Source organism: Peromyscus eremicus, chromosome 1, assembly GCF_949786415.1.
Source record: "Peromyscus eremicus chromosome 1, PerEre_H2_v1, whole genome shotgun sequence".
In the NCBI taxonomy this organism is placed as follows: domain Eukaryota; kingdom Metazoa; phylum Chordata; class Mammalia; order Rodentia; family Cricetidae; genus Peromyscus; species Peromyscus eremicus.
In genome coordinates this window covers 81,476,674-81,618,197 of record NC_081416.1, presented here as the reverse complement: position 1 = coordinate 81,618,197, position 141,524 = coordinate 81,476,674, and the positions used below count along the sequence as shown (strand labels likewise).

Sequence of the window (141,524 nt, the reverse complement as noted above, 5' to 3'; positions counted from 1 at the left end):
CCAGTCTCCCGTCATTCAGTGTGTCACACACTAGAAGCATAGGCCACACCCTGTATAGACCCCATGCAGCTCAGCTATGTGGTAGGCTACGCTATCTAGGTCTGTGTAAGTGCATTCAGTGATGGCACACAATGGCAGAATCACCCAGAGACATTTCTTAGAACATGTCCTGGTCAGCTATCCAAGCATGGAGCCTCAAAGGCTATTGCCAAGTCCAAGGGAACCTTGGTGAAAGGAAAAATATTGGCTCAGGACTCCCAAGACCAAGTTCTCAACACAAAGGAGATTCATGTGCCCCAGAGGGACAAAGACCGGAGATGAAGAAAGGGGGGAAGGGGAAGGGAACAGGAGAAAGGGGAGAAGAGGAGCAAGGGAGGGGAGAAGGGGTATTTGCCCCAGAGGGACAAATGACAGCCTCTGGATAGAGAAGAGACAGATGCAGCCCATAAGAAAATGGCAGCTTATAAAGGTAAAATGGATGAGGTGTTTAATTTTAATTGGACATGTTAATTAGGTGAGCCGAAGGGGGCTTTTGATTGCTGGACTTCAATACTTTGATTAGCTGGATCTTGGTGGTCAGCCTCAGGAGAAAGAAGTGGCCAAATGAGAGAATGGGCCTTGGGGGCTAGCTTCAGGAATGTAACCTAACAGTTTTGATCAAGGCAGAGGGAATCGGGGAGAAGGGCAAGGCCTGCCGCAGCCATGTGCTCCAGTGGGCTGGTGTCCCTTCACTTGGAGACCCAGGTCATTAAGCTGCACATGACTATAGTTAGGCTGCTGTGTCTCCTTCCAGCCTCCAGGAACTCAAGCTCTGGGTAAAGAAGCTGCAGCCTGAGGGAAGCTGCAATCTGCTACAAGCCTTGAAGAAAGTCTTTGCTCACAAGGAGCTGAATTCTCTGGTGACCATATTGAGAAGCTGGTAGGTCTCCTTTCTTACTCAGCAGCTGATAGACTACATGAAGGAGGCTGAGGACCCAAGCAGTGTCTGAGAAAAGACATCACCAAGCATGATGCTTCACACACACTTGAAAGAAGGATTCTGTTCATAGGCTACCCATGTATCCTTGGGGCAGGGCAGCCAGGGCTGGCTGGCGCTGCTGTCCGCCCAGCTCTGCATCTTACCCAGGTGACCTAGGACACAGGTGATCAGTTAAGAATGAGTAGAGGGGCTGGGAAGGTGACTCAGTAAAGTGCTTGGAAGCATGAGCACCCGAGTTCAGATCCCCAGCACCCATAAATAAAAGCATCGTATGCCTGTAATGTTAACACTGGGGAGGCAGAGACAGGAGCAACCGGTGTTTCCGGACCAGCCAAACTAGCCAATCAATGACTCCCAGGTTCAGTGGGAGACCCTAGCTGGAAAATAATATAGAGAGTAATGATGGAAGACACAAGATATGGGGTTCTGGCCTCTTCATGCACACATACATGCACGCACAATCATATACAAGAACACATGCACATATAAATACACACACACACACACACACACACACACACACACACACACACACACACATGTTCCCTGGGAATTACCAGTTTGATCGGGGATGTTCACAGCATAGTTTCAGTACAGAGTACCCATGCCTCCTCTTGCATCTGCTCCACAGTCCAGATCAGCCTTCTGAATTCCTGTCTGACTACATCCAGCAGTCCACCGTAGGACGGGACCTCTTCATTCATGTCACCACCTACAAATGCAATGATCAAGTGCCCTCTGTGAGTATCTGAACTTTTCCAAAGCACCTCTTTGACAGTTGGCAGCAGTGAACTGGGCCGGCCTCGGAGACTGCCTAAGCAGGGTGCCCAAGCTGTGGAGCAGAACACACCTCTCTTGGGCCCACTTCTCCCGTTGGTGAACAGAGGGTGTGGGGGGTTCTGAAAGCTCCGACAAGGAAGATTTGTCAGAATATTGCTGGAGCTGACTCTCACCCTCCCCCAGGCTGTTCTGAAGAACCTCACAGATGCGCTTCGGGGCTACCACCACTGCTACAGCTCAGAATCAGAGGTAAGCCTTTTGAAGACCGGCTGTACCTGCCACCTGCCCCAGGGCTGGGCCCTGGGGGATCTGGCCAGGACAGACTATGCCACATGTGTGCATATTCTTTTCCCCACTTCATCATGCCTGCTCTCCAAGCTTGGTGACTTTGAACAGGTAAAATCATATGACAGTGAAAATGTGGGAAGTACAGAGACAAGCTGGAGTGGTAAGCTGTTGGTAGCTTGTCTGATGAGCTGGTCACACACTTGTGAAGTCTGTTCAGCAGAATCCTCCATCACTTTCTATAAATATGAACACAACCCTAGCTTGTTTCAACTCCCACCAGAGCATCCAGACCGAAACAATGGCTCCAAATTTCCTTCCTGTATAAGCCCCTGCTGTTGGGAGAGACTCCAGAAGGGCAGAAGGGTACTCCACTCCTTAGCAGTCCATTCACTGGGGTCCTTGTCCCCATTACCAGCTAAGCACTGCCCACTCTGTGTTGTCAGAGGTGGCATTTAATGCACAGCTCCATCTGGCTGATGGAAGATGCAGTCTTGGGGGTGTGGTGCTTCATACCAGTCACGCTGTTGTAGAGAATCAGGAAGATCTCAAGTTCGAGGCCAGCTACATAGTGAGACCCTGTCTCAAAACAAAACAAAAGGAATGTAACCATCAGCCAACAGCCACGCCTGCCAACAGCTGCCCAGGGTTTGCCCCCCACAAATTGTCTCCCAGATCTTCCAGCCTCATTTAGGTGTCAGCCCATTTTGCTATTTCACTGTCCCAACTCTGGTTATAGATGCCACAGACTATAGGGGCTAGAAAAAGGAAGTGAATGAAAACAGTAGATTGAAGAAAAATTTTTATCTTGTCAGGCATGGTGGCACATGCCTTTAATCCCAGCACTCATTTGGAAGCAGAGACAAGATGATCTCTATGAGTTCGAGGCCAGCCTGTTCTCCAGGACAGCCAGGGATATATATATATTTGAGAGAGAGAGAGAGAGGAGAAAGGGAGGAGAGAGAGAAGAGGAGAGGGAAGGAGAGGAGAGGAGAAACAGAAGAGAGGAGAGGGAGGGAGGGACAGAGGGATGAGGGGAGGGAGGAGAGAGAGATCTTAAACTCTGGCTCCTATACTCCCAGCACTGAGGAGGTGAAGGCAAGAGGACCAGGAGTTCCTTGACTATATTGAGAGCTTGAGGCCAGCCTGGGCTACATGACACCTGGTCTCAAAGGGAAAAAAAGAAAGAGAAAGGCCAATAAGATGGCTCATTACTGCTTTTACAAGGCACTTGCCACCAAACCTGATGACCTGAATTCTATCTCCCGGGACCCACATAGTAGAAGGAAAGAACTAACTCCCACAGGTTGTCCTCTGGCCTCCACACAAGTTCTCTTGTGTGTCTGTGCACATTCACACAGATAGATAGATGATAGGTAAGACACAGGGAAGGAGGGGAGAGAGAGAGAGAGAGAGAGAGAGAGAGAGAGAGAGAGAGAGAGAGAGAGAGAGAGAGAGGAGAGAGGAGAGAGAGGAAATAGATGTAATTAAAAGAAAAACAGGAAGCCTGCACCCATGAGCATCCCCTAGTCACTTTACCCTACCCTACTCTCTGGCAGTCCTCCACTGCTTCCTGTCTCTGTGGACTTACCTGTTGTGAACATTTCACCTAAATGGAAGCATACACCTTTTGTATCCGGCTTCTCTCACTTAGCATGGCATATTGTAGCCACTGTAGTACTTCACTTTTATGGATGGATGACACTCTGTTGTCTAGATGGAATAATGGATTCATCTGCGGTTAGATGTTGGGTTTTCCACTTTCTGGCTATTGTGAATGTTGCTGCTGTGGAAGCAGTACAGGACACAAGTCCCCATGTTCAGTGATCTAGAGCAGAGCTAGAGTAAAACTGCCGGGTCCCATGGTACGTCCAGGTTTGATTTTTACTGTTGATGATGATGTGCTTTTTGGGTTTTTTGTTTGTTTGTTTGTTTTGGTTTTGGGTTGGTTGTTCTGTTGTTGTTGTTGTTGTTGTTGTTGTTGTTGTTGTTGTTATGTTTGTTTGTTTTTTAAGTCAGGATCTGAAACTAAAATCATGGCTCAGTGGTTAGGAGCATTGACCGATTTTCCAGAGGACCTGGGTACAATTCCCAGCACCAAAAGGTGGCTCATCACTGTCAGTATCTCCAGCTCCAGAGGATCTGATGCCCTATTCTGGCTGCCAAAAGCATCAGGCACACATGTGATACACAGGCATACATTGCAGGCGAAACACCCATACACATAAAATAAAATAAAAATTTAAAAGACAGGGTCTCACACTGTAGCCCAGGCTAACCTCAGACTCACAGCAATCCTCCTGTCTCTGACTCCTGAATGCTGCGATTGTAGGTGTATACCACCAGACCCAGCTCTTTGTAGTTTTTTGAAACACAGTCTTACTATGTAGCCCAGGTGGGCCTTGAACTTAGCAATCTCCTTGCCTCTGCCTCCCAAGTGCTGAAATTACAGGTGTTCACTAACACACTTGAAGTCTATGTTTAATTTTTCTTTTTTTGAGAAACCACAACAGCTATACCATCCCATATTCTCACCAGTATTACACGAGTGTTCTAATTCTCCCCTTCCCCACCAATATTTGTTGTTTTAGAATTATTATTAGTATATGTGCACACACGTTAGGGGCGCTCATATGCCAAGGCATGTATGTGAAGGCCAGAATACAACACTGTAGAGTTAATTCTTTCCTTTCACCTTCAGATGAGTTCCAGGGACTGAATTCAAGCTTGCATGGCAAGCGCCTTTCCCCACTGAACCATCTTGCTGTATCAACTTTTTAAATCGCTATTAATATCATCATTGTCATCCCAGAGGATGTAAAATGTAAAAAGACAGGATCTTTCTATGTAGTTCTGGCTGTCCTGGAACTTGCTATATAGACCAGGCTAGCCTCAAAGTCACAGAGATAACCCCTACTGCTGCCTTCCAAGTGCTGGAATTAAAGGTGTGTACCACACCTGGCTTAAAATGTTCCTTTGTAAAGTTAGAACGTTTTCCAGCTGTTCCGAATTCTGCAAGTTAATACTGTACACATGGGACAAAATACCTTGGTGGGCCCTGTCTAGTGTATGAACCTCAGTTTATCACCCCAGGTTTAAATAGACAGCCACTCAGCCGTGGGAATTGACTTGGATGCTTGCCTTTTCCCACATTGCCAACTACTGTCATCCAGTGACTTCTAGATAGCTCATTGCTTCCATCACCCCCAGTTCTATACCAGTAGGGATGTGGATGAGCTCCTAGCAGAAACCCAGAAGGCTCAAGACCTCCTCAGCCAGGTACAAGCCCTGTGCCAGAACAGCCCATGTGAGGAGCTGGCCTGCATGATCCAGAAAGTAGGTAGCACTCCACTATTGATGTCTGGCCTTGCCTTTTTACTGCTGATACATTAGCTATAGGAAGTAACTTCTCAGGGCCTCAGTTTTTCACTTTGAAACTGTGCATGACAGGAGGTGGGGCCAGGTCAAGGCTTCCTCAGTGACTTAGTGTACTGGTCTCTTGAGTCTCCAGAAACCTTGTGATCTAAGCCCATGGACAAATGACTTGTCATCTTGGATCTTGGGCGAGGGGGAGAGGTGGACACCTGTAAGAGAAGCAGGTTGCTGGAGACCTTATCCTGTCCCCTGAACATTCAGAAAATCCTCAGAGAATTGCTTTCAACCCACCTGCTAATGTTTTTAAAAGCTCCACATGGAAGGGAGGGGTGAATGGGGAAGAACTTCCCAGCTTTAAAATGTGATTGTGTAATGAGAGTTTTTAAATTGCACGTAGATCTCTACAGAGGTTGTGAAAGGCCCATTCACAAGTCTCTTGCCTAAACCTCCAAAGCATGAAGCTCCTCTCACAATTGAGTTCCCAGACTTGGACAAGACTTCTGCAGAATGGCTGAAAGTCAATGGTCTAAAAGGTATTAAGTCCCCAGAGAGGGCAGGACTGACTAGTGGCTGACTAGACTTGGAACCTTGGAGGCCTCCCAGGCAATGCCTCAAAGCTAATGTGTTTTTCAGCCAAGAAGTTAAGCCTTTATCAGATTCTGGCACCAAACGCCTTCAGTACTGTGGAAGAATTTGTGCCTATTCTCCAGAAAACAGTGTCAGCTACTATCCATGAGGTAATTCCAGGTCACGCCTCTCTCCAGTCCTCTGCAGGAGTGCTCCCCTACACTACTTCCCATCTTACGTTACATTGGGGCGGTGGAAGCTTTGGGCATAGCTAGACAAGCATGGGTATGAGGGCCTGGGTGGGATTCAGGTTTTCCATCCAGGACTCCAGAATGCTTATAAAATCTAGGGTAATGAGGCTGGAGATGCATGGACCAACATGCATGGGGTCCTGGGTTCAGTACCCAGTACCAAAGTATAAACAAGCAAACCAAAAAATCTACCATAACTGCTGGTTTTCAAGGATCTGAAAATGAGGGTTGGGATGAGAACCCAGTCTATAGAATTTTTGCTTTGCAAGCGTGGGAGACCTGAGTTTGATCTTCAGCCCCATGTAAAAATGCCAAATGCAGTAGCACAGATATACAACTACGTAGTACAGGAGAGGTGGAGGGAGACAGGAGACTCCCTGGGGCTCACTGGCAAACCAATCTGTCCTACTTGGTGAGCTCCAGGTTCAGTGAGAGACTCTGTCTCAAAGAAGGTGAGTGGGATTCCTATGGAAGGTACCAGAGATTGTCTTTGATACCGTGGTCATCTCCTCCATGAATGTTGTCCTCCACCCCACTCAAATAGGACAGACTTGTTTTCTTGATGTCCTTATTGCCTTGTGTACATTTGTACAGTGGCTGTTACAGCATATTCCTGCATGTAGAGCCCTACATAGTATGGACCATTTAAAAGACTCTTCTCTGACTCTGTGTCCACCAGGTCTAGTACAAGTAAACAGTCAATGAATGTTGCCTGGATTGCTGAGTGATAGGCAAGTGGAAGGAAAGTTGGAAAGAAGGAAGAGAATGATGTGTATTTGGATGAATGGAAATGCTGGCAAATATTCACAGAAAAGTGAATCACTAGATGGATGAATGGATGAATGGATGAAAGGCTGAATGGATAGATGGATAAATGGTAGATGAATTGGCAAGTGGAAATATTGATGAATGAATTGAAGTGTAGATGGGTGGATTATGAATGGATATATGGATTATGAAGGATGAACAGATAAATGGGCAGATGGTGGATGGATGGATGGATGGATGGATGGATGGATGGATGGATGGAAATGCTGATGAATGAGTAGGAATGTAAGTAGGTAGATGGTTGGAAACTGGAACAGATGGAAGGATGGAAGGGGAAAATGGGAAGATAGATTAGCAGGAAAGAATAAAGGAAATACAAAAGGATGAAATAAAAATTCAAGGATAGAAGCCGGGCGGTGGTGGCGCACGCCTTTAATCCCAGCACTCGGGAGGCAGAGCCAGGCGGATCTCTGTGAGTTCGAGGCCAGCCTGGGCTACCAAGTGAGTCCCAGGAAAGGCGCAAAGCTACACAGAGAAACCCTGTCTCAAAAAACCAAAAAAAAAAAAAAAAAAAAAAAATTCAAGGATAGAAAGATGGCAAAGTAGAAGAATGAGATAAGAGATAACTAGGAAGATGATTGGAAAGATGGAAGGCTGAAAGGAAAAGGGGAGATGTGCAAAAATGACTAACCTAAATGCATGAAGCCACAGATAAAAGTGACAACTTGACCAAACAGGGCAACAAATAGGTACTGAGTATCTATAAAGCCTGTCTGGATTCCCAAGTGTAAGAAACATAGCCGGTATGGGTTTTTGTTTGTTTGTTTTTGTTTTTTGAGACAGGGTCTTACTGTGTAGCCTAGCTAGCCTGGAACTTGCTTTGTCTGCCTGCCTCTGCCTCCTGAGTCCTGGGATTAAAGGCATGTGCCACCATTCCTAGCTGCCAGTAGGTTTTAATATGTCTGATTCTTCTCTGTGTTACCACAACACTTGAACCATGCCTTAGTGGCTTTGATGTTCAGAAGATCCCCTAAGAAGGCTTCTGACTTGCTGTCAGGCCTGACTTATTCAGGGACCCTTCTCCTGAAGGCTTCACACAAGGCCAAGTGGTGGTATGTGCGCATGTAGGTAGGAAAATCTGACTCCAGATGAGCTCAGAACCTGTTTCCCTCATGCATATGAGCCAGAGAGCCCAGCGCCCAATTTAAATGTAATATTTCCCATTCATGCCTCTGCTTACCTGTTCTCCATTCTACCCATGTCTGAGTGCAGAAAGCAATGATACAATTTGAATGGCATGATGGGACAGTGAAGAATATCCACGTGGAACCACCGTTCCTCTATGAGTACCAGGTCAGTAATGGGTCCAGTCCATTAGAATGTAAGTTGCAGGAAGGTGCCTTAGGACATATAGACAACAAGCCGTTGATCCAATTCCCTGTGTGTTTCTTTGGGCACCTCCCTATGTGGGACATAGATGCCACAAACAAGTCTCTGGTCTTTTGGGGTGATATCTGCCTGTCCCCTCATTTGAAGGAAATACTTGGGTTCTTCCTTTCCTAGTTTTGTGATGGACTAGCATGACGGACTTGCACCTGACCTAGCAAAATGTTTATACTGCCTGTATGTATCATCTCCAGAAGCCATCTGGAGTACCTCCCGTCCTCACAGCCGAGGCTTTCATGGCCACCGTTGGCACATTCACTCACGGTGGCCCATGTTTTTACAGAAGCAGCTTGGGCGAGCTGTGCAGATGTATGAGAAGCGGCTGGAGTGGCTCTCCCTGGCCAGCAGGAGAATCTGGGGCACTGTCTGCGAAAGGAGGTGCTGATCCTGCTGAGTCTGCTCTTGTTCCTTGTGGGGTCTGGTGTGTGACCCAGTGTTTATCCAGCTCATCATTCCCCCCCAGAGCCGTCATCACCCACATCAGCCGTCATCGTTGTATCTCAAGATTCTCTCCATTAGAAGCAACAGAGATGGGCATGGTGGTACACGCCTGTGATCCCAGCTCCTGGAAAGTTGAGGTTGAAGTTAAGGATGTGAGGCTAGCCTGGGTTACATGGTTAAGACCCTGTCACACACACACACACACACACACACACACACACACACACACACACACACACACACAGATAACTGACGCTCAAAGTGAGCTTGAAATTTAGCAGTCTGATGAAGGTAACTTGGAATTGTAGCCCAGGCTTGTTAGCCCTGTGGCTGCATCCAGAGGGTTAGTCTTGTCAAGAACCACCCAGCTCTGCTTTCCTCTCTGTGGGTTTTGTTGTCAGATTGGGTTTTCCCTGCAGGTGGCAATACAGCCAGGGATCCACTTCCTACCAGATTTGCATTTCCAGGACTTAAGCATCCATGGGTCATCAGACTGGCCAGGGAAACGTGATATTCTGGATTCCCAGTCAAATGCCCACTCCTGAAGCATGGTGTGTGCCAGCTCCACCCAACTCACACGAATTGATAGAGATAGTGCTGTCCCAAGGAGAAATGAGGATGCCATTGGCAGAAGAGGGGATGGATGCTGAATTGGGTGACACATGGTGGGGGGTATCCCAACATACCTTATTTGATGCATTGTAATTGACTATAAGGAATCTTTTTGTAAATACATTGTAGTGACACACCAAAGGGAAGAGAGGTCTTCTGACTTGAAAAATCACCACATGCAGTCCTCAGCGCTTAAACCACCTTCACTACATTCCACTAAAGACAGAAGGTCCCACAATACCCATAGATGACTATAAGCATACTTGTGTTGGTCTCAAACCACAGAGATTCTTGGCCATCTATGAGTTTGGCATACAAAATCCCCCTGGAAAAATCTTTAAATAGTAAAATGGAATGGAACAAACATTATCTGAGAGATTCAGGTTGCCTCTTGAAGCTTGTGTTTCTCTTTAGGGTTGTTATACTGCTGGATGTCTCGGTGACCAATTCCATGTACATTATTCATATCCAGCACTCCCTGCGCATGCTGCTAGAGGAGCAGCTGTCCAACAAAGACCACTTCAACATCATCGCGTAAGTCCCCGGAGTTCCCCATGGGTGTCCGGGAAGAAGCTGTGTGTGGATGCCACCACCAGGCTGAGGCTTTGGGCGAACAGCGGGACCACAGACAGTGATGTTATGAGGGCCCAGCATCTTAGAATGCCCATCAGTTTATCTGATTTGGGTGATCTTGTTTGGGATCTTGAATAATTGAATGGCTGCAGGACTATCCCACTGGGGCAAAGGTTGTAAGTGGCCCCAAAACACATGATCGGCCAGGGTGATGTAATTCAGCCCATTGCCCCATTTGGCTTTCAAGCTAGAAAACACAGCAGAGAAAAGAGAGGGACCCAGCCATGCCCTGGTCTTAATCTTAGCCTGATTCTAGCAAGCACTGCAAATACTTGGTCCTCCAATTCTAAATTAAATTTGATTTTAATCTATAAATAAATAGTATACAAAATTTGAAGCTATATAGCTTAAGCTATAGTTTTAAAACTATGTATCATTTTAAAATTATAGAATATGTAGTTTCTAAAATATGTATTCATTTGATTATATATGTTATATTTTATATGCCATATAGGTAACTTTAAAAATTTGCAAATTATATATAATTTTAAATTGCATATACTATCATGGTGGCCTTTAATCTCAGCACTCAAGAGGAAGAGGCAAGAAAATCTCTGTGAGTTCAAGGCCAGCCTGGTCTACATAGTGAGTTTCAGAACAGCCAGGACTACATAGAGAGACCCTGTCTCAAAACAAAAACAAATTTTAAATGTTATATGTAATTATATATCATATGTAGAGGTTATTAAATTTAAATAGGATACTATATGTCAGGTATGGTAGCACAAACCTGAAACCCCAGCATTTGGAAGACAAGGTATGGTAGTTCATGCCTGTAATCACAACATTTGGGAGCTACAATTTCAGGCCAGCCTGGGCTGTATAGTAAATACTAGGCCAGCCATTGATGCATAGCAAGACCCTGTTTCAAAAACGGAAAACACACATTTTTTTTTAATTGCATACAATTTTAACTAGAGAAGGCATAAAACTCAGCAGTTAGTACTAAATAATAGGCCAGAGCCTAATCTTTCCTTAATAAATTCTAATGAAAAATGCTTAGAGCAACATTTTCCTTTTTTATTAGTGCACATCAATTACACAAAAATAATGGGCTGTATTATGATGTTGTCATGTATGTATATGGTGTACTTCTAAATACTCACCCCTATTGTCCCTTCTATATACTCACCCCTCTTATCCCCCCTCCCCCCTCTCCCCCCTCTCCCTTGCTTCCTTCCTTGGAGAAACATTTTATACAATGTTTTCATCCATTTACCCACCTATCAATTCAACAAGGTTTCATTGAGAACCTGCTGTGTGCAAGGCAGTATACTGGCACTGGGATCCAGAAATGAATGTACACAGTCCTTAGGGAACTTAAGGCGTGGTAGGGAAGACCCATTAAGAATTAAGTCCTGGGGCTGGAGAGATGGCTCAGAGGTTAAGAGCACTGACTGTTCTTCCAGAGGTCCTGAGTTCAATTCCCAGCAACCACATGGTGGCTCAAAACCATCTGAAATGAGATCTGGTGCCCTCTTCTGGCCTGCAGTCATACTGCTGTATACATAATAAAAAAAAAAAAAATTAAAAAAAAATTAAAAAAAAAAAAAAAAAAAAAGAGAAAAAAAAAAAAAGAATTAAGTCCTGGGCTGGAGAGATGGCTCAGTGGTTAAGAGCACTGGCTGCTCTTCCAAAGGTCCTGAGTTCAATTCCCAGCAACCACATGGTAGCTCACAACCATCCATAATGAGATCTGGTGCCCTCTTCTGACCTGCAGGCATACATGCAGACAGAACACTGTATACAATAAATAAATAAATCTTTGAAAAAAAAGAATTAAGTGCTGTTGAGTGCTTCCTGATGAATAGGCAGAAGGTTTCATGGACTGGGAAGGATGGAAGGCAGGCTCAGCCTGTGCTGGCTGGGCCCAGGAAGCTTAAGAAGCCTTCATGGAGGAAGGACCTCTTGAGCTGGGTCTTGGTGGATGGATAAAGTTTGCCCCGCTCATAGGCATGGTATGCACTAAGGAAGGAATACCCCAGGTAGCAGGAAATGTGAGGCACGATGGAATTGTAAGGGACTGTGGAGTAGTTCCATGAGGATACACAGACAAGAGGCTTTGCCGGATGATGGAGACTTTATACAGGGCCATGTTCAGGAGTTTTAAGCAAGGTGATATAACATGATCAGGTTTTCATCCTCAAATGCTGAAGCAGCAATGTGAAGGATGGACTGAGGGGGCATAACCCCAGAGGGAAGGAGACCAATGAGCTTCTGCTGTGGTCCTCACGCCACACTCACGCTAATGGAGGGAGAAGGGAAGACGGGGAAGCAAGACAGCACTGGGGAGATGCAGAGGGAGGAGCCGTTTGCTGTGGGGATGTAGGGAATGAAGGATGGGGAGACGATGGCCCAGGTAGAGCAGAGGAGGCTTCAGCCAGGCGTCGTGGCACACCAGTGATCCCAGCACTCACGAGGCAAAGGCAGGGGAATCAGTTGGGAGGGAGAGTTTTAAACACGGTAAGTTTGAGTGTCTTGAAAGTTTGGAGATCTCAAAAGGTGTCCTGGCAGGAGCTCCAGGAAGGAGTCGGAGCAGAGAAGCATGGGTTCGGAGCCACTGATGCCCAGTTATATGGTTGGAACAGCGTTTCCTTTGTAGGAAGGAGGAAAGACTGAGAATACTGAGGAAGCACTGGGATTTCACCCAGGAAGACAGTGACCAAGGAAGACAGGAAGGGAAGCCAGAACGTGGGAGGCAAACAGCAGAGAATGGTGTTGGGGAGGCAAAGGAAAGATGTGGTAGAGCACTTGCCTAGCATGCTCAGCACCTACCTGCACTGCAGGGGAAAATGTCCTCAGCAAGTCCAAAGGAGCAGGGCAAGCAAGTTATGCATCACACATGTTGAATAACTCCATTTCTATAAATGTATCTATCTATGCATTCTAATGAAAAAAAAAAACAGAACAAAGAGTTAAAAATGTTTTGTTTCTTTGTATATTTTGGATTTCTAACCCAAGTGCCATAGAAGGTTGGGCACTGACTCCTAGAGACACCCGCTACAGATGTCAGGAAGAAGGCAAGAGTACCTTCCCAGGCAGAAGCATGAGAGCGATGGGCTGAAGAGGGAGCAGTGGTGGAGCAGTGGTGGAGCAGTGGTGGAGCGGTGGTGGTGCAGTGGTGGAGCGGTGGTGGTGCAGTGGTGGTGCAGTGGTGGAGCGGTGGTGGAGCAGTGGTGGAGCGGTGGTGGTGCAGTGGTGGAGCGGTGGTGGTGCGGTGGTGGAGCAGTGGTGGAGCGGTGGTGGAGCAGTGGTGGAGCGGTGGTGGTGCAGTGGTGGAGCGGTGGTGGAGTGGTGGTGGTGCAGTGGTGGAGCGGTGGCGGTGTGGTGGTGGTGCGGTGGTGGTGCAGTGGTGGAGCGGTGGTGGAGCGGTGGTGGTGCGGTGGTGGAGCGGTGGTGGAGCGGTGGTGGTGGTGGTGCAGTGGTGGAGCGGTGGTGGTGCAGTGGTGGAGCGGTGGTGGAGCAGTGGTGGTACGGTGGTGGAGCAGTGGTGAAGGGGTGGTGGAGCAGTGGTGGTGCAGTGGTGGAGCAGTGGTGGAGCAGTGGTGGTGCAGTGGTGGAGGGGTGGTGGTGTAGTGGTGGTGCAGTGGTGGTACGGTGGTGGAGCAGTGGTGGTGCAGTGGTGGTGCAATGGTGGAGCGGTGGTGGAGCAGTGGTGGTGCAGTGGTGGTGCAATGGTGGAGCAGTGGTGGTACGGTGGTGGAGCAGTGGTGGAGGGGTGTTGGAGCAGTGGTGGAACAGTGGTGGAGCAGTGGTGGTGCAGTGGTGGAGGGGTGGTGGTGTAGTGGTGGTGCAGTGGTGGTGCGGTGGTGGAGCAGTGGTGGTGCAGTGGTGGTGCAGTGGTGGTGTAGTGGTGGAGGGGTGGTGGAGCAGTGGTGGTGCAGTGGTGGTGCAGTGGTGGAGCGGTGGTGGAGCAGTGGTGGTGCGGTGGTGGAGCAGTGGTGGAGCGGTGGTGGAGCAGTGGTGGAGCGGTGGTGGAGCGGTGGTGGAGCAGTGGTGGTGCGGTGGTGGAGTGGTGGTGGTGTAGTGGTGGAGCGGTGGTGGTGCAGTGGTGGTGCAGTGGTGGTGCAGTGGTGGTACAGTGGTGGTGCAATGGTGGAGCGGTGGTGGTGCAGTGGTGGTGCAGTGGTGGAGCAGTGGTGGTGTAGTGGTGGAGGGGTGGTGGAGCAGTGGTGGTGCAGTGGTGGTGCAGTGGTGGAGCGGTGGTGGAGTGGTGGTGGTGGAGTGGTGGAGCGGTGGTGGTGCAGTGGTGGTGCAGTGGTGGTGCAGTGGTGGTGTAGTGGTGGAGGGGTGGTGGAGCAGTGGTGGAGTAGTGGTGGTGCAGTGGTGGAGCAGTGGTGGTGCAGTGGTGGTGCTTTGCCAGGGAGCTTGTCCAGCATGTCAAAGGGAAGAGAGAGAAGTTCCTGGGAGACAGAGTAGAGGCTCCTAGCTGTGCAGGGTGATGGGAAAGAGGGGCAGGGAGTGTGTCTGGTAAGAAGGAGTTTTATGGGATTCTCAGAAGAGACCATCACAGAGGAGGCATAGGTTCAGCAAGAGAGATCCATGTTGGCCCAGAGAAAGGTACACTGTTACCCATAAAGGGATGAATTCTCCTCTTGAGAATCTTAAATTCTGGCTTATAAAGAAAATGAGATCATGCATATTTATCGAAAAAGACCATAGTTCAGCCTTAGAAGGAAAGTGTGCTGTGAGGGGATCCTGGGCTCCAAGAGTCTTAGAGAAACAATGAATGGCTCCCGTGCAGACAGAAGTTCCTGCCGAGAAGGGAGATGTCAAAGAGTCAGAGGGCAGCCGCCAAAGCTGGCCCGCACTCTGTCCCTGCTTGAGAATCCTGGCGCTGTCCCACACGGAGTTTGCTCCACTGTGTTATGATGAACAAGAAAATTTTGTGAGCCAGCAACATTCCAACATTTTGGGGGTTGTTGTCAGAATTTCATCTCCCTAAAGGCCTGTAAAGCCCAAAGAACAGACACTCAGAATGGACGTATGTCCTAAAAACAAGCCCCTTTTTCTTCCTTAAAGGTTTGGAAGTACAATTGAGAGCTGGAGGCCTGAGATGGTTCCCGTGAGCCATGACAACTTACAGAAAGCCTGGCGGTAGGTGATGGAGGCAGAGCCCTGCTGTTGCTGTGTCTTAGCTGCCCTGTGGCATCGTCTTCCACTCCCCGTCTCTACCCAGATGTAGCCCTCTGCAGGCCGTCCCCCAGCCCCAGCCAAAGGCAGACATCAGGAAACAACTTTCCTCTCACTGTCCTTGGGACCTCAAGGCCTTGTGTCCCTGCCTCCCCAGGTGGGCTCTGGGCCTCCGGTGTCAAGGAAGCAGAAATGTCCTCAGCGCCCTGCGGAAGGCCATAGAAGTAGACTTCAAGGACAAGGACAAACATGAGTCTCAGGGCATCTACCTCTTCACAGGGGGTGTTCCTGACCAAGACGTGGTGAGTAGCCTCCATCCTGGACAGCTGTTGTCTTTTTTGCTGGTGAGATAGGGTCTGGCCTGGAACTTGCTTATGTAAACCAGGCTGGCTTCAAACTTACAAAGTCCACCTGCCTCTCCCTCCCAAGTGCTGGGATTAAAGGCGTGCACCACCACGTTCATTCTTTTATTGTCTTTTTTTTTTCTTTCTTTCTGCAGTGTTGAGTGTAGACTTCAGGCCCTTGCTTTTGCTAGGCAAACGTTCTACCACTGAGTCACACCCCCCAACCCAGCGCAAGTGTCTAAACTACGTCTACTCACACTGTAACACAGACAAGAGTCTAGGATACAGTCACAGCTCGTGGCTCAGCAGGTCTCAGCTGGGGACTGAGAGTCTGACAAGCTCCAAGCATGTCCATGCTGCTGCTTACAGACCCTAGTTGGCAGGAGCAGGCTTTCAGGCCCAAATCCCTGCCAGACCCTGTTAAAACGTGAGAAGAAATGGTGTCTCAGGCTCATGTCTTTTTGTCTTTGCACATAGCACGGGACCAAGCACACAGTGGCCTCAGGAAAGATGACTGGGGGGCTGGAAAGATGGCTCAGCAGTTAAGAGCTTCTGCTACTTTTGTAGAAGACCCAAGTTCAATTCCCGGTACCCATGTCAGGTGGCTCACAACTGTTGGCAAACTCCAACTTCAGAAGATCTATTGCCCTCTTCTGGCCTCCGTGGGAACCTGTGCTCACCTGCATATAATCCCCCCCACACACACACACACATACACACCACGACACACACATTCAGAAATGTTCTTTTAGAGAAAGATGACCAGCTGAGCTGTTGGGAGAGCAGCAGCTCCCAGGCCCTCGGGTGTGGACTTCCTGTCTCTCTTCCTCACAGTCCACGCTCAGCGCCTATGTGGCAGAGGCCTGTGGAGGTTGCGACCTCCATCTGAATGTCTGTCTGTTCTACGTGGGTGAACCACGACTGGACACCCCGCCCCCTGCCTGCTACGCCAGCCGCACGGACACGGCTGCTGCCTACAAAGAGATCACCCGGGCTGCCCAAGGTCGCCTCCACTGGTTTGGAGAAACAGGTGTGTGGGCGTTTCCTGGTCCCTTGCCCCTTTCTTTCCAGACAGCATCTCAGTACTGGTTCCCCTTGACGTTGAAATAGTCCCAAGAAACAACATGTGAAAGTCATATTTATTAAATGAGGAAGCTGGAGAGATGGTGCAGCTGTTAAGAGCCCTGACTGCTCTTCCAGAGGACCCGGGTTTGAGTCCCAGCACCCACATGGTCATTCACAACCGTCTGTAACCCCAGTGCCAGGAGATCCAATACCTTTTTCTGGCCTTCCTGTGCATCTGTCACTAATATGGTGCACAGAAACGCAGGCAGGCAAAGCATCCATGCCTATAAAATAATAAAACAATTCTAAAAAATCAAGTGAGGAGGGCAGAGCCATGGTTCAGTGGGTAAAGGGGCTTGCCGTTAAGCCTGAGTTCAACCCTTGGATCGATCACACGTGGTGGAAGAAGAGAGGCAAATCCCACACGTGGTTAACACACATGTTATGGCATGCACATGTATGCGTGTGCGCGCACATAAATAATGTAAATTAAAGTTAGAAACTAGGGGTATAGCTCAGTGGTCAAGGGCACACTTAGCATTCCCTGGGTTCCATCCCCAGCCCTCAAAAAGCAAAAAAATAACAATGTTAACCAGTATTCTGGAAATGACAAGTGGTGGTGGGTGTACAATAACGTGAATGTACTTAGTGCCACTGAACGGAACAGTTAAAGTGACTATGAGCAAACGGTGCAGCTCAGTGATGGGGTTAGTCCCTTGTATGCCCAGGTTCAAGACCCACTCACACCAAAAGTAAAATGGTGAAGTTTACGTTGGGTATATTTTACTGCAAATTTTTAAAAGGTAAAGCCTTAAAATACTGTAGACATCAACACTGAGGGTGACCTCAGCGGTAGAGTGCTTCCCTAGCATGCATAAAGCCCTGTGATAGATGCCCCATATTGATGTGTGAGTGTTATACGTGTGTGTGTGTGTGTGTGTGTGTATAATATCACACTCATGCATACACACACATCAGATCTAGAACACATTGTAAAGATCCCTTAGACTTATAGTTCCCAAAGTGTGGTATATTCACAAGTAACCCATAAATAGCTGTAGATGGTATATGAAGCAAGGTTGTGCCCTCTCTCTTTATATATATATATATATATATATATATATATATATATATATATATACTATGTGTGCAATAGTTATGATAATTACATGCTTCTTTTAACATTTTAGAAAAATGCTGACTTCACTTTGTTGGCTGTGACAAATTTTCATTATTTTAAAGTACTCTTAAAAACACAAGAAGTAAATGAAATTAAAATATATGAAATAAGTGATGGTGTAGATGATATGAATATGCCAAAATCATTACAATAATGTGGGAAGGACTGAGCCTAGCTGTGAACAGCTGTGAGGTGGCAGACACAGCTGAAACATCTACGTGCACTGTATAACTTGACCTTCACCATAACTCTGTGAAGGAGGGGACTATCTGCCCTGTTCAGCAGATGAGTTGCTGAGCCACAGCCTAAAGGGCAGAAGCTGAACCCACACAAGTCAGCGTTAATGCCCAGTGTACTTGCCGAATACTAGAGTCCTGCTCAAGAGCAACACTGGAATGTCCACTGCAGATATTAGCCACTGTAATTAGTCACTGTAAATAATTACCATATAGGTCATTGTCTCCCATTCCATAGCAAAAACCATTGCACCTAACTTGCCCTTCCTGTGAGTGCCAGGACACTGAGTCCCATGGCCAGTTACACTGTGGTGATATTGTGTTCCCCAATATATCGTGCACCCCAATACATTTATCTAGGGTCAGAGAACAGAACAGCCACTAGACAGACATAGAGGCCAGAAAATGCTGGCACTCACACCTTTAATCCTAGCCTTCTGGAGGCAGAGATCCATCCGGATCTCTGTGAGTTTAAAGCCACACTGGAAACAGCCAGGCATGGTGACTCTCGCCTTTAATCCCAGGAAGTGATGGCAGAAAGCAAAAAGGTATATAAAGTGAGAAAATCAGGAACTAGAGCTGGTTAAGCTTTTAGGCTTTTAGCAGCAGTTCAGCTGAGATTCATTCTGGGTGAGGACTCAGAGGTTTCCAGTCTGAGGAAACAGGATCAGCTGAGGAATTGGCGAGGTGAGGCTGCGGCTTGTTCTGTTTCTCTGATCTTCCAGCATTCACCCCAATAACTGGCCTTGGGTTTGCTTTTATTAATAAGACCTAATAAGATTCGCGCTACATCACACTCTTGGTGACAACGTACTGTTGGATGATACAGGGTTGGAGCTGGTTAGTTCAGTCCACTGTGGTCCCATCCTGCCCCTTGGGCTTGTCACTTCCCCATGGCCTTCAGGCATGCAGATGTTGACACTTGCCCAGATTCACACCCTCCCCTGTTGCTCAAGATGTGCTTTTGTTTCCAGGTATTTATGAGAGTGATGACATCAGTGCCATCATATCCGAGATAGAAAAAGCCCTCACCTACTCCCAAAAGGTATGCCTTGGGCTCAGGTTTAATACATCTGTGGTACCTGTGTTTAACTGCCATGGCCACCACAACAAAATGCTACAAGCAGAGTAGTTTGGATCAAAAAGACATTTATGTTTCTGTGCTTCCAGGGGCTAGAACTCTGAAATCAAGGTAGCAGCAGGGCCATGTTCCTTTGGTAGGCTGTAAGTAGAGGTCTTTATTATTGCCTCATTTTTGTTTTGATGAAAAACAAGTGTGTTGGATGCTTATTATAAATGGCATGGAAGGCTTCTAAGACTATTACAATAGGGGAGACAGTTCAAACACAAAACCCCAAACACAGCTGAAATAGCTCGGGATTTGTAGACAGTGAGCAGTCAATGGGTAGAAAATTTCCAAGAGAGAGTTGATTAGGCTGCAAGGGTCCAAAGACCTAGAACTCAAGCAGGGGTGGTATGGATATCAAGGGGAGAGTGGCCTTGCTGAACTTACTGAGAAAATTCTTTGCTAAAACTGAGCTGAGATGGCCAAAGTGGAGCCCTAGTCAAGAAGATGTCTCTAAAGTTTGGTCCACGTTTGGACATCCATCAGCTGTATAAACGTAATTCCAACCTATGCTTCCGTCTGCATATGACTATCTGCCCTCTGTGTGTTGGTCTTTCCTCTCACAAGAACGCTAGTCGTATGAAATTAAAAGGTTCAGCCTACTCCAATATGACATCATCTTGACTTACATTTTAATTTCAGCTACACAGACATTATTTTTAAGGTCACATTTGCAGTTACCAGTTGCAATGTGTCTTAGGAGACACAAATCAGCTCACACCAGCTTCCCTCTCCATGTCTAGATCCACTGACAGCCAAGGCTTCAGGTAGAACATTGTTTCCTGTCTTTCATGGGATTTTGATCTATATGCTATAGATTCTGGCCTCTTGAGTTCTTTCAATACACCAAGCCCCTTCCTAATCTCAGTCTGTGTGTGTGTGTGTGTGTGTGTGTGTTTTCAAGACAGGGTTTCTCTGTGTAACAGCCTTTGCTGTTCTGAAACTTGCTTTGTAGACCTGAGATCCTCCTGCCTTTGCCTTCCAAGTGCTGGGATTAAAGGCATGCACTACCACCCCAGGCCCTAATCTCAGTCTTTGCAACTGCTGTATTCTCTGCCTGCTATTCCTTCCTAGATCATCCATGGTCTGCACTTTGTTACTCAAAATTCATTTAAAATACTACTTCCCCAAAGGAGATTTCAGTAGTACAGGTGAAATTAGAAAGATGGGAAGGGACCAAATCATGCCAGGAGCAATGAGAGTGGGAATAAGGGAACAGACAGGAGAATATTTAAAGATGAATGACAAGAAGAAACCTAAAGTAGTCCCCAAGGTTTTCTCTAGGGAAACTAGCGGACAGTAGTGTCATTGATCAACTGAAAGTGAATGTAGGAATAGTCTATGGTGGGTGGATATGGGGGGTAAGGCTAAGAGAAAGGTGGCCTTGCCTATGAGGTAACAAATGAGGATGGCCTGAAGGCAGATGGAAAAAGATAAGGGGTAGAGATAGAGATTTATAGGCTGAGTTTTTGTCAGGGCCACCAGCTCCCCAATAACTGACACAGAGACTTATTATTAATTATAAATGCTCTGCCAATATCTTAGGCTTGTTATTAACTAGCTCTTACAATTTAAATTAACCCATATTTCTTATCTACACTCTACGATGTGGTGGTACCTTTTTTCAGCATGGCATGTTCATCTCCTGCTTCCTCTGCATCTGGCTGGCAACTTCACCCTCTTCTTCTCAGTGTTCTTTCAGTTTGGCTTTCCTGCCTAACTTCTTCCTGTCTAGATATTGGCCAGTCAGCTCTTTATTAACAATGAGAGCAACACATCTTCACAGTGTACAAAAGGATTATTCCACAGTATTTCCCCCTTTTTGTCTAATTAAAAAGGAATGTTTTAACTTTAACATAGTAAAATTATATATAACAAAAACAGTTATCAAGTAAGAATTACAGTTCCAATATCCAGTTCATTTATATTTGAAAAATTTGGAGAAAATACTCTATTATCTATCTTATCTTTATGAGTCTAAAGTTTTATAACTAATTTGCTTTTTATCATAACTAATGAAAACTACAAGTTTAACTATTTATTCTTTAACTCCATCAAAGACTCCAGAAGGATGTAATATTACCTAATGACAAGGACATCTGGCTGCCTGGGCAGTCACCCAGAGTTCTTCTGTAACATTGGAGCATCCATCTTTGACCTATAGGCCTAGCATATCTGACAGACATTTCTGAAAAGCAGGCCAGTTTGAAGGACTGTCCTACCTTGTTTTTGCAAAATTTGGCAGTCACACCCTTTTGCATCCTGCTGGTCCAGTTTGGACAGCATACTATTAGCAGTCTAAGCAAGAGCAGTTTATTTGCCCAAATGGCTAGCCTTTTCCATAAAGAAAGTAAACTCCATATGGAGTTTTTTCAATGCCCTTCATCTTCATTTAAGTAGATTGGTGCTGCCAGGAGCAGACATATTTCACTGTCATGAAAAGCCTCAGGTTATTAAACATCTTAAATGCCATATTCTGTAGGTCTTTGAGGTGTTTGAACATCTGCCTATCTAAATATTATCTGTTTAACCTTGAAAACATAACTAATATGACTATAAGTTTGATTATTATAGATAACTAACTACTAACTTGTATTTCTTAATTATACATTACATTTTTAAATGAGCTGCATGGGCCAGGAAGTGGTGGCACACACCTTTAATTCCAGCACTCGGGAGGCAGAGGCAGGTGGATCTCTGTGAGTTTGAGGCCAGCCTGGGCTACCAATTGAGTTCCAGGAAAGGCGCAAAGCTACACAGAGAAACCCTGTCTCGGGGGAAAAAAATGAGCTGCATAAGCACAAAACCCCAAACAAGAGTAGAAACACACATATAGTATAACAAAAATAACTTTAAATTTGTATTAATAAACCAAAATCCATAACAATAGAAAATATTTTGAGTTTAATAGTTGCTTTTTGGATTAAAGTAGATTCAATAATCTACCCTTTTGATTTTTATATTATAAAAATTTTATAAATTTTTTCCTTTAGAAAAAGATCTTTGAATTTAACTCCTTTGTTCAGCTTTTTCCCTGACTATAACCAACACAAATTTATAACCAACCCCCCTTAAATGATGACAAACATCCATAACCTATCTTTTGAGAATGTGGGTATTTTCTCTAGACTGCTTCCTGTTGTCGGGGGGAGCTGGCATTTTGGGGGGACCCTGAGAATATTCAGGATAATGGTTAAGCCCTGGCTAGAGTAGTCTATTAGGCTGGATCATCTCAACCAGCAGCATTGAAGCTTTTCTGGATGCAGAACTCTGAGGAAACTGCAACAGAGGCATTCTGAAATGTTGGCTCATCTGGGCCATCCATTTTCATTGGTGTCTTTCACTGGTCCCCTTGTTCTAAAAATACATAAACTTTCAAAGATATCATACATATCTGTATTAACACAAGTATGGAATGTGTGGAGTGTACAAGTCAGTTAAAGATAAACTTTTGTTTTATGTTTGAGCAGGTAAAATATACATTACATGTCTTACAGGTTTTTTTAGGTTGATTTCTTTATGTCTGTAGCCAGAATTCTCAGGGGGTTTTCCCCAATTAAACCTGATCATCTTCAACCTTGAACAAGTCTACAGCCTTTCTTTTTCTGTGGGAACAAAAGCACAACCTCTTCTCTGAAGCAACACATCTTTTGACTTTCATTTTGAGGTCGACAATTTTAAAATATATAGGTTGCTTTAATCCAGCAGCCTTCACAATCCAATGTCTCCAGCAGCTATCATTTGTTCATCAGCAATCAAAAAATTCAAAGACAGCTCGGTGGTGGTGGTGGTGGTGGTGGTGGTGGTGGTGGTGGTGGTGGTGCATGCCTTTAATCCCAGCACTCAAGAGGCAGTGTGAGTTTGAGGCCAGCCTGGTCTACAAAGTAAGATCCAGGACAGGCTCCAAAACTACATGGAGAAACCCTGTTGCAAAAAAAAAAAAAAAAAAGAAAAGAAAAGAAAAAGAAAAAAAAAGTTAAAAAAAAAAATTTCAAAGACAACACAATAACATACAGGATCCAGCCTCCTTTTGTGTTTTCCATCTTTACGTGGATTTTTTTCTTTTATATTACTTTACTACTTTTTTAAGCACTTTATTATTTTTAAACTATTCTTTTTGTATGGCTATCTATACCCTTTTTCTTTTCTCTCTCAAGCCTATGTACATTTTTAAACAAACTAACTCATTTAGAGTTTTTTTTTCCATCTAGATCTGTCTTTACTGCATACCTGTAATCTTTTCTGTCTTCATGAGCAAAATCTTAAACCCACCACATGGCTTAGCTCATGGCATGCTGGCAGGGCTCATGCTGGTGGGGCTCGCATGGGCAACTCAAGCCCGCAGGCAGTGGTTGGGAGACATGTCTCTGTTTTGCAGCCAGCATGAGAGACACAAGACTAGGAAGTCACGTTTGCCTCTTTTGTGTGTGTTTAGAACCCTTTTTTTAAGCTTTCTCAAGTCTTATGTGGATGTAGGTGCCCCAAGTTGGGTACCATTTGTAGGTGAATTTTTTGTGAAGACCACCAGCTCCCCAATAACCAACACAGAAACTTATTATTAATTATACATGCTCAGTCAATAGCTTAGGCTTGTTATTAACTAGCTCTTACAACTTAAATTGTCTCATACTTCTTATCTGCATTCTACCATGTGGTGGTAACTTTTTTCATCATGGCATGCATGTTCATCTCCTGCTTCCTCTGCATCTGGCTGGCAACTCCACCCTCTTCTTCCCAGTATTCTTTCAGTTTGGCTTTCCTGCCTAACTTCTTCCTGTCTAGCTATTGGCCAATCAGCTCTTTATTAACAATGAGAGCAACACATCTTCACAGTGTACAAAAGGGTTATTCCACAGCAGAGATTTGGAGCAGTTCAAGCCTAGGATAGACAGGGAGTTTGTAGGGCCCATATCCAAGCCAAGGGAAGAATCTGTGACATAGGTGAGGCAGAAAATCATGTTGGGGACATAGGTGAGGCTGAGCATCATGGCTGGGACATGTTCTGGAACAGAGCAGCTGATTTTGGGGCAGAGAGGATAGGACAGAGAGCGGTTCAGTTCCCAAGGATCTGCTGCCAGATAACCTTCTTCCAGCGAAGCCCCTCTTTCTATAGTTTCTAGAACCTCTCAAAGTAGTGTAAAGGACCAAGCATTCAATACATGAGTCAGCAGGAGAGATTTCATATTCAAACTGTAAGAGCTGGGTATAAAATGATGTTAGCATGTCTTCTTGGCCTGAAGGCTTGAGACCCCAAATGTGAATTTGCTCAGTGTCCAATACAATAAGAGCATCCTTATTCTTCATAAGCTTAATCCACAGCCCCAAACTTCATTCTCCGAGCAGAAAGAAGCATCAAGAGGATTCTGTCCTGCTGTGCATGTGTGTCTATCTGCCCACAGTGGCTGGTGTGCTGCTAACCACCCAACCCCCTTTGCAGTGTGCCCTCCTCGTGGCCTCCCTGAAGAACCATTCAGGAAAAGAACTGCAAAGTGCAGCCCTTCAGAAAGACAAGCCCAAGATGCTCAAGCAAAGTTCGTCCAAGAATCTCTGTCCTCCCAAGCCCACAGCCCCCTCGGTGGCCAGAATGGTTTGACTCCCTTCCCTAATAACACACAGAGGATTTGTTTCCAGTTTGTCTCCTTGTCTTTCCTAGCTCTTAAAAGAACTGGGCCAGGCCCCAGGGCTAACACTGGTGGGGGCAGAGACCCGGGAGGGATGTCCCCTGGGGCCCACTGGGAAGAGGACCTGCCTCTTAGCTTAGAAGGGGCACCTATGGCTCTCCTACACCCCTGTACTTTGATTATGCCTCAGCTTCATTCCATAGCCTCATTCTAGGATCTCTGTGGAACTATACCCTCCTCCTCTGCATGTGGTAGCTCAACCTGAAGGGTTTGTGGGGGAAAGAGTAAGTCGCTAATAGGACCTTGTTGCTGCAGACCAAGCTTAGTGGGGTATGACAGGACTCCCAATCTCAACCTAAGCCTGCTGGGGATTATCGTCATTCATGGGCATCAAATGTGTCTTACATAAAATATTCATTGCTCACCTAAGTGGTCAGAGGGCCTTCTAGAGGGGACACAGCTCAGCGCTGTGAGCAGAAGAGTCAGTGAACCCTGGAGGCTGCTGACTAGTGAACACATACATTTCAGAATGAGCAAGTCTATCCCAGGCATGTATAGCTTAGCCATAGGCTGCACTTTCAAGGCGTTCCAGAATTTCACTCAGAGAAGCTCAACATCCTAGGCTCATCCCCACCCCCTCTTAATATCTCCCAGTTCTGGGAGAACCCCAGCATCTCAGGGCTTTCCTTTAGTACCTTCAGTAGTTCATAGCCGACTCAGTATGAGGAGGGCTAGGCTGCACCATGGCTTCTATTGGGCCCTCCTGACAGGCTGAGCACTCCCTGGAGGGACGGCATCTAGGCCCCTTTTCACCACAGTTCACAAAAGGATCCCTTTGCTGGCCTGGTGCCTCTGCTGACATTATGAAACTATCACTATGTTCTACGTATGCCCAGTAAGGAAAGAATTCCTCTAAAACTGAGGGGCCCAAGAGGACATGGAAATATCAGGTAGAGTGGCACATGCCTTTAATCCTAACACTTGGGAGACTGAGGCAGGCAGATCTCTATGAGTTCAAGGCCAGACCGGTCAATACAGCAAGCTCCAGGCCAGCAAAAGCCTCAAAACTGTGTCTCAAAAGAATAACAAAATTAGAGCATAGAAGTTACCTAAATGGTTGTTTGTCATGCTGGAGGCCCAGAAAATCTAGTCTAGTAGGAAGAGAATCGGGAAACTAGTAAAGAATGTTCTGGCAAACACCCAGTGCTCCACTAGTGCTCTTTTATACTACATGTATGAAAGCGCACACTTAAACACCTTTTCACTCCCAAACCTAGAGCCCCCTGTGAAATCTGCCGCAGAAGGTGGGCCAAATGTGCCTGAGGTGCTAACTCCCTTCAATCCCTCCCTGGAAACATTCTTGATTGGCAGGTTGAGGTCAGGGTGACTGGGGAACTGCCTGCCACAGGCAGCAGGCCTCTGATGGGAAAGATGGCCTGTTTTCTAGAACATTAAAGATGACCTGAATGGCGACAAGAGCCCCCAAATGAAAGCTCTGAAATGTCATCCCCTCAGTGGCAAAGCAAGCATCTCTTCAGGTAAGGAATGGCAGCGGAGAGGTGGGGGTGGAGGGTCAGCTCAGGTACCACTGAGGCATGAATTAATAATGAAAGTGACTAAATGATGATGATACTTGACTGGCTGCCAGCCTATCAGCCGAGATGCTTCTCATAAGGCCTGTAGCCATCAGCCCTCAGCAGTCAGTTCCCTATTTGCTGATTTTACTGACAGGGTTCAGTCCAAAAGGGGCTCATCAAGAGAAGCCACGGCTATTTTTATGAAAGTACTCACTTCATAAACCTGAGACTATGTATCTTCATTTTGAAGAAAAAGATTTTTAGCACTGTGGTTCAGGGCAGCAAGCCCAGGAGTCTCCACTCTGTTTCTTATTAGCCCATCTGTAACCTGGGGGACCATGAGGAAATGGCACAGGCACACTAAGCATTAACACTGTGTCCAGGAGCTATCAGGACCTGGGGGGAGTAGCTCCAGCTATTACTGGTCCAGACAAGGGCAAGGAACCCGAGATGGGAGCGAGGAGCCTGAGAATCCCATGCCCAGCATAGATCTTAGCTGAAATAGAGAGAGCCAAGCAACATGGCTTTATCAGTAGGACCTACAGAGTAGCCCAACCAAAACTCAACTGTCTTCCAGCTACAGTTCATCCTGGGAAAGAAGGGATGGTGGAACAGAGGAGGAAGGCCAAGCCCGGGGCAGAAGATACAGCTCTCTCTGTGTTCTGCACAGACTCAGGGAATAGTGTGGGTAAGCTAGAGCCAATATAGGCATCTGAACAGCTCCTGGCCCTGGACAACCTGGTGAGGACAGTAGCCCCATCTATCTCCTTCAGGACTCAGCCTCTGGGACAGGCCTGTCCTTAAACAGCTCAGTTCTCCCAGCCAAAGACTGGACATGTGCAGGTGGGCTTGCTCACTGTCTTTGGACACTGGTGCCTTCTGGAGAGGCAGTTTCCTGAGCCCTGAGGACAGTTAGGAGAGGAATAAAGATTTTCCTTGGCTTGCCATTGGGTTGTTATGAAATGGTACCTATATTAGTTACCTTTCTTCTTCATATAACAAAATACAAACAAAAGCAGCTAAAGGAAGACGGTATCTGGGCTCACGGTTTGATGAGCTACAGTCCATCCTGATGGAAAGTTGTGGAGGGAGACGCTCTCAGCTGTGCCAACAGGGACACAAGGTGGCTGTGTCTACAATCAGGAAGCAGAGAAAACTGAACGCTGGTATTTCCCCCTTCCCCCCATTTATTCTGACCAGAACTGCAGCCCATGCAATGGCGCTACCCACATTCAGAGTGGCTCTCCCCTCTTCAGTCAAATCTCTCTGGAAGTTCCCTCAAAGATAGATGCAGAGCCGTGTCTTCTGGGTGGCTCTCAATCCAGTCAATTTGACAATGGAGATTAGCCATCACAGTACCCATCCTAGCTGGATTCCTTGCTAAATGGAGAAGGGGAGCCCTGAGCAGCCTGCCCCCATCCTCATAATTTGCTTTCCACATCTCCAGCAAATTATACCTAAATAATTTGCAATGAATTTGACTGGCAGGGAAATTGACATGAGAAAGGGAGGAAGGTAGAGACATATCTGTGGTAACACTGCTGTATTTCTCCTAGGTTCTATGTCCAAGAGGTACCCTCAAGGGAAGTTTGTTAGAAGGGCTAACTCTTGTATTGAGCTGCCCAGGAAGGATGCTGTTTGCTCAAGTCGAGAGGTATTAAGTTGTGCATGTCAGCACACGCCCCTTAGTGATTCCTTCTACTAACCGTGGCTTCTGGGAGGGTGGGTGTACTTGGAAAAGAAGACAAAGCTGTTAAGAATGGCTGCTGACTGTAACACATACGGTAATGGTAATAATCTCAGAGAGTCTGCTCCCTTCTAGCTGGGTAGCATCGGGAAGTCACATAACTACACTCAGTCTCACTGTGTAAAGTGAAAACAAGCCGGGCCGAGCGGTGTATACCTTTAATCCCAACGCTTAGGAGGCAAAGGCCTGTGGATCTCTGTGCAAGGTCAGCCTGGTCTAATATAGCAAGTTCCATGACAACCAGGACTAATAAAGAGACTCCTGTCTCAAAAAAAGAAAGAAAGAAAGAAAGAAAGAAAGAAGAAAGAAAGAAAGAAGAAAAGAAAGAGAAAGACCAAAATAAATAAATAAATAAAATGAATGAAGACATTGTGCCTATCTCATAAGATTGATATGAGGCACAACTAAAGTGTATTTTGTCATAGTCCTTATTGATGTCAGATCCTTTAGGGTATAAGCAACAGAAATCCCCCTACTGGTTCATATCATCTTTTTCCACACAACCATTCAATGACAGTCTGGCCTTGGTTCTGGCTGGGTTGATCCTGGATATCATGCTCAGATGGATTGGAGCCTACATCCTGACATCTCTCCGTTGGATGAAGAGACTGAGGTTATCCTGATTGGTTTTAGAGTCTGAACTTTAGACCATTTAAACCCAACCATTATAATAGAAGTTTGTGCTAGGTGTTAAGAATCAATAATATCTACCAGAGTCAACAAGGCCAAGTGTATGCTCAGTGCATTGGGTTCCCTGTCGGCCATTCTTGTGCATCTCTCTCCCATAGCTGAGGAGAGGATTTGCAAGTAATAGATGCTCAGAGGGGACCAGGAGCATAATAGATGCTCGGAGGGGACCAGGAGCATACTTCCAACAAAAGCCTTTGACCTGTGAGTCAGCTGCTCAGGCCTATCTTACCCAAGTTACCTTTTTGTTCTAAAGTGGGTAGCCACCTGCGGGCTGAAGAAACTGAAGCTGGAGCTCTCCAGATGTCTTGGGCCCCACTGTGGAAGTCAAAGGTCAGCACGCAGGGCAGCCAAACACTGCACTCTCTTCCCCAGTGTAGAGATCAACGTAAGTGACGATGTGTGTGTGTTCCTCGTCCCCCAGTTCATTACTTTTGGCAGCTGCCAGTGGCAGAGAGAGAAGGTCCGGGGACACTGACATCTGTTCCTCCTGGTACAGCCTCATTCCCTAAAGTAGGACTTCCCTCAGTTGATGGAAAACACAGAATTCTGGTAGAAAAAGAAAAAGCCAAGCCCTCACGGTCTGAGGTCATACTCTGGAGTAGATGCAAGACCCAGAAGCAGGTATTAAGCACACAGGCAGTGGCTAGAGTAGTCACTCCAAAGCAGTTGGTACCTGTCTTATTTTTCCGTCACTGTGATAAAAAACCATGACCAAGGCAATTTGTAGAGCAAAGAGTCTACTTGGGGCTTACAGTTTCCGAGGGTTAGAGTCCAGGACCCTTGTGACGAGAAGCATGGCAGCATACAAGCAGGCATTGGCAGTAGCTAAGAGTTCACACCACAAACATGAGGCAGAGAGAGAGCTAACTGAGAATGACATGGGCTTTTGAAACCTCAAAGTCCACCCGAAGGACACACCTTCTCCAACAAGGTCACAACTCCTAATCCTTCCCAGCTGGGAGCCCAGTGTTCAAACTGGGAGCCGTCCCCCTCACACCATCACTGGCCCCAACACTGGCCGCGGCTCTGGTAGGATGGCAGGAGGGGCAGGTTCCTTCTCTGCTTTCTGTGTGAGTGGCGCTTTTCCCATTATTCTGAGGTTGCAGTAAGTGCATTCAGTACAAAACTAAAATTGGCTTCTTTCCCACTTTGCCCTTTGATACCATGTTATCAACACCAGAGGAAACTAAAATAACCTAAAAACTATCCACTAAGAGAATGTGGGGTCATTTCTCATGCTGACCTCTCTGTCTGAGGTTATCTTTCCATTTGAAATATACAGACCTTCTGGCCCTTGATGAAGGATTTTCTATTTTAAAACTTGGAGATGAGGTGGTTTTTACTACTCCGGTGACTCTGTCATCCACCCTTATCCTATTTTCCACTCCTTCACAGAATCATGGAATCTAGTAGTAAATTAAAAGAAAAGTAACTTTTCAATAAATAAAACCATTCCAAACGTGATGGTCTGTGTCTGCAATGCTAGGACTCAGGAGGCAGAAGAAAGAAGATGGTAAGTTCAAGGCCAGCCTGGGCCACACAGTGAGACCCTGCTTCATGAATGAAGCATGCAAACAAACAAATATATATTTAAAGAAATATGTGGAGAGTTGTTTATTTCAATGGTATAAACTATTTTAGGGGTTCTGAGACTGTGAACCATCACTGGTGGGGTGTATCAGCCTCTGCTTGCCTCCCCCAGGGAGTGGTTAAGCACATCCGGTGGACGCTGCGGGAAATGGAGGAGTACATCACGTGCATGGAGAAGATGCTGAGGTGCTATGTGAAAAGGCTGCAGTGGCTGCTGTCTGGTGAGTCTGACTACAGCCTGGAAAGGTGGGGGGAGCCCGAGAGAGAGAGTGGTAAGGCTAACCCCAGAATTTCAGGGTCAGTCCTTCAAGGCCAACTCCTCAAGAACTGTCAGGCCAGTGGGTTTTTCCCAGCCGATTCTCCTTGCACTGAATGAGCGAGCTCTGGGTCCAGAGGTCAGGCAAGGGGCTAGGAGACAGAAGTGTGGGATGGGAACCAGAGGGAGCATCTGCCTGTCCAGGCTACCTACAGAGCTGAATACCTCCGTCACTTCCCTGTACATGACTGAGGATGTCCTAGTTCCGACCATTGCTGCCGGGTGGTAGGAAATGGGGGTTATGTATTAAACAGTCTGTGGTCATAGTGTGTGGCCATGAGTGCTGCTTTCCAAAGCCTTTCTTCCCATCTCCAGAGGTGACTGACAGGTCATGTGTTAGGGCAGGGCAAAGGGGAAGTAGAGTTCCCTGTTCTCAACTCACACCAGCCACTTGGAAGAGCTGATGACTGAGTGCCATCATTTGTAGCAAGGATCTCACACCCCACACACAGGTCCACACCCAAACACCTGTACTTCGAACTCACCTGAGAGTCAGGGATATGGCTTAGTGGCAGAGTGCTTGCCTTGCATGTACAAAGCCACACGTTCAGTCCCCAGGACTCAGACACACAAACTCACCCAGAGGGTTACTTCATTCATTTGTTTATTCATTCATTCAATGAAGAAGTGTTGAACTCCTGCCAGGTATGTGGGAGAGGGTAGAAGGCAACTCCCAACAGGGCTCCTGAGCTCATGGATCATGTGGTCTAGGAGAGAGCTGTTATCCAAAGAGTCACAAACAAGTGTGATATGGCAACACTGATAAGTGCAGGGCAAGTGGGGGCTCGGTACAGCACTGTGAGGGGCAGTTGGCTTAGGTGGGAAAGTGTCATCTCAGAGAAAGTGTCCCTGAAGTGATGTGTAGAAGAAAGGCAGTCTGGGGCAGAGGCCTTGAGTGGAAGGGGTAACTCTGAGTTCAAAGACGAAAAAGAAGAGGACAGTGTGGTAAGGAGGGGCCGAGCAAAGAGCATTCGCGCGAGAGAGATGCAGCCAGGGCACAGATGTCACTAAGAGCAACGGGAAGCCATTAGCAGATTTTCCATAGTAGAAAATGATCTGTCAGCTTTTGCAATAATCCCTCTGCTGCTCTGTGGATGATAAACTCTTGGGGGATAGAGCAGAACAGGCATTATCTGGTCCTACTCTTTGGGGAGACGAAGAGAGCTGGCCTGGGTTACGTAGGCAGAGAAGTGGGCAGAGCATGAGAGATTTGGAAGGTGAAAATGGGCAGGGCATGGTGGCTCACACTATGTTCCTGCCATCAGATTCTAAATGTTTGTGGTTGAGGTCCTTGGAGGGATGACCACTGGCTGGCCAGTCTCATAGACCACCCTGCCAGCTTCAGGCTGGCTTTCCTCTTATCTTCTGTATGACAGAATTGCTTTGGGACACCCAGATGAATCCTGGAAGACCCTGGGCACCAATGTAGATGAATTTCTAAACAGTCTTATTAAATAAGAAACACAGAGCCACATACAGTGGTAATAGCCAAAGAGATCAGAGAAATAGCAAATAGCCATGACTAGCCTTAACTTACCACCACGCTGTAGCTTTCCCAGAGAGAGCTTCTTCCTGTCTAAACTGTGCTTTTATTGCCTTCCTGTTCTGCCTTCTCATTGGTTCTGAGCCCAGCCACATCACTTCCTCATCACTGCCCATCTATACAGACCTCCAGTTCTCTATGGTTGGTACTGGGATTAAAGGCGCATATCACCACCTTGACTGTGTCCTTGACCACACAGAGACTCTGCCCGCCATGTGATTGGATTAAGGGTGTGTGCTACCACCGCCTGACATCTGTTTATGACTTTACTATGACTTCTGACCTCCAGGCAAACTTTACTAACATGCAAATAAAATATCACATTTCAGCACAAATAGACTATCACCACGCACCAAGGTCCAACAAACTTGGTCCACTTATCATGGAGAGTGGCTGGTTGATATTCCAGCCATTTGTCAGTTTTCTTCTGCTGTCCCAGTGAACACCAATGTTCATGACATTGGTCATCTCAAATACTTGCTGAACTTTCCCACTGTCATTTCTGTTTAGCCTTGTACAACCAGAAGACCAAAGTTAGAGGGTGCCTGATGGAAGTGTGTAGTAGGAAGGTTTCTCTGGTCCCACCAGGCCCCACAGTCCTGCAGCTGCTTATAAAATAATCACTCAAAAGCTTATATTAATTATAACTGCTTGGCCCTTAGCTCAGGCTTATTACTGATTAGCTCTTACATTTAAATTAACCCATAATTCTTATCTATGTTTAGCCACATGCCTTGGTACCTTTTCTCAGCTCTGCCTTGTCATCTTGCTTCCTCTGTGTTGGCTGGCGACTCCTGACTCTGCCCTTCCTCTTCCTGTCTCTCTCCTCGTCTGCTTCCCCCACCTAAACTTCCTGCCTGGCTACTGGCCAATCAGAGTTTTATTTATTAACCAATCAGAGCAACACATATTCAAAGCATACAGAACAGCATTCCACAGCAGAAGTGTGGGTTAGGGGACCAAGACAGAACCTAGTCTGTAAGCTGTAGGCTCTGGACAAGTTGCTAGCCCTCTGGATCTCCCCTGGAGCCGAGTCCCCAGGCCTTGGACAACTTCTGTTTATGTCTCACCTATCCCGCACAGGTGTCTCCATTCAGTCCCTCACCCTAGCTTTCTCTCCGGTCCCCAGAGATGAAATCTTGATCTCCCAAATCTCAAATCAGCCCTTGGACAGCTGACTTCCCTAGCGCCACACTCAGGGCCATCTCCCAGTGGAGAACTTGTGACCAGTTATGGAGGAGGCAGTAGGTACTACGAGACTTGGTATTTTGTAGAGACCATGAGGAAAACTGACATCTCACCCCTTCCCTGCCTCTGCCACCCACCTTGGAGCAGGGAGCCGCAGGCTGTTTGGCACCATCTTGGAAAGCAACGTGTGCATCGTGCTGGACACGTCAGGCTCCATGGGCCCCCACTTGCAGCAGATGAAGACAGAGATGATTCTGCTGATTTGGGAGCAGCTGAGGAAGCACTGTGACAGGTAGGTGACAGGGCTGGGGTGGGTAGGGTCAGGAAGATTAGAGGGCAGCTCCCCGTTTTCCCAGGCTGAGCACTCTTCCAGTTCCTCACAGTTCCAAGGGGTAGAGAGGTTTTAGAAACGAGAAATGCTCTTTTGAATCATTTGTTGAGAAGGAAAGAACACTGTATTTTGCCCCAGGGCAGCATCTTAATCTCCTTACATTTGCATCTAGCATTTTCAGGGGTACCCTCTCCCTTCTCAGTGTCTGGACTCATGTAGAGTCCTCAAGTGAACAGTCCTCACGGAGGTGACTTCCACAACATCAGCACAAACTGGCCTGTTCTTACCAATCGTTTTTCTTCTCTCTGCCCCCTTCTCTTTCTTCCTCTCCAGTTTTAACCTGCTCAGCTTTGCCAAGGACCTGAAGCCATGGCAGAACACTCTGGTGGAGACCACAGAATCAGCGTGTCACGAGGCTATGCAGTGGGTGACCCGCTTACAAGCCCAGGGGAACACTTCATTCTTATCCGCTTTAATGGCAAGTGCTGCCACTGAACCCCACCCTGTAGCACAAACAGTGCTATCCCATACCAGTAGCCCATGATGCTGTGGGACCTACAGCATGTCACTTCATATCTCTCTCTCTCTCTCTCTCTCTCTCTCTCTCTCTCTCTCTCTCTCTCTCTCCCACCACTCCTTGGGATTAAAGGCGTGAGTCACCATGCTTGGCTGTTTCCAATGCGGCCTTGAACTCACAGAGATCCAGAGGGATTTCTGTCTCTGGAATGCTAGGATTAAAGGTGTGAGTGCCACCATTTTCTAGCCTTTGTATTTAGTGGCTGTCTGTTCTCTGACCCCAGATAAGTTTATTAAGGTACACAATATTTTGGGGAACACAATACCACCACAGTGGAATTTCAATCTTTTTTAAAATTTGTTTTCATTGTGTGTGGTGCAGGGATATGATTTGTGTGGGTATACGTGGCATGGCTTATGTGTGGAAAACAGCTTCGTGGAGTCAGTTCTCTCCTTCCAACTTTACATGGGTTCCAGGAATCAAGTTCACATTGCCAGCCTTGCATAGAAAGCCATTTACACATTGAGCTGTCTTGGTGGCCCAGAATCATAATCTTAATGGGCAATTTTAGAATCCTGTCAGACACATTTTCCTTGGGGACAGAGTCTCCTCTTTTGGGCCGTTTCTGTCCTTCCCAGTGAGTCTCCCTTACCATGTCTGACTACCTCCCTATTCTCTCTTAGAAAGCCTTCAGCTTTCAGGACATGCAAGGCCTGTACCTCCTAACTGACGGAAAGCCAGACACAAGCTGCAGCCTTATTCTTGACACTGTGCAAAGGCTCTTGAAGGGGAGAGACGTCAAAGTGCACACTATCTCCCTGACGAGCACAGACAGGTGAGCAACTGTAGGAAGCTGAACTTGCTTCTCCTAGGCTACATGTCTAAAGGCCTGAGAGCCTCCATTAAGCCAGGGCCTCCCTTAGACACAGGAACTAGGGATGCATTGCTTTAATTAGTGACCTGGACACCACAAAGCAGCAACCCTCTCCCCACCCCAGACTGACCAAGCAACAAGCCGATCTTACGTCACTCTGCACCCTTGAACTGATGCACCCTAGTTCATGATTCCTGTTGTCTTCTCCCTTCTGGCCTTCTTTGCTTAGGGAAAACATTTATGAATACTTGGGGAAACTAGAAAAGAAAACATCATCATAGCACTGTCTCTAATATTTTTATTTATTCTTTGAAAACTTCATCCATGTATGCGTGCATGATTACACCTACCCCCAACTCCAACCTCCAACTTCCCTTAGACCCCCACAATATGTCCCTCTCAATTTCATGGTTTTTCTTCCTTTTCAAAAACTATTATTTATTTTATCGTATATGTAGGAATATTTTGTCTGCATGTAGGTATGTCTGTCACAAGAGTGCCTGGTACCTTCAGAAGTCAGAAGAGGAGTTCATGCCCCCGGGAACTGGAGTTATAGATGGTTGTGAGCCGCCATGTAGATCTTAGGACTCGAACCCAGGTCCTCTGCAAAGGCAACAAGAGATCTGAACCACTGAACCATTTCTCTCAAGCCCCATCTTTCTTTTTTAGGCCTTCTGGACCCCCTCCCCCTCCATGCTGGCATTTCAAACTGGCTTGATCTTGATAGAACAATTCTTATTACAGATGGTCGTTTAGAAGAACATGTGTTAGACAAGATGCGGCCCATTTAAAGAACCCTTTATCCTGAGGGCTAAAGGCATGTCTCAGTGGCAGAGTACATACTTAGATGCATGAGGCCCTGAGTTCAATCCCCAATAAAAAAAATATATAAACTTTATTATTAATAAAATTGGTTACTTGGGTACATATTTTCTCTCTCTGACTCAACTATGAACTCTATAAGGACCATATTTGTGTCCCTGTAGGCCTTTCACACAGTAGACGCTAGTGGTGGATGTGTATACCGCGCCTGAGAGTGTCCTTGACGGTCCTAACGGTGATCTAAATGGTACAAGCTGAGGCCCATTAGCCAGGCTGCTTTCCCTTGAGCTCCACAAGACTTAAGTTCCACTGGGCCTGGGGCTCTGCTTGCTTCTCCTGGCCTCTGTGAGTCCCTGAGCCTCTGTTCTTCCTCCAGAGCAGCAGTTGAGTTCCTGAGGAAGCTGGCCTCCCTCAGCGGAGGACGTTACCACTGCCCTGTGAGTGAGGACACCCTCAGCGGTATTCATGGCTTGCTCACCAGAGGCTTCATCAAGGAAGGGGTAGGTCACCAGTCATAAATGTGAGTCTCCTGAGGAGGCTTCAGGAAGCCTCCACAGGTACTGGCTTCCTTCTGCCTGAGATCTCTGCTTCTCTTGTAACACACAATGCTGATCAAGAGGGGTATGTTTCCCATGGCTGTCCCACTAAGCCAACTCCCCCTGAAGGTGGAAACAGATTGGGAATGCTATGGTTAGGTCAGACCGGTTTCGACCTGTTGAGTGTTTACAATATGGGACGATCAGTTTACTTCGATGACCTCTTTAAATCAGCCACTCTTACATCCTCATCCCTGCATAAACAAACAGCTCAAGAAGTTGAAGTGTGTGCCCAAAGTCAGAAGAAGGGTGAAGCTGAGCCCCGAGACAAGGTTCAGAACCACTGTGCTTTAACTCCTGTGGACTCCGGTGTTCATTCTCTGGAACACAGACATTCATTTCATCTAAGCAGCATGGAATGAAGTCATCGGTTAGCTACTACTATACAACAAACACTGAGGAGCCGAAGGTCCCAAGGAGCCCCTTCCCATTCAGCAGGGAAATGGCGCACATATTTAACTCCTCTTTGTTTTCATAGAGCCTTTCGAGACGGTGGTTTGCTATGTAGCCTTGAACTCCTGAGCCTTCTGCCTCCTCTTTCCCAGGACAGAGATTACAAGTATGTGCCACCAGGCCTGGCTTTAACTTTTATCTCTGTTGTTCAGGAGTGCTGGAAGTTGAGTCCAGGGCCTGTGGAAGCGTTTTTCCATTGACCTCCATCTCCAGATCCCCAGGCCTTGGGTGTTTGACAAGGGTCTCACATAGCTTAGGCTGGCCTCAAATTCACTACGTGATTGAGACTGGCCTTGAACTCCTGATCCTCCTGCTTCCCTCTGGGATTACAGATGTGCACCCCCACACAGATCCAAAGGCTTCTGCCAGCACAGGGGGAACAGCTGCCCTCCCACCGCCGGCCCTCCCGCCGCCGCCGCCGCCGGCTCTCTGTCTCAGAGCTCTGGGGCTCTGGAGTTTTAGTAGTCAATGTCTTCAAAAACATTCCTGTGAGGCTCTATTTCACTAGAAGAAGTGGAGAAAGGGCTTAAGTGACTTTACTGACTGACCAGCAGTTTAGATAAGACACATACATACCATTTTTTCCTCATGCACCCAGGGAAGAGCCAAACTCACTGAAATGAATTGGTCCCTCCCTTGGTCCCTCCCCCCCCTCCCCCCCTACCCCAGATGCTGACTCTTGCAGCATCTAATTTCAAACTATCCCATGTATAGAGTGGCTGCCTAGATAGGAGGAGACGTGTGAGCTGCGGCCACAAGGATCCCCTGCCTCTGGCAAGAGGCTGCATCTAATGTGCTCTAACCATCTTCTGAGACTTTAGATTTTCAGGTCTCACCTAGTCAGTTTAGTATATTGAATTTTACCTTCATTTCTCCTCCCCTAGGATCCCAAGTTGCCACTGTTTGAAGGGGATGACTTAAAGATACTGGCCCAGGAGGTCAACAAGGCTAGAAGCCTCCTTAAGCAAGCCCAGGTTTTCAGGTATGCTTGTCTATCTGTGCCTCCCACCTGTTAACCACCCAGACGGACACACCTTTAATCCCAGCACTCGGGAGACAGATGAGTTCAAGGCCAGCCTGGACCACACAGTTCCTGGGCAACATAGTGAGAACTTGTCTCATAGAAAAATCCACATATGGGGAACAAAAACATATAGTATCTGCCCTTCCCCACCCCACCATCTCATTACCCACTCCCCGGGAGCCATGTTCCTTTGCCTTCTCGCTTCTAGATCCCAGCTCCTGAAGAAAAATAACGCGGAACCAAAGGTCACTCTTTGCTAGAGACATGTTCTCAGGTAAGAAAAGGAGCGGATGCCATATCTGCTGAGTGCTCACCAAGAGCCAGGCCCACGCTGCTTACACACAAGTGTAACTGTGAGGAAGGATCAGGCATTGTGATTCCTCTGACTTGAAAAGCTAGTCCATGGAGACCACCCACTGAGAACCCCTGACCTAAAGGGCAAACCAACAGAGAAAGCTGTGACCCCAGATTACCTGCAGGAAATAAAGTGTTTAGCACTAGGGCACTCTGAAGGCTGAGGGCAGGGAGGCTCTTTGACTTGTGTCTGGGGTCTCCCAGGCCTCCCTCATCCCCCGACATGTCCCTCCACACACAGTCCCTCATCCCCCGACATGTCCCTCCACACACAGTCCCTCATCCCCCTGCAGTGTCCCTCCACACACAGTCCCTCATCCCCCTGCAGTGTCCCTCCACACACAGTCCCTCATCCCCCTGCAGTGTCCCTCCACACACAGTCCCTCATCCCCCTGACATGTCCCTACACACACAGTCCCTCATCCCCCTGCAGTGTCCCTACACACACAGTCCCTCATCCCCCTGCAGTGTCCCTCCACACACAGTCCCTCATCCCCCTGCAGTGTCCCTCCACACACAGTCCCTCATCCCCCTGCAGTGTCCCTCCACACACAGTCCCTCATCCCCCTGCCGTGTCCCTCCACACACAGTCCCTCATCCCCCTGCAGTGTCCCTCCACACACAGTCCCTCATCCCCCTGCAGTGTCCCTCCACACACAGTCCCTCATCCCCCTGCAGTGTCCCTCCACACACAGTCCCTCATCCCCCTGCCATGTCCCTCCACACACAGTCCCTCATCCCCCTGCAGTGTCCCTACACACACAGTCCCTCATCCCCCGACATGTCCCTCCACACACAGTCCCTCATCCCCCTGCAGTGTCCCTCCACACACAGTCCCTCATCCCCCTGCAGTGTCCCTCCACACACAGTCCCTCATCCCCCTGCAGTGTCCCTCCACATACACAGTCCCTCATCCCCCGACATGTCCCTCCACACACAGTCCCTCATCCCCCTGCAGTGTCCCTCCACACACAGTCCCTCATCCATCCCCCTGCAGTGTCCCTCCACACACAGTCCCTCATCCCCCGACATGTCCCTCCACACACAGTCCCTCATCCCCCTGACATGTCCCTCCACACACAGTCCCTCATCCCCCTGCAGTGTCCCTCCACACACAGTCCCTCATCCCCCTGACATGTCCCTCCACACACAGTCCCTCATCCCCCTGCCATGTCCCTCCACACACAGTCCCTCATCCCCCTGACATGTCCCTCCACACACAGTCCCTCATCCCCCTGCCATGTCCCTCCACACACAGTCCCTCATCCCCCTGCCATGTCCCTCCACACACAGTCCCTCATCCCCCTGCAGTGTCCCTCCACACACACAATCCCTCATCCCCCTGCAGTGTCCCTACACACACACAGTCCCTCATCCCCCTGACATGTCCCTCCACACACAGTCCCTCATCCCCCTGCAGTGTCCCTCCACACACAGTCCCTCATCCCCCTGACATGTCCCTCCACACACAGTCCCTCATCCCCCTGCCATGTCCCTCCACACACAGTCCCTCATCCCCCTGACATGTCCCTCCACACACAGTCCCTCATCCCCCTGCCATGTCCCTCCACACACAGTCCCTCATCCCCCTGCAGTGTCCCTCCACACACATAATCCCTCATCCCCCTGCAGTGTCCCTACACACACAGTCCCTCATCCCCCTGCCATGTCCCTCCACACACAATCCCTCATCCCCCTGCAGTGTCCCTACACACACACAGTCCCTCATCCCCCTGCAGTGTCCCTCCACACACAGTCCCTCATCCCCCTGCAGTGTCCCTCCACACACAGTCCCTCATCCCCCTGCAGTGTCCCTCCACACACAGTCCCTCATCCCCCTGCAGTGTCCCTCCACACACACAGTCCCTCATTCTCCTGCAGTGTCCCTACACACACACAGTCCCTCATCCCCCGACATGTCCCTCCACACACAGTCCCTCATCCCCCTGCAGTGTCCCTCCACACACACAGTCCCTCATCCCCCTGCAGTGTCCCTACACACACAGTCCCTCATCCCCCTGCAGTGTCCCTCCACACACATAATCCCTCATCCCCCTGCAGTGTCCCTCCACACACAGTCCCTCATCCCCCTGCAGTGTCCCTCCACACACAGTCCCTCATCCCCCTGCAGTGTCCCTCCACACACATAATCCCTCATCCCCCTGCAGTGTCCCTCCACACACAGTCCCTCATCCCCCTGACATGTCCCTCCACACACATAATCCCTCATCCCCCTGCAGTGTCCCTCCACACACACAGTCCCTCATCCCCCTGCAGTGTCCCTCCACACACAGTCCCTCATCCCCCTGCAGTGTCCCTCCACACACACAATCCCTCATCCCCCTGCAGTGTCCCTCCACACACAGTCCCTCATCCCCCTGACATGTCCCTCCACACACATAATCCCTCATCCCCCTGCAGTGTCCCTCCACACACACAGTCCCTCATCCCCCTGCAGTGTCCCTCCACACACAGTCCCTCATCCCCCTGCAGTGTCCTTCCACACACAGTCCCTCATCCCCCTGCAGTGTCCCTCCACACACACAATCCCTCATCCCCCTGCAGTGTCCCTCCACACACACAGTCCCTCATTCTCCTGCAGTGTCCCTCCACACACAGTCCCTCATCCCCCTGCAGTGTCCCTCCACACACAGTCCCTCATCCCCCTGCAGTGTCCCTCCACACACAGTCCCTCAACCCCCTGCCATGTCCCTCCACACACATAATCCCTCATCCCCCTGCAGTGTCCCTCCACGCACAGCCCCTCATCCCCCTGCAGTGTCCCTCCACACACAGTCCCTCATTCTCCTGCAGTGTCCCACAACACACCCTACTCTCTAGACCGAGCTCACTAGGAAGTTTCTGTTGCCACCTTCTGCCTAGTGACTCCTGCTTATCTGTCAAGGCACAGCTCAGATGGCATCGGTTCCACTGTGAAGATGTCCCTGATACCCATCCAGAGCTAAGGACCTCCAGGCACATCTGGATGCTTCTGGCCTTCCTCTTCTTCTGGCTTTCCCGACCAGCTGTGCCTCTTGGGGCATTCAGCACTGTAGACTGTGATGTCCTGCTCAATGTCCTAAGTTTTCTTGACCACAGTTCCCTCCCCGCAAGAAGCTACTGTCTTAACTATCCATGGATTCCCAGAACCTGCCATATGGCAGTCACATGGTAAGCAGTGAACACCCAGCTGGATGTAGCAACCCATCTCTTGATAACAGCCTGATGAGGCTGCTTCTCTTGTTCCTCTCTATACTTCTTACCACCCAGATCCATGGGTAAAGGCAGGCAGCAGCAGCCTAGCTTGGGGGAAGACACAGCCAAGAGCCAAGCCCCATCACCACCACCATCACCTGCTAACCAGAGGCTACTATGGATCCAGTCCAGAGCAAATGCTGTGCTCAGCCTCTGAAAGGCATATGCATCCTTTGAACCTGACTATACCACGTACACATGAGTGGGAACATCGTGTGTTAGATGATCTGGGATCATTTCCTAAAATGAGAAAATTGCTTTTACTAATAGAGTCAAACTGACTTCAAATGTTTGAGTACTGGTAATGAGGTGTGTGTGTGTGTGTGTGTGTGTGTGTGTGTGTGTGTGTGTGTGTGTAAATTTTGAGTGAGATAAAACTTCATTAAATGCTGGGCAGTGGTGGCGCACGCCTTTAATCTCAGCACTCTGGAGGCAGAGGCAGGCAGATCTCTGAGTGCAAGGCCAGCCTGGTCTACAGAGTGAGTTCCTGGACAGCCAGAACTGCACAGAGAAACTCTGTCTGGAAAAAACAAAAAACAAAACACCATTCAGATTATATAGAAGATTTAAGCTCAATATGAAAAGGATAAACATACTTATTTTTAAAAATGCACAGCAACTTAGACAAACACAAATGGGAAATACATATGCAAAAGTGCTTAACCTCTAGAGGTGTGACTCACTTGCCCAGTATGCCCAAGGTTCTAAGTTCAATCCTCAGTAACACAAAACACACACACACACACACACACACACACACACACACACACACACACAGTTGAACCAGGCATAGTAGCACACACCTGTCATTTCAGCACTTGAGAATTGGAGGCAGGAGAATCAGGAGTTCCAGGCCAGGCTGGGCTACTTGAAACTTTATCTCAAAAACAACCAACCCCTGTCACTCCTAAAAGAACAGTGGAAAGGAACTCGGCAGCCTCACCTATTGTGGAAATACAAATTAAAGTCACAATGGAACGCAGCCACAGACTCAGAAGAATGACTTGACACAAAATGACGGTCCACATCAAGACACCGGAGTGACCAGAACGCTCCTGCTGCTGGGACGCGGCTCAGGGGAAGAAATGTAAATTTTTACCACTTTCAAAATGTGGCAGTTTCTATTAAAGTTTCTATTAAAGTTTCTGTTAAATTGTGACCCAACAATCCCTCTCTAGGGGAAATGCGTGTGTGGATGCAAGAATGTGTACAGTAGCTTTATTTGTAAAAACCCAAAATCGAAAACCACCCAATGTCCAACCGTGGTATAATATACAAACAAATCATGACATATTTGTATATTGCCAAACTATGAGTCAATGTGAAGAGCATGAAATATGGTTACTACATTCAATAAGATGTATCAAACTCATAAACAATGGATACGCAAAAAAAACTAAAATAAGCTGGAGATGTGACTGGGTTGGTTGCCTGGCATGCAGGAAGTTTTGGTTTCTTGATATCCTGACCTGCATAAAAAGGAGGTATGGAGGCAGGAGGATCAGGAATTCAAGGTCATCCTTGGCGCTAGCAAGTTCAAGGCCAGTCTGGGCTATATAAGAATCTTCCAAAAAGAAAGAAAGAAAGAAAGAAAGAAAGAAAGAAAGAAAGAAAGAAAGAAAGAAAGAAAGAAAGAAAGAAAGAAGAAAGAAAGAAAGAAAGAAAGAAAGAAAGAAAAAAGAAAGAAAGAAAGAAAGAAAGAAAGAAAGAAAGAAAGAAAGAGGAAAGGAAGAGAAAAGAAAAAGGAACCAGACATAAGAGTATGTGCTCACAACTATATGAAATTCAAGAACAGGTAATATTTGTCACTGAGACAGAAATCACAATGGTAACTATTCTGAGGAGTGCAGAGTGAGCATTGGGTGCTGGGGGATTAAAAAGCTTTGTCTTCATCTGAGTTGTATTTCATTAGGACGCTGCTGTGGTTCAGCTAGGATTTGAACATGCCCTTCAAACATTTGCACGTTTCAGTATGCTGTGGTGTTCAGAGATGGGGCTTTGGGGAGATAACTAGGGTCAGACAAGGTGCTGAGGCTGTATCCCCCAAGACTAAATCCTGGTGGCTTTATAGGAAGAGTTAGAGAGGCCAAAAGAGACACACATACACATGCCCTGTCTCTTCCACATGATACCCTGTGCCATCAGAACTCTGCCAGCAAGAATGCCATCAGCAGATACTCTCAACTGTGCACCCCAAGAACCTTGAGCTGGGACTGGAGATAAAGCTCTGTGGTTAGGAGCACTTTGTTGCTGTTCCAGAGAACCTGGGTTCAGTTCCCAGCACCCCCATGGTGGCTCACAACCATGATTAACTCCAGTTCCAGGGGATCTGGTACCCTCTGTTGACCTTTGGGACACCAAGCACCCACTGCATGTATACATACATTCAAGCAAAACACACACACACACACACACACACACACACACACACACATGAATTAAAATAAAATTTTCAAAACTTTAGGCCAAAACAAATGTCTTTATTTATAAAGTTACCCAGTTTCAGGAAGCAGGAGAGTTGCTATCAACTAGAGCCAACCTGGCCTACATAAGGAGTTCAAGACCAGCCTAAAACCCAAACATAGCAAAGCTCTGTCTTAGAAAAAATAATCATTAAGCTATTTAAGTTTTTTAAGATTTTTTATTTTATGGTTTGAGTGTTTTTTGGACATGTATATATATATATATATATATGCACCATATGCATGTTTAATGCCCAAGGAGGTTCTCAGATCCCCTGGAGCTGGAGTTATGGATGGTTGTAAGCCACCATGTATGCTGAGATCCAAACCTCGGAGTTCTGCAAGAGCAACAAATGTCTTTAACCACTGAGCCATCTCTCCAGTCCCTACCTTGTGTAAATTTATTGTCTTGGTTTTGGAGCCTGATGATCCAGAATCCAGGTCTTAGCAGAGCCGGCTCCCTGGAGGCACTGGGAAGGATCTGGCCCAGGCTTCTAGTTTCCCATAGCTCCCGTGCTCTGGCAGTATAACCCCATTCTCCACTTGATTGTCTGTGCCCAGGTTACCCCCTCATTGCTTGACATCAACTGTACTGGAATGAAAGCCTTCTCCATTCTACTGAACCCCATCTGAACTAATCCCGTGTTCAATTACTCACATTCTGAAGTACTAGGGGTTGGAGCTTCAATGTATTGTGTGGGACGCAATCCATGGTAGTTGTGAGTGATGACACTCTTTGAGAGTCAGCCAACACTGGCAGCTGCCTGGGAAATGTGAGGTCTGTGGTCCAGCTGGTCTTGTAAATGGAGGGTCAAGGAAGACACCAGGCTTGTGAAGTGGTGGAGAGCAAATGAGTTTGAATCCCACCTTCTCAAATAATGACAACAGCTACTGTTAGCATCAGCGGAGCAGCTCCGTGGTCTAAGATTTGCATATACTCTATCACATCAGCCATAAGCTCACAGTGGCCTGAGAGTAAACTACATACCATTTCCAGAATGGGGATGAGGAAACCAAGCCTTGTAGCTGCCCAAAAACAAACAGCAAGAAAGTAGCAAAGGGCCGGGAAGATAGCTCAGCAGGCAAAGGGGCTTGCCACCAAGGCTGATGGCCTGAGTTCAATCCCAGGAGCCCACCTGATGGAAGGAGGGAGCCACCTCCTGCACGCTGCCTTCTGACTTGCACACGTGCACCATGTCACATGCGGACACTCACATACACATACATAAATGTAACAAAGAAGGAAAGAGGTAGCCGGGCGGTGGTGGCGCACGCCTTTAATCCCAGCACTCATGAGGCAGAGGCAGGCGGATCTCTGTGAGTTCGAGGCCAGCCTGGTCTACAAAAAAACCCTGTCTCAAAAGAAAAAGAGGCAAAGCCTATACTTACCACCTCCCAAGCCTCCTTTCTGAACCCGTTTCTCCAGCTCTAAAATGAGGCTGGAACAGAAATTATGGAGATTGAATGGGACAGTCTTCCATCTGGTACATGGCAGGAGCAAGCTAAAATCTGGAGTTTGCCTCCTTTACCTAATGTTCACAGAGCTGTTCATACAGGTGGAGCGGTTTTTTGTGGCCCTTCTCAGAATCAAGTGAGTAGCATGCTCCCTACTCTAGGGCCAGGCTGCTTCCTTGTAGCAGATGTGTAGAAGGCTGGACACACGCCAGCCCTTCTGCTTCTGTCTCTCAAATATGAGTTTTCCAGGGAGGGGAAAGCCCTTCTGGTCCCCAGCAGAGAGGAGAGGTCAACAATAAAGAAGCGTCCATTAAAATGGAATGGTAGAACCCAGCCTGAGGTGCAGGCTAATTCCTGCTCTCTGGGAGGCTGAGACAGGAGGATCACAAGTTCAATGCCTTGCCTGGGCGACAGAGGAATTAAGTGTAAAAAAAGAGGACAGGGGTGAGGATGTAGCTCCATGGTAGGACACTTATGCCTGTGTGAGGCCCTAGGTTCAACCTCCAGCACCACAGGGAAGAAGAGGGCAGGGATTAAGAGACTATAAGAATATTCTTAGGTAGGTAGGTGGATAGGTAGGTGGCTGAACGGAAGGAAGGAAAACAGGCCTATAAATGGGTGGGTGAAAGTTGGCTTGGATACGTGGCAGGATGGGCAGAGGGAAGGTCGGATGGACAGGTGAAAGGTAAGGGTGGGCTGAAGAAAAGATGGGCTGAGGGTTATGAGTGAAAGTTTGAAAGGACAGATGCAGATAGATGGACAAGGGGACACACACACACACACACACACACACACACACACACACACACACACGATGGCTGGAAGGGGGAACAGGTGGAATGGTGAAGAGGAGAAAGTGGAATAAAGAAAACGGTGGGTGGCTCCTGAGTAGAACAGTCAGGACAGAGCAGGCTCGCAGCTCCTTTGCCTCTTTTCTCTACCAGAAGCGCAGCCCTGTTAGCTTGCTCACCCTCAGGTGAGTGGGGCTGCCGAGCTCCGGGCTGCAGAGCAGAGCGGCAGGGTGGGACAGCCAGGGCGGGGCGGAGGCAGCGGGCGGGCGGGCGGGCGGGGCGGTCCCCGAGCCTGCCCAACTGGAGCTGCAGTCCCACGGTCCCACGGTCCCACGGTCCCACGGGTGGTGCTGGCTTTGGCGCCCAGACCCAAGAGGCGCAGGAAGCACGCAGCCTGCGGGAGCCCAAGCCAGGTGAGTGCAGAGTGGGATGTGGTGGCTGGGGAAGGAGGGCAAGAGGACCGGGATGGGGATCCGCCCCCATCCATCAGCTGTGTGGGACAGTCTGTCACCAGGAGGCCCGGGTCCCTACCACTCCCGAACCCTTTCATCAAACCCAGCGTTGGCGTCTCCATGGACCTGGATTAAGGACTTCTAACTATTTTCATTTTTGTTAGTTTTTAATATTACTACTACTATTTCTCTCTCTCTCTCTCTCTCTCTCTCTCTCTCTCTCTCTCTCTCTCTCTCTCTCTCTCCCCCCCCCCCCCCCGGGGCATGTGTGGAGGTCAGAGGACAACTCCTCAAGTCAATTCTTTCTATTCTCCTCATGGATCGGACTCACAGAGCCGATCACTTGCAGAGATGAGCCATCTGGTTAGCCATGGTTGTTTTTGACTGTATCCCAGGCTGGTCTGGACCTTACTGTTCAACCCAAGCTGGGCCTCAACCTCATGGCAATCCTCCTGTGCAGGCCTTTGAAGTTCTGATATCGCAGGTGTGCATCACCACAGCCAGCCTTGTAGTGTAATTCTTTCACAGTTCTCTGATGTGTGCTGGGCCTCGGTTTCCACTTCTGGGTAATGGGAACAGTAGCTTATGCTTCCTGAGATTGCCAGGAGAATTTAGCACTGCCATATCCAGGTTCAGTCCTGGCTCGGCCGTAATGCTCCCCCGAGGAACAGGCCCGTTTATTCTCCTAGCCGTTAGCCAGGGACTGTTCCAGGCACGGGAGACACCAGTCAGCAACCCTGCATGCAGCCTGCATTGAGGCGATTTGCAAAGACTTTGGTGTCTGCTCTCTCAAGACCACTGTGTAAGGCATTTGGAGCAGTCAAGATGATTTGGGCCCATTTTACAGCTGTGGATACTGAGGCACAGTGAAGTTCTAAGCATTTTACCCAAGGGCACACCCAGACTTTGCCACCATAAATACCCATATACCCTTCCCCAGAAGAGTCATCTGGGCCTTGGGAGAGGAGTCTCCCCTCTGAAGCTACATTCTGTCTCCTGAGGATGGGGTGGGGTGGGAGAATTAGATACCCTCACCACTTATGTGGGACATGACTGCCTTCCTGTCCTAAAACGAACAGGATAATGACAGAGGAGACACAGGCATAGTTCTTATAACTGCCGGGGTCCTTGTCCTGTGACCACCACAGGCAACAGCTCATTGGCCAGTCAGTCACTGAGTACACACCTCCTCCTTTGTGCAGCCATTGTGCACCATGCGGGAGGCCAGAGCCTGGTACACGGAAGGCCTGCGGTACAGTCCCCACTTCTGTAATGTTAATGACCTAGTCCTTGGTCCAGCCTGATGCTCAGGGAGATGAGAGTAGGAAAGACTGTGGCAGTTGACTGAGCCTAGGTTAGCTATAGGTCTAGAATGAGGAGGACAGGGTTCTCAGTGCTGGTCCCTGGGGCCCACCCACTTGACCTGGAAAGCCACAGGGGACTGGGACAGTGTGGTGCCAGCCAGATGCCCCTGGAGCACCTGGTATCAGAAGTGGCTGCAGACTTGGGGACCATAGACAAGTTCCCAGGTGCTGAGCCCTTTATGTCCCAGTGGTTCCTCCTCTCTCCTCTTCCTCTTCCTCTTCATCCTTCTTGTCCTCTCCTTCCTCACCTTCCTGCTCCTCCTCTTCTCCTTTCTTCCCTTCCCCTCCATCCTCTTCCTCTTCTTTTTCTCCCTTCTCCTCCTCTCCCTCTTCCTCCTCCTCTCCTTCTTCCTCCTCTCCCTCCTCCTTCTCATCCTCTTCTTCTTCCTCTCGCTCTTCTCTCCCTTCTATTCCTTTCCCCTCCCCCTCCTCTTCCTCCTCCTTGCCCTCTGATTCTGAGACAGATAATACCACACCCAGTATGTGAGGCCCCCTAGGCATGACTGACCTGCCTTCCTCGGGTGCTACATGGAGCCTGTGGGGATTCAGGGGTGCTTAGTGTACATCTGAGTCATACAATATGATTTTGAGCCTCAGTTTCCTCAACTATGAAGTCAAAGGACAGACTGCCTTCTCTGACTCCCTAAGGAGCCAGCAGCCACATGGAGGTTCTGGGGGGCTCTGAAAGAGTCTGGAGCCCTGAGAGATCTATGAGGCTCCAATCTACCTGAAGCTCCCCTTAGTCCTCAGGACCTGGTAAGGTGTGCCTTGGGATGACCCTAGAACATTCTTCTGGTTTTCTCCACAGGTGGACAGCCTCTAGGCTGCATGGCTTCATAGAGGATGAAGACCAACCCTGCAGGCTCCTCCCTAGAAACCTGTCGAGCTACAGGCCAGGGCGAGAAGGGCTGCCCTGTCTGCCAGGCCTGCGGAGGGGCCTCAGGCCTGGGGTCTGCTTCAGGGTCGGGGTCAGGCCTTGAGCCAGGGCCTGGGGCTGTTCTGGGGTCTGGGCTTGGACCTGGGGCTATTCCAGCACCGGGACCTGGTCCTGGCGCTGTTCCAGGTTCTGGCCCAGGACCTAGTGCTGTTTCTGTGACTGGGCTAGTACCTGGCGCTTCTTCAGGGCCTACTGCTACTCTGGGACCTGTGCTAGGAGCAGGACCATTACCTGGATCAGGAGCTAGGTCTGGATCCAGGCCAGGAGCTGAGTCAGTACCTGGGTTAGTACCCCAGCCAGGAGCTGGGCCAGTACCTCAGCCAGGAGCTGGGCCAGTACCTCAGCTGGTAAACGAGTCAGTACCTAGACCAGGAGCTGCACCATTACCTGGGCTGGGCCCAGGGCCTGGGACCAGACGAGGCTCTGGGACTGGTTCTCACCCCAGTGAATCAGTGACGCCCCCAGAACCAGCGCTACAGCAGAAGACTCAGGCCAAACCCACACAGGCCCCCCGACAGAAGGTTCTGGTAACCGGAGGAGGAGGCTACCTGGGCTTCAGCCTGGGTTCCAGCCTGGCCAAAAGAGGCATTTCTGTCATCTTGCTGGACCTCCGCAGACCCCAGTGGCCACTACCCTCAGGGACGGAGTTTATCCAGGTACAGAGATGGGAATCATGGGGGGGGGGGCTGCTGCTGGTAGTGACGGTGCTGGAGGTGCTGGTGCTGGAGGTGCTGGTGCTGGAGGTGACGGGGCCGGAGGTGATGGGGCCGGAGGTGACGGCGCTGGTGCTGACGGGGCCGGAGGTGACAGTGCTGGTGGCAGAGCTCAGGTGGACACATAGGATGTGAACCCGCAGTGGAGTCTGAGATCTTGGGCTCTGGAGTCAGATTTAGCTCCAATTCTTTATTATTTTTATTAAAAAAAATTTTTTTTTGGTTTTGGTTTTGGTTTTAGTTTTAATTTTGTTGAGACACGGTTTCTCTGTGTAACAAACAGTCCTAGCTGTCCTAGAACTCACTCTGTAGACCAGGCTTGGCTTGAACTCAGAGATCCACCTGCCTCTGCCTCCTGAGTGCTGGGATTAGAGAGAGGCATTCACCACTACCACGTGGCTTTATTTTTAGATTTTTGTTATCAGTGTGGGGGGGGCAGGATAAGTGTGTGATGTGTGTATGTATGATTACTCATGTTTGTGTGTGTGATGTGCATGTGTGTGATGTGCAAGAGTGTGTGATATGTTTGTATGTGTGAGTAATATGTGTGTGATGTATATGTGAGTGTATGTGTGATGTGTATGATGTATGTGTGTGTGATGTATATGTGAGTGTATGTGTGATGTGGGTGATGTGCATGTGTGTGATGTGCAAGAGTGTGTGATATGTTTGTATGTGTGAGTAATGTGTGTGATGTATATGTGAGTGTATGTGTGATATGTGTGATGTATGTGTGTGTGATATATATGTGAGTGTATGTGTGATGTGTGTGATGTGCATGGTGTGATGTGTATGTGTGATATGTTTGTATGTGTGAGTGATGTGTGTGATGTATATGTGAGTGTATGTGTGATGTGTGTGATGTGCATGGTGTGATGTGTGTGTGTGATATGTTTGTATGTGTGAGTGATGTATGTGATGTATATGTGAGTGTTTCTGTGTGTGCATGTGATGTGTGTGAGAGTGCAGTCATACATTTGCCAGGGGAGAACTCTCCAGAGTTGGTTCTCTCCCTCTACCATGATGAGGCCGGCCTCTCTTGTTTCTGCTTCTGTTCTACACACTCCAGTCTGGCCGGCTCAGAGCTTCCAGGCATTTTTCTCATCTCCACCTCCCGTCTCTCCGCAGGAGTGCTGGGATTACAGATGCGGGCCACCTCACCCAGCTTTCTGTGAATTCCAGGAGCCTTCAGGCTTGCTGGGAAGCACTTTCACTCTCTTGGCCATTCTGCATCCTCAGCTCCAGCTCTTAGACTTCCAAGCTTTAGTTCCCCCCCTTGAGCCCCCGTCTTTATGCCCAGAAAGAGGCAGTAATCACATGTACTTTACAAGGGGCTCGGAGAGAGTCGATAAGATAGTGCATATGAAACCCCCAGGCCAGCCCTGGGCCCCAGAGCCAGATGAATGGGGGCAGCGCCTGCTGATGCTCTGTGGAGCTGCTAAATCCTGGCCCACCAGATGCTTGGCCTGGGCTGGGTCACTGCCTTGGACTTGAACCTCTCACTTCTGTTTCAGGCTGATGTCCGAGATGAAGAAGCCCTGTACCAAGCCTTCCAGGGGGTGGACTGTGTCTTTCACGTGGCCTCCTATGGCATGTCTGGGGCTGAGAAGGTGAGACTCCCACACACACACCCAGAACCAGGCAGAGTGGTGTTCAAGTCCTGCCCCACCCACCACACTCTGATGCCCAAGTATGTCTTATTGTTCTTGCCTCCTCCAAAGAAGCACTGGGCACCCATGACATCAAACACCAGTTCTGGTGCCTTCCACCTGCGTGACCCAGGGCCGGTCACCTTTCCAAGCTGTCCCTTCCTCATCTGGAAAGGAGGGAGTCACTATGATTTATGTCACAAACTCTAGGGAACACTGACTGCAGCAGCGTCTACCAAAACGTATTCCATTGACTCAAATTATACTTATTTCCATATCCATAGCCTTGTTTTTAATAATAAACCACCAGGAATTATGCAGTGGTCCATTAGTTACTGGAATAAGAGTAGGGATATCATGAAATTCTATGCAGCCGTTCAAAAGAATGAGAGGACTCCAAAGTATGGATCCCCTGGCAACCTCCAACGTTCAAAGTAGTGTTTGGTATTCCCCGTTTACCTTAAAAAAGAAAAGAGGAAAGCTAAGAGCCAGCAAGATGACCCAACCAACTGCCTTTAATCCCAGCACTCAGGAGGCAGAAGCAGAAATATCTCTGTGAGTTTGAGGCCAGCCTGGTCTACATAGCAAGTTCTAGGACAGCCAGGGCTACATAGAGTGACCCTGTCTCGAAAGAAAAAAAAAAAAAAGTGCCTACTGCCAAGCTTGATGACCTCAGTTTGACCCCCAGGACCCACGGTGGAAGGAAAGAGCTGACTCCCACCAGCTGTCTTTTAAACCCCACCTGTGTACCACGGCCCTCACACACACGGACACATGCATGCACATGAAAAACAAGTAAATCAAAACGTGACATTTGTAGAGCTAGGTCAGATGTTTGCTGCATGCACAAGGGTATACAATGATGTACAGGTTCTCCGTACAAACATCCAAAGCCGTTAGCAGTTCCCTCTGGAGAGGGCAGAGGAAGACTTGGCATCAGCAATGTGAAGGCACTTTCCTCTTCATTAGATAGTTTTTTTTTTTGTTTTTTTTTTTTTTTTTTGAGTTTTATGTGTGTGGGTGTTTTGCCTACGGGTATGTCTATGCATCACATGTGTGCCTGGTGCCTGGGGAAGCCAGAAGAGGGCATCAGATCCCCTGGAACTGGATTTACAGACAGTTGTGAGCTGCCATGTGGGTGCTCGGAACATAACCCAGGACCTCTGGGAGAGCAGCCAGTGTCCTTGACCACGGGGCCATCTCTGCAGCCCCTGGGTATACTTTTTACTGTCTGAATTATTTTTAACCTTGTAGCTGTTTCCCCGTTCAACAAAAAACACCACGATAAGAATAAATACAGTTTGGGCTGGGGATGCAGCTCAGTGGGTAGACGGCTTGCTCAGCATGCACCCTGGGTTGAATCCCCGGCACCAATAAACCAGATATGGTGGCACACACCTATAATCCCAGCACTTGGCAGATGGAGGCAGGAGGATCAGAAAATTCCAGGTCATCTTTGTCTATATAGCTTGTTTGAGGCCAGCCTGGGTGACATGAGATACACTCTCTCAAAGAAAAATAAAGAAATAAATAAATTCGTTTGTAAACACAGCACCTCCCATTTCCCAGTGGCTTTAAATGAGGTCTGGGTTGTGCTGTTTGCTGGGCGCCTGGCACACAGGAACCTGTCATTGCAGACCCATTCTTTGTTTACACTCCAGTGTCCTCCGGGGCATGGCCACATCACCACATTTGTCTCAGATAAGGGGAGACTTGGTGGGGGCGGGGGCAGAAAATGATCCAACACGTTTGAAGTTACTTATCCGTGCCAAACTCCATGCCAGCCCATGCACCCTGCTCCAAGTACCCTTCAGCATGACTTCTGCTAACCCTGAGCTCAGCCTGTGGCCTCAGCCACGAGGCAGAAGGCAGCATGTGACTTCCCATTTCCCTCTTGTCTTCTAGCTACAGAAACAGCAGATTGAGTCTATAAATGTCGGAGGCACCAGACTAGTGATTAATGGTAAGCCCTCAGAGTGCAGTGTGCCCTGCAGTGTGATCCCTCCTCCTCTTTCTCCTGCCACTGGCTTAGCTCTGGGGTGGGGGTAGGGGTGGGGGCATCAGAGGCAAGACCCCCCCTGCCCTACCTAGACTGTACCAGCTGAAGCCAGTGGGAGGCAGACTATCTCCCCTGTGTACAGACCTGCTCAGGGCCCTGTAGGGAGCATCAACAACAGTCTTAGCACGTCTAGGGTCCCAGGGTTAAGGATGGCACTGAGGAAGGTCACAGAAATATCAGACAGAAGAATCCTGTTGGGCCCTTGGGATGTGTCCAACCTAGAGCTGCGCTTTCTCCAGCTCTAGGGCATCTTTTCTATCTGTCCCACCAAGTTAGCCTTTTCTTCCTACCTGCCCTTGACCGAGTGGCTAGGGGGCCAAAGGCACACCAGAAGGAAGAATAAGAAGCCCTGGCCCCCACATCCCAAGTTGAGGGGGGAGGCTTTTCCCTCCCAGGTAGCTCTAGATTCTGGAGATCCCTGATGGTATGGGGTGGGACATTAAGACTGAGTAGAAATGGGTGGATTTGCCCACAGAGGCCTCTTCTGAGCCCCTCCTTAGCCAGCTCCTTGCTCACAGTCTGATGTGGTGTGCATGTGTCTCCTGCAGTCTGTGTCCGTCGGCGGGTTCCAAGGCTCGTGTACACCAGCACAGTCAACGTGACATTTGGCGGAAAGCCCATAGAGCAGGGCGATGAGGACTCTGTCCCATACTTCCCCCTGGACAAGGTACCGACTTCTGGGGGAGATGGGGCAGGGTGGCAGGCTGGGAAGTGTCTGCCCAAAGGCAGGTGTTGATAGAGCCAGGTCTGTCTTATAACTCAGGGTGCATCCCAGCAGGATGGACTCCCGAGCTGAGTGGTATAAACTGTCTCCTATTCCAGCTTGTCGTGCCCTCGGAGGCTTCAAAATCAGATAGACCTGGCCGTGAGCCCCACCCAGCCTGGCACCTTTCACCCCTGTGATGGTGCAAGTTATCGTATACTCTGAACCTCTGTTCTTCATCTAAGTCTGATAACACCACGGAGGGGATTTGTAGAGAGCAGGAAATGAGATTATATGCGAAGATGTCACAGGAACACTAAAGGATGACATAGGACCACATCATCCAACCTGTATCTGACATCAGTGTCACAGGGCAGATGTTGCAGACTGGCAGGTGCCTCCCTGAGTCAGGATTATGCAGCCATGGGGTAGACTAAGCCCAGATGGGCCAGCATTGCCATCAACATCATGAGCCCATCATGATGACTGTGTTTTCCTTGTCCCCTGGCAGCACATGGACCACTACTCTCGAACCAAAGCCATTGCTGATCAGTTGACTCTCATGGCCAATGGGACACCTCTCCTAGGTGAGTACCATGGGGCCTGCTTATAACAAGCATGCCTGTCCCCTGCTGCCTCTTATGATTGTGTGTCTGAGGCCCTATATCCTTCCAAGTAACATCTCCGCATGGTCTGGGCCTTTGTCCTTCAATGTGTTCTGAGTACCTGCGTGTGCCTCCCCGACCAGGACACAGCCTGGACAGTCAGATCTCCTGCTTGCAGTCTGGTGAGGAAAAGACTGAGATAGCCTGACACTTGCTGTCTCTGCTGTCTTATGGGAATGGATTTAGTTTGGGCAGTCTGGAGCATTACGAATGTGTAAGGAGTTACACCTCTTTGGAGGGAATCATGCAAGAGAGAGGCTTCTGCACTGAAACTTCCTGGAGACACCCACCTCAGCTGTCTCTCTGCATTCTCTCCTCGGGCTACAGAGAAGCAATCATCAAATAGGAACAGCCCACACTTTCGTGCATTCTTCATGTCAGGCCCTGTTTTGCATGCTAATTCCATATGCAAAGGTTCATTCACTCCATATCATCCCTGAGTGAGGCGGTGGAGTTTAGGCATCCCTGGTCTTCCACACAGGAGCCAAACCCATTCAGACAATTTGCTTGCCAGAAATCATTGTTACTGTCTTTCTAAAGTTTAGAACTAAAAGAAACCAGCCAACAGGGTTTCCCTTTATTGTCAAAATTATCTATCCAGGCTAGAGGTGGTGGCACACACCTTTAATCCTAACATTCGGGAGGCAGAGGCAGGCGGATCATGAGACAAGGCCAGCTAGAACTACATAGACCCTGTCTCAAAAAAAAAAAAAAAAAAAAAAAAAGAAAGAAAAAGAAAAAAGAAAAGAAGAGAGAAATTTATCTGCCTGGGTCTGGTGACAAAGTCCTTACATACTATCTACTTAGAAAGTTGAAGCAGCAAGATCACAAGTTCAAGGCTTGCCTGGACTACAGAGTGAGTTCAAAGCCAGCCTGGGCTATATAGCAAGACCCTGCCTCAAATAAACAAAAAATTTTTTAAAAAGGGGGGGGGGGCAGGATATAGCTCAGAGGTAGAAAGTTTGTTTAGCATGAAGCCCTGTGTTCAACCTCTCTAGTAGCACTGGAAAAGACAAACAAAGGTGGGAACCCATCGGGTTTGGAGAACAAGAGAGGCTTGGAATTATAGATTCTAGTTTACACGGAGGAAACAGAGGCCAGTTAGCTGGCTTTGCTCAAAGTCACACAGCACCGAGCAGTTGAACTTTGAAGCCCAGGGGAGTCTTAGCCCCAGAATCCAGGCCTCACTCACTGTGCTACTCTAGAGGCAGCGAACCAGGTCCCTACATGTGGGCTCTTTCCCCTACAATATCCCTGCTTTCATGACTTAGTCTGTCAGTCCTTGACCCCTGATCCTGGGGTGCACATCCACTGTGTTCCCCCAGGATTTGATCTGATGCAGTTGAATTCCCTTCTCTGCCAGGGCACAGCCCCGTCACCTACCGCCAGGCCAGACACCTAATCCTCTGGCTGGGAATTATTTATATGCACATCCCCAGCTTTCAATGCTCCAAAGAGTCATGGATACCCTAGGCCTGCCCCTCTCTGACGTGGTTACCCAGTGTCCCACAGGCCACTGTTGGCTGCAACCTGACCTCCCTCCACCATGCCCCCAGGGACCCAGAGTTTAAACTTAGCTGTAAGGCTACAGAAAAGCTCAGACAACATCTGCCTTCCAGGAGGCTGACCGTGGTCACCAGGGGTGATTACAGAGGCCTGAGATCCAGGCTAGTCCTGAGATGGCTCTCACTTGAGCTGAGTGCCAGAGTCCTAATAAGTAGGTCACAGGGCCTTGTCAGGTGCTGTATCTTCTTGCACCTGCTTGTGTTAGTATCCTGCAACTCCCGTAGTGGTTTAGGACATTCTCTTGCCGTTTAAAAGCTAGAGCCTGGAATCCTGGGGTTAGCTGGTGTTAGCAGGTAGAACTCCCTCTCTGAAGGCTCTGGAGAAGGGGCCCTCTGTCTCCTCCAGCTTCAGGTGGCCCCAGGTGACCCTTGGCTCATGACTGCAAAACTCCAGTCCTTGCTTCTACCTTCCTGTGGCCTGTCTCCTCTGCTGATCTCTCTAAGACACTTGTAATTGGATTAGACCCAGCTGAAGATCTACAACGATCTTAACTCACCAATATCATTAATTACAAGCTTGAAGGCCCCTTTCCAAACAGCCACACTGGCAAGTCCTAGAATGTAGACAGATCTTTTGGGGACCACTCTATCATCCATGACTCTGGGCTTCATTGTAAAGGGAGGGGTGTTTGGTAAAGATGGAAGGTTCTGGCCCTGGCTTATTCACGGGGAAAGGGAGCATATAATGAAAGTGCCTGGAAAACAGATCTGCAGAAAGAACAGCCACCTGCTTTAGGAAGCACACAGGTCATGAATAGCTCCAGGGCCGTGGCTGGCAGGAGCTTAGGGCCAGTGCCCTCAGGGTTTGTGATCTTAATTCCGATGATGCCAAGAGTCACTTCCAGGTAAGAATATCTAAGGATACCACCTTTAAGGACCTCTGCGGGTTGTGGGGAGGTGGGTGCGATCCCCAAAGAAATTGGGCTGCTGGAGGCACAGAGTATCTATGCTGGGCATTCCATGCTAAATAAGGAGCTTTGAGCTCCCCATCCTCATGTGCTGTGGGCTCCCGAGCTCCATGTATCACTCCTCTGCAGGCCCCTGACCACCCTTTCTTGTGTCCTAGGAGGAGGCACCCTCCGCACCTGTGTGCTCCGTCCCCCAGGGATCTATGGCCCTGAAGAACAGAGACACCTGCCCCGGGTGGCGGTAGGTCCTCCCAGCCTTCCTAGGACCAGAGGCAGAAAAGTCAGGTTGATGTGGTGTGCATACTGACTGGACCATGGATTGCATCTGTCTAGGGGCAATGTCCCCAGGCAGAGACTCTCTATGCTGGGAGGTCACCCTGATGCCTACAAGTTCATAGTCCTCAGACCTACCAGGGTCAAAGTTCCCAGTATGCCAGCCAGGCCTCTGTTCAAGTCAGGGAGAAAGAAAGCCATGACACCAGAGAGACCTTCATGTGGGTACCCCAAGGGCTGAACAGTTTATCTCAGGCTGCCAGGGAAGGTTCTTCATGCCAGAAAACTCTAGAATACAGCTGCAAGGGGGCTCTAGGCCCCAGTGTCCTCACAACCTGGTCGGGAAGACAGACCGCACAGTCATAGCTTCAGCATAGTGAAGGCTGAGTAGAAAGATGCAAGAGAAAATGGGCCTGGCAGGGGGGACCCAGGAGGACTTCCTGGAGGAAGGGATGCCTACGGTGTTTGGAAGGAGGAAAAGGGATTTTTCTGATGAGCTGTGGTGATTAGAGAAAGCAAATGCCAGGTAAAGGAGCACCTTGAGCATGACCCTAGATGTGAAGAAGGTCACGGTTAATGTCGTCATCAGCAAGAGGTCCCAAAGACTAGAACTAATGGGGAATGCAAGGCCACAGGGAGCCACTGAAGGTCATCTGGCGAGTGCTGTTCTGGCCTGCTGCTTCAAATATTCCTTTGTGGAGTTCTTAAATGACCACGGGTTAACTACAGTGGCTTTTCACCACTTACATACTCAATTGAACGACGGCTGTGTGCTCGGTACTGTTCAGATCAGCAAACACAGAAGACAACCCTGCCCTGGTGTGGCCTCTGTTCTCACCCCAGGAAATAGACTCAAGTAGATTCAGTGTTGAAGTATAAAGAGTGTTGGAAAGTGCCAGGCACAAAGGGAGAAAAGAAAAATGGGTGGGGTGAGGGAATTGGGTTCCCGGGGGAAGTCGGGCAAGTCGCTTGGAGAAAGCCAGGTTTTAAGCCTCCCAGGGAGGAAGGAGCCAGGTGTGTCAAACAGGCTTTTGGAGGAAGAGCCTCCAGACACGGGGCATCTCTCAGACTTTCCAGGAGTACACAGACAGCCCTGGGGTCACGGCAGCACAAGCAGGAGAGGGGGTCAGTAGGAGAGAAAGCTGTAGTTTGGCTGGGCCAGGGCTAGAGGGGCATTGGGACCTTGTCAGCGTGTCTGTGTTCATCATCACAGCCCGTGTGCCTCTGTAGTCACCAGAACAGGGCCAGATATGGCTGTGCAGGGTAGATGGACGGCTAAGAAACTGCTCGAGTTCCCAAGGCGAGAGAGAGGGTGGTAGTGGGGCAGAAAGTCGGTTGGATTCGGAACAGATGTAATAGTTGGGGCAGCTGGGTTTACAAGTGCTTTGAGTGTGAGGTATGAGAGAAGTCAGGGAAGGTCAAAGGTGGCCCAAGGTCACCTGTGAGACAAGCAAGCAGAGATGTCCCAAGGACTTGGGACATGGGAGTTGGAGTCTAGCCTGTTATTGATTGGAAGCTGTGAGCATGTATATAGAGTGTAAAACCAGCCAGGTGAGCTTGCACTGTCCTCTCCCCCGCACCAGAACCACATCAAGAAGAGACTGTTCATGTTCCGGTTTGGGGATCGCAGGACGCGCATGAACTGGGTCCATGTGCAGAATCTGGTGCAGGCACACATGCTGGCGGCTGAGGCCCTCACCGCGGCTAAGGGCTATGTGGCTGTGAGTGTCCTGTGACATCCCTGCCCACCTCCCACCCCCGCAGATTGCAGGCAAGGAGAATCATGTCTCAGGAGTCCCAGGGTCACTGGGTTGGGTAGAAGCTTCAGAGAACATAATTAACTCTTCCACAGTGACCCTGTGACATCACAGCTACAGACTGGAATGGATCACAGTCTTCACGGAAGTACTGAAGAAACTGAAGTACAATGAGGTTGAATGAGTCCATTAAAGTCACACAGCTTGTCAGAGTGGTCGCCCTGTTACCAAACTTGGGGCCACAATCTGCACCCCAAGAAGCCAAGTTCAATCGCTCCTTTAGAAGCCAATTAAAAGAGTCAAATTAGGTCAGGCAGTGTTGGCACAGGCCTTTAATCCCAGCACTCGGGAGGCAGAGCCAGGCGGATCTCTGTGAGTTTGATCCAGGACCAGGCTGTGTAGAGAAACCAAACCAAACCCAACAGCCAATAGTAAAAAGGGGGAAGAAGGATGAAAGGACCCAGTCTGTCTTGGAATCCTGAGTGATATTAAAGTTTAATAGAGTCCCAGGAATATGCACATCTTGGCAGTCCTGGTCAAAGTATGGTCCTGTCCACCACTGATCATCCTTGAGTGGGCTTGGCTCACCTGTAAGCTGCTATGACGGAATCAAAGGGAGATAAGCTCCCCTCTGGCTGAGGTCCTTTTGTTTCTCCAGCATGAGATTCCTGAAGAAATCCCTGTCTCTTTGGGGGATCCGTTGTTTCCACAGTCAGATGGTCAGATTGACAGACAACTGGCCCACATCATCAACATCTCTCTAGAATATCATCATTTGGGCCAAACCAGTTACAGCCCTTACTAAGGTGTTGCCCAGGCCTGTCCCCAGAACTGCTCAAGAGGACAAGAGGGCTGCAGAAGCAGCTGGGAGCCATGAGAAAGGGTGGAGTCAGGCTGTGGGCAGACATCTGACTACACCCCTTCTCTCCTGTCACCCCCAGAGTGGGCAGGCGTACTACATCAATGATGGGGACAGCGTCAACCTCTTTGAGTGGATGGCCCCACTGGTAGGTGTTCTGATCTCCCAACCCAGAGCAAGACTCCAAAATCCCATCGTCTATCCTCAAATCCTTTCCTACCTCCCAAATCCAAGAGTCTACGTTAGGAAGCCCTGGCAGCGGCGTGCCTGAGTGGCTTTGGGTATAGCTGAAGCTGGGTTGTGGCTGCCCCTTTATGATACCATGCGTTCCCTGATTTTGTCACAGACCTCTTCCAAGCTTCCTGATTTACGTGATTCTGGCCACGTGAGTCTTCTGTTATTTCTTTTTTCAGTGGAACCCAGGGCCCATGCTAAAGCAAGTGGTCTACCACTGAAAGGCAGGGTTTGATTGTAATCCCTAGGCAGGTATGTAGAAGGTCACCAGCGCCTGGAGAGAAGAGCCTCTGAAAAACCTGTCCTCTCTCAGCAACCCACAGACCTATGGACCAGCCCTGTGTGGAAAGTGAGCACAGAAGCCCAGGCTAAAGGCGGAGCGGTTGTCTTGTACCGCTGTGCCAATGACAGCTCTAGTTTGTTCCATTTAAAGAGCGCTTTGAGGGGCTGGAGAGACAGTTCAGTGCCTATGAGCACTGGCTGCTCTTCCAGAGGACCTGGGTTTAAGTCCCAGCACCCACACGGCAGCTCACAACTGTCTCTAACACCAGTTCCAGAGGATCTGATGCCCTCTTCTGGCCTCCATGAGCACCAATCATACATACAAGCAAAACACCCATACGTGGAAAGTTGTCTTGTTTTTAATTTTCTGAATTAAAAAGCACTTTTGCCGGGCGGTGGTGGCGCACGCCTTTAATCCCAGCACTCGGGAGGCAGAGCCAGGCGGATCTCTGTGAGTTCGAGGCCAGCCTGGACTACCAAGTGAGTTCCAGGAAAGGCGCAAAGCTACACAGAGAAACCCTGTCTCGAAAAACCAAAAAAAAAAAAAAAAAAAAAAAAAAAAAGCACTTTTATTGAGATGTAGCTTACAAGCTATGCAGTTCACCTATGGGAAGGATGTCATTCAATATGGTTTTCCTTTTTTAATCATATTCAGAGTTACACAACCATCACCATAATTAACTTTAAAGCAGGTCTTCGTCTTCAGATAAGCAAAACAAGCCTGTACCTGTTAGCAATACAGCCCTGTGTACCCCACCCTACCTCTACCTCATAGGTATTTTACATGAATGAACTCATAGGATAAGTGACCCTTTGTGTCTGGCTTCTTCCCCACTTAATTTTCAAGGTTGATGTGTGTTGTGACTGTGTATCAGGTCAAGATTTCATTCCTTTTTTTTCTTTAATGTACGTGTGTATGTGTGCACTTGCACTTGTGTATACAAGTGCACATGTATGTGAGTACACATGCTTGTGGAGGTCAGAGGACAACTGTGGGTGCTGTTCCTCAGGCACTGTTTACCTGTCTTTTGAGACAGGGTCTCTCCCTATCCTGGCGCTCACTAAGTAGACTAGGCTGGCTGGTCAGGGAGCATCCCTGCTGGATTGTGTACTTGCATGGAGTTTCTGGGCTAAATGGTTACTCCAGGTTTAACTTTTCATTGAAGAACTTCCAGACTTTTTCCAGAGACTGCGGGATTCCTTTCTCCTCAGCAGTCGGGGAGGGCTCCCATTCTCTGCAGCCTGCCAGCCTTTGTTGGTTTGGCTGTGACCTGGAAAGGTTTTATGCAGGTGGACAGCTCCATTCATCCCCTGCCAGCCCGTTTCTTCCTGAGTCTCCTGCCTTCCACCCACTTGCTGGGTTTTATCTATTTTTCTTTAATGGTACAGTCAATTCTGGAAGAAAAAAAAATCAGATTCTACTTAAGGGCCTGGGAACATGTTCAGGTGTGGGTGGCCATAGTAAAAATTATATGATGTGAAAGAGTCTAAGTTAAAAGAGATGGCTTAGCAGGTAGAATCCCATTGCCAAGCCTGACAACCTGAGTTCAATCCCCAGGACCCACATGGTAGAAGTAGAGAACTGATTGCAGCAAGTTGTCCTCTGACCTCCATATGGTATCACTGCATGTGCATCCTGAAAACACACACACACACACACACACACACACACACACACACACACGAAAGAAAAAGATTTGTCCTATGTTTTAACTACTTGAGTTATCCTGACCAACTGGATCTCAGTTCTAGACTGGTGTGGAAACGATCACCTTCACTATCCCAAGCAGAGTGTGCACGCCTTTAATTCCAGCACCCAGGAGGTAGAGGCAGGCAGATCTCTATGATTTGAGGCCAGCCTGGTCTATATAGAGAGACCCTGTCTCGAAAAATAAGACTAGTGTGGGCTTGGGGGTCTCTCTGGGCTGGTGGGGTCCCCTGCCAGCCAGGATATGGGAAACAAGGGATCTTTCCTCACCAGCCAGTCCCTAAACAACCAGTTCTCACGTCAGACCATGTTCCCTTGCAGTTTGAGAAGCTGGGGTACAGTCAGCCCTGGATCTGGGTACCAACTTCCTGTGTTTATCTGACAGGTAAGGAACAGCATGGGTATTGAAGCTCCTGTATGCCAGGTACACACACAACATGTGTGTTTTACATTATTGGTAACTCAGGGCCTGGACTGTGATGAGGCCAGGGAGGCACGCAGGAGTAATGGAATTTAAATAGATTGGGCAGGTGCACCCAGCCTGACCCCGCACTCAGAGGAACACCTGTCTCTGTATCACCACAGCTGTGCAGATGTACTCATCATAGGCCTGCCCCCTTAAACGTGAGCCTCTGGCAAGGCTGGTATGACTGTAACTACTGTAAAAGAGGAGGCTGAGGCTCTGAGACCTGCCTGAAGTGGTGCAGGGAGGGGGAGAGGGGCAGCCTTGACACCTAGACCTGTGCTGGAAGGCATGCTGCCTGGTGGGGCAGAGGGAGCCCTGAGGCTCCCCCTCTTCCAAGGTCACCCTGATGCCAGGGCTTCTTTGGGATGTATGGAGGCTGGGACCTTGGATTCTCCCCCTCCACCCGCACATCAGTATCTGCTCCCACTCCCCTCTCCCACCCCACCAAGATAGCGTGTCCTGCTGCTGCCCTCTGCTGGCCTTCCCATAAGAATGCAAGTGGGCAGGCTGGAGAGACAGCTCAGAGGTTAAGAGGTTAAGGCTGCTCTTCCAGAGATGCTGCTGACCTGAAGGAATCCAGTGACCTTTGTAAAGGGACCCCCTAGCAACGCAAACAATGCCCCCAATGGATTTGTCCTGAGGGTCCCTCCCTCTCGTCTGCCCTCTCCCACAGCTGCACTGATGGAGTACCTGCACCTGGCCCTGAGGCCCATCTGCACCGTCCCCCCACTACTCACCCGCAGTGAGGTAAGTGTGCTGCTGGGGAGTCCTAGCCCGGAGCCTTTCTCCTCCCCTCCACATCTCCACTGTTGCCGAACACCCTGCCACAGATACTTCTCTGAGATCTCAGAACCTTCCATGTAGGCCCAAAGCTACAGCCCATTCCTTTATAATGCTCCCTACCCACTGTGCTCCCTACCAACTGTTTTTGCTCAGACTGTATTATAGACTGAACAGAGGACTGCTCCATGCAAGCTTCATAGCTGTTATTCCAGCCATAGGTGGCTTATTTTCTAGCCATATCTGGGGCTCCCAAGGGCAGGGTCCATAGCAGGTACTTTTTTGAACCCCAACTCTGAATATACACATGCATACTCACACAAATCTCCAGTGGCTCTAGGCTCATAATTCATGCTTACTTAACAATAAGTATGTATTAAGTGTCTTCTATACTATTCTCAGAGTTATGATGCACAGTTTATTTTGGGTTTTTTTGTTTTTTTTTTTTTCTTTGAGACAGTGTCTCACTATGCAGTTCTGGATATCCTGGAACTCACTATATAGAGCAAGCTGGTCTCAAACTCACAGAGATCCACCTGCCTCTGCCTCCTGAGTGCTGGGATGAAATGTATACACCATCACACCCAGCTGATGTATAGTTTTATATTTGCTCAGCATGTACCATTCAAAAAGAGGACATCTTGGGGCTGGAGACATGGCTCATCACTTTAGAGTACTTACTGCTCTTCAGAGCACCCAAGTTTGATTCCCAACACCCACATGCTAGCTCACAACCACCCATACCTCCAGTCCCAAGGGATCTAACACCCTCTCCTGGCATGTGCATAGTGTACATACATGCATGCAAATAAAGCAGTAATACATATAAAATAAATATAAAAACTTTTTTTAAAGATGATGTCTTAAGTAGACTGTAAACAGTAAAGTGACAGGTTATTTGGGATCTCTCATTTGATTCCTCCTAGTGCTAAATTAGGAAGGGCACAAAGATGATGTTCTCCACTCTATGAGAAACTGGGCACTAAAGAAATCAGTGGCTTACCCAAGATCACACCACATTGGAACTGGCTTCAGGATGCCAACTCCAGTTCTCCTTAAGCTGAAAGGAAGTGGTGGGGGGAGAATGTTCCAGAGAAGGCACTGCCCACCATTGTTCCTTTGAGCATCCAGAATGATGGAGGATAATGACAGTCCTTTAGTGTCATTTGATATTTCCTGCTGCTGGAAACTATTGCCCTGCCCATGAACAGAGGAGGAAATTAGATCCGTAGTGACGTTGCCTACCCAGGATCATCACTCACTTACAAGGTACCGATGGGATTTGAACCCAGACCTAAAGCTCCAGCACTACCTTGGAAAACACATTAGGAACAAAGAGCAAAACAGTGGCCAGGAGCACTGCAGACTACCCATAGTCGGGCTTCCTCTTGTCTCACGTGTGGGTTAACTCGTCGGCTCCAGGCCGCAGGATCTGAGGCAGTTTTGGGGGCTGTGGGTCCGTCGCCCTCTGCTGGTCAGTCTGTGAGACACCAATTAGCTCTCCAGCTTTTAGGAACCTTTCTATTCCTTGAGCACCTACTGTGTGCCAGGCACCGCACTGAACACTAGAGGTAAGAAGACTTGGTCCTTACCCCAGGAAGCTCACAGTCTAAAGAGGAAGATGTTCCAGAAACCAGGCAGCTTAGCACGGTGATAAGAGCTACGCTGGGACGGGAGGAGGAATTGCCCAGCATGCACTGCCACTGTGAGGTCACTGCTAAGCCTGACCTCTGAGAACACTGTGCCAGGACCTGCTTGCGTAGCTCACAGCTATGTCCCCATGGAAGAGGTGCTCGGTTGGTTTTAGGATATTTACTAACCTGCATTGCTCCAAGTGCTGACTGTTCTATCTGGGGCAAGGGGAGCAAGAACTGGTCTCTGCTTCCCTCATTAGGGTCCCTGGACCAGTGCTTGGCCCCAAGGGCGTGTCTGTGCCATGTGAGAATCACACAGCCAATGTCCAGCTAGAGAAGAATAAAAGGCCAGGTGGGAGGGCATCTCCAGACCCCAGCATGACAAAGAATATGGCCTAGGAAGTGGCTCTTCTATGTGACCCTGGGCAAGTCACTCAACCTCTGGTCTTCAATTTCCAATTATGGAAAGAGGAAATAGTGTCATCTCGGAGGACAAAATTATATAAAGGGCCCACACCAAGCAGAGTGGGAATTCTATAATCGATAGCTATCATTTATTATTACCCTAGAAGCAGGTGGGCCCGAGGCCAACTGGAAGCAGGGGAAATGCAGCTCAGACTTAAAGAGGAATCATTAGGCGTAACTGAATTCTTAGGGACACTTAGTTAAGCAGCTGGGAGGGCTGGAAGGCTGTTCTGGAGGCCCTGCCCGCTACAATTGGTATTGGGCTGGCAAAAGGAAGCCAACATCCTTCCTTGGAGATGTTTTTCTGGAGAACCGCTCCCCATTACAGGCAGGAGGCTTCCGGCTTCTCCCGGTGTTCAAAAATGCATCTAAAGGCCTCCAGAGGTCCAGAACAGCGCTAGGCTGGGAAGAGCAGCAGAGACGAGGTATTAAACAGGATGAGAATTTAGCAAGGCCGGAGGATGAGATCTAGAAAGGGCATCCAGGAGGCGGCGCCCTCCAGGAAAAAGATCTTAGAAAGGAAGGTTTCCCCTGCCCTCCCCCAGGGAGGCATCGGTAGGAACAAGACGCAGCGGCCAGTCTTTTTAAATCCTAGTGTTGACAGAGAAACAAGCTGCCCTCCCCCTATCCTTTTGGTCAACAAGGCCGAGGATGCTCTCCCCTCCCACTAGCCCGGCCCTCCACTGCTCCGCCTCGCCCACAGGTGCTCAGCGTGGCCGTGACGCACACCTTCCAGATTGCCAAGGCCCGCGCTCAGCTTGGCTACGCGCCAGACAAGTTCAGCTTCGCCGACGCAGTGGAGCGATATGTGCAGGCCACGACCCAGCAGCCCCGTGGCTTCACCACGCTGACGCTCCTGCGGCTGCTGCTCCTGCTTCTGGGGCTGCTCGGCCTGCTGGGCCTGACCCTGCACTTCCTAGGGTTGCAGCCTTTGCAGACCGCAGTGCAACACCTGTGATCCCGCCTCCGATCCCCGGCCTCGCCCACGTATGGCTCTCTGAGCTTGTGCTTGGCTTTGACCTCCTGAGTTAGGCTCGCCCCTACGTCCTGGCCACGCCCCCATTGCTGGCCACGCCCCGGCTCCACCCTCTAGGCTTGTATTAGTCCTCGTGTTTGGGCTCACTTTCTCTGCTCCGCCCCCCGAGTCTCAGCCACATTTCCCTACCTTTGGCTTCCTAATCCAACTTTTTATTCTTCTCCTGGGCTGGGCGAGGCGGTTGATGAAGTCCCAGCCTCCTAGCCTGCTTCTCCTTCCCAGCCATTTCCAGGCTCCTAGCCATTCCAGCCCTCTCCTCCGTGTATCTCCCGGTTTTTCCTGCTCTGGTTTCGCCCCTTCTGCCTCCACCCGTACGCTGAAGCTCCAATGCGGTTGCTTCTTTAGGACAGACCTTACTCCTCCCTCTCGCTCTGTTCCCTTCCAGCCGGGTTTTCGCCGTTTGTCTAAGTGGATGAGTTCTGGTTGGTAGAGTCTAGAATTGGACCTGTCTTCTGCTGCTTCTGGGGACAGTGGACCTCCTCCCCTGCCATGGCTTCTTTGAGTTTGTCCTGATTTTTACACAGATTTGTGTGTTGATTAGCTGGGGAGGGATACCCAGCCCAACTTGGTATCTTTGGGTTCTCGGTTAATGAGTGGAAATGACTCAGCACAGTAAAAGGTTTCAGTACCAGAAGGGGCAAGGGAAAAAAAAATTGCAAAAGAAAATTGAATGTCTCATAAAGGTACCAATGTAGTAGACAAAATAAGAGTTTGGCTGATCATATTTTATGATTTAGAGTTGTGTTCTTGTGCGTGGAATCAGGATGTCGTTCCTGCGGTGGAGGGAAGAGAAGGCACTCACTAGTCAACCTTCATAGGTGGTGTCCCTCACAGTGTGTGTCTGGTAAATAAGGAAGACTGTGTAAGAGTTTTAAAATACACTCGGCAGAATTTTATGTGTGTATATGTATTTTTTAAATCAATAGTAGTCATTTCTCTCTGTTAGTGCCCAGCACCTGCAGGAACTTGCATTTGTACGGCTTTATTTCTTTATTAAAGCCACTCCTGCAGGAGGATTTGTCACTGTCAATTTAAAGATGAGGCCAGGACTAGCTTGAAGTATCAGAGGGTAAGGGTTACTGCACTGTAGCTGCGTTTCCCTAGGCCCTGTGGGAAAGGTGCCGCATGGCTATGTCGGTTGCAGCCTGACTGTTCCCGGGTCTGGGGTTGAACTCTGGGGTCTACCTCCCTACAAATCTCAGGCCATTTGAGGTGGCCATCATTCTTACTCTAACTGTTGCTATGATAAAATACCCCGACAACAACTTAAGGAAGGATGTATTCTTCAAGGCATTTTCATCCGCGAGTTTTGTAATATCTACTTCCAAATGTCTCTTTCCCACCCCTTCGATTCTAACTGCCACCACCGTGTTACACTGTCCTTTCTCTGACAGGACTGAACGCCCCTGCTGGATTTTATGAATCCCAAACTAGAACGTGCCACTCGACATCCTGAAACCCGTTCACGGCTTCCCATTGCCCTCTGAGTTCAAAGCCTGAACGTGGTGTTCACTACCTCATCTGCTCTCCGTCCACTCTTCCTCCACGCAGTGACCCTAACTGCCTCCACAGCCCCTCCAGCTCTCCAGGCTCTTACTGGCCTCTGGGTTTTCTGGAAATCTTTCTCCCACCTTCAGTGTCCAATTTCAGGTCCAGCTAAATGTCACCTCTTTGTTCCCAGAGCCAGGTAAGGACACTGCAGTGCAGAGCATGACTCATGTGTAACTAAATGATGATGTTCGGCATACCTGTCTTGTTCTCTCCTGAAACCTCACCGCGAGCTGGGTTTCTGGCTCAGAGTAGTTGTTGGATAAATAAAGCATTGGGGGGGCCACTAAACCAAGCCTACAGACCACGTAGGAGAATAAATAAAGCTGAGACCTCAAGATTGGCATTCCTACGTGGAGTTTCACCCCAGCAGCCCAGCCCTCCCTAGTCACCTGACATCTTTCCACCAATAGAGATTAATGGGTGTCAGCCAGACCCGGATGGGCCAGTCTCTAACTCAGGTCACGCATAACCATCTTTGCCCTTGGCAGAGACCCTCGAAGTATGAACTAAGACCCAAACCCCCTGTTGGGAATTTGCATGGAGTCCCAGACCCTGAAAAGGGGGAGGGGTTTTGTTTTGCTTTGTGTTTTGTTTTTAAGGGAAGAGAATTGGTCAAGAAAGAGGTTTGTGAACCAGGCTAGAGACAGGGCGGCTTCTTCCGTTTTACTGTTTTTCTTTTCTTCATCTTATGCTTTTAAAACGAGTTTCAGAGGGAACGAAATAGAGATACCAGCGCCAAGAGCATACAAGTGGAGAAAATAAAACCTAGGGATGTGGCAGCGGTGGGATTCGAACCCACGCCATCGAAATGACTGGAGCCTAAATCCAGCGCCTTAGACCACTCGGCCACGCTACCTCCCGCTTGTAAGCGGCGCCATTCAGAGTATATCAGTGTGATGACGCAGCGCGTTGTACTTTGCAAGTCCCGCCCCTGGGTGTTTCTGAGCCTAATGTGAACTCAACCTTTCTGCACGAAGTGGCATCCGCCATCGGTTTCCCGACGCTCTGGTTTCCGGCAGGGACAACAAGCAGGAACATACCAGTAAAAACGAAAGGACAGTCCCCGCGCGTCAACCCTGAACACTAGATCGCAGCGTGGGAGTTTTGCGTTTTTTCCATGGACGTGATGCTGCCTGCGGACACCTGGGGGCAGTGCTGCGCCGCCGCGTCCCGCCGCTCGACTGGGCGGGGCCGACGCCGGGAAACCGGGCTTGCACCTAACTCAGCCAGCGGCCTCAGGCACTCCCACTTCGGTCTGTAACCTCAGGGCCCATGGCCGCGAGTGTCCAGCACCAGCCTTGTCCGGGATCTTTTGTTGATGTGGGCTCCTTCGTTCTTATTATCACATTTTACAGAGCGAGGAAAAGACCTGACAATTTGTGCCAGGCTAGCGTTCTCCCATCTCTCAAGCCCCTCTTGGATGCCGAGTATTTCAGTTGGTTTTAGGAAAACGAAGTAACTAGAGCGTACCTCCTAGCAAACCTTCGTTTTCTGCCGGTCAGAATTCTGAAGATCGGTTTGAAATCTTTAAAACAAAATGTAGTTTAAATTGTTCTTCTCTTCTGATATCCCCAAGTTTGATACTTCTTTCTCAGCAGTTTTAAACCCTCCAAGTTTACTTTTTGCAAATTTTATACTTAAATAGGGTCGTCCATTTCCTTGCAATGTTTAGGGAAGCTAACAAAACTACCATAAAGAAAGGTGGGTGGATATGCTAACACCTCCCACACCACACACCACCAACAGAGGGGTGTTCACACCCAAATCCCCAGTGTTGTACGTTCAGCTATGATTGAATTACAGAACTTTGTGAGCAGAGAGCAGATTCAGGTGTGTAGATTCACAAACCTGTAATCCCCACAACGTGGGTGGGGGCAGAAGGATCAGGAGCTCAAGGTCATCCTTGGTGGCATCCCTAATTAGAGGCTACAAGACTTGTTAGAGACCTTGTCTCAAAAAAAAAAAAAAAAAAAGGTTGGGGAAACTAGCCTAGATTATTCAAAAGGCCCTGAAAAGAGATGAGGAGCCACAGGAGACCAGGGAATGGAGCTATGAGGGAGCAGAGAGCCAAAGACTCATCTAAGGGTGACCTTTCCTAAGCTTTGTATATTTATTTACTGGGGGTGGGTGCACAACAATGCTCATGTAGAGAGCAAAGGACGACTTGGAGGATTTGCCGTTTCCTTCCACTTTGTGGGTTCCAGAGACCGACCTCAGGTTGTCATGCTTAGCAGCAAGCACCTTTATCTCCTACTGAGCCATCTCCCCAGCCCCTGAGAACTGATTCTCCCCTTGGAACCTCCAAAGAGGAACAGGAGGTGTTTGACGCCTTGATTTTAAGAGTTGTCTTCCAGAATGATGTGAGCAGCTCAATTTGAAGTGATTTGTTAAACTAATACAGCAAAGTAACCCCCGGGCTTGGAAACCAGACTAAGGAGCTATGTGGCCTAGGGAAACTTGCTGTTACAGATAGCAGCAATTGTAGCCACCTGACAGCATTTGCGGTGAGGATTTGCTTTTCTGATTCCACACACTATTTCATAGACCCACAGTGTGTCAGACATCCATCCGGTCCTCTCAGAGAATGAAGCCGTGCGAGCGCGGTCATCTGTGTGTGCGAGCACCAGAGCTCCGCATTGGGTGTCTTCCTCCATCATTCTCCTGTTGAGACAGGGCCTCTGGCTGAACCATGGCCAAACTAGCCAGTGAGCTCCAGAGATCCTCCATTCCTCCCTGCCCCCATCACCAGGATTACACTCACCTGCCTCATGTCTGGGTTTCTGCAAGCGTGCAGGGGGTCAGAACTCCAGCCCTCAACCTTGTAAAACAAGACGGAGCCATCTCCTCAGACCCTGAAGAAGTTTTTTGTTTGCTCTTTTCATTGTTTTTGTTGTTCTTGTTGTTTGCTCTTTTGTTTAAGACTAGGTTTTTCTACGAGGCCCCAGTTTTCCCGGAGCTTGGTCTGTAGAGCAAGCTGGCTCTCAGACTCTGAGATCTGCCTCCTGAGTGCTGGGATTAAAGGAGTGTGCCACCACCAGCAGCCTCATTGTTTTTAATTATGTGTTTGTGTATCTCTGTGTAGGTTTATGTGTGTGAATGAAGGAGTCTGCAGAGTCCAGAAGTAGGCATTGGATTCCCCTAGAGCTGGAGTTACAGGCAGTTGTGAGCTGCAGGATGGGGGTCCTGGGAACTGAACTCTGCCAGGACAGTATGTGCTCTTAACCACTGGGTCATCTCTTTAGCCTCCCTGAAGACACTTTTAAAGATCAAATGTGGCAACACATGCCAAGCACTGAGAGGCATCCCCATCCCAGGGATCTGAGCAACCCTCTGCCAACTGTACCTCAGGATCCTCACCACAGTTCTATGGGAGTCTATGAACACCTTCTCTACCCGATGCTCAAAAAGGTTACTTACAGGCCTCTCATCCCAGGAAGAAATTGGACACTGGTAGGATGTCAACTCCAGGGAAACAAGCAATAGTTTTTAGTTGACCAATGCCATATCTTCAGGACTGAGGACAGTGTTGACCAAAAGAATATTGACTGAGAAAAAAATGGTGGGTTTTTTTTGTTTTGTTTGTTTGTTTGTTTGTTTGTTTTGTTTTTTTGGTTTTTTGAGACAGGGTTTCTCTGTGTAGCCTGAAGAGATCCACCTGCCTTTGCCTCCTAAGTGCTGGGATTAAAGGCATGTACCACCATGCCTGGAGTTTTTTGTTTGTTCATTTTGGGTTTTTTTTTTTTGGGAGGGAGTTGCTTTTTTAAGTGTGGTGTGTGTGTGTGTGTGTGTGTGTGTGTATGTGTGTTCTGGGAATCAAACCCAGGGTCTCCTACAGGTTAAACACACAATTTACACTAAGCTACAACACCACTGCCCTGGTTTTTTACTCTCAGTGAAGGGTAATCCATCTGAATCCATTGACCTTTGAGCTCAAAAAACAGAGGCAAATATTTCTGCTCAGAGCTGCCCATCCTAAGTGTTAACAGAATTACTGTCTGGACATGGCCAGGCCCTGGCCTGCCCTTCTGGAACATCACCCTCTTCTGCAGCCACAGGAAGGCACAGAGTTCTCTTTATGTAGGCTGTCTTCCCAAAAGAACTCAGAGCATATTTACACACACACACACACACACACACACACACACACACACAGAGAGAGAGAGAGAGAGAGAGAGAGAGAGAGAGAGAGAGAGAGAGCCATAATCTAGCTCAAGTCAGAGTTTATTCTGTACCTGCTAGGCCTGACCTGACAGAAGCAGGCTTTGGGGAGGCACAGCTGCTTCTCAGGGTGTTCAGGATCTGCTTGCCTCCAATTCCAACCCCAGAGAGGCGAAGACTTCCATTTGCTCCTACCCAGGCTCTCTCCAGCATCCTCGGCTCCCAGCTGGCCTCCCCCATGCCTGCTGACCATGCTTCTCTGGTGATTTACGCCTTGGATGGAACAGCAAGGGCAGATCAAATGCAAAGCCAGCCACAGCCAGGGAAGGGTGGGGAGGCCACAGAAGCCGGGGCAACCAGGCTCTGTTTAGTTTTGCGGGAGTTTCTGTTTCTAAGTGACATTGAAAAATAACTGATGTAAAAGTAATAAGTGTTCCTTAGCAAAACTGGAGCAAAGAAAGAAAAGCACAGATAAGATAAAGTCACTGTTTATTTCCCTACCTCAATCTCTGCCTCCTTTTTCATATAAAGGAAGCTGGTTTCTAAGCTTGAATTGTACTGCAACTCCTAAGTTTTTTGGGTTTTTTTTTTGTTGTTGTTTTGTTTTTTTGGTTTTTTTTTTTTTTTTTTTGGTTTTTTCGAGACAGGGTTTCTCCGTGTAGCTTTGCGCCTTTCCTGGAACTCACTTGGTAGCCCAGGCTGGCCTCGAACTCACAGAGATCTGCCTGCCTCTGCCTCCCAAGTGCTGGGATTAAAGGCGTGTGCCACCACCGCCCGGCAACTCCTAAGTTTTTAAAATGCCCAATCCTATGTGTAAAGTTAAAAGAATAAAAGAGAAAGCCTTCTTTTACCATGAGGCTCACCACCACCACCACCAAAAAAAAAAAAAAAAAACAAAAAACAAAAAACAAACAAAAAAAAAAACCCAAACACCAAAAAAACTGGCCTGGATTCTTCCAGATCTATTCCTATTCAAATATACAGGCAAATAGAGCTCAAAGCCCCACCCCGAGAACACCCTAAAACAGGAGAGGAGTCATTTCCTGGACTCTGCAAGTCTTTTTATAAAAACTGTCTCAGGGCTGGAGAGCTGGCTTGGCTCTTGTGAAGAACACTCGTAGCTCTTGCAGAGGACCCAGGTTCAGTTCCCAGCACCCACGTGGTAGTTTGCATCTATCAAAAACTCCAGGTCCAGGAGACCCAACACTGTCTCCTGACCTCCACAGGCAACGGGCATGCCCGTGGTGCATATGGTCAAGACACATAAATTATCTTAAAAAAAAAAAAAGGTTTAAAAACTGTGTCTTACTATGTAGCCATGTAGCCCAGGCTGGTCTTGAACTAGCAATCCTCATGCTTCAGACTTTTTACTTATTATTTATTTGTATGTATTTAGGCATTTTCTACATAGTGAGACACCATTTTTAAACTTTTGTTTTTAAATATATTTTTTACTTTTTATGTGGTGTGTCTGCATGTATGTCTGAGTACCACCATGCTGCCTGGTGCCAGCAGAGGATGTCTGATCCTCTAGGACTGCAGGGACAGTTGTTAGCCACCAGGTGGGTGCTGGGAAACTGAACCTGGATCCTGTGGAGGAGCAGCCAGTGTTCTTAATGGCTAAGCCATCTCAGTCCCCCCCCCCCCCCAGCTTCTTGAGTTCTGGAAATACAGGCATGTCCGTCACATTCAGCTCCATACATTATTTGTTTTTAATGTGGGCATATATTCTAATTTTTTAATTACAGTAATTTATTTTGCGTGTGTGCATGTATGTGTAGGTATATACATACCACTGTGTGTGTGTTGAGGCCATCTTGCAGAAATTAGTCATCTCCCACCACGTGAGTCCCAGAATTGACTCAGGCTTATTTATCAGGCTTGGCAAATGAATGCCTTTACCTCCTGAGCCATCTGTGGACCCCCCAGTTCCTTTGGTGTGGTGCATATTCCCTTTACCCTTAGGCATAGAACAGAGAGGGGTTGCTAGGCTCTATAGTAACATACAAATATCTAAGGAATACCTGGAAACATGCTCAACACCATTATCTATTTAGGAAGTGGGAATCAAAAATGTAAATCCAGCTGGGAGTAGTGGCTGTTCTCAGGGGCTGATCTTCCCAGAAGGGCAGGCCAGACCAAGGCAAAAGTCCTGTGAGCTGTCATGTTGGGCAGCTCCAGGCAGAAGCATTTGCCTCTCTGAGTTCATGTGGCAACATGGGGTCTTAATCAAGAAAGTCAAACTTGCCCGATGTTGTGGGACATGTCTTTAGTCTCAGCACTCAGGAGGCAGAGGCCAGTCTGGTCTACACAGTGAGTTCCAGAACAGTCAGAGCTATGAGAGAGACCCTGCCTCAAAAGAAAAAAAGAAAAGGAAGAAAAAGAAATGAAAGAGAGAAAGAAAGAAAAAACAAAGTCCACCTTTTTGCAGGGAATATTCATGCTGACAGCAGTGTTCAGGTCTGAAGGGCTGACCTCCCCTGAGAGAACAGGATTTACTGCTCTCAATCACCACAGAGCCAAGGCTTACAGGACAGAAGGGTCAGAATATATCCAGATCTGGGCCAAACCTTGCCTCTGTCGTTACTGTGTAAGCCTGGAAAAGTCACATCCATAGCCCCAGTGTTCTACGAACAAAGTGGGGTACAATAAGGTTGCGATGAGAATTTAAGGGGTATTACTGCCTGTGTGTGAGGTCCCTTTCCGTTACCAGTTACAATGCCACAGTACCTTTCCTAGCTGGGTTTTTGTTGCTGTGACGAAACACCATGACCAAAACCAACCTGGGGAGGAAAGGATTTATTTCAGCTTACAGCATACAGTCCATCATGAAGGGAAGTCAGGGCAGGAACCTGCGGGCAGGAACTGAAGCAGAAGCCACAGAGGAATGCGGCTTACTGGCTAGCTCTGCTAGGCTTGCTCAGCCTGCTTTCTTATAGCACCCAGGACCACCTGCCCAGGGTAGCATGCCCACCGTAAACTGGGCTCTTCCAAATCAATCATTAAGAAAATGATCCACAGGCCATCTGTTGAAGGTATTTTCTCAGTTGAAGTTTCCTCTTTACAGGTGAAGCATGTTTGGGGCAAACGGACAAACCTAAACAGCACAGACTGGGTGATTTTCAAGACAGCAGGTTTATCAGGATGGCAGCTTAGTACACAGAGGCAGGAAGCTTACTGGGAGGTAGAGGTCAGTGTGTCTTAAACAAAATATGTGGTGTGTTGGGGTGGGGAGTGGGGGACTGGAGAGACAGCTTAGGGGTAAAAGCATTGACTGCTCTTCCAGAGGACCTGGATTTGATTCCCAGCATCCACACTGCACGCAGCTCACAGCTGTCTGTAACTCTGGCTCACGGCTCTGTGTAACTCCAATTCCTGAGGATTAGATATTCTCAGACGACAGACACTCAGACAAAACATTCATACACAAGTAATTTGATGTTTTGGTTTGGTTTTTGGTTTTTTCGAGTCAGGGTTTCTCTATGTAGCTCTTGCTGTCCTGGAACTCACACTGCAGACCAGGCTGGCCTCGAACTCAGAGATCTACCCGCCTCTGCCTCCTGAGTACTGGGATTAAAGGTGTGCGCCACCACCGCTTGGCAAAATAATTTTTAAAAGGTGTATTTTGACTCGAGGTTCTGAGGGTGCAAAGTGGAGAGGATACACCTGGTGTTTTGGCTGGCAGAACCCCAAGATGATTCAGGTCTTTAAGTCTTTAATCTGAAGGCCCAGATCACATAAGCCTGTGGTAGAAGAGATGTTATGGTGCTCCAGGGTCAGGGTCTATTGCCAGTGGTTTTTATTAAGATCGTATAGTTCACCACCTTTCCTGGCTGTGTTCCTGTACAAGACACCTTCATAAGCCTCAGTCCCATGGTCTGTACGACAGGGCTAGTGACGCCTGCCTGTCTTTAGAGCTGACATTTGGCTGGAGGGACAAACAGCTCAAAAAGTACAGCTGTTTAGATTTTTACTTCTAAAGTATGCAGAAAGATATGACATCAAAGTGTCCACGGCTGTCGCCACTGGTTTCCAGTCGTCACATCTTCCCGTACTACTTTCCTTCCATTCACTACGCTCATTTCAAACAGGCTTCACTACGTAGCCCAGGCTGGCCTGTATTTGCCATCCTTTGGGGACTGCACGGGTCCACCACCATGCGCAAATTCCCACAGATTAAGCACCTAACATGTGCCACGTCCTAGGCTCAGAGTTAAGAATACTGTAACTTTTTTTTATCTCCAGAGAGTCCAGGAAGGCCTGATGAAGATTTAATTAAAAATTACACAAGTACTTGCAATTTGTCAGGAGTGTCTAAACCTTAAAAAAAATTAGCTTACCACAAATTTGGATTCATCATGGCATTTTTCAACAAAATTTTTGTTTCTCCCCCTCCTACACTCCACTCCTTGTGAAGTGTCTTAAGTTTCTTCAAAGCAGAAGTCAGAAAATCCAAAGATTTTTCTGATAAAGTCTTTTAGGTTATGCTCGGCACATTTTGCCACGGAGCCTGGTCCTGGGTCTCAAAGACCAGAGACTCACAGCGGAGTAACCGGCTTTAGACCCAGACTCTCAGGAAGTGTTCAACAGGCGGGGGAGCCTGGAGACAAGTGGCAGCGGCGGGGAGGTGACGGCCACCCGGAGGCGGTCACGTGAACCGAGGCGTGCGCCCCGTGCGTCAGTCCCGCCCCTGCCCGGGTCCTAGCAGCGGCTCCAACCCCAGTTCCAGTCCCAGCTGCAGCCGCATCCCCAGCTCCAGCTCGCCCTCCGCTCCTGAGCTCGGACGTCTCCACGCGTCCCACCGCGGCTTCCGGAGCCTGGCTCTAAATTGCCTGAGCTCGTGCCCCGGGATCATCCACCGCCCTGCACCCTGGAGCGCCCGGCTGCGAGCTTCTGCAAGCTACTCGGGATCCTTGCGACCGTGGGCAGCGGCTGCCGCCTCTGTCCCCCTGCGGGAGGTAGGTGACGCTGCCGTGCGGGGCTGGATGGGGAGCCGGGCCTGCGCGCCCCGGCTGCAGCGGCGCCCCGAAAGGCGATTGGGGTACTTCTCCGGTTGCCAAGCTCCCCCGGGGCGCCGTATTTGCGCCTGTAAAGTAAGGGATGAAAGACTATGGCAAGCGTTGGGCGCCGTTCTGGCTGCACCAGGCAGCGCCTGAAGGCCTCCACCCTGGTCTTCTCTATGTCCGGGCGAGCCTACCTGTCCCTTGCAAGACCCAAGCCGCATTCCCCTTCCCCAGTCCCTACACCAGAGGCCTGTGCGGTCCTCAATTCCTGGAACCTCAAGGTCTGTGCAGTATACGCCCTTGTTGGTTGAGGGAGTTGGGGTGTTGGCAGGCATTGGAGACATGTGCGCCAAAGGGCTGAGCATTAATATGCAGTTGGTGGCGCGGGGGGCGGGGACCTCCGGGGTAAGCCCTGGCCAAGAGCTAGTGTTAGCTAGGGAGGTTGCGGGAAACCTGCCCAGCTGCGCCCTGAGTGAGACCGATCGCGTGTGTTGGGGAGCAGTGAGGTCTGACTTGGGGATGCTGTTCCCTGGGGGCGTATTTCTGGTTCCTCTGTGATGGAGCGCTCCCTGTCTTGGGGCCACAGAACTAAGAAAGCTGATTTTATAGAGGAGAAAACCGAGCTCCAGAGAAGTCTCTAGACTCCCCCAGAAGTAGGGAATGTAGACTAGGGATGTGTAGGGGATTAAGAGTGAAGTTTTGGGAAGACTTTCCTTGAGGAAGGGGTGTTTGAGCTATATGGAGAAAGCAGAGGGCCCAGGCCGTGCTCAGACGTCGACCTTAGACACTGTTGTTCTCTTTTCTCTGCAAGAGTTCCTGGGAGAGGAAGGCAGGTGGGAGCTGGAAAGGGGGAGAGGGCTTCCACTTCCCCTGGGAGTCGTTGTTCCAAAGAGTGGGGTCCCACTCGGTTCTTTGGAGGGTCTGAGCGCCTTAGCTGTGCCTTTCCTGAGTGGCCCTACCTCGCTGTTCCACACACAGGATATTTTCAAACCTCTCCCTCATCTTGCCCTGGTCAGACTCGAGCCTAGAGGTCTTGACTTCCACCGGGCTAGCAGCTGTTAATTCCCCCACCTGGGAACTGCCTGGAGGAACCTGGGGGTGCAGAGCAGGATCGAGGTTCAGGCTCTTTTTCTGCTCTAATTCCTATTGTGAAGGAGAACGTCAGGATGGGGCGGAGAAACCAAGTCCTAACAGCTGGGCAGACTGATGGGGGGCGGGGGAGGAAAAAGGAAGAAAGCTTCAGGTGGAGGAGATGAGGTATCCTGTTGCTGCAGTTGAACCCAGATGATCCCAGGTTACCACAGGGTCTACACCTGGGATGACCGCGGGTTTGAGCCCTAAAGCTTGTTGGATGAGGGCCTGTGTGGGGGAGGGGAGCGTGGCTGGCTCTGGTCGCCAGCACTTGCCCCTGAACTGAAGCGGGAAAGAGCTGCTAGATCATGAGGACTAGGTTGCCCTCACCACATATCTGGTGGCGCACCCGTGCCTGTGGCGCCATCTCCAGGGGGCCCAGTGCTCTCTTCTGGCTTCCACAGTCACCAGTACACACACACACACACACACACACACACACACACACACACACAGAGTATTTGACTAAACTCTCGAAGCCAGGGCCTATGGGTATAGACTACACGGCTTCAGAGGAAGGAAAGGGTGTGTTGTTAGCACAGTATGGTGGTAAAGCTCGGAGAAGCGTTTCACAGGCTGAAGAGCCAGAGGTGAGTGTGGGTTTGGGTTCCAACTTTTGGGCACATCCTCGACCCCTCTGCGCAGCTTGCCTGCCTCTGATTGCTGGACCACACTGGAGTTTCATTTAGTAGGTCTGGAGTGAGGTTCCCAATTTGCATGTCTAAGAAATTCCCAGGGGTGGCTGCTAGCCGCTGCTGGGTTTCCTGGTTGAGGAAGATGACATTAACAGTCCCTGAATTGGGCCAGCATCGGCTTCAAACCCAACTTCCCAGCCTTGTTGGCTGTGTGATTACAGGGAAGGCACTAAATCTCTCTGTCCCTCAGTTTTCTCACCTGTACAATGAAGCAAATAGGGCCTGCTGGGGGATCTGTGGACGGTATGTAGAGTGAGTAGAAAATTTCTTAATAAAGAAAAATGAAAAGAAAAAAAATTAAAAAAGATAGTGCCTGCCTCCTGGGAGTCGGAGGCCACAGATCATCTGGTAGAGGAGTGTATCACTTGACCAGGAGACAAGCTGGTGATCACTTGCAAAAGGAGAATAGCTTAGGGCAAGTGCTTGACGGAATCAAGTGTGCTGTGCAATGCCAGTGTGCTAGAATTCTGTGTCAGGGATTGGAACCCTTGTCCTCCATGAAGCTCGGGGAAGGCACACAGCAGGTGATCTGTATAATGACATGGAAGTGACATCAGCCTGCGCTTGCCAGGGTGTGGAAGATGAGCAGCTGAGTGGGCCTGGAAGCAGTGCAAAGGTATTTAGGTTACATTTCATTGGCCTGAATGCAATCACGTGGTCTCACCGAGGCATTTAGGAGATGCTAGGAGATACGGTCAACGGCTGGGCCCATCGAGGCTGCTCTAGGTGGCACCCAGCTTTCCATAATATCTTGAGCATCGGACTCATTTCTCAGTTTCTTTGGAACAAAAAAAACCCTCCCCTCCCCCCCCCCCCCAAAAAAAAAACAGGCCTGGGGATGTGGTACAGTTGGTAGAGTTCTTGCCAAACAGGCACAAAGCCCTGGGTTCCACCCTTAGCCCTCATAAAACCAAGTATGGTGGGTTTGCCAGAACCCAGGAGACAGATGCAAGAAAATCAGAAGTTCAGAGTCATTCTCTTACACAGGGAACTGGAGGCCAGCCTAGCTACGAAAGATCCTGTCTCAAAACAAAAACAAAACCCACAGACAAACCCATAATTGAAAGCTCAAGATGGGCTGCGTGGTGTATCCCTTGGCCGGGCTTTGAAGCACAGGGTTCTGCTGTTAGGAGTGGACCTGTCCTAATCAACAGATGTAATGGGACAGACTGTGATGGCCTGTGCCTGAACCCCTACCCCTGTGGTACCTTTACTGTGACTCAGACACTTTTCTGCTTTGTGCTGTGTGTTTCTGAGGGGGAAGGGGGAACAGCATCAAGCATCAGAAGTAAGGCATCAAGTGAGGCTCTCATTAATATCCAGAGCCTCGGCATGCACCAAGGACTCACAGATTAACTGTCAACTATTAAGAGCAATAGTACTTTATGTCAGAGTAAAGGGACTGAGATGTCCGAACTAGCTTCCTCCATCAGATTGCATGTCTTCTACTTTCCAGGCCCAGATCAGTCGCCTTCCACAAGAGTCTGCCTTCTCCCTGCCCTCACACCCACAAGTTCTGTGGCTTGGAGTGCTTTACCCCCTGGGGCCAAACCTGTCTGTCCCTTTCAGTATCACACTTGGCTCTTACTTCCCCCAGAGGGCCTTCCCTGGGGTCATTTCTTTGCCTGCAAATCAGCAGACAGTGAACAGTAGCTACTCCAGAGAGACCAACCCCCCCAGCCCCACCATTCCTAGCATAGGATTGGTGCTGGAAATACCAGCTGCTATTCCATCCTGACCACCCCCACTCTCCTAGACACCCTCCCCCACTACTTCTTCCCAGGTCCTGTGTAACAAGTCCTGTTACACCCAGAGGCGCAACAATAACAACCCCTCTAAAGGGGTCCATATCCCAACCCTGCGAAGGTGTGTGGCCTTATACAGCAAAAGTGACTTGTTAGAGGTGAGAGGGACATTGTCCTGAATTGTCTTACTGTACCACAGGATCCTTATAGAGAGGAGGTAGAAGCCAGATGTGGTCGCACACCCCTTTAGTCTCAGCACGATGGAGGCAGAGACAAGCAGATGGATCCCTGCGTTTGAGGCTAGTCTGGTCTACAGAGCAAGTTCCAGGAAAGCCAGAACTACACAGAGAAACCCAGTCTCCAAAAAACCAATAAATAAGTAAATAAAGAGGTAGAAGGGTAGAGAAGAGACATGACCGAGGAAGCAGGAACTCTGGATAGAAATATTTAGGCTTAGGTTTAGCTCAGGTTTAGAGGGCTTGCCCTGAACTCTGTCCTCAACTCTGGGAAAGAAGCAGGGAGGAAGAAGGATGGGAAGACAAGAAAGAAAGGAAGCAGGAACAGATCCTTGAAGACACCAGGCTGCTGGTTCTGAAGGAGGAGTCCTAGAACTCCCCCCATACACCTCCCCCCCAAGCCCCCAGTTGTGAGACACAAGCTTGGGTCATTTGCATCAGCAGGTACCAGATGCTCACTTGACTAGAACAGGCTCCAGCTGGGGCTGTTCCACTCCATCCTGGCTCATGGCAACATCTGGAGTCAGTTTCAGTTGTTCTGATTCAAATGCAACTGGCAACTAGTAGATAGAGATCACTGAGGCCGCTAACTGTTTGATGTCCCACAGGCCATGTTGCCCCTGTAAGAAAGAATTGTACTAGCTAGGTCATTGCCAATAGCACAGAGGCCTAGAGACCATGCTCAGTGGGGAAGAGAGCTTGCTGCGTAAGCATAAGGACTGAGTTCAGATCCCAGCAACCACACTGGGATGTAGCCAGGCATGATGGGATGATTCCTGGGACTTGCTGGCTGCCTGCCTTGCTCCAGCCTCATTGAGAGACCCCATCTCAAAGATAAGGTGGTGTATGATAGAGCAGGACACTCAGCGACCTCTGACCTCCATGTACACACGCACATGCATACACACACACACACACACACCCTCATTCTCCACACATTCCACAGGGATAGAGACATCAGCTTCCTGGCTGGCAGGAACAGCAACCTGCTTGGAAGGGCTAAGTCAATGTCCATTCTGCTGAAACGCAAGGGCTGCAACCTGGACCCTGCTCACACAGACCTGCCATTGTGCAAGAGTTCTTTGTTTTAAAATCAAAATGTTAATGACATTTTAGAGTACAGAGCAGAAAAGATTGACATTAAGGTTTCAGTGAGCATCCTGCACAGGGGGGGCTTTGGATTTTAGTGTTTAATCGTCTTCTAGGCGCTGGCTTTTGTGTCTATCCTCAGGACATGATGTACTCCTGGCTGGTCGTACCAGGGATACAGCGTGCCTCGCTTCTCAGGATGCGCTCTGTGTTTACACAGCCTTCTCTGTGGCCAGGCTGCCATGTGAATGTTCACACAAGAGGCATGGTGTCTTACCCCTCCAGCTGCAGTCCAGAGCGCCAAGCCTGGCACAAACCATCCGGGCAGGTTGCAGGAATGAACTACAGAAAAGCTGGCCATCTCCGCTAGCATGTGAGACACTGAGGTGTTAACCACCTGGGGAGTCAGTGACCCAGTGGCGTGGTTGAGACCCCAAGAGGGAAAGCCAAGTCATGAAAAAAATAATAATAATAACCTGGCCCGACAAGACCTTTGAGACAAACAGATCTGAGTTAAGCCCTAACTTTGCCGTGGCTAGCTGAGTAACATTGGGCTGGTTACTTAATTCTTCTGATGCTCAGTTTCACCTTATAGAGGGAAGCAGAGCAGGGGTGGGGGGTGGGGGAATGGGGGGTGGGGGGATGGGGGGTGGGGTGGGGGAGGTGGGCACGACAAAGGTGGCTAGGAAAAGCCTCTGTGGCCCAGTGGCTCGTCATTGTCACGTGCCAACATGCCCAGTGCAGCACCTGGCGTGCAGCCAGCCCTTCGGATGCATGATTTGTCTAATTTCTGGGAAAATCCTGTCAGGTAGAGGGCCACTGGAGCCCAGGCCTTGGCTTCTTTCTCATCCATCTGCAACACCAAAGCCGCATTTTTCCTCTGTCTCTTGGTGGCGGGAACTCATGCTCGACTCTGAGGAAGGTACTGCCAATTCTGCTGGGCAGAAAGTTCCTGCCTGGCACCTAAAGGATCAGGCAGAGCCACCAGTGGGGGTGGAGGAAGCAGAGAGAATGGGGTTGGGATGGGGCTAAGCCTTGTTTATCACATCAGGAAATCCACACTGAGAGATCTCGGGACATAGTATGATGATGGTGCACTCCCAGCCCAGCGCTGAAGACCCTGTGAGGCAGGACAATCCAGAGTTCGAGAAATAGATACAATAGGAAACAAGGAGGACAGGGAAGTATATCATTTTGACTTACGGTGGTACCCACCGAGAGCATCCCTGGGAATAGTTGGAAACATTGCAGTTGCATCTAAGGATGGGAAGCTTTGCTGCTGTGCACAGTTGCAAAGGTTCTTCACAAGAGTGGAGCAATGTGTGATCTGTGTGGCATTATGAGTGGCCCTGATAGGAAAGGGCTGTTATTTTTTAGCTATGTGCTTCTGGAAAAGTCTTTTCTTTTTTCTAGTGCTGGGGATGGAGCCCAGGCCTTGCCTATACTAAACAGGGGCTCTGTCACTGAGCTACAACCCCAGCACTCAGAATTAAGTTACCTTTTTTTTTCCCTCTCCCCCTCTCCACTGACCGCAAGCCCACACTTACACACAGTAGGTAAACCCTATGTCCCCAGCTCTGCCTTGTGTATTAGGGGTTTTTGCTGTTGTTTTTTAGTACTTTGTGTATGAGTGTTTTGCCTGCATGTATGTATGTGCACCATGTGAGTGTCTGGTGCTCCTGGAGGTCAGAAGAGAGAGTGTCAGATCCCCTGGAACTGGAGTTACAGTTAATGAGCCACATGACCTCTGAGCCAATCACTGTGAACAGGCCTCTGAGCCATAATGATGCTAACCAATGATGATCAGTCATAGAACACAGAAGTGCGGGTGTGGTCGGGCAGCTTGGATTCCAGCTCTTCTACCCCCGTGTTCAGGGGTAGGAGCCCGTAGGTCTTGAGAGGCATGTGCACTCTTCAAGGTGTTTATAGTCGCCTGTGTGTCCTAGGCTGTGGGCAAACGCTGCTGGGCATATCCTGCTCAGGCACTAGTCACAGCAGGACAGTAGCAGTGACTCTGGGACCCTGCAGCCTTGCTGCCACAGAAAGGCAGCCCTGGGCACTGAGGGTGAGCCCCCAGGAGATCCAGCGGCCATTGTGGTTTGTCCCTTGTCCTGGAGGCCTTGCTTTGGTCATTACAAGCATAGTCTCTCATGTCCACGGCTGCCACAGGATCCCAGCGTAGCAAGACACACAGAGAGGGTCCTGGCTTCCAGAGAACAGCTGTTTCCTAAGGACCCCTGAGGAAGCTAGGGTTTGCTGCTTCCTAGACATCTAGGTCCGCATCTGTCTAGGACCCAAGGCTCAGCCTCACAATTTACATAAATAAAGATGGCTGTTGTTCCTGTGTCTTAGCCTGTACTGGTGAGCTGACTGACCGTTCGATTCTACCTCCCCCATTGATGGCAGTGAGAGAGGAAGGGACATAGGACTTGAGCCGGCTGCCCCCCTGGAGAAACTTCTCCCCAGGTGTGTCGAGCTGGGAGGGGGAAGTTGTGGGTGCCTAAGTGAGCAACTTCTGGAAAGTTCTCATGTCCTGTCAACTAGAGTCTCCTTCCTTGGATTTGGGAGTCCACAATAGATTGAGTTTGCTAGGAGGAAGCTGAGGGTCAGAACTGGAATTGGGAGCTGAGGTAAGGCCTGCCGGACTTTCTCAGTATCTGGAGCAAGCAATCTGACTTGCTCTTGGGTGCCTGTCTTTATGTGCAGAGGGGAGTTCAAGCCACCAAGCTACAACTCTGCATTGAGGCTAGTTTTCCTCATGTGTCCCTACCCAGGCATCTAGTCATAAGGAATGTGACCTTTTTATGCTATGGGAGAGAAAGTGTTGCTGGAACCAATATAATTAGCAACTTGTAGTAAGGGAAAAAGGAAAAGTGCAATAGATCATCGTCGTAAAAGGTTTTGATATCAAAGTATGGTGTTTGTGAATCCATGACGAGGACGCTGCCCCTTGATAGGAGACCTGTGTGTTGTGTTTGTGCCAGCGTTGGGGTGTGGCTGTACCTCATGGCCTAACACAGCTGCCTAAGCTCAAGAACCACAGCTGCATTCTAGCCAGGAGGACACAGTCTCCGCATTAAACAGCTTTCCCTAAGGGGCCGAGGAGAAGGCTCGTAATGTAGAGACTCCTGCAGCCAAGCCTGCAGACTGTGTTCAGTCCCTGGAACCCACATGGTAGGAGGAGACTCCCTCTAGTGTCCTCTGACCTCCACGCGAACTTTGTAGAGCGCCCCCAACCCCAATTAAACAAATATTAAAACAACAACAACAAACCAGCCCTCCCCTCCCCTAAAGTTGTACACAGTCTTTCTGCTTCTGTTTCAGTAAACTCTACTTGGGTGTATGGTGTTGTGAAAGCATTTCCACAGAGCTGAAACTTCTCCTCTTGTGGGGAGCAGCTCAGAAAGCTACAAGACTAATCAGGCTCCTCCTGAGGTTATACAGACAGTGAGCAATTGCTGGGGAACAGACACTCTGCAAGCAGCAGAGCAGCCCACGAACGAGGCAGGCCCGGAGCTCCAGGTTGCAGCTTTCCTGAGTCCTCACTGTCTGGGGCAGGCTTTAGATGATGCAGCTGCCTCCGAGTCCCCCCATCTGTAAGTAACCCCCGTTGGGTTACCAAGCTGAACTTGGGAGGATCATCTCTTTTGTCTGTCATTACTGCCCTTTGAGGAGTGAACAGACAGTTCGCGGCTCCCCAGGAAACGTCTCACAGCTCATGGTCTTGCCGGGCTGTCGTCTGGAAAATGCAGCCCTTATCTGAGAGACTGTGTTCTTAGCTCTGTAGGAGCAAACAGCTTTGACAGTTGACAGGTGCTGCCTCAGCTTCCTTAAGAGCAGATTGAGTACACATTGAAACCCACAAAACCGGGTTCACTCCATTCTGGATGTGTACCAAGTGCCTGCCGGGTATAAGGCATGGTACCAGGCAGTCACAGCTGCCGTCAGCAGCGGCTCCAGGTCCCCAGGGTCAGGAGAGTGTTTATCTGTGATTCTGTCTCAAGGCTTCTGTGAGCTAGCTGTGGAAGGCCACTTCCCCACTCCGCTGCCGCCACTGTCGAGCAGTGGGGGAGGGGTGGTCAGGTAAGGATTAGGAGATGAATATGGCCAGATCACCAGCAGCAGAGCCCTGCCTGCTCCAATGGCCAAGTTCTGCATCTCAGCTCCAAGCCACACTTCTGGGGCCACAGCTGAAGCTGTGGGCATGGCACCATCCTGGCTCCTGGAGCCATTGACCTGGTTGAGTCTGCTAGTAGTTATGGGTGCCACATTGTCCTGGTCTGTAAAGCTGACTGGGACAGAGCAGGCTCTGGGGCGAGGAGCTGCAAGCCCCAAAGAGGATCAGGTGGCTCTGGCATCTGTCCCAGGCTGGTGACTCTCCTGCTCTGAGGGTAAACTTGGCAGCTGATGTAAAGTTTCAGACTGGGAGTAAAGAAATCAACGTATGGCTAGCACACTAAGGAAAAGGGTCAAAAGAAACAAAAACAACAGGCCCAAGTTCAATCGAACATCGCAAGAGTGCATTTTATCAAGGAAGGCCAAGTATGGGGTTTTGAGATTTAATTTCCATTTTAGGAGTGTGTGCTAAGTTAGAATGTGAATGTGTGTTCTGTTTCAGTAGCTGTCAAGAAAGTGACAAAGCCTCAGAAGAAGGAGATGACTGAGACAAAACTAAACACTAGGCCAGACATAGCAACACTCTGAATGTTTGTGTAAAAGTTACAAAAATTTGCTTTTTTTTTTGTTTTTGTTTTTTTGTTTTTTTGAGACGGGGTTTCTCTGTGTAGTTTTGGTGCCTGTCCTAGAACTCACTTGGTAGCCTAGCCTGGCCTCAAACTCACAGAGATCCCCCTGGCTCTGCCTCCCAAGTGCTGGGATTAAAGGCGTGCAACACCACTGCCCAGCAAAAAATTTGCTTTTTTAATTGTGTGTGTGTATACATGATGTGTATATGGGGACATGCATGCCATGGTGTGCTTGTGGAAGTTAGAGGACAATTTGGGGCATTGGTTCTTTCCACCATGTGGGTTCTGGTAATTGAATTGTCACTGCCAAGCTTGTGCAGCAAGCACCTTTACCCACTACGCCATCTTGGCAGCCCCCTCTCCCCTTTGTGTGTGTGAGTGACAGGGTCTTACTGTGTAGCCTAAGTGGGCCGGTCTGGAACTCACTATGTAGTCCAGGCTGGACTCGAACCTAAAATCCTCTCACCTCAGCCTTCAGAATGCTGGGATTACAGACATGAGTCACCACCCCAGCTTGTTTACAAGTGATTGTAAGGGCATTTTTGTTTCCTTTGAGTGCATCCCAGAAGTAGAAATGCTGGACCATAAGGAATTGTCAGGCTGTTCTCCATAGCAGGTGTACCATTTTACAGTTCCACTAGCAGCTGTGGGTTCTAATTCCTGGACATCTTTGCTGACTTTTATTATTGCCCAGTTTTAAAATTGTATCCATCCTAGTGGGGTGTGACTTTATATTGTATTTCCCTAATGACATCTTTTCATGTGTACACCAGCTATTTGTGTGTGGGTTTAAAATTCTTTTTTACTTCTGTGTGTGTGTGTGTGTGTCTGTGTGTGTGTGTCTGTGTGTGTGTGTCTGTGTGTGTCTGTGTCTGTATCTACCACGAGCACCCAACAGAGGCTGGAGGAGAACGTCAGTTATTCTGTGTATGCATTTGCGTTTCTCTCTCTCTCTCTCTCTCTCTCTCTCTCTCTCTCTCTCTCTCTCTCTCTCTTAGATTTATTTACTTTTTATTTTAAGTGTATGAGTATTTTGCCAGCCTGTGTGTATGTGTGCACCCCATGTGTGTCTGGTCAGAAGAGAGTGTCAGGTTCTCTGGAACTGGAATTATGAATGGTTGTGAGCTACCATGTGGGTGCTGAGAGCTGAACCCTAGTGCTCTGCAGGAGCAAGAGATGCTCTTAACCCCCCTGAGCCATCTCCCCAACTCCCCTCTTATATGATAGTGTCCCTCATCACACACAAGCTTTTTACCTTAATTATTCTTTTGTTCCCGTTGCTTTGGCTGCCATGTTGAAGAAATCTTGTTGGTTATGGTGACAAATTGACTGTAGTCTAGGCACCTGAGAGGTGGTGGCAGCAAGGATATTGTGAGTTCGAGGCCAGCTCAGGTACACGGAAAGTGGAAGGACAGCCTACACGATTGTAATAAAACTTATGTCAAAGGAAACCACAACACCCAAGGGCTGGACTGGAGCACTTGCCTAGCATGTGCGAGGCCCTGGGCTCCATCCTCAGTACCACCCCACTGCCGCACCCACGTCTCTGCTTAACCCAAGATTATGAAGATGTCCTCCTGAGTGTAGCTCTTAGGCTTCGGTCCATTTCCATGTAACACTGGCATGCAGTGTAAGGAAGGGATTCAGGGTCTCTCCGCCCTATTTGTTGAAGATTATTCTTGCCGAATTCAGTCATTTTAGCGTCTGGCTGAAAGTCAGCTGACCCTGCCAGTATGAGACTTCCTTCTTACAGTCCTGCTGCACTGTCTCCTGACCATGTCGGTGTGTCCCTGGGTTCTAGACCTCCCACTTCGAGCCACCACACAGCGTAGAAATAGTGTAATTTATGGAACAGGCTTTCACTGGTGGAAATCTGTGGGCACCAGCAATTTCTTGCTGTCATTGATGTTACTGGAGCTTCAGAGGACAATTGTAAGAATGTTCATTTACTGAGGGGAAACACATCGAATGTTATGTCTGTGCTAGGCACTTTCTAAGCCAATCAGTGGACGTGTGGATAATGAAGGAAAAGGGCCTGCAAGATGGCCCTCCAGGTAAAGTCACCTGCTGCTAAGCCTGATGACCTCTTCCATCCTGGGGGCCACATGGTAGGAAGGGAGTTGGTCAACTTCGGCAGGTTGTTCTCTGACCTATATACATGCTCTGTGACCAGCACATGCCTGTACATGTACACACATGCACATAAAAAAATAAGTAAAAGACTCATTCCATGAGATGGAACCCATACCTAATACTGCTTGGGTGACCAAGAACCTGAGATTAGATAACCCAGGGACCTAGGGTAAATCTAAATACTACTGTTCCTAAGGGGGGGAAAAAAAAAAGCAAAATGAGGGTTGGGGATTTAGCTCAGTGGTAGAGCACTTGCCTAGCAAGCGCAAGGCCCTGGGTTCAATCCTCAGCTCCAAAAAAAAAAAAAAAAAAAAGCAAAATGGCTCCTAATGACATTCTTCTTTACTCAGATTTTTGTCTTGCTCAGCCATCATCAGAGAAGCTTCCTCCTGCAGCAGATGGGAACAAATGCAGAGACCCACAGCCAGACAATATGCAGAGAGTAGAGACCTTGGGACACTCAGCCCTAAATGGGATGTCTCTATTGTATCCTTCCCTCAGGGCTAGGGAACTCCACCAGAAGCCGTGGTAAGAGACAGAAAGGATGGAGGACACCAAGAAAACAAGGCCCTCAGAATCAATGTGAGCAAAGCTCATATGAACTCATAGAGACTGAGGCAGCATGCACAGGGCCTGCACGGGTCTGCAGCAGGTCCTCTGTATATATTACATTATGGCTTCCAGATTAGTGTTTTAATGGGATTTCTGGATGTGCGAATGAGTGGGTCTCTGATTCTCGTGTCTTCTCTTGGGCTCTTTTCCTTCTGTCTGTTTGTGTTGTCCAACTTTGATGTAATAGTTTTGGTTTTATCTTATTTTGTTATATTTTATTATTCCTCAGAAGCGCTTTTTTTTTTTTTTTCCTAAAGAGAGACAGAATGGGAGTGAATCCAGGTGGGAGAGGAGGTGGGGAGGAACTTGGAGGAGTAGAGGGAGGGGAAAACTGTAATCAGAATGTATTATGTAAAAAAGAATCTATTTTCAATAAAAGGAAACAAGTGTAAGGAAAGAAAGTACACAGGACAGTTTCAACTCAGAAAGATCACTGAGAAGAAAATAAAACAGGGTCTTTGACTTGAAAGTTCGGAGATTTCTCTCAAGTGGCATCCTTTGGGCTACAACCCCAATAGTGAGAAATAACACAGTTAGAAAGCTGTTCTAGGCACAGGGGACAAGTGCAAAGGCCTTGGGGTGGGAATGCACTTGATGTGTTCGCTGAATGGAAAGCAACCGGTGTCTCCTGGAAGAGCAGCTAAGGCCTGAGAGGTCCAGGGGCCCCAACCGGTGCAGGCTTAGTATGCAGGAATTGCTGGAGTGGTAAGCAGAGGAGTGGTTTGATATAGTTTAAGTCTTAAAATAGCTGTGGTTGTTTGCTAGGCACTTCTGGTTTCTAAGCACTCAAGAGTTCTCCAAAGTGAAATGACTGGGCCAATAGGCTTGGACATTTGAAATGTTCCCACCTTATTGCCAGCTTGTTGCTGACAGCCTCCCCAAATGATTGTTCTGGGTTTTACCTCTGACGGTGTGGTCGTCGCCAGCGTCATGCAGGTACCCAGACAACCGACCTCCGCTTTGCTTCCCTTGCAGGACCGTCCTTGCTGCACCTGCGCAGTAACTCTGGCTGCACAGCGGACCCCGCGGGTAACACGGGCGCCGCTGAAACATGGCAGACGAAGACCTCATCTTCCGCCTGGAAGGTGTTGACGGTGGTGGGTCCTCCCGAGCTGGCCACGATGGGGATTCCGACGCAGACAGTGACGATGAGGAGGACTACTTCATCTGCCCCATCACTGATGACCCCATGTCCAACCAGAATGTCAGCTCCAAGGTCCAGAACTACTACAGCAACCTGATGAAAACGGAGTGCGGCTCCACAGGGTCACCAGCCAGCTCCTTCCACTTCAAGGTGAGTGGCTACCTGTTCTGCGCGTGTGTCCGGCTCACCTATTATGAGGGATGGGGAGCTGGGGTCTCTATTTGATATCATAATTGTCTTCTAACTCTGGCAGTGCATTCTGGATGGGAGGGTATTCCTGTTAATCTGGGAGGTGACTGTTAGTTTAAGCTATGGTTTATCGCTACAGAGCAGTAGATTGAAAACCATTTGGGGCTGCAGGTGAAGACACTTACTGGTAAGCCTGATGATTGGAGTTGGTATTCCCAGAACCCACACAGGCTCCTGTAGGCTGTTTTCTGGCCTCTACAATTATGCTGTGGCACCTACATACCTACATTCCCCCACGTGGACGTGTGCACACACAATAAACAAATGTAATGTTTAAAATAGGTGTTTAAAAGCCTTTCCCTGAGTCTTGCCTTTTTTTTTTTTTTCTGAGCAATGGAACAAAATAGAATTTAATAGAAAATTTTGCAGAGCACTGTAGACTGCAAGCGTCTCATTCCTTGGACATTGTATATTCCTTCCCTGTGTGTAAAAATTTGGTGAGTTTATTCATTGCTTATGGACTGCATCTCAACATTCAAGAAAGAATGGAACAGCAGGATACAGTAAAAAAAAACATTGAAGAGCATTAAAAAGTACAAGGATCTCATTCTCATGCTTTGTTGTTGAGACAGGGTCTCACGAAGTAGCCAAGCTGCTAATGAGCTCATGATCCTCCTGCCTCAGCCTGAGGAGTGCTGGGCTTATGTGCCTGGCTCAAGATTATTTATTTATTTATTTGTTTTCCTTTCTTTCTCTTCTTTGTTTTTCTTTATTTATATTTATTTATTTATCTATTTATCTATCTATCTATCTATTTATTTATTTATTTTTAAGACAGTGCCTCGTGAAATCTCAGCCTCACTGTGTTGCCAAGTCTGTCCTGGAACTCACTCTGTAGACCAGGCTGGCCTTGAACTCACAGAGATCCACCTGCCTCTGCTTCCTGAGTACTGGGACTAAAGGTGTGCGCCACCACTGCCCGCCCGCCAGTAGGATAGGATTTGCTGAAGGAGGCAGAGGCAGGAGGATCATGCGTTGAGGCCAGCCTGGACTCTGAACTCTTGATCCTCCTGCTTCCATCTCCCAAGTGCTGGGATTACAGAGCTGCCAGGCTTGGCTAAGATCTTTCTTCTTGGAACATGTGTAGAGGAATCCATCCTTACCCATGAGCAGTGTGTTCTAGGACTGCAGGGGATGCCTGAGACATGATTGGTGCCTAAGCCTCTGTATGCTATTTCCCCCTGTATACACATACCTATGATAAAGGTTTAACTTGTAAATTAGACACATTAAGAGGTTAACAGTCACTAATAGTAAAATAGAACAATTATAACAATACAGTATAATAAAGCTATGTGCTGGGGGTGGGGCTCAGTGGTAAACTGGGGGTGTGGTTCAGTGGTAAACTGGGGGTGTGGCTCAGTGGTAAGCACCTGCTGCCCATACACAAGGCCCTGGGCACCATCTCCAGCACCGCAGAGAACCAAACCAGAATGAACGAACTGTAAAGTGGTGGACATGGGTCTCTCTCTTTCTCTCAAGATGTCACTTTGTACTGTGTATGTGTAGATAACTTCTGTGCTATCTCTTGTTGGCCACAAGTAACTGAAACCACAGAATGGGAAGTCACAGATAAAGGGGACCACTGTCCACACCCTTCACAAACACAACAATAGAGTGGCTTGTTTCTGGTGATGGGCTTCCAGTAAAGTACTATATTTTCAAAAAGCACGTATTTAGCTGGGGATACAGCTCCGTCGGTAGAGCGCTTGCCTGGCACACACCAAGCCCTGGGGTCCGTCCCTAGCATCACCTAAACATCCCAGAGGTGGTGGCAGAAGAATGGTCAGAAGTTCAAGGTTATCATCAGCTCCGTCTCAGGTTTGAGACCAGCCTGGGATATGAGACCCTGTCTTTAAAAAAGACAAAACAGGCTGGGAAGTGGCTCCTCTGTTGAGAATGCGTGCTGCTCTTGCAAGCAACCCGAGTTTGGATCCCAGCCTCCTCTCGAGCTGACTCATTACTGTCTAACTCCAGCTCTAAGGGATGGGATGCTTTCTGACCTCCTCAGGCACCCTTGTACACATGTGGCATACACACCCACATACATATACATACATGAAATTTTAAAAAAATAAATCTTAAAAGATATATATATTTTTAAAGACAGAACACACAAAACATGTATTGAATCTCATGCTTTTATTGAAACCCATTTAACAGGTATGAGCTTAGGTACTGAATTACATGTTTTAATTCAGTTGCATGTACTTATGGCCTATTAACATTGCTGATATTAGCTAAGCACTGAGTACAGTGAGGCAAACAGTGTGTGCCCTTTTTGTGATTTCACCTGTGAGGGAGGGGCAGGCTGAATTATTGTTAACCATTATTTTTGAAACAATATCTTAGATTGTGTGCATACTGTAGGTGTTTAATACATACCACTTCCCTTTCTGATTCTACACCCCAGCATATAGCCCTAGCCATTTGTTACTGACTGAAAAATAAAGGCTTGTTTTTGTGTTTGTGTTTGTGTTTTTGTTTTTGTTTTTGTTTTTCGAGACAGGGTTTCTCTGTGTAGCTTTGCGCCTTTCCTGGAACTCACTTGGTAGCCCAGGCTGGCCTCGAACTCACAGAGATCCGCCTGGCTCTGCCTCCCGAGTGCTGGGATTAAAGGCGTGCGCCACCACCGCCCGGCAAAATAAAGGCTTTTAAAAGGACTTTTAGATGCTGGAGGTAGAGTGCATGCTTGGCATGTCTGGGGTCCTGGGTTCTGTTCCCAGCACCACCACCCATGCACAAACAAGTCCTTTGCAATAATTAACTGCCCTCCCCTACATCTGTTTCCTGATAAAAACTGACTTGGTAAGTTCTCTACCTTGGATATTGTCAGTGTTTAGAGGTACAGGCACAGGAAGCAGCCCTTCCATTTCCACTCTGAGGGGTCCCCTGGCCCTTTAAGGACCTTATCTCATGAGTCATGGTTTCAACACAGAGAATTTCAGGGCCAGCCAGTTTATGAAGCAGGGTTGGTTGATTTTTGTTTGTTTTTGTTTTGTTTTGTTGTTTGTTGGGTTTTGTTTTTTGTTTTTTTTTTTTTTGCTTTTAGAGAGGGTCTCGCCATGTAGCTCTGGCTGATCTGACATTTACTGTGTAGACCAGGCTAGCCTCAAACTCACAGAAATCAGATTGCCTCTGCCTTTCCAGTGTTGGATTAAAGCCATGCACTGACCACCATGCCTAGCAGAGTTGGGGTTTAATAAAGGTATTTTTGTGCCGGGCGGTGGTGGCGCACGCCTTTAATCCCAGCACTCAAAAGGGAGGCAGAGGCCAGCCTGGTCTACAGAGCAAGATCCAGGAAAGGCGCAAAGTTACACAGAGAAACCCTGTCTGGAAAAAAAAAAAAAAAAAAGGGTATTTTTGTTTTGTTTTGTTTGCATATATGTGTGTGTAGAAGCCATTGGATGTCTTCCTCCATCACCGTCCACTTTGTTTATTGAGGCAGGGTCTCCTTATGAAGTCTACTGATTCTGGCTAGCCAGGTTGCCCTGAGGATCCTGAGTTCTGGGATCACAGGTGGCTGCCATGCCTGTGTGGCTTCTGACATGGGTGCTGGGGATCCAACTCCAGCCCTCAGGGGTGCTGGGGATCCAGCTCCAGCCCCAATAAAGATAACTTAATATGGGCTTCAGCACAAGGGTTGAGAGAAAGAGAGGTGCTCAGAAGGAAAGAAGAACACCACCGAGAGCATGAGTGTGGGTGTGCTTCTTAGAGTGCAGACAGACAGATGGAGGTGCACACCCTGCCGTAGGGACCAGCTGCTCAGCGCCCGGTGTTTGGTTTTTTCACAACAGTTATCGTATGTTGGATTTTGTGAGGTTTGAAGAGTTGCTTAGAAATGTGAGATCACTGGGTGTTTCCTGAGGGGCACCTGCAGGATTACAGTTGATAATGTAAAAGTCTCGCTCACAGGGGTACAGAAGGCAGGACATCATTGTAAACAAAGTTTTGTTGGGGACCTTTGGGGGAGGAATGGAGGCGCTAGCCTGGGACACTGTTACTTACTCTGAACTATCTCTCTAAAGAAAGTGAAGTCTCTGTACAGGAAATGTTTATTGTTGCGGGGTGGGGTTCATGGCCCTCAGTTGATGAGTGTGTTTATTTTAACCTCACTCCTGGATGAGGCTTTCCTTTTCCTTCTCATGTCCCATAGTTTCCCTGTCTTTCTATCCTGCCTCAAAATCTGTATTTGTAGGCCGGGCGGTGGTGGCGCACGCCTTTAATCCCAGCACTCGGGAGGCAGAGCCAGGCAGATCTCTGTGAGTTCGAGGCCAGCCTGGACTACTGCTGTGGGATGGTCTGTATGTCAAGTGTGTTGCTGATTGGTCAGTAAATAAATCACTGATTGGCCATTGGCTAGGCAGGAAGTATAGGCGGGACAAGGAAAAGAATTCTGGGAAGTGGAAGGCTGGGAGAGGGACACTGCCATCCGCCATCAGGACAAGGAAGATGTAAGGTACCAGTAAGCCATGAGCCATGTGGCAAAGTAAAGATTAATAGAAATGGGCTAAATATAAGAGTAAGAGCTAGACAATAACAGGCCTGAGCTAATGGCCAAGCAGTTTAAATAATGTAAGAGTCTGTGTGTTTATTTTATAATTGGGCTCTGGGACTGGTGGGACTTGGTGGCGGGAGCTGGAGAGAAATTCTCCAGCAACAAATGGCGTCCAACGTGGTGGCAAGAGTTTCCACCTAAAAACTTAAAAAAAGATTCTAAAACGGACCTAAAAACAGCTTCCTAATTGTCTCTCTCAAATAAGCGGCAGCTGCCGGTTTGAGCTACTGGCGGGTTCCTAGCGTGCGCTCTCGACCTGCAGTATGGTGGGAATGAGGCCTCTGCAAGTAGCACATTAAACTGTGTGGTGAATTTAGCCTTTGCTAGTACAAAACAAAAAAAGAGGTTTCTGGGCTACACGCTACTTTGGTAAAAGTGTAGACCCACTATTTCTGAGAGTCATGGCTCCCAGAGCTGGCGGAAAGCGGACCGCCGCCATGTTGGGAAACTGAAGTGGGCGGAGCCAACAGCCACAGCACCATTTCAGTCTTACAGGGCTGCAGTTTATTTATATCAATAGGTTCACAATAAGACTGATTCAGATGGAATAGTTCACAATGTGTGTAAAATGTACGTAGGCTTAAAAGAGAAAAAAAAGAAATATATACAGTTATATAAACAAATAGATAGTTTTTAAAAATAAAGTCTTTAAAGAAACATTAAAGGTAATAAGCCATGTAAAGAATGGCTATCACACAGAGAATCTGGATTATGTTGTCTTTGATATTTGTAACTGAAGAAAAACATTTGATTGTAAAAGCTGTTGAGGTATGCCAAAATGTAAATTTTAAAGGTACCTTGACTTCAAAATTTGGATATAAGGATATGTTGCTTTGGAAAAGAGTCTCTGCTTTTGTTTCCACAGAAAGCCAGAGACTATGGATTTGTTCCAGATTAAGATACATCAGGTTTGACCAGCCAAGACCCCCTGAAAGGTCTCCAATGACACCATGGCCCAGATGACTCAACATCCAGAATGGTTCCAAGGCAACTGGCTCAGACGATACAGCCTCATGGACTACTCCATGATCCTAAAATTTTCTTCGTGTCCCCATAAGATACAGCGCCCCCCTCCAGCAGGAAGTAGTAAGAGAAGCTACGCCCAAATTCCCAAATATACCAAGCTGGCTTTGGGGATGGAATTGGCTCACTCCCCCTCTAAACCCAGACATATTGCTCAAAAAAAAAAAAAAAATGGTTAAGAGATTCTTGTGTCCCAAATCAGAAGAGCCCTCTGGTGTGGGACAGAGAAAAACCAATATTTTTATTTAAATCAGGTTGATTATAAATACAATCTCTTTCTAAAACAAAAAGGGGGATAGTTTAGATATGATAGGATGAAAGGGTAGATTAATAAACCTACTTTTAAAGAGTAACAACTTGTTTAAAATGTTTTACATTGCTATAGATTTTAGTTTATTGATACAAATTTAAACTTAATTTTGTTATACTGTATATATATATTTCTATTCTTGTTTGAGGTATTATGTTTATGTAACTCATTTAAAATTGTAATGGATAATTAAAAAATAGATTAATAGTTAGTCATCTATGATAATATTTATAACCATGTTAGTTAAGTCTTCTAGGTATACATAGTTATATTTCAGATAGATAGGTAGACTTCAAACACTTCAAAGACCTACAGAATATGGCATTTAAAATGTTTTAAAAATTTAGACTTTTTGGACAGTGAGACATGTCTACTCCTGACAGCACCGATTTACTTCAGAGAGGAGGATGGGCATCGAAGACATATGGAGTTTATCTTCACCTTGACAAAAATAGCCATTTGGGCAAGAAACTGTTCTTGCCTGGACTGCCTGATCAACTGGACATGCAGGACCCATACAAAGGTGACCACTGAACTTTGCTTGACAAAATGGTCCTTCAGGTTCCTGCTTTGCAGAGAAAACTGCCAGACATTCTACAGGACACAGAGAAAAGTGAATAAAAGACTCTAGGCCTGTGGGCTAAAGACAGATGCCCCAACTTTACAAGAGAACTTTGAATGACTGTCCAGGCTGCCAGCTGTCTCTGTCTACCCTACAAGACTCCTAAAAGTTGCTTATATCCTTCTCCATTTCTCAGGTAGTAGTATATCCTTCTGAGGTCTTTGATGTGGTTAAAGACTAGATACTTACAATTTTCCTTAGTTATAATAAAAGATAAGTTAGATATAAAACCTTAAACTTACAAATATAAGATAGATAGGATCTCTTCTTTAATATTGTAACTATAATTCTTGCTTGATAATTGTTTTGTTATATGTAATTTTACTATGTTAAAGTTAAAACTTTCCTTTTTAAGAAAAGAAAAGGGGAAGTGCTGTGGGATGGTCTGTATGTCAAGTGTGTTGCTGATTGGTCAGTAAATAAATCACTGATTGGCCATTGGCTAGGCAGGAAGTATAGGCGGGACAAGGAAAAGAATTCTGGGAAGTGGAAGGCTGGGAGAGGGACACTGCCATCCGCCATCAGGACAAGGAAGATGTAAGGTACCAGTAAGCCATGAGCCATGTGGCAAAGTAAAGATTAATAGAAATGGGCTAAATATAAGAGTAAGAGCTAGACAATAACAGGCCTGAGCTAATGGCCAAGCAGTTTAAATAATGTAAGAGTCTGTGTGTTTATTTTATAATTGGGCTCTGGGAATGGTGGGACTTGGTGGCGGGAGCTGGAGAGAAATTCTCCAGCAACAGACTACCAAGTGAGTTCCAGGAAAGGCGCAAAGCTACACAGAGAAACCCTGTCTCGAAAAACCAAAAAAAAATAAAAAATAAAAAAAAAAATCTGTATTTGTTAAGTTTTAAAAAAATATTTTTTGTTTGTTTTTTTGTTTTTGTTTTTTGAGACAGGGTTTCTCTGTGTAGCTTTGCGCCTTTCCTGGAACTCACTTGGTAGTCCAGGCTGGCCTCGAACTCACAGAGATCCGCCTGACTCTGCCTCCCGAGTGCTGGGATTAAAGGCGTGCGCCACCACCGCCCAGCCTTAAAAAAATATTTTAATAACATTTTACATATGTGTATTTAGGTGAGTGGATTTGGTTTTGGGGTTTTTTGTTTGTTTGTTTGTTTGTTGTGTGTGTGTGTGTATTTTTGTTTGTTTGTTTATTTTTGGCTTTTTGAGACAGGATTCTCTCTGTAGCTCTGGCTGTCCTAGAGCTCACTCTGTAGACCAGACTGGCTTCAAACTCAGAGATCTGCCAGCCTCTGCCTCCTGAGTGCTGGCATTAAAGGCATGCGCAACCCTACCCAGCTAGGTGAGGAGATTTATGACGTCAAATGTAGTTCTTTATTTTGGTTTGGTCAGAAAGCCGTTCCTTAGGTTCTGACTGAGGAGGAGGGTGTTTGTCTTCTTAGGGGTTCTGTCCGTACCCTGGCAATGCTCTTGTAAAGGAGAGGAGGAAGGTGAGTGTTACTGGGCTTTGTATAATGACATGGAGGAGCAGTTAAAACCCAGGGCTCTTATCCTTGTTTAATTGATCTTTAGAGACAGTGACTTAGCATTAAATACCTGTTACTATATTGAGATTTAATTTTAAAACCATCCTCCATGACTTCAGAATTTGTCTTTTTAGAAAATGAATGATTTTAGTTCTTACAGACACTGGGGTAGAGTAGGTTTTTTTGTTTTGTTTTGTTTTGTTTTGTTTTTCCCTCCCCAGGCTAGAGTTGTAGCTTAACTCACTCTCCATCACATAGCTCCAAAAATAACTCAGTCTCCTCTGGGTTTCTGGGGATCCTGAAAGGCAGGTTCCAGTTTATCCTGCTTTCCATGGAAAGGCAGCTTTGGAACAGACTCCCAGTACCCCAGCACTCCACCCCAAGCTCCCCCTTTTCCCAGCTTCCACCTCCAGAGAGGGCTAGAAGGGCTCAGTATGCAAACAGCTCCAGAGCCCGTGCAGAGAGATCTCTTTAAATGGAGATTCTAACAGAGAGACATATTTACATTAACATGAGTGATGTTACTAGGTAATTGTACTTTAAAACCGATGTCTATAAATACTTCAGGGCCTTGGGATATGGCTCAAAGGAAGAATGCTTTCCTAGTATGGCATGGCCCTGAGTTTCATCTCCAATACCACACACACACACACACTCTCTCTCACACACTCACACACTCTCACACTCATGAACTCAACAAGTTAGGTTAAGCCACCAACCATCCTTAATACAGCAATTAAAGAGGAAATAACAAAACACAGAGGAGAGAGAGTTACTCAGTGCAGCCACATTGTACGGAGGAACAAGAGGTCCAGTGGCCCCTCTGTCTGTCTCTGGGGTGCTGACACAGAGGGGTTAGGTTTAAACAGAAGGCTAGATCGAGGTCAAGGGTCATCCCTCCCATCAGCGACCCACTGTGTCTTGGCAAGCTGATCTATAGTCAGAACTGTGTGAACTCTCTTCCTGGGAAGTAGGCCCCTGCTCTGACTGTCACCTGGGATTTAGCCTTTCCCTTTTCCCAGCATGGGATTCCTAGGGAAATTTTAATTCTTTGGAGTTCATTGTTTTGATAATCTGAAAGCACAATATCTCTCTTTAAATTACCTTCTCTCCCTCCCAGACAGAACCTCAAGCTTTTCTTAGGAAGCTCTCTACAACTGAGTTGTGTCCTCAGCCCCCAAAAATGTTAAGAAAAACTACTGCAGTATTACCAGGTCACATTACTTCCCCCTCACATGCAAATCCCCAAATAGCCCATCCTTAAAACTCCTCACTTCAACATTGAGTTCAGAATCCTGGTAGAGGAGCTGGGAGCAACTTCTGTGTTCAGTTCATCCCACCACACTCCTCAAAGCTCCTGGAATAGGCTTCCTTTTGCGTGCCTCTGCCTAGAACTTCTTCTAGTTGAGACTTAAGGGTTCAAGGAAACCTCCAGTCTCCAACTCTGTGGGGCTCTCTGTATTCCCTTGGACTCTCAACAGACTCCTCATGTACCTGTCACCGTTTAGTGTCACTCTGAGTCCGCCCCTAACTGCAGGCTGGGGGCTATTGGTGGCCCCACCATTCATTGACTTATTTATAAATAGGAAGCAGTTGGTGAAATCCTGAACCAGGCACAGAGTGGATTAAGTCTTCATTGCTCACTGTCTTACCTCATTGAAAGCAGGCTCTGCTAGACTGTTGTCATGGGAGTGGGTCAGGGAAAAGACTAGAGCTTAGTTTCCAACCTCATTTCCTCTGGCACTTAATTTACTGTTGACATGGTAACCTGGGTTGTTGAACCAAAATGGCCATCTGGCCTTCCTCCAAAAAACAGGCCCCAGCAGGTACTGGGGTATGTATGGTGAAATGTCAGGTTCTGCCAGCCCCCATGTTCCCAAGGGGTGGGGCAGAATCACTCAGAAAGCCTCTCAGTAGATACCAATCTGACCCTCAGAGGAAGTTTGCCCCGTGTGAGATAGGGTCTCAGTCGCAGATGTAAAGTGTTGAAACACATAGGGGGAGGGGGGATGGAGAGTGATTGATTAAGGAAGCTTGTCACTATCAGGGATTGCTTTAGGACAGGATCAGATGGAATGACTATTCTTTTCTTACACCTTGGACGGTCCTGCATTTTTGGGTTTGTTTGTTTGATTTGGGTTTAAACTTTTTATTCTTTGAGAATTTCGTGCATATCAAGAATTTTGATCATTTTTACACCACTCCCCCTACCATCTCCTTCCAGATCCAGCCCTCCCCTACCCCTCCCCACAGTGGTCTGGGCTTTTATTTTTGTTGTTTTTTCCAGACAGGGTTTCTCTGTGTAGTCCTGACTGTCCTGGAACTCACTCTATAGACCAAGCTGGCCTCAAACTCAGAGATCTGCCTCCGCCTCTGGAGTGCTGGGATTAAAGGTGTGCGCCGCCATCGCCCAGGCTCAGTTTGGGCTTTTTGAGAGGGGGTCTCTCGTAGCTCAGGCTGGGCTCAAACTCTAGTGAAGGACCATGAACTCCTGATCTTTCTATCTCCCGAGGGCTAGGACTGCAAGCGTGTGCCACCACACTGGGCCCTTCTACAGCTTTCTCTCCCCTCCCCCACTGCAAAGTTTTATTTATTCTTAGTTTTACATTTATTTATTCATTTATCATGTGTGTATGGACATGTGTGCCCTGGCACTTGCTTGGAGATCAGAGGACAGCTTTTCTGCCGTTGGTTCTCTCCTTTGAGATCCAGGAATTATCACACTTTCTTGAAAAGTACCACCTTGAAAGGACTTCTTTTTCTTGCAGTACAGGGATTGGAACCCAGAGACTTATACATTCCAGGCCAGTTGAACAACAATCCCAGCCCTTTGAGAAAAAATATCCATGAATTTCTTTCCCCTTCCTGCAAATAGCATGGTAATACATACATATGCTGTCTTTAAATATATATGCAAATACATTCACAAACTGTATGTCTGTAAATGTTTACAAATGTATTTTACACATGTACACTTTATTTTTTTATTTTCCTGTGTATGGGTGTTTTACCTGCACGTATGTCTGTACATCACTTTGGTGCCTGGTACGCTTGGAAGATAGAAGAGGGTGTCGGATCCCCCAGAACTGGAGTTAGCTCTGAGCTGCCTTGTGCTTGCTGGGACTCAAACATGGGTCCATGGCAAGTGCAGCCAGTGCAGTTAACCGCTGAGCTGTGTCTGCAGCTCCCATGTATGTAAACTTCAAAAATACATTTTTATAGTCTACGTAATCTATACTTAATGTATGTACAAGGTAAAACAAATCTAAACTGTCAAGAAGTGAAAATGTGTCCCCCATCTCAGCACAGAGCATGCTCCTCCTGTCGCTTAGGCCAGGGTATGTTCTCTCGCCCTGACTGTCTTCCTTTTGCTTTCATGGAGATGTTACAAACTGGTTTCCACCCTGGTGGCTGTCCTCCCTTATCCCTTGGGGAGCCGACATGAACTCTTCCGTAGCTTGTCTGTGGTGCAGGCAGGCTCTGCAGTATGTGTCTTACTCAGTACAGTGTACACAGTGAACCCTGTAGAGCCCCAGACAGTTGGCAGTTTGCCAGATGGTAAATCGAAATGAGGTCACGTGCCTGGGAAGTGACAGGACTGTGTTCCCTCCCTGGAGATCCTGTCTCAGAGTGATACTGTTAATAGCTGCAATTATAACTCACTATATTTTGCAGTTTGTTTTTATTTTTCTTTTTTCATTGTTTGTGAGCAAGTCCAGGGCCTTGTGCCTACAATCTTTCATTTATTTGTTGTCTTTAATGGGTGAGTTTCATTTCACTGGAGGACAGTGTTTCCTTGTACATATATGGCTTTGCAGGGATACACTTGCCAGAGAATGTACTGACTAGTGTTGGAGTGGCTTGGGCAGAACCTTGAATTTAAAATTTCGTGGGGATGGCCGATGGCACCAATGAACTGCCCTGCTGTATATGGTACCTGCTTCCCACATCTCATCTTCAATTGCATAAGTGCTGTTAATGCTGCTGATGTTCTAACAGCTTGGTTTAAAACCAAACAGAGTGAGACTGGCCAGCCAGGGTGTGGTGACTCACTGGGCAGAGGAGTGTCCCTGCCTGCTGAGCCTAAGAGGCTCCACCCTGGCAGCCTCAGGCCTCAGACCATGAACATAGAAAGTGAGCCAGAGGTAAGTAACTGTTTTTGTGCTTTGGGAATGCAGTCAAAAAACAAAGCTTATGAGCCTGGTCCGGCTTGGCTCAGTGACTAGAGTGCTTTCCTGGCAAGCCTGAGGACCTGGGTTCAGTCTATAGCATCTTAAAATGATTAAAAAAAAAAAAAAAAAAGATAGCCTAAAAAGCTTTGACCTCCTGCAAGGTGAAAGCCTGCTGGCCAGTTGAAAAAGAGTCCTGCTGGCATAGGAATTGAAGCCCTCTGGTGACCTGGTGTCCGGCACACAGGAGGAGTTGAAAGAGGTTGGAGCCCTGCTGTAGGGGCTTACTTTTATCAATGAATGTGCTGAAATGCTTTGATGAAGAGTGCTAGGGTATTTATTGACAAGGACTCCCCCACCCTGCCCCCACATTCTCTCATTTTCATTTTTTTTCTAGCAGTTTTATGAAAATGTAAGCCACATACCATAAAACTTACCCATTTAAATATACAATCCAGTGGCTTTTAGTATGTTTGTAAAATTATCCATCCATCTCTATAACTAACTTTGTCAAAAGCTGTACCTCTCAGGCATCACTTCCTCACATCTCTGGTCTACCCAGCCCTCCGGACCACTAATCTACTTTCTGTTTCTATGAGTTTGCCTTTTCTAGACTTAAAAAGTGTTATATTTATTTATTTGTATGCCATACTATGCATATAGAAGTCAGAGGACAACTCGCAGGAATTGGTAGAAGGGGAGATCCTAAGATCAAACTCGGATCACCAAGGTTGACGGCAAACACCTTTACCCACCAGCCATCTTATTGGCCCATAGGCACTTTGTATCCATAGATCCGTTCTGAGGAGTGGCATAAGCAGGTCTCGTAGTAACTGTGTTTAATGTTTAAGTCTCACACTTCCAAACTTTTCCTTGTTCTCTGAACCTGGAATTCTCCCACTTTTCTCTCTACCCTCACAAATGATGTGAGATGCTGGTAGGATGCTGTCTGGGTGGGGCGCTCCCAAGAGGCCATGGCATTATGTAACCCTAGCAAATGCTACTGCTTTGATTTTTATTATTTCCATCTTTACCTTTCTTCAAAGCCAGGGCTCTGAACCCCAAAAGTTACAGTTCTAGCTACTCTTTGCAAACAGGATTTTATTTTGGATTTTTGTTTTGATTGAGTAATTTATCTTGATACAGGATCTCACTGTGTAGCATTGGCTGGCCATGAGCTTGCTATGTAGACCAAGCCTTCTGAGTGATGGGATTAAAGCCATCTGCTACCACATCCGATTATTTTATTTTTTAAACATTGTGTGTGTACATATATAATATATGTAATTATTAATATATAATATATATTACATATATGTATATAGTGGGGGGCACACACATTCTGTGGCACATGTATGAGGTCAGAGAATAACTTGGCTCAGTTCTTTCCTTCTACCAGTTGGGTCCTGGGAATCACACTCTGTTGGCAGGCTTGGGCTGAGCACACACACAAACACAAAGAAGGCTGGGGATATAGTTCAGTGTCAGAGTGCTTCCCTAGATTGTGAGAGGCCCTAGGTTCAATCCCAGTACTGGAAGAAGGAAAAAAAGTCACCCTTTCCGCTCCATGGTGGACTGTTGCATGGCTGTACTTTGATATTGGGTTTCTTGGGATTTGTGGGTTGCTTTGACAGTCTCCAGTATTTCACTGCTACATGGAGTTCTGGGTTCCGTGGATGAATGTATAAAGCTGCTAAGTGCATGTGACATGGTGTGAGGCAGCCACACAGCCTTGTTGGTCTCCTCCCATCCTCGCTTGGCTGTGATCCTTCCTTCTTCCTGCTTTTTGCATTTTCCCGTGGAGTCTGGTGTGATCCCTCTCTTTCCTCCGGGAAGGAGAGCCTGGGCTGACTCAAGAGTTGTGTTTCTTGGAATCTCCGGAACAACAGGGGGACAGAACACTTATAACTGAGCAGCTGATCAAAGAAGGAGGGCTTGGTTGGTCCCTGGATGCTTAATAAAAGGCTACAGTTGCTATGATCATGGAAATAATAATAATAATGTTAAAACAAGGGTTGTAGCTATAGCTCAGAATGCCTACCACATATGAAGTCCTGGCTTTAAGCCCTGCATAAACCCAGTGTGGTGGTATACACCTGTAATCCCAGCACTTGGGGAGATAGAGGTAGGATGGTCAGAAGTTTAGGGTCATCCTGGGCTATATCAGGTTTGAGTCTAGCCTGGATTACACGAGACCCTGTCTCAAAACCTAAACCAAAACACGAACAAAAAGCCCAACACGATTGTCACTTGTGCCAAGGGCCTCGAAGACACTACATGTTCTTCTAGTGCCATCCCTGCACCTCCCAGGAAATGTGTTCACATTGTTGAAATTCTGTTTATTTACTTTTATTTTGTATTCTTAGAAGAATCAAGCCTTTCTATTCCCTTTTTAGCTTATTTGTGTATGTATGCATACAGGCTTGGGTGTGCTCTGTGTGTGTATGTGTGTGGGCTTGGGTGTGCTCTGTGTGTGGGCTTGGGTGTGCTCTGTGTGTGTATGTGTGTGGGCTTGGGTATGCTCTGTGTGTGTATGTAAGTGGGCTTGGGTGTGCTCTGTGTGTGTATGTGTGTGGGCTTGGGTGTGCTCTATGTGTGTATGTATATGGGCTTGGGTGTGCTCTATGTGTGTATGTATATGGGCTTGGGTGTGCTCTATGTGTGTATGTGTATGGACTTGGGTGTTCTGTCATCATGCACAAGTAAGACCAGAGGATAACTTGTGGGACTCTGTTTCCCTTCTACACTGTGAGTCCCAGAGATTGAGCCTATATTGTCAGCCTTGGTGTCAGGCACCAAGATTTACGTTTATTTATGTGTATGGGTGTTTTGCCTGTTATATATCTGTGCACCATGTGTATGCCATGCCTGCAGAGGTCAAAAAAGAACATTGGAACTGGAGTTTTAGATGATTGTGAGCTACCATATGGGGTATTGAACCCAAGACCTCTGGAAGAGCAGTCAGAACTCTTAACCACTGAGCCTCTCTGTTCCTTTTTGGAGACACGGTCTTGCCATGTTGCTAGCTGGCTTTAAACTTGGGCCTCCTGTGGAGGGGTTAGAGCTGCATCCGCATGCCACTATTCCTGGCTCCTTCCTCTTATTTATGACAAACCTTCAGCAGCTGCAAAATTAACTTGCCTACTCAGCAGTTGAGATTTAAAATCATTTGAACTAGAGACTGTTAGGGCTGGTAGAGGCTTAGGAATCATCCAACTGCTGGGAGTGTCATTCAGTGGTAGAGCATGTGCTAGCATGTATGAGACCCTGAGTTCATCTCTACAGTATCATCAAAGACTCATTTACATTAGTGATTTTTGTTTGCTGACCTTGGTTTATACTTTCAGGGCTGAGAATATAGATCAATGGTAGAATGCTTGCCTACTCTCTAGTGGGAGCATCTATCCCGGGTGTAGGGGCCATGAGAAACATTGGGCACCAGTCCCCAAAATCTTTATCCTTATTTGTCAACAAAAGTAAGCGTGCATTTTCCACAGAGCCAGCAGTGATAGGACCAGGATCAAGGGACCCAGATGCCAGTGCTAGACCTTATCTATCTATCTACCTATCTCTCTATCTATCCATCCACCCATCCACCCATCCACCCATCCACCCATCCACCCATCCACCCATCCACCCATCCACCCATCCACCCATCCACCCATCCACCTATCCATCTATCCATCTATCTTGGGGGGTTTTCAAGACAGGGTTTCCTTTTTGTTTTGTTTTTCAAAACAGGGTTTCTCTGTGTAGCCCTGGCCACCCTGGAAATCGCTCTGTAGACCAGACTGGCCCGTGCCATCACCACCCAGCAGACCTTTTTAAGAATTAATTTTTATTTATTTCTTTTGTGTGTACCAAGCATGTATGTGGAGGTGAGAAGATAGTTTGTCACCTTGAGGGAGCTGTTTCTCGCCTCCTACCAGGTGGGTCCCAGGGATCGAACTCAGGTTGTCAGAGTTGGCGGTAGGAAGAATAGGCAGTAGTAGGTCCTGCCAAGCTGTCACCCCGGCCTAATACTTGACTTTTTAATACTGTGCTTTAAAAAAGGAAAAGTCAGTTGCAGCTATGTATGGTGGTGAATGCCTATAATCCCAGCATTTGAGAGGCTGAGGCTGGAGGATAGAAAGCTTGGGGCCAGTTTTCTGTAGTGAGACCCCACCTTAGAAACAAGTCAGTTGCATTAAGCCACCTGTGGCTGGTGAGGTGTGGAATGATTCCTGAGTTTGGAAAGGGTCATTTTTGTCATCCACCCTCCCCCAACGCCACACCCTCACCTGTAAAGTACTGTCTTCCTTGTTTGTTGTTTGGTTTTGTTTTTAGTGGTGTTGGGGATGGAACCTGGGACCTCATGTGTTTCAGGCAACCAGTGTACCGGTTAGCCACCGCCCCAACCCTTTAACTACGGTTTTGGTTGGTGCTCCTGAGTCTAGCCAGATGACTTCTGTTGATAATCCACCCCCTGAGTGGGACAGCCCCCGGTGGTGGGTGTAGGTCATGGTGGAGTCGTCATTCAAGACAGACATAGCCAGAGAACCATGTCTCCACAGGCAGAGACATGCTCAGAAGGACAGGCAGCCTCCACTTCTCCAGACAGACAGATGAGCCATTCCCAGCTGCTGAAATGTAAGTGGGGATAGTAACGTGCCTTTTAAAATACAGGGATTGAAATTCAGAAACCATTTTGGATGTCAGCATATCTGCCGGGGAGTCATTTATAAGAGAGAAAAGATGAGTGCCAGCCAGTTATGTAGTAGTAAACTCACATAGTGCATTACTCTATACTGTTGCAAATGTGTCTAGTTTACACTCCCTTGACATAATCTCCCGTTAAAACTTGAGTGACATATTTACTGCTGCTTGGAGTGTAACTTACAAGAACATTTTGGGGCAATTTCTAATTTTTTTGTTTCACTGCTGAGGCTTGAACCCTGGGCTGAGCACTCGGACACACTGACCTGTTTCCCAGGCCCCCAGACTTTAAATCTGGTCCAGCAATGACACTGAAAACAAACAAAACTCTCTCCTCCTGAGATCTTGCACGAGTATGCAGAGTTGTAGAGATAAAGATGCTAGCGTCAGCACTGTTTGTACTGGGACACCTTGGAAGGCATCCAAGTACGGTCTCCTGGGGGCAGATGTGTAGGGTACACCTACACAGTCTGTATCCCACGCCCTGGGAAGGATGCAGTCTGTCCACACAAGCCCAGAGGGAGGCCCTCAAAGAGTGAGTGTTAAGTGCAGGAAGCAGGATTCCGCACAGAGACGAGGCGTGCCGTTCTTGATGCACACCTTTAGCAAAGGCAGAGAGGACACCTGCTGAATGTCTACAGCAAGCGGCAGCCCACGAAAGGCTGTTGGGAGGACTCCGCTTTCTCATTCAGAATTCTGTAGTGCTTGTGGTTTTCATGTGAAGCAGACGGTCCTCTTTTTTTTTTTTTTTTTTTTTTTTTTTTTTTTTTTTTTTTGGTTTTTCGAGACAGGGTTTCTCTGTGTAGCTTTGCGCCTTTCCTGGAACTCACTTGGTAGTCCAGGCTGGTCTCGAACTCACAGAGATCCGCCTGGCTCTGCCTCCCGAGTGCTGGGATTAAAGGCGTGCGCCACCACCGCCCGGCGAGACGGTCCTTTTGGAGTGGGGGATGGTGGCGGTGGTTGTTAGGAACCACTAAATAAAGCATGAAGTCCCAGGGATCTGCTCCCCCAAAAGGATGTAATGTGTTTTCTGTGTGATTCCAAGCATGTTTTAAAAATGCATCAAATAGAACTCACTGAAGGCATGCGTGGACAGTGGCTGCTGTAGTTTCATTAATCTTAAATTAGCTTCTAGACCAGAAGGAAAAAAATACGGGCTTTGCAGAGGTTGGAAAGCCTCTTGCAAGAGAGTTCTGGCCGTGTGTGTGTGTGTGTGTGTGTGTGTGTGTGTGTGTGTGTGTGTGTTGTGAAGTCTCAGCTCCTTTCCCTGATGACTTCTATTTTTAACAGGATCCCAGTGAGGGTGGGCATACTAGGAGGGTGGGCAGCTAGCTCTGCTGAGGCCTGGGAAGCTGGACTTCTTCCAAGGATGGCTGGAGCACTGAGGGATATCGGTGGTGGCAAAGGCCATCTGAAATTGCTGTCCCTTGACTGCCCCTTCCCTGTCTCAGAGCTCCTTCTGGCCTGTATCATCCAGATGATGCCCAGTCCCCTACCTATTATCTTCCCCATAGGGGAAGATCCATGGGGCCTGAAAGGGATTTTGGGTCTTGGTGATCCTAGAGCAAAGATTTAAGTTCCTTTGGGGCAAAGATTTGAGTTTCTTAGGAAGAAAGCAAAAGGGTAGTGAAGATTCAGAGAGGGAAGATTCAATAAAACGACTGAAGAAAGTTCAAATGGGAAGCTGCTAAGTCAGTCTGTTTTCTGTTGCTGTAACAAAACAACTGTGATAGTTTATAAAGAATAGCTGCTGGATGGGTGTCTTGGCACACATCTCTAATTCCAGCACTCGGGAGGCACAGGCAAGAGGATCTTTGTGAGTCTGAGGCCAGCTGGTCTACATAGTGAATTCTAGAACAGCCAGGACTATCTATGAAACCCTGACTCAAAAAAGAAAGGAGGGAGGGGACAATTAATTAATTAAAAAATTCTTTCTGTGAGGTTGTATACTAGGCAAGCACTCTATCACTGAGCTAGAAGAGGATTACAGATCCCTTGAGCTGCAGTTATATTCAGCTGTGAGCTGTGTAACGTGGCTGCTCATCAAACCAAACTCAGGTCCTCTGCAAGAACAGTGCATGCTCTTAACTACTGAACCATCTCTCCAGCCCTCAGAAAGTCTTATTTTCACTTTCAGCTTTTTGACAGCAAGTGAAGAATTGTATAATTAACATGTCGGAGACTTCTATCTGTAGGCTGAGCCCATGAGAACACACTGGATCCCTCCGGGACTGTCGTTGGGAGGACAGCGGATGGGAATCCTTTCTTTGGGATGCTGTGGTCCTCCCCGGGGGACCTAACTGGGGAAGAGGCGGCTGGCTGCCCCTGGCCTGGGCCTGACGCTCCCTTTGCCTTCTGCAGGAAGCCTGGAAGCACGCGATTGAGAAGGCCAAGCACATGCCTGACCCCTGGGCCGAGTTCCATCTGGAGGACATCGCCACAGAACATGCTACTCGGCACAGGTCAGCAGTTTGTCCCAGGGGCTTTGAGCAGTCCTTGTGGGGTGGGGGTGGAGCATCGTAGGTCCTGCTTCTGGTTAAAGAAAAAGGACTAATACAATGCCCCAGTTTCAGATTTTCTACAGCGTGTGGGGTTGTCAGGGAGGCCCAACCAGTTAAGCCTGTACTAGCATTCATAGTTGGAAACAATCTGCGACGTGGAAAACTTTTCGTCCTAGATGTTTCGGATAAGGAAGGGGGAGCGTTTTGTGCAGCAAAGGTGCATTGATCCTCCATTGGAAGGTGGTTGAGAGTTGAGCAGCTCATCAGGGCAGCCCAGGGATCCAGGTTCCTTCTGACTTGCCACACCATCCTCCCAATGCTTGTCCTTGCAAATACCAGTAAAGGTGGACAGGATCAAGACAGTGCAGCAGCTTTTAATGCATGGTCACTGGCGGCGGCGGCGGTGACATTTTTCTTTGGCTAGCACACTCTGTCCTCTTCCATCATTTCCGCTCCTGTCCTTCAAGGAGATGGCTGCAGAACACCCCCCCCCCCCGCACCTCCTCTCAGCTGGAAGCCTACCTCCCAGTGTGGGGTCAGGATAGGTCAGCATGGGTTGGACCCCAGTATAGGAGGTATACGTAGGTCCTACCTCTTTCCACCTGCGAGAGCACTAGGGAAGCAAGCTGGTGACACCGTGTTCAGGCCCTGAGGATCACCAGGGGAAAAGGGACCCTATGGCTCTGTGTCTTGAAGCCCAGCTGGGATCTTAGACCAGGCTGAACTGTTTATTTCCTAACCAAACGGCTGAGTTTATGCTACCCAGGCTGCCAATGAGAGTATGCCAGGCATGGCTGTCTAGAACATTCTGATTACTGGAGACCAAGCATGGCTGTCTGAAACATTCTGAAATTTCTAAACCTGACACTTCTTTCCCTGGCCGTAGCTTTTTAAGATTTTTAAGCCTTGGTAAAAAGCTGGCCCTCTGTTTAGGACAGGTTTCCTGTCCCTCTGAATGGTTTCCAGGGTGGTTGAGAGCTAGATTCTGCTTTACACATGCCTGAGTTTGAATCCTGATGCTCAGGCAGGAGACCTTACCTCTGAGCCAGTTTCTGTAAAACAGGCACAGTAATTGTCGCCATCTCAGGGTCTCTGCACAGATGAAATGAAATGGTCTGTTTAAGAACCCAGCATTGCCGGGCGGTGGTGGTGCACGCCTTTAATCCCAGCACTCAGGAGCCAGAAGCAGGTGGATCTCTGTGAGTTCGAGGCCAGCCTGGTCTCCAAAGCGAGTTCCAGGAAAGACGCAAAGCTACACAAAGAAATCCTGTCTCGGAAAAAAAGAAAAAAGAAAAAAAAAAAGAACCCAGCATTGCCTGGCAGTGGTGGCACATGTCTTTAATCCCAGCACCTGGGAGGCAGAGGCAGGCAGATCTCTGTGGGTCTACAGAGTGAGTTCTAGGACAGGCTCCAAAGCTACACAGAGAAACCCTGTCTTGAAAAACCAAAGGGGGGAAAAAAAACCAGCATATAGTGAACTCCATGAGCTTTATTCACGCTAGGCATTGAGTCATTCCTGCATTTACTTACTTGTTACTGGGGATTGAACCTAGGGCTTCCTATATACTAGACAGGTGTTCTGCCTGTGAGCCCTGTTCCCAGCCTTCATTTCATTTTTAAGATAGGTCCCCTGAAGTTGGCCTAGGCTGACTTTGAACTTACTATATAGCCCAGGCAGACCTCCAACTTGGCTATTCTTCTGCCTCATCTTTGAAAGTAGCTGGGGTTACAGGTCTGTGTCACCAGTCCTGACTGACTCTTCCCTTTATGGTGTTAGTGATTGTGAGCAGCAAGCAAGACCTTTCAAGGTTGCACACTGACCCCCTTCCCCAGCTTCTGGGTGTCTCTCAGAGTGGAGGTAAGGGAGTGGTACGTCTGTGGCCTCCCTCTCTATATAGACTATGTAGAACATAGTGCTTGCCTCCCACTGGCTGCGGGCAGATTGACAGCCTGGGAGAGCCCTCCTCCTCTGAGCCTAGGGAGGTAACCTGCTTGTTCCTCTTGCTCAGGTTTCCAGTTCTGACAAACCTGTTTTCCCAGGTCTGGGTGTTCTGAGCCAGGAGGCCACTGGCCTGAGATAAGGGTTGGTTCCTGCTATAGTGACTCACTGAGGTTGGAACTCCACCAGGCCTGAGGCTGCCAGATGTGCTCTGGGAAGGGAATTCCTGGGAGAGTGAAGATGGGGGTATTCTGGAACCACCCCTCTCCCTTCCACCTCTCCTTCCTTCGTTGTCCGTCACTCTTCGTCGTCTTTCCTGCCACGTCTCTCTCTCTCTTCATCTCTCTACATCTCTCTCCGCCTGTCTCACACGTTCATCTCTTAATCAGTCCCTCTCTCTCTGTTTCTTTCTCGTCTTCCCTCTATCATTTCCTCCATGTTTCCTCCACACTCTTTCTTATCTAGCCTCGGAGGTGACTCTTCCCCTGCCCTCTACTTGTACTGTGACAGTCCTTACCTCCTGGGAGATGTATCCACCTGTGTGGGCTGCTCCTGGCCCAAGTGGTTGGCAAAATTGAGAGATTGCTGCCTCCCCCCATCTCCGGGACCTGCTGTTGTTACTGTTAGGTCTCGGGCAGTCCATATGTTCCGAGACCCTCCTATAGTCCTATAGGATATATGGACTGCTTGTTGGACTGTCCGAGACCTAACAGTTATATAGATCAGTTATGAGGATATTTATATCTTCAGTCATCCATCCAACGCATGTTTATTAAGCATCTACACACACTAGGCCCTGTGGTGAGCAAGACAGACATGGGCCTGTTTTGTGGAGTTGTGGCCTGATGAGAGAGCAGAGCAAGCCAAGCAAGAGCCCGGCAGGGAGTGCTGGTCTTGGCAACACCACACAGAAGGAATAAGTGTGTCTGAGGAAAGGCAAGTCCCCCTGAGGTCATGGGTAGAGACTGGGAGAGAGGGAAGAAGGTGTCCACAGCCCACCCCCAAGACTCAGCAAGCCCGTCGGCCCAGGTGCAGAGCAGGCTGGGTCCTGAGGCCCATAGAGAGCCCAGGAGTGTTTGAGCTAGTGAGGGGCAGGACCAGGATGCTCTAGGTGGGCTCTGATCTCTGTAGGTACAACGCTGTCACCGGGGAATGGCTGAAAGACGAGGTTCTGATCAAGATGGCATCTCAGGTAAGCAGAAACCTGAGCTGTGAGGGGACAGGGCCCGGTAGGGACTTTCCCAAGCCATTTTCAGTGCCCTCCTTCCATTCCTGCTATCTTTAATTTTGTTTTTTATTTTCATTTATTTATTGTGTGTGCACGTGAGAGAAACAGAGCTGTCCTTTGCAGGCCAGGCTATGGCTGGTCTCAAACTCACAAGTTCCTGCCTCAGTTTCCTGCATGCATACTGTGAAGCCACTTTAATTTTTGTCTTTGGGGTTTTTCCTGTGTTATCATTCACATATTTTTTCAATTGTATTTTATTTTGCGTGCGTGCGTGTGTGTGTGTGTGTGTGTGTGTGTGTGTGTGTGTTGAGGTCAGAGAACAACTTGTTTTCTTTCTTTTCTTCATGTTTTCAGGCTAAGTGTCAATCAAGCACTTCAACTTTCTGAGCCATCCTCTGGCACTATATTATATTTTTAAATTCTTATTAAATTTTCTTATTTTTTTTATTTGTGTGTGAGGGCATGCATGAGGGCATGCGTGCGTGAGGGCGTGCGTGCTGCCGTGCACATGTGGAGGTCAGGACAGCCTGTGGCATTTGGTTCTCTTTATCGTGGGGGTTTCCTGGATGCTCCTTTTGTCGTGCTCGGCGGCAGGCATTTTACTCACTGAGCCGTCTCCCCAGCCAACATTCTGTGTTTTTAAATACTCGTTCATTAACATGTGTCTCACATACCACACATGCTGCTCACTTCATTTACACAGTTCAGACTTGGGCTGCAGGTCAGTGGGAGCATGCTTGCTTAGCATGCACAGGACCTTGGTATCTACCCCCAGCACTGCAAAAAGAAAGAAAAACATATGCAATTCAATGGCCTTTAGCTGTTTAACAATCACCACTCATTTCCAGAACTTCCTCCCGCTTTAAAACTTATGGTTTTAGAAATTCATATATGCACATCTGTGTTCTGATCAGCCCACTATTCCTCCATGTTATCACCCCCCCCACACACACACACCTTCATATACTCTGTTTAAATCCATAGAGACCACTCTATTACGTTCATGGAGCCACACACTGGAGCATGGACTGCCCACCAGGGGTCGAATCCCTGAGGCACGCTCACACCTTCACACGTCCTGCTCAACCCAAACCCCAGCATGGACTGAGGATGGCCCAGGAAGACCCAGCCCCAGCTGAGGAGCTGTTTCGGAACATTTTTACCCTCCCTGACCACCCCATTCCTCCATCACCCGAACTCTTGGAAACCCCTGCTCACTTTCTGTAATGTAGATAGCTCGGCTTTAGGCCCTTCATGTACAAAGATGTCATGAAGACGTCTCAGTGGGTCACTGCCAATGGACTGATTTGCATGGCACTACCCTGTTTTTTTGTTTGTTTGTTTGTTTGTTTGTTTAAGCTACTAAATACATTCAGTGGCTGCAACCAGCCTCCTGCAAAGAAAAAAGAAAGCAGGACTGGGAAAAAGGGCTCTTCCTGCTCAGTGAGGGGACCTCTTAGAATGTAGCACACTCGCTGGAGAAACAGGGAAGAAGCTGTTCCTCATTGGTGTGTAAGTCCTCAGCAAGTGGGAGGTGCTGGGTTCCATCCCCACACCAAGAAGCAAGCAAAGCATACATCTTGATGAGTGTCCCCAAGGCAGACACACTGGCACAGTACCCAGAGAAGCAGAACATAGCCAGTGTCCCCACAGGCTTCTCTCAGTCACTACTCACCCACCAAGGCTCAACACTGTCCCAAACCCTGTCCTAAGATTTTCATTCTTCTGTCATTGCGCCTTTTGAGTGTGGTTTCTTTCACTCAACATTTTCCATTTTTTAAAAAATACTTTTTAAAAAATTTTATTTTATGTGCATTAGTGTTTTGGGTCTCCTGGAATTGGAATTACAGACAGTTGTGAGCTGCTTGCTGTGTGAGTGCTGGGAGTTGAACCCGGGTCCTCTGGAAGAACAGCCAGTGCCCTTAACCCTTGAGCCATCTCTCCGGCCCCAACAGTTTCCATTTTTTTCTTTGCTGTGTAAGCACTTGTTGAATGAATAGACCTAGTACTTTGTGTGGCAGGTTACTAGTGGTCACTGAGGTAGCCTGCTCCTCTCTTCCCTTCTCTCTGTTTTTACTGTTTTCCTTCTTTCTGTATCTTTGTGTGTGTGTGTGTGTGTGTGTGTGTGTGTGTGTGTGTGTGTGTGTGTGTATGTACACAGTGCCCCCTCAGAGGCCAGAAAAGGGCCCTGGAGCTAGAGTTATAGGTGGTTGAGCTGCGTAACATGGATGCTGGGAGCTGAACTCGGGTCCTCTGCAAGGCAGAAAGAGTTCTTAACTGACAAGCCATTTTTTTCCTTCTGTTTTGAAATAGCATTATTTGGAGATAGCATTATTCAGCTTTTCATACCTGTGACACAATTCTCTATACAATCATTTTGTTGTGGTTGGGTTTTTTTGTTTTGTTTTGTTTTTTTGACAGGGTTTCTCTATCTAGCCCTGGCTGTCCTGGAACTTGCTTTGTAGACCAGGCTGGACTTGAATTCAGTGGTCCGCCTGCCTCTGCCTCCTGAGTGCTAGGATTAAAGGCGAGAGTCACCACACCTGGCTCATGGTTTCAGAACTTTCAGTTCGTGGTCTGTTGGCCCTGATGCTTAGGCCCTGTGTGGGCTCATTACATTCCAGCAGAAGCACGTGGCAGAGGAGGCCTGTTCACCCGATGGTGGTCGGGAAGCAGAGAGGAAAAGCAAGGACTGAAAAAATCACCCTTTGTCATGCACTGCCCGTCCCCAGCACTGTGGGTTCTTCTGTGGGGTTGAGATGATGGATCAGGGGTCCTCCTCATCCCAGCAGTCTCCAGGCTGAAAGGCCTGTCTGGCTTTGGTACTGAGGCTCAGGAGTGACAGCCTAGGGTTATTAGGATTGAGGTAATGTACAGGACACCTTGCTGGGTAGGCGGTGACAGTGGGGATCGTGGGGTGTGGGCACTGATGACTCTGTCCTGTCTTTCAGCCCTTCGGCCGTGGAGCAATGAGGGAGTGCTTCAGGACGTAAGTGACTTGGCCTGGGACTTTTGCCAAGACTCCTAAAAGCTAAGACTGGGGGATGGGGTAATTTCCAACCAAAGGCTGGAGACAAGGGGTCTGTGCCTCCATGTTGCCCAAGTTCTCCATCCGGTGTCTGTCGGACCCCACACTGGCCTGGTTGTAGGGCTCTGGAGGCATAGAGAATGGGACGGGAGGCCCCGGACACTGGTCCTTAGCCCTTCTGGAGGGGTGGGGATGTTGCCTTTCCTCTACCCCTGTACCCTGTTCTTCCTCCACCTAGCCATGTCAGACAGGGCCTAGTTATTCTGAGATCTCAAGGCTGTGTCTGCAGTGAACTGCTGAGTTCTAGACAGCCCCCCCGCCCCCTTGTCTTTCTCCTCAGGAAGAAACTTTCCAACTTTTTACATGCCCAGCAATGGAAGGGGGCCTCCAACTATGTGGCAAAACGCTACCTCGAGCCGGTGGACAGGAGCGTGTACTTTGAGGACGTCCAACTCCAGATGGAGGCCAAGCTCTGGGGGGAGGAGTACAATCGGCACAAGCCCCCCAAGCAGGTGCGTGAGCCCCGCCTGTCTCCCTCCGACACCGCTGGCTGGCTACGAGGGTGATGGTGAAACTTGGGGGTGCTGGTCTGTGCCCAGGTGAGCAGTGTGCTCCCAGCCCAGTCCCCCCCACCTGACCCTGCTCCCTGCTCTTCCCCCAGGTGGATATCATGCAGATGTGCATCATTGAGCTGAAGAACAGGCAAGGCCAGCCCCTCTTCCACCTGGAGCACTACATTGAGGGCAAGTACATCAAGTATAATTCCAACTCAGGCTTTGTCCGCGATGACAACCTCCGGCTAACCCCGCAGGTGAGGCCCCGGGCTTGCTCTCCACTCACACTTCCATCCTCCATACCCTGGGGAAGGCTCAACCCTAGACAGGGAGAGTCCTGTGGGCGGGGTCTCACATCCTCAGAGGCTCCTCACATCCATTGGAACATGAGTGAACCCAGGGCTCCAACATGCTAGGCACCTGCCCTACCACACAACAGTATCCCCAGCCCCTAAAAAAGACTGCCCTACCCCTTTCCATGTGTTTGTCTGCCGTGTGCATGTGTCATGTGTGTCTGCGTGTGTGTGCACCTGTGTGTGTGCCATATGATGTTGGGGATCATCTTCGATCACTCCTCCACCTTATTCTTTGATTCAGGGTCTCTCATTCAAGCCCAGAGCTCACTGATATGGCTAGTCTTTGTAGTCAGCTTGCTCTGAGGATCCCATCTCCACCGTTAAAGCTGGACCTAAGGGTAGACCTCCATCTGCACCCAACATTTACACGAGTTCTGGGGATCCAGGTTCTGGTCCTCGTGTTTACATGGCAATGGTTTAACCACCAATACATCTCCCAAGATTGTTTTTTTAAGCAACACACCTGCCACCCTGTGCTGGTTTCTTTCAGCAGCCCTAAGATGGCCATAAGCCTGTAATCCTGAGGTCTTTGCAGAGTTGAGCAGATCCTTCTTCTGTTTTTACTCTATAAAACTCTTCTTGCAGAGAACGCCCTCACCAGGGCAGGCCTGAGTATTACAGCCTGAGGCACAGCAGCAGGCCGGCATCTGCCCAGTCCACAATCTGGTCTGTTACTACTACCTTCTCTTCCTGTCCCCTACACAGGCCTTCAGCCACTTCACATTTGAGCGTTCTGGACATCAGCTGATTGTGGTGGACATCCAGGGTGTGGGTGACCTTTACACTGACCCACAGATCCACACAGAGAAAGGCACTGACTTTGGAGATGGCAACCTAGGTAAGTGGGGAGAGCCAGCCATGTCCACGGAGACCATGCTCCCCTAAAAGCTGTTAGCTCTTTCTCCATCCAAGGGAAACACCCTGAGACACTGTTGGGCCTTCCTTGAGATTATGGGGGTGGGAACTTGGTTTGTCTGATCCCCCACCCCTCCAGTTCAGCATTTTTTTTCTGCCTGTCCTGGCCACATTTCCATGTCCCCACTGTCCTTTGTCACTAGGCAAAAGTAAGACACCCGACACCCCTGTTCTGCCTGCAGGTGTCCGGGGAATGGCTCTCTTCTTCTATTCTCATGCCTGCAACCGGATTTGCAAGAGCATGGGCCTTGTGCCCTTTGACCTCTCACCGCGGGAGCAGGCTGTGGTGAACCAGAGCACCAAGCTGTTGGTGAGTACTCAGTGGCAATTCACTCCAGCGGGCTGGCCATTCTGCCACCACGAAGCCAGGCACTGCGTCCTGTGGGATGGCGTTGTTTTGGCTCTGGCCCATTTGTGACCAGAGTGAGGAAAAGAGGCAGAAAGAGAAGTGACAGGAAGTGTGCGTCCCCATGTGCACTAACAAATGAGTGACTCGATCTGGCCTTCTGAGCCTGCCGAGTGTGTACAGTGGGACCGAGTGTGTACAGTGGGACCAGCCAGCTTACTCTTCTTACAAGAACCAATTCAGGAGTCTATTGGCAAAAAACAGTTTTGACCTCTGGGTGTCATGGAGCAAGGCCAGTGCTTTAGGAAACACAGGCTATTAGCCCCTTTGACCTCCATCCATATACCCCTTCTTGGACACCATAGGGTTAATCCTGAACTGCTTTTTCAATAAGATTCTCTCTTAGGCATGTATAAAAGCCATGGATGAAAAGGTTTCGGGGTCCAAAGGAACCCTCCATTCTCTACAGAGTGCTTTCATGACATGAATATTCCCATTAATGTTCCCAGCAATCAGCCAAGACCATCTTGAGGGGGACAGAGGAGAAGTGTGGCAGTCCCTGCATAAGGACGCTCCCTGGCAGCCGGCCCCCCTTGCGCCTTCACCTGTCAGAGAACTCTGGGGATGAGAACATGAGCGACGTGACCTTTGACTCTCTGCCTTCCTCCCCTTCTTCAGCTACACCTCACAGCCAGAAACTGGACCACCTCCGTAAGTCCTGGGTATTGTGAACACAGGGGCAGGCACCAGGTAGAGCAGAGCTGAACAGGTTTCATTCGTGGTAGAAAAAGACGGCTCTACTGGTGAGTGCAGAGGACAAACTTCCAAGATGCAGCCATCCCACTAATATGAAAACAGTCTCTGTGGTAGACAAGGAACCCACCTCAGTGTGCTTTATGAAGCTAGCAAAGCCAACATCTGACAGAACGCAGGAGAGAACATTCCACCTCAACGTCATTACAAGCACAGGGTACAGACTGCGAATGAGCCATGTATGGTGGTACCAGTCCAGGACTGAGACAGAGGCAGGGAAATCTCTTGAGTTTGGGGTCAGCCTGATTTACACAGCAAGTTCCAGGCCAGCCAGCACTACCTAGTTAAGTCTCTCAAAAACTAAAACAGAACAACCACACCTCCCATAAGACAATCTTTGTCAAAAGTAAAGTACTAACAAATAAACTACTGGCCCATCATGATCAAATCTGAGTCATTCTGCATTAGGAAACATGTTAATAGCAATAAGTCAAAGGAATGAAGCTGAGGCTGGAAGATGGCCCCCTGGATAGAGGCACGTGCCATAAAATACTTTTTAAAAATATTAGAAAGCTATTTAAAAATGTAAAAGCTGTTTTTATGAACTGTGTGTGTACATGGGTGTATGCTGGGGTTGAACACAGGCCTCACTCTTGCTTGGCCTGTTCTCTACCATTGAGATTTCCCCAGCCTGCATTGTAACAGACTTAATAAAAATGTCAGCCTGCTGAGTGTGGTGGCCACCTGCTTATTCCAGCCCTCGGGAGACTGAGGCAGGTGGATCTCTGTGGGTTCAAGACTAGCCTGGTCTACATAGTGAGTTCCACAACAGCCAGGGTTACATGAGCTCCTGTCTGAAACAACAGCAAAAAGGTTGGCCAGATGGGTCAGACTGCAGCTTGCTTAGGACAGGAGACAGACAGTTGGCTGGAAAGCCATGTTGTGACGCACACTTTGGGCCCCACATGAACATGGCTTCTCTTCCATCATATCTGTACTTTGTTTAGAGCTGATGTGCTACTCTCCACATTACATGTATATCTGCACGTGACAGAGACACAGATCCGATGGCTATCAAGTGACAGACTTGGAAAGAATTGAGAAAGAACTGTAGCTCTTCAGGGGCGATAATACCTTTTTCCTTTGTGGTGCTTCTCTTTAAAAATTAAAAGTAGCTGGGCAGTAGTGGCGCATACCTTTAGTCCCAGCACTGGGGAGGCAGAGGCAGGCAGATCTCTGTGAGTTCGAGGCCAGCCTGGTCTATAGAGCTAGTCCCAGGACAGCCAAGGTTACATAGAAAAACCCTGTCTCAAAACAACAAAAAAACAAAAATAAATAAATAAAAAGTTTAAGTAAAATGCTAGACATGGTGGTGCACACCTGTAACCCCAGCACTTGGGAGGCTGAGGCAGGAGGATTGCCAGGAGTTGGGCTGCATAGTGAGGTTTGGTGCAGATGCCATGTGCTGTAGGCAGGCTACATGCGACTCTTGGGCATGTTCTACATCACCTTTGCTTGTCCCTGCTCAGATTGGCCAGTGTTTGGTGACCTCGATAACATGGGCCCTAGAGACCATGACCGCATGGACAATCACCGGGTGAGTGGAGAGGAGGGAGGCTCCGCTGCCATCCCCAGGGTGGTGTGGAAGGGGGCTTTAGATTGATGGAGGCAGCCCCACTCAGGTCTGCTTTGAGCATCTCTCAGATTGCCCCCCCAGGTTCAAGTTCGTTTTTGACTGTTGTTTGGAACCAACATCTTGGCCAGATGGTATTTTAAAGAGCTTTGATTTATTTCTCACTTAGTTCTCAAGATGTATGAGATAGATTTTTCTTATTCCCTTTACAGCAGATTGTATTCTGGAACTAGATGGGGGCTGAGGATATGCTTAGTTGGTGGAGACAGTACTTGCCTAGAATGCATGAAGCCCTGAGTTCAATCCCCAGAACTACAGAAACTGGGTATAGCAGTGTACACCTGTAATCCCAGCACTTGTGGAGGCAGAAGGATCACAAGTTCAAGGTCATCCTTGGTGACATAGTGAGTTTAAGGCCAGCCTGGGTTACATGAGCCCCTGTCTCAAAACAGAAACAGAGACAATCTGTATAAACGAGGAAAGACTTATTTCACCCCATTTCCTGGCTTCAGCCCTGTGTTAATTGGCTTCTTTAGTACTGTGTGACGAGGCAGAACACAAGGGCAGAAGGGTGTGGCGGAAGTTGCTCGCCTCACGGTGACCAGCAAACAGAGAGGGGCAGCAAAGAAATCAGAGGGATAAAAGGTATTCAAAGGTGTGCTCCAGTGACCCGCTTCCTCTAACTAGGCCCCACATCCTAGTGACCCATTCAGCTACGAACTCATCACTGGGTTACCCCACGGGTGAGGTTGGCAGTCTCATGATTCATTCACCTCTCAATAGGACAACTAGCTGGGAACGTTCGGGGGTGCATTTTGTACCAAACTATAACAGTCCTTCAATGCGGGTACTAGATCCCACAGCCAAGGAAACTAAAGCTCAGATGAGTTGAGCAATTACCTAGGTCTTGACTGGCGAGTATCAAAGCCAGGGTTTATGTCCAGGCATCCGGTTCCAGGGTCTGCGTTCTTTGCCACTACTTTTGACTGCTTTCCGGTCCCTCGACCAGCGGGAGGCAGGAAGAAGACTGTGTTGAATGAGGCCATGAAACAGGACAGATGACTCCAGAAGTCATCACCCTAAGCTTGTCTTCTCTCTGCAGGACAGCGGGGACAGCGGCTGCCCAAGCGAGAAGCGAAGTGACCTGGATGATCCTGAGCCCCGAGAACACGTAAGCACCCCCCCCCCAGACCCTAAAACTAGAGACCTCTGTTGCCTCATCTGTTGTTAACCATTGGGATAAAAAGCTAACAGGCAAATCAGAGTTGGTCCTGAGAACAAGGAAGATTAAAAGCAAAACTTTTAAAAACAGCGAACCAGACTGCAGAGAGCAGCAGATGCAGGGAAGAGGGTGAAGTGGACCGGGATGAGGAAGGGGAAGAGAGAGAGGCTTGGATATAAGGTTGAAACTGACAAGCAGGCTGGTCATGGTCACACACTGGAGAGGGTTATGTTCAGGGCCAGCCTGGGCTAAGGATACCCTATCTCTAAAAGAAGAACAACAACCATAAAACAAAAAACAAAGACAAGAAAACAGCAAAGAAATCTTTGGAGCCGGAACGTTTGGTTGCTGAGCAGAGAGAATGCTGGGTAATAGGCTTCACTGGTGCTGATGTAGTTGGAGGGTCCAAGATACAGCCCTGGCAGTCCTGGGGAGTCTCAGCCCTGCTTCCTCAGTCTCCCTCCCAGCTGTCTCTGAGTGGAGGTGGCTTCCATACTCTCAGCCCCTCAGAGACTTCACCGTGCACCAAAATGGAACCTGTATGGTAAGGCCTGTTGCATAGAAGGCCCTGGTCTCAGCTATACAATTATGAACATGAAGCATACAGGTGGAAGGTAAACCAGAGGAAGAACTAGCCACTATTTCTCCAGTGGCTTCATGCCAACTCCGGTACCCTGGAGTCAGTTCAGTCTGTTCATACAGACAGAGACAAGAAGACTTTGAACTCATCAGCTCTGCAGACGATGGCTCCAGCTTCACCTGGGGAGCACTGGACTAGTGTCCTAGAGGAGGGACCCTGGGAGGGCTGGTCCTGCTCCCCAGGAATTGGCTTCTGCAAGGAAGGTCTTCCCCCTACAATCACTCATTTTCTGTTCCCTTGCAGGGCCACTCTAACAACAACCAAAGGCGTGAATCCGATGAGGACAGCCTGGGCAGCTATGGACGGGTATGTACCCATGGGAACAGACCTGCCTCTTCCGGCTCACGTGCTCTGCCCTCCTCCCGACACACTGCCTGCCCCCTCCACCTTGTGCATATCCATTTTGCAAAGAGTAATGTCCTGGGCAGGGTGGCAAGAGGTTCCTCGGGAAGGAGAAAGATGGGTCTGGAAGAAGGAAAGTAACAAGGACAGCTCCTGTGTTAGAGGGCCTGACAGGAAGGTCACAGCATCTACCACTTTCTCCTTGCCACCACCCAGTGAGATATTTGCTAAGCTGTTCATCACCTCTTTCATATGAGAAACCTAGAGTCCTGGGCAACTTTCCCCCAGTTCCCTGGATACTCCAGGATGTGTTCCTTATTCAAAATGCTTGGAATCAGAAATGCTTCAGATTTCAGATTATTTCTCCATTTCCCTTTTTCATGTGTGTACATGCATGTGTGTGGTCATGCATGTGGAATCCAAGGTTGATATTGGGAAATATCCTTTATTGCTTTTATACCTTATTCTTCAAGGCAAGGTCTCTCAGTCAAACCCAGAGCTCACTGATCTGGCTAGTTTTACTAGTCAGCTTGCTCTGGGGCTCACATCTCTGCCTTCTAGGGCTGTAATTACAGGCAGACTGCCACTCCTGCCAGACTTGTGGGCGTAGGAACTTTGCTCCTCATACTTGTCCAGCAGATGTTTTAACCACTGAACCATCATCCCAATCTCACATTTTAGATTAAAAAAAAATATTTGGGGATACTTGGCATATACACAGTTAGACAACTTGAGAGGAACCCAAAGTCTAACCATGAGATTGTATGTTTCATATATACTTAAAACATGAGCTGGGGGGAATTTCACCCACTGTTTTCAGTGCCCTTGTCTTTTGGCCACTGTGTGTGTGACAAGTGTCTCAGTGATGGCTGCTGAGGCATGTTTAGGAAAGGCCAGCCCTTCTGCACTTGTTATTCTCGGATTCTCAAACACATTGTGAACATCCCACTTCTCACCGTTTGCTAAGTTGAGTCCCTCCCGCCTGCAGAGTCCTTCCTCCCCCTAAAGCCTCTCCCCCCATATCTGGAGCCCAGCGGCACCGTCTAACAGCTGACCTCATTCCTTTTCCTCTGCTGATGGTCAGATGAAGCCTTCTCAGCCTGGAGCAGGACGGAGTTGCCTTCTCAGCTGAGTCACTGTTGGGGTGCTGGGCTGGGTCCTTCTCGCTTCAGGGCTGCAGGGCATTTAGCTGCCTGTGTGTGTCCATGAAGTGCCTCGTGGATGTTGCTCACTTCGTGTTGGGTGACTCACAGAGAAAGCAAGTGTGTTTGTGGGAGTCAGTCTTTGCAGGGGCCTGGTATGAGGAAGAGCCTAGGAGAAGGCTTGACATCAAACCTCAGCTGCAGCTCTGGCCTGATGAATGAGGGGAAGTGTTTCTCAGGGTCACTGTGGTCTCCTCTGCTGGTCATTGTGTCCTGTTATTGCCCTCTATCCGTACCCATGAGCTAGTGACGGTTGAATGTGAGTTCGAGGGCAGCCTGGCCTACAGAGTGAGTTCCAGGACAGTCGGGGCTACACAGAAACAAAACAAAAAAGAAGGAGAAGAAGGAGAGAAGAAGAAAGAAAGAATGAATGAATTGAAGCCCTGCAGGGTGGGGGTGCTTCCTTGTAATCCCAGCACTTTAGAGTTTGAGGAAGAAAGATCTTGAATGCAAGACAGCCTAAGCTACATAGTGAGTTCAAGGTCCATCTGGACTACATAATAAAGCTCTTGTTCAAATTGTCAGAAACAAACCAAAAGAATTGGGGGCCAGTCTTGTACAGTAAAGTTTGATGCCGTTTGGGGTTCCTTCCCCTTGCTTGCCAGCCAGCCTCCTGTTTTCATGGTAGCTTACTTCTTGTGCCAGCACATCTGGTCCCAGCCACTCACTTCTGACCTTTAAACTCTATCCACCTGGTCTCTCCCATCAGGTCTGTGTGGAGACGTGGAACCTGCTCAATCCCTCCCGCCTGCACCTGCCGAGGCCCTCGGCTGTGGCCCTTGAAGTGCAAAGGCTAAATGCTTTGAACCTTGAAAGGAAAATCGGGAAGTCTGTTTTGGGGAAGGTATGGGTGATGCCCGTTCCAGAGCCCAGGACTCACTCCTCTTCTCCACTAATTGCTTCTTCTTGCAGGCTGGCTGGGCTGCCCCTGGGCACGGCTTTGGCCTCCCAGGCAGCCAGACAAACACTGCAGTTTGTGTGGCAGGTCCATCTGGCCATGGTACGATACCACGAGGGCGGGCGCTTCTGCGAGAAGAATGAGGAATGGGACCGAGAGTCAGCCATCTTCCATCTGGAGCATGCAGCTGACCTGGGAGAACTGGAGGCCATCGTGGGCCTGGGGCTCATGTACTCTCAGCTGCCCCACCACATCCTGGCTGATGTCTCTCTGAAGGTGAGGGGATGTGTGGAGGGCTCAGGCAGCCCGTCACTTACTGCCCTCATCCTGGTGGTCATCTACCCGAGGATTTGTTTTGTTTGTTTTTCTTCGAGACAGGGCCTGACTATGTAGCTCTGTTCTAGAACTCACTCTGTAGACCAGGCGGGCCTTAACTCACAAAGATCTACCTGCCATTACTTCCTGAGTGCTGGGATTCTAAGTGTGGGCCACTGTGCCCAGCTTCAACTGTGGAGGACATTTGTGGGCAGACAGGCATGGAGGCTCACACTTGTGATCCCAGAACTCAGGAGCCTGAGGCTGGAAGATGATGAGTTTGAGGCTAGCCTGGGCTATAGAGTGAGCTCCAGGACAGCCAGAGCTTCACTGAGAAACTCTGTCTAAAAAAAAAAGAAATCTGATTTTTAGTTTGGGATTAATCACTTCTGAGGTAGACTTGATCTCTATCGTTGGTCGGTAAGTGGGAGGTGACAAGTCCCAGATCCAGGGAATCAATGACAGGATATGTAAGGAGAAGCAAGTCCTGGAGGAAATAAACGAGGAAGAGCCCTCCATGGGGCTTTGATGGGTCTATATGACCCTCTCCATCGACCATACTTCAGGCCACCGTGCTATAGCCACAGCAGAGCCTGGCACTCAGGAGCTTCTCATTCATGCAGGGATGGATGGACAAAGGGCTGGCCATGTGAGACACAAAGGCCAGGTGGGAATGAGCCAGGCTGAGTGTGGGAGGTGAGCTGTGCCCTTAGAGAAACCGTACACACTCAAGCTTAGAGTTGAGAAGCAAAATGGCGACAGGTCATTAGCGCTGGAATGTGGGGGTGAGGCGGTACAGGAGCTGGGGCTGACGAGTCAGCCAGCTGGGAGCTGAAGCAGTAAGGTGGTGATGTGGCAGAAAAGGTATCGGGTTTACCCGCCCCCCCCTTTCCTGGTCCTTGGGCACAGGAGGAAAGAGGTGGATGGGCAGGGCCTACAAAAGCTTAGGAATATAGTTTCCAGGGGACAGAGCCTGGAAAAGCTTCCTGGGAGAGAGATTGAGAGGCCTTGGTGGGTGTGTCTGTCCTTATCTGTGGCCATCTGTCCTATCTGGTGGTGGAGGCTGTGACTAGACAGGAGGCTGGACAAAGCTGAACTCAACACAGGCTCAGGGCATAGCCCTCTTCAGAGCTGTCCGTGGCCAGTGATGGGGTGGATCCCAGACTAGCAGAGGAGGGAGAAAAATGTGCTGGAGACCTTTGTTTCACATTTTGAACAGGTAATGGATGTATTATTTTAAGTGTTCATGTGCACGTGGTAAGTATTAGCGCTCACGCACATCCCCAACAATGTGCATGGAGACCAGAGGAGAACTTGTGGTAATAGCTTCTCCCTACCATGTGAGTCCCAAGGTCAAACTCAGCCTGTCAGGATTGATGTCAGGTTCCTTTGCCTGCTGGGCCATCTTGCTGGCCCCTAATAATTTTAATATAAAAACATTTACAGTAGCTGGGCGGTGGTGGTGCACGCCTTTAATCCCAGCATATGGGAGGCAGAGGCAGGCAGATCTCTGAGTTCAAGGCTAACCTGGTCTACATGGCAAATTCCAGTATAGCTAGGGCTGTTACATAGAGACACCCTGTCTCCCTCTGCCCCCCCCCAAAAAAACTGACAGCAAAAAATGTCTCTCCTGCCTTTTCCTTCCATATTCATGACCCTCTCCTTTTCACCCTTTCCTTCTTCCTTCTCATATTCTTCGTCCTTTCTCTCCTTTGCAGAGGGCGAAATCCAGGGCTTTGCACATGCTATACAAGCTCTCTACCACTGAGCCACACTACCAGGGCCATCTTCTCATTTTCTAAATAGTAAATTAACTATTTTCCCGGCTACTCAGATGTAGTTTCAGAAGTGCACCAGTTACCTGAGACCCTCATAACAAATTACCACACCCTGATAAATTACCATGTGCTTCTTCTGGAGGCTCTGGGGAGAATCCTTGTCTCTTACAGTCTCCACAAACACACACACACACACACACACACACACACACACACACACACACACACACACATGCAAAGCCAGGCATGGTGATGTGCCCTGTCATCCTAGTACCCAGAAGGCTGTGGCAGGATTGTGAATTCCAGGTCAGCCTGAGCTGCATGGTACGACCCTGTCTGAAGCAGTCGTGTGTCCCCACATATTCGTGTGCATGCATGCACATGAATGTCACAGCAGCATTGCTCTCCCAACAGTGGATGAGTGGATAAAGACAATGAGATGGAGCAGTGTTTGATCCGGAGAGAGAATGAAGTCCAGGTATATGCTGCAGCCCATGTGACGGAAGCCAGGCACAAAAGGCCACACGATACATCATTCTTTTCCATAGATATGACACACTCAGAGTCCACCACATGTTGTATCATTCTGTTCCATATATGTGACACACTCAGAATCCACCACATGTTATATCATTATGTTCCATATGTGTGACACACTCAGAGTCCACCACATGTTGTATCATTCTATTCCATATGTGTGACACACCCAGAGTCCACCACATGTTGTATCATTCTATTCCATATGTGTGACACACCCAGAGTCCACCACATGTTATATCATTCTATTCCATATGTGTGACACACTCAGAGTCCACCACATGTAGTATCATTCTGTTCCATATGTGTGACACACCCAGAGTCCACCACATGTAGTATCATTCTGTTCCATATGTGTGACACACCCAGAGTCCACCACATGTTGTATCATTCTGTTTCATATGTGTGACACACCCAGAGTACACAGAGACAGAAAGTGGACAGGTCATTGCCTGTGGCTGGGGTAGGATGGAGAGAAAAGGATGTAGGGAAAATTTGTGATTTGTGGGGTATGGTGTTTCTTTTTTGGATTGGACCAGCAGATCACTCAGTGGGTAAAGGCACTTGCACAAACCTGACAACCTGAGTTCAGTCCTTGGGTCCCACGTGGTGGAAGGAAAGAACCAACTCTCACAATTGTCTTCTGACCTTCATGCATGCACTGTGGCACATGCAAACTCACACACAATAAATAAGTAAACATAATACAAATGTAGGGTTTTGTGTTTTTTGAGACAGGGTTTCTCCGTGTAACCCTGGCTGTCCTGGAACTCGCTCTGTACACCAGGCTGGCTTCAAACTCAGAGGTTTCCAACCTCTGCCTCTTGAGTGCTGGAATTAAAGGTGTATGCCCCACCACACCTGGCAAAAGTTTAGTTTCTTAAATCCACGGTGGGGATAGCTGAACAAGTTCATCGATACACTAAACGCCGTGGACATGAGCTTCCCAGCCCAGAACTCTCACAACTTAAGAAACCAGAGGTTGACGAGGGAGCCTTTGCAGTCTCCCCCACACACTCATTTGCTCTCTGTGCCTTTTCTCTCTGACAGGAGACAGAAGAGAACAAGGCAAAAGGCTTTGATTACTTACTGAAGGCGGCAGAAGCTGGTGACAGGCAGTCCATGATCCTAGTGGCCCGAGCTTTTGACACCGGCCTGAACCTCAGCCCAGACAGGTAGTATGGCTGTCACCTGGTTGATGTTGGGGTAATCTGGGCCACACAGGTTGCTTTTTCTTTGGTTCGGGACAGACCTGGGTTCTAGCCTTGGCTCTGCTTATTATCAATTCAAGGATCTTCAGCAAGTTACTTTACCTCCCTGGCCTCAGTTTCTTCATTTGGTGAAATGGGAATAATGATAGCATCTATTTCTAATGATGCGCCCATGAAGATCAAATACCTTTCCCCATAGTGCCTCACACATAAAGCGTGCAATGGATGGCAGCCGTTTTGCCAGCATATGTAAAGACTTACTTGGGGGAAAAAACCTGAAAATCAGTGTGATTGTCCATAGAGAGTAGAATTTTGGATGATCTTGACTGCCTTTTCCTCCTCTTGTTTTGATTTCTATTCTTATGATGCAGTGTTGAAGATTAAACCTAGGGCCTCAGACTGGTCTACAGAGCTAGTTCCAGGACAGCCAGGGCTACACAGAGAAACCCTGTTTCAAAAAATCAAGGGAAAAAAAAGGATGCATTCTTGAGCAGGCATCTTCTCTTGAGTGTCAAGAATTCATCTCCTAAGTTGGGGAGGTAGCTTGATAAATAGTTTGCCTGGCACATGAAGACTTGAGTTTGGTCCCCAGAACTCATTTAGAAAAGGCTAAACAGAAATCGATGGATCCTTAGTGTCGTTGGCAAGTTTCAGGCCAATGAGAGACCCTGTCTCAAGAAGGAAAAACAAAAACCAAGGTGGATGGCACCTGAGGAATGACACTCATTTGTCTTCTGCCATCTGGCTTTCCTCACACCCATGCCCATGTCCATTAACAGACAGACATGTATGTGCATGTGCGTACGCACGCGCGCGCGCGCGCGCGCGCACACACACACACACACACACACACACACACACACACAGACTTCTCCTTCACTGGGCTCCAAAGAAAAGTCAGGTCTCCAAAGAAAAGTCAGGTCTGTGGCTTTTTCATATCAAGCTCTTAGAGTCAAAGACTGGACTCGGTGACATTTGGCCTCCATATGCCAGGTGTCTGCAGCAGCAAGTACTATTTGAACAGCACTTTGATAGGATGATCCAGTGTCACAGAGAGCTCCCCTACACCTCTTCATGGTGTAGAGTACAGGGCCAGCTCATTGCCTCTCAGGATGAGTGACATAGGCATGGCAGGTGTTTGAGAAATGAAGAGGCTTGCCTGCAGTTACCTACAGGTTGAGTATCCCCTATCTGCAGTGCCTGAAGCCAGCTGGGTTTCAGATTGGGGGGGAGTGTGTGTGTGTGTGTGTGTGTGTGTGTGTGTTGTGTGTGTGTGTGTGTGTGTGTGTGTGTGTGAGAGAGAGAGAGAGAGAGAGAGAGAGAGAGAGAGAGAGAGAGAGAGATATTATTTACATATGCATAATAAGATGCCTCCAGAATGGAACCCAAGTCTCAATACTGAGTTCACATATGTTTCCTGCACACCTTACAGACATCACCTGAAAGTAACACTACATTATTTTTAGCATATCTGCAGCACGATTGCTCCCATCACATGGGATCATCTGTGGAATTTTCCAGTTGTGCCATGCTGGCACCCAGAACACTCCAGGTCTGGAGCCTTTGGGATCTTGGATTTTTTGGAATACCGATACTCAGCCTGTACCATAAGCAGCAGAGCTAGAGCCTGGGTCTGTGTTGGGTCTCCTGAGCACTGTGTGGGAGCCTGCTTCTGACAGAGTATCCTGGGGAGGAGGGAACAAAACAGACCTGACGTGGTTGTGTCAGACCAAATGACAATAAATTTAGTGTCTACTGGGTAGAGGGCGAGCTGGGTAGAGGGCGAGCTGGGTGGAGGGTGAGCTGTTCAAGATTTCTGTCTGAGGTCCTTGAAGAGTCGCTGCTGCCTGCACCCTCTTCCCGTCCTCTGTCTGCTCTGTTGGTTCTTTAGTTGGCTGTTACAGTGCTGGGGTCGATCTCAGGGTCTTCAGGCAAGGGCTCTCCCCTGACCTACATCCTTGGCTCTGTTCCTAGTTCTAAAACTTAATATTTATTGTTACTTTTAACTTTACTTGAAGTCATGTTGATTTGTTAGAACTCTTTTTACATTAAGCCTACTAATCCTTTGACATATTTCTCATTAAAAGAGAAATGGTGTGTACAGCCAGACCACCCTAAATGCACCCGACCTCAGAAGCTAAGCAGGTTCAGGCCTGGTTAGTACTTGGAGGGAGGACCACCTGGGAGTCCTGGGTGCTGTAAGCTAGTGACAGAGACAGACAGAGAGACAGAGAGAGAAATGGCTTCCATAGATTAGAGGGAGGGGCCACATGTACTACTCAATGACCCTTGTTTACTGGGTTTGGGGACACTGTGAGTTTTAATATTATGTGGTTAAATGTATCAGAATTTTCTTTTCTTGCTTTATCTGTAGTCATTTCTTACTCCTCATTCCAAGAAGCTCCAACCTCTTCCATTCAGGGCCCCCATAGCTCCTAAATTTGTATTTAAGGGGGTTTGGCTCTTTCAGAAATTACATCCAAGAAGGGAATAAAAATCATGGAAAATTCTAAGGCAGAGTGGGTGCTCTTGGGTCTTGGGTGAATGTGGGTCTGGCGTGGAGAAAGTCAGGAGGAGGTTAAGGCCCTTTCCACATTCATATTTCCGGGGCAAGTCTGCATTGTTCTCTAGGACGGGAGAAAACAGAGGTGAAAGGAATGAAGTCATCTTAGTGATTATATTGTAGAAATTCTATTTTGGGAGTGTGCTTACCTTGCATATAATTTTTGAGTAATTTCAGTTTTTTGCTTTGCTTTGTTTGGAATCAGGGTCTCATGTAGCTCAGGCTAGCCTCATAGTGAACTATGTAGCTGAGGATCAACTTCTGTTTCTCCTGTCTTCACTCCTGATTGCTGGATCATAGGCATGCACTACCATGCACAGTTAGTGTGGTTGCTAGATTATAGGCATGCACCACCATGCACAGTTAGTGTGGTTGCTGGATCATAGGCATGCACCACCATGCACAGTTCGTGTGGTTGTTTGGAATCAAACTCGGGGCTTTGTGTGTGCTAGGCAACTGAGTTACACCCCAGCCCTCAGGCTTTTTTGTTTTTGCTTTGTTGCGATGCCGTCTCACTACATAGTGCTGACTGGCCTGGAACTCTCTATGTAGACTAGACTGGACTTGAATTGACAGAAATCTGCCTGTCTTTGCCTCCCAAATGCTGAAACAAACCCAGCCCCTTTCAACTTTATGTATAAGATTAAATAGAGTCAAAGTTAGCTCCTGGACATCATACTTTTCAGCTGAATGCTTACATTTATTTATTTAACACACATTTATTGAGTCTTTTGAGGCCCTAGGAACACAGCAGTAAACAACACACAAGGCTTTTTACTTCCCAAGACTTAGCTTCTGGTGAATAAGGCTACAGAACCCCCAAAGATGAGGAATTAGTGACTAGTCACTGTCATAGGAAACGGTGTTTGCGGACTACATCTTAGGAGAAGAAACAGCCGAGACTGGAAGGATGCAGAGTTGGGTATGGACAAAGCCAGGGGAGAGATGTCCCAGGTTTGGGACAGCAAAGGCTCAGGGGGAAGCAGGTGCTGGCTTGGGGGGATTGCAGATCTGGCATGGAAAGAGTTAAGCTGTGGAGGGTGGCGGAAGTGAAGGCCAGGCAGTCAGGACAGCTGCTGTCTTAGTGTGCTTCGGGACTCTCTTAGCTCTTCTGTCAGAGTTTCTCTCTGTTCTTTAGCAATATATTGTAGACGAATTTCTAAACGGTCTTATTAAATAAAAACCAGGAGCCAGATATAGGGGTGAAAACCTGAGAGATCAAAGGAATAGGAAAAAGCCACAAGCTCACCTCACCTCACCAACACCTCAGTCTCCAAAGAGACCTACTTCCTGTCTACCCACGCCAAATGCCTTTCTGTTCTCCCTCATTTGCTTTCTCAGCCCAGCTGCCTCACTTTCTCTTCCTGCCCAGATCTGTCACTTCCTGTTTGTCTATACAGACCTCCAGACCTCTATGGTTAGTGCTGGGATTAAAGGAGTGTGTCACCATGCTTGGCTTTGTTCCCAGTATGGCTTTGAACTCACAGAGATCCAGACAGATCCCTGCCTCCCGAATGATAGGATTAAAGGCGTATGCTATCATTGCCTAACTTCTATGTTTACTATAGTGGCTGGCTTTTTCCTCTGATCCTTGCATAAATTTTATTGGGGGACACAATACATCACCATAGTACACTGTTAAATCATTCCTCAGATGGGTGACACCAGAGAGAAGCAGCCAGTTGCCATGCTAGCTCTGTGGTTTGTGTTATGGCACTTTGGCTGGGACCTAGGTGCCCCTTAGCGGGTTGGCTTATGTATGTTACTGTAGGTGAGGGAGCTGGAGGTCCAGTGACTGGGCAGAGAGACAGTGTCCATGTGCAGTGAAGAACAGGGCTGGCCGGCACAGGAAGAGCCTGAGGGGTCTGACGGTGGTGGTAGATGCTATAGTCCTAGACCTTGGGAGACTGAGGCAGAAGCATGGGTGGGAGGTCAGCCTACATAGACCTTGTTACCAAATAAAGAAATAGGGGTCTGGTTTATTGCTGTTAGTTCAGATGGTTCTAGAGCAGTGGTTCTCAACCCAGGGGTCACAACCCCTTGGGGTTGACTGACCCTTTCACAGAGGTCACATATCAGGTACCTTGCATATCAGCTATTTACATTATGATTCATAACAGTAGCAACACTACAGTTATAAAGTAGCAACAAAAGTAATTTTATGATTGGGGAGTGACCACAGCATGAGGAACTATATTAAAGGGTCACAGCATTAAGAAGGTTGAGAACCACTGTTCTAGAGGCTTCTGCAGAGTCCCTCACCACCCTTTCTGCTACTCAGGTAAAGGGCAGCATAGGACAGGCAGTCAGGACACAGGCCCTGCAATGTCCAGTTAGCCCACAGGGTGCTTCGGCACAGTCCTAGATAAATGCCACCCTTCCATTAGTGAAAGGGTTGTCATACTGTACCGTTTTTGTTCAGGAAGGCTCCCTTAAAAAATACAGAAACTGCCGGGCGGTGGTGGCGCACGCCTTTAATCCCAGCACTCGGGAGGCAGAGCCAGGCGAATCTCTGTGAGTTCGAGGCCAGCCTGGACTACCAAGTGAGTTCCAGGAAAGGCGCAAAGCTACACAGAGAAACCCTGTCTCAAAAAACTGGAAAAAAAAAAAAAAAAAGAAAGAAAAGAAAAGAAAAAGAAAAAAAAATTACAGAAACTGAGCCAGGGACACATAAATTCAAATTTCTAAAAAATAAAACGTGAACATAGAAAGTCTACACTATGAAGGTGTCCCTTAGATGTGGTGGCCCTTGGTACTATAGTCTGTGGACCAGAGGTGGTAATCCCACTGGGATCCCAGGCTCACCCTCCAGCTCAGCGGTCCTCTGCCTTCCCAGCCCGTTGCCACGGTAACATCTGTCTCCCCTCCATGTCTCCCGGTAAGGCATCAAGACTGGTCGGAGGCCTTACACTGGTACCACACGGCCCTGGAGACGACCGACTGTGACGAAGGTGGAGAGTATGATGGCGTACAGGACGAGCCCCAGTATGCACTGTTGGCCAGGCAGGCGGAAATGCTGTTCACGGGAGGATTTGGGCTGGACAAGAACCCCCAAAGATCAGGTGAGGCCCACGGACCTTCTTCCCTGGGGTAGGACAGGACTGGGGAACGTCCATCGTTCTTACTCTCCTGGAACGAGGACAAGTTCCCAGATGAGGGGAGTCTTTATGGAGCTAGTGTGCAGACGAACATTTCATTTTTACTTTATCACGTTTTATGTGTATGAATGTCTACCTATGTGTGTGTATGCCATGTGTGTGCCTGGTACTCTCAGAAGCCAGAAGAGAGTTGAATCTCATGGAACTGGAGTTACAGGCGGTTATGAGCTGCCATTTAGGTGCTGAGAATTGAACCTGAGTCCTCTGTAAGAGCATCTGATACTCTTAACTGCTGAGCCATCTCTCCAGCCCTGATTTTTTGTTTGTTTGTTTGTTTGTTTTTGTTTTTTGAGACAGTCTGACTGTATAGCTTTGGCTGGCCTGGAGCTCACTGTATAGATCAGGCTGGCCTTGAAATCGGAGAGATCCACGGGCTATTGCCTCCTGAGTGCAGATTTGAGGTGTGCACCACTATGCCTAGCAAGATTCGCTTTATTTTTAGTTGTGTGTGTGTGTGTGTTCGTTTGAGAGAGAGACGTGAAGAGGCCACAGAGCATGTCGGATCCCTGGAGCTGAGGTTACAGGTGGTTGGGAGCTGCCCCACATGAATGCAGGGAACTGAACTCTGGTCCTCTCCTGTTAACCCCTGAACCATTTTTCTAGTCCCACATATTTTTATTTTAATTTTGTATTATTATTTATTTCCTTTGTAATTATTTACTTTTAAAAGCAGGATGTGTGATCCCAGCCTTGGGACGGCAAAGATAAGTGGCTGCTGAGAGCTCGCCGGTCGGCCAGTACAGCCAAAATAGCAAGTTCCAGGTTCAGTGGGAGAGACCCTGCCTCAAAAAAAAACAAGAGGACAACCAAAAGGGGGTTCTGAGGTCACCCTGATAACCTAAGTTTGATCATCAGAACCAGTGTGAAGGCAGAAGGAGAGAACTGACTCCATAGAGTTCCCCTCTGACCTCCACATCTATGCCATGGCACGTTGACCCCTCACGGTACTTAAAAAAAAATAAGGGGGGCAGAGAGACAGAAGAAGGCCTCAAAATATATGTATGTAAATAAAATAAGAGGCCGGGTGGTGGTGGCGCACGCCTTTAATCCCAGCACTCGGGAGGCAGAGCCAGGCGGATCTCTGTGAGTTCGAGGCCAGCCTGGACTACCAAGTGAGTCCCAGGAAAGGCGCAAAGCTACACAGAGAAACCCTGTCTCGAAAAACCAAAAAAAAAAAAAAAAAAAAAAAAAAAAAAAAAAAGAATACAGCCAATTTTCCCAGTTCATAAGTTTTGCATCCCTAGACTGAGAGACTTACTACCTTTACTTATTTTGTGTGTTTGTGAATGCATATACACACCACAGTGTGAAAACCAGAGGACAATGTGTGAGAGTCAGTTGTTTGTTCTACCCTGTGGGACCCAGCGATCAAGCTCAGGTTGTCAGGCTTGGCAGTGAGTGCCTTTAGCTGCTGAGCCATCTCGCCAGCCTCCCCCATTGTGCCTACAAAGCTTGTTGTGATGGTGCACACCTGTAACCCCAGCGCTGAGGAGGCTGATGGAGAAAGATGCCAAGTTCCAGGCCAGCCTGGGCTACATAGACCCTGTCTCAAAAAAGGAAAAGTAGTTGCATCTGTAACTGAGCATACATAGACTTTTCTTGCTAGTCTTCTCCATATTTGTTACTTTTCTGTTGCTGTGATAAGAGTACCCTGACAAAATCAACTAAAAGGAGAAAGGATTTATTTTACACATCCAGAAGGGATTTTTGGCTTATAGTCCCTTATCGTGGGGAAGCTTGGCATCCAGAGCCAGAGACTGGCCCAGCAGTAAGGAAGCAAGATGATCAGATTCCACCTACACACAGTACCGTGGTTAGGGTTTCTAGTGCTGTGAAGAGACACATGACCAAGGCACTCTTAGAAAGGAAAACATGTAATTGGGGCTGGCCTTCAGTTCGGAGGTTTAGTCCATTATTGTCATGGCAGGAAACATGGTAACACGCAGGCAGACGTGGTGCTGGAGTGGTAGCTGAGAGTTGTACATCTGGATCTGAAGGCAGCAGGAAGAGAATGCTGCAGTGGGCCTGGTCAGAGTGTTTGAGACCTCAAAGCCCACCCCTGTGACACACTTCTTCCAGCAAGGCCACATGTACTCCAACAAGGCCACACCTCCTGATAGTGCCACTCTCTATGGGCCTCTGGGGGCCATTTTTATTCAAACTACCACCCACAGGAAGTAGAGATGGAAAACAGGAAGTGGGGCAAGCTATAAAACTCAAAGCTGGCCTACTTCCTCCTATAAGGCTGTACCCTCCTAAAGGGTCTATACCTTCCCAAACAGCATCGCAGGCTGAGGACCAAGTGTTCAAACTCATGAGCCTGTGGGGGATATTTCACATCCAGACCACAGCATTCAGTGAGCAGTGCAGCACATCACCATCCGTGGCATCTGCCGAGTCTGGCATTTCAAGTCCTCTTGGGGAGGATTAAAGCCAAGAGGAGAAGCTGCATAGGCCGTACGTAAACATGACACACTCTCACCAGGGGACTGGAGCAGATTTTGCTATCATTTGTTGGTCCTGGAACCAACCTCTCGTGAATTGATGGGCAGGTTTTGCAGTTTGAAAAATGAAGCTGAAATTTTCACATTTCATCTTCCTTCACTGTTATCTAACTTTAAACATTTGCACACCCTAAGAGAAATCCTCTATGACTAGTTAGCAGTCACTTCCAGACTCCCACCCCTTCCCATAATCACTAATCTACTCTGTCTTTAAGGATTGGCCTATTCTGGACTCAGTTTACAAGTGGAATCCCACAATATGTGGCCTTTCCTGTCTGACTTCCTTTAGTAGGTAGACTTTACAGCCTCCCATTCCCTCTGCTTGAGACAAGGTCTTGTATAACCCAGCTGGTTACAGACATATCTCAGCTTGTATGGTGATTGCAAGCATGTACTACCTTACCTGCCCATTTCTTTTATAAAAGAAAAAACATTTTTAAATTTTATTTATTTATTTGGTTTGGTTTGGTTTGGTTTTTCAAGACAAGGTATCACTATGTAGCCCTGGCTGTCCTGGAACTCACTAGGTAGACCAGGCTGGCCTTGGACTCATATAGATCTGCCTGCCTCTGCTTCCCGAGTGCTGGAATTACAGATGTGCACCACTGCACCCAGCTAAAAGAAAATATTTATCATCTATGTATGTGTGCATGTGGAGATCAGAGGACGACCTTTGGGGATTGGTTCTCTCGTTCCACCATGTCAATCCTAGGGATTAAACTCATGTCATCAGGCTGTGACAAACTTTACACACTGAACCTCTTCACTTCTTCTATTACTAAATAATATGCCACTCAGTGACTATCACATTTTATCTACTGTGATCTGATGGGACGTGTTAGATTTCTTAAAACTTTAAAATTTTTACCATTTTTCTGGATGATATATGTGTGAATGTACACATACATGTGGAGGCCAGAAAAGAGTGTCGGATCCCCAGAACTGGAGTAGCTGCCCAATGTAGATATTGGGAACTGAGCTAAGGTCCTCTTGAAGAGAAGCAAGCACTGTAGGGTTCTGCCTGCATGACTGCAGGCCAGAAGAGGGCACCAGATCTCATTATAGATGGTTGTGAGCCACCATGTGGTTGTTGGGAATTGAACTCAGGACCTCTGGAAGAGCGGCCAGTGTTCTTAACCTCTAAGCCATCTCTCTGGCCCCCAACATAAGATACTTTTCAGTTTTGAGCTGCCATATAGACTGGTTGCCTTGGACTTCAGGTTGGGGGTGTGGCTCATTGGTAGAAATCTTGCCGAGTTCCACAGCAATACTAGAGAATAGAAGAGCATTCTAGCTGGCCAGGTTTGATCATATGTACTCACAGAGACTTGGATCATACCATACAGGTTGGGTTGCTATAACAACCTCAGATACTCTTTTGGATGAGATGAGCTTTGCTAGCTTGATAAAGACAAGTGTCTCACCTCTTTGTGCCCACTCTGCTCTCTTTCAGGAGACTTGTACACCCAGGCAGCCGAGGCAGCAATGGAAGCCATGAAGGGCCGGCTAGCCAACAAGTACTATGAAAAGGCAGAAGAGGCCTGGGCCCAGATGGAGGAATGACTGTCCCATAAGATCACTGCCAGCTGGTCCCAAGCAAAAGGACTGGGGGTGGGGAGGACGGGACTGATTTCTTGTAGAAGGGGAGTAGTTTTACTATGCTATAAATTCACTTTTGTATTTCAGTTTTTTGACTCTTGACAAACAGTCTTTGCAACTGGCAGAGACACTATAACTGCCCTTTGGGGTGGCATTTTTTGCAGGGAGTATGGGATTGAATATGCAGCCTAATAAATCACCATATTTTTTGAGGTTTCATTTTTTTTTCTTTTCTTTTTTGGTCATGAGATACACAAAAGTGTCTTTCTGTCTGAATGAACAGACAGTATCAGTTTGAAGTCTGGCCTCGTCTTGGTCTCCAGGCCTTAGTGATGGGAATCCCAGTGGAGATGGAGAGCTTTCTATTAACTTTCCATGGTGGGTCTTCCTTTAAGTTTCGAGAAGTGTGTATAGCATTTTCTTTTCCAGCAGATGTGAGATTGTTCAATACCCAGGCTTCCTTCACACCACAGGGAGATTATTGTATAAGTTTTTTCATTTAATGTCCTCCCACTATGTATCTGATTTCTTAGCATCCAGCCAAATTCCATTTTTTTAAATGTGCTTCCTACTGTAGACTTTACAAAATAGGTTTGGTTTTTGTACACACATGATTACTACCTCTGAGTCCTGCATCAGCAGATGTGGAAGCAGATATACCGCAAAGCTTTTACAGTAAGACCATGGCTTAGGAGCTGGGCGACTTACCTCCGAACAGGAGTTCCTCTGCGCCCCCATGGCCACATCCACATGGGACTGAAGCATCCTTGTGCAGAATTCCACGGTTGTTTCTTGATGTGGTGACGTTTTATAAATTCTGTCCTCAGCCTGCTGTCTCTGGCATTTTCTACTTGAAGTTGGATTTTTCTGGTCATCTGTAGCAAGTGGCTTTCAGCTGCAGCCCCTCAGGATTTGTCTAAGATGTTTGAGAATGAGAGGCCAAGAGTGTAAACACTCATTAGTTCTGGGCATCCCCCCAGGGCTAGGCTGGGGCTTAATGAGATTTAAAAAAAAAAAAAAAAAAAAAAGAGTTCAGATTTAATGTGAGTGTGATTTCAGTAGGTGTCCCAAATAGCCAAGGAAATGGCCTGCTTTGATCTACCACAGATGTTATAGCAACTCTATTCTTATTTTAAAAACGGAGAAAAGCGGCGTGCAAGGTAACAGCCGCTCTTACCTGTTTGTTAAAACAGGCCTTTTTAGCCGGTCAGTGGTGATGCATGCCTTTGATCCCAGCACTTGGGAGGAGTCAGAAGTAGGTGTATCTTTGTGAGTTCAAGGCCAGCCTGGGCTACACAGCAAGTTCCAGGACAGCCAGGGCTACACAGAGAAACCCTGTCTCAAAAAAAAAAAAAAAAAAGCAACAAAATAAAACAAAAAACAAAACCAAAAAACAGCAATAACAACCCCAGGCCTTTTTAGGATTTCCCTGTTGAGTCTGCCCAGTCAGGAACTTGTAGGAGCACTGGATTCTAAAGTCTAGAGTGTAGGTCCTTTGAGGAAAGAGCAGAGCCAGTTTAGCCTCCAGAGTTGGGAGCGATGGTGCACATCTGTATCCCAGCGCACAAGTGGTAGAGGCAGAGGGAATCCAAGTTTGAGGTCAGCCTGGACCACATAGTGAGACTTTGGCAAAACAAAACAAAACAAAAAAGCTGGTGAGATGCTAAGACGGCTGAGTGGGTAAAGGTTCCTGCCGAGTCTAACCACGAGTCTAACCACCTGAGGCTGGTTCCTGGGGTCCAGGTGTGGAGGGAGGGAGCCAGCTCCTGCAAGTTGTCCGCTGCTCTTCACCTGTGTAGTGTGGCACAGGTGAGCCCACAAACACACAAGTGCACACACGTAAAAGTGTAAAAGAAATGAAAGAGCAGAAATTATCCTGGACACTCCTTTCATCCACCATAAGTTACAAAGCCCTGGGGTTTGCATGTGAAGCCATCACAGCTGGGTTTCTTTGAGCGGTTGTCAGTTTCTTGCCAATAGCGGAGCAGTAGCTGGCTTGCACTGTCCT

At 48.2% G+C, this 141,524-nt stretch overlaps 3 protein-coding genes and 1 non-coding gene across 7 annotated transcripts in view; 3 read left to right on the top strand and 1 right to left on the bottom strand.

Moving 5' to 3' along the window:
• The window catches only part of Vwa3a (von Willebrand factor A domain containing 3A), a 67,373-nt gene extending 25,366 nt beyond the window's left edge, over nt 1-42,007 (top strand). The window contains exons 9-34 of the mRNA XM_059267662.1: nt 794-919; nt 1,611-1,719; nt 1,943-2,008; nt 5,255-5,380; nt 5,817-5,952; nt 6,053-6,156; nt 8,278-8,358; nt 8,735-8,829; nt 9,919-10,038; nt 15,160-15,234; nt 15,428-15,572; nt 16,449-16,644; nt 19,070-19,140; nt 24,659-24,808; nt 26,290-26,380; nt 26,997-27,107; nt 27,976-28,073; nt 29,110-29,241; nt 30,559-30,667; nt 33,641-33,785; nt 34,158-34,302; nt 35,025-35,176; nt 36,414-36,537; nt 37,971-38,068; nt 38,319-38,384; nt 41,370-42,007. Of these exons, the coding sequence (XP_059123645.1) occupies nt 794-919; nt 1,611-1,719; nt 1,943-2,008; nt 5,255-5,380; nt 5,817-5,952; nt 6,053-6,156; nt 8,278-8,358; nt 8,735-8,829; nt 9,919-10,038; nt 15,160-15,234; nt 15,428-15,572; nt 16,449-16,644; nt 19,070-19,140; nt 24,659-24,808; nt 26,290-26,380; nt 26,997-27,107; nt 27,976-28,073; nt 29,110-29,241; nt 30,559-30,667; nt 33,641-33,785; nt 34,158-34,302; nt 35,025-35,176; nt 36,414-36,537; nt 37,971-38,068; nt 38,319-38,370 (2,857 nt within the window). The 3' untranslated portion in view covers nt 38,371-38,384; nt 41,370-42,007. The remainder of the gene's footprint in view (nt 1-793; nt 920-1,610; nt 1,720-1,942; nt 2,009-5,254; nt 5,381-5,816; nt 5,953-6,052; nt 6,157-8,277; nt 8,359-8,734; nt 8,830-9,918; nt 10,039-15,159; nt 15,235-15,427; nt 15,573-16,448; nt 16,645-19,069; nt 19,141-24,658; nt 24,809-26,289; nt 26,381-26,996; nt 27,108-27,975; nt 28,074-29,109; nt 29,242-30,558; nt 30,668-33,640; nt 33,786-34,157; nt 34,303-35,024; nt 35,177-36,413; nt 36,538-37,970; nt 38,069-38,318; nt 38,385-41,369) is intronic.
• Nucleotides 42,008-49,086: 7,079 nt separating this feature from the next.
• Sdr42e2 (short chain dehydrogenase/reductase family 42E, member 2) lies at nt 49,087-67,715 on the top strand. 2 transcript variants are annotated; one of them, XM_059251303.1, is made up of 12 exons: nt 49,087-49,141; nt 49,652-49,836; nt 51,408-51,503; nt 53,448-53,505; nt 54,150-54,268; nt 54,816-54,891; nt 57,601-57,683; nt 59,299-59,436; nt 60,414-60,479; nt 62,877-62,940; nt 63,695-63,768; nt 66,604-67,715. In XM_059251303.1, exons 1-12 carry the CDS (start codon nt 49,087-49,089, stop codon nt 66,856-66,858), a joined length of 1,269 nt encoding a protein of 422 aa, XP_059107286.1. In that variant the 3' UTR covers nt 66,859-67,715. The 2 variants fall into 2 exon arrangements, with proteins under 2 accessions (XP_059107286.1, XP_059107282.1); XM_059251299.1 differs by having other exon boundaries at nt 49,087-49,836.
• Nucleotides 67,716-69,261: 1,546 nt separating this feature from the next.
• Trnal-uag (transfer RNA leucine (anticodon UAG)) lies at nt 69,262-69,343 on the bottom strand. The gene has a single exon. It is a non-coding gene; the product is annotated as a tRNA-Leu (tRNA).
• An 8,020-nt stretch (nt 69,344-77,363) lies between these two features.
• Nucleotides 77,364-139,732, top strand: Eef2k (eukaryotic elongation factor 2 kinase). Of its 3 annotated transcripts, XM_059267635.1 has the most exons (18): nt 77,365-77,603; nt 91,010-91,328; nt 110,656-110,756; nt 113,866-113,926; nt 116,914-116,951; nt 117,331-117,502; nt 117,652-117,801; nt 118,606-118,738; nt 118,998-119,125; nt 119,671-119,872; nt 121,444-121,511; nt 122,650-122,718; nt 123,653-123,715; nt 125,663-125,797; nt 125,939-126,127; nt 129,532-129,656; nt 135,139-135,317; nt 139,371-139,732. In XM_059267635.1, the coding sequence occupies exons 2-18, from the start codon at nt 91,086-91,088 to the stop codon at nt 139,478-139,480; spliced, it is 2,166 nt and encodes a 721-aa protein (XP_059123618.1). In that variant the 5' UTR covers nt 77,365-77,603; nt 91,010-91,085; the 3' UTR covers nt 139,481-139,732. The 3 variants fall into 3 exon arrangements, with proteins under 3 accessions (XP_059123633.1, XP_059123618.1, XP_059123624.1); XM_059267650.1 differs by lacking the exon at nt 125,663-125,797 and having other exon boundaries at nt 77,364-77,603; XM_059267641.1 differs by lacking the exon at nt 77,365-77,603 and having other exon boundaries at nt 91,008-91,328.
• Nucleotides 139,733-141,524: the final 1,792 nt, after the last annotated feature.

Coding starts and splice junctions, on each gene's coding strand:
- Sdr42e2 (XM_059251299.1), top strand. CDS start 49,087: ATGAAGACCAACCCTGCAGGCTCCTCCCTAGAAACCTGTCGAGCTACA. Junction 53,506..54,149: donor CACCAGACTAGTGATTAATG/GTAAGCCCTCAG, acceptor TGTCTCCTGCAG/TCTGTGTCCGTCGGCGGGTT. Junction 60,480..62,876: donor TTGAGTGGATGGCCCCACTG/GTAGGTGTTCTG, acceptor GTTCCCTTGCAG/TTTGAGAAGCTGGGGTACAG.
- Eef2k (XM_059267635.1), top strand. CDS start 91,086: ATGGCAGACGAAGACCTCATCTTCCGCCTGGAAGGTGTTGACGGTGGT. Junction 91,329..110,655: donor CCAGCTCCTTCCACTTCAAG/GTGAGTGGCTAC, acceptor TGCCTTCTGCAG/GAAGCCTGGAAGCACGCGAT. Junction 117,802..118,605: donor ACCTCCGGCTAACCCCGCAG/GTGAGGCCCCGG, acceptor TCCCCTACACAG/GCCTTCAGCCACTTCACATT.